At 41.2% G+C, this 144,179-nt stretch overlaps 1 protein-coding gene across 1 annotated transcript; it reads right to left on the bottom strand.

The window, feature by feature from the left end:
* Positions 1–53,873: 53,873 nt before the first annotated feature.
* On the bottom strand, positions 53,874–135,722 carry ELP3 (elongator acetyltransferase complex subunit 3). Its single transcript, XM_054576010.1, has 15 exons — positions 135,634–135,722; positions 132,475–132,574; positions 129,630–129,768; positions 123,324–123,394; positions 122,345–122,408; positions 120,870–120,938; positions 119,095–119,249; positions 107,186–107,347; positions 104,274–104,400; positions 98,001–98,194; positions 87,102–87,192; positions 84,315–84,380; positions 82,520–82,747; positions 81,596–81,677; positions 53,874–54,990 (listed from the first exon to the last, which is right to left on the bottom strand). The coding sequence occupies exons 1-15, from the start codon at positions 135,650–135,652 to the stop codon at positions 54,914–54,916; spliced, it is 1,644 nt and encodes a 547-aa protein (XP_054431985.1). The 5' UTR covers positions 135,653–135,722; the 3' UTR covers positions 53,874–54,913.
* Between the last annotated feature and the right edge of the window lie 8,457 nt (positions 135,723–144,179).

The raw sequence follows: 144,179 nt of genomic DNA, 5'->3' as shown, positions 1-144,179 counted from the left end.
AAGCAATGGTTTAGCATTTCCTATGGTCTGTGTGGTCCCTGGTCCAGCTCATGCTCACCACATTGGGACTATGACAGGAGGATTAAATTTACCTGGGCTGACGGAACCAGTCAGCCCCTCCAAACTGACCAAGGCGTGGGCCAAGGCATTGAAGAATGTCACGGAGGTGCCTGAGGCAGCCTTCAGTGTGCAGGGTGTGGAATTCAAGGGAGCAGGGAAAGCCCCTGCCTCCACCGGGCTTCCAATCTTTTCGCCGGTGATGACAAATACTGTTGGCTCAGGGCGCGAAGCTTCAGCTGCCAATCACAACTGGATGTTTCTGTAGTTAGGTTTCAACGTTAGAGTTATGTCTAAGGCAGCCCTAAGCTTTACTCTGATCAGATCGTGTAAGAATTCACACACACACACACACACACACACACACACACACACACACAATGTATCGTGTAGACGTGAGCATAGATGCAGCGTTACACGCATACACTGTCCAGAGTACAGATTTCCCCTCCCTTTGAAGTGGCCTTGCCCTCATGCCACATCCCATGGGCTTTGATGTGGTGCTTGCTGCTTCTTGCCAACAAGCCTCATGCTGCCAGGTGTCCAGCTGCCCCCTGTTTTGGAGCTCCTCGTCCTACCATTCTGCAGAGGGGTGGTAGAGTCTTGGTGTTCTACCTTCTAGCACCAGGCTGATGTGTGGGCTGTGTATTACTTGCTCCATCCATCAGTGTGCAAAGAGAGGCCACATGGTGTGGGTGAGGGCACTGGCTGTGAGGCCAGACCGCAAACATCGAATTCTGGCCTGCACTTCTGGGCCGTACGGCCTTGGGCAAACCCTATAACCCGTCTGTCTCCTCATTTCTTTGAAAGGGATCGTTGGACCTACCTTGTAGTGAGGATTATATATAAGCACTTAAAACAAGAGAACCAGGTTAGCTCAACTCTTACCTTGTTCCTCCTTATTTACCTTCCCTCCGCTGGCTCCAGGAATCTGACTGAACCAGGTTCAGTAAGGGTCAAGGTGGAGAGAAGGTCCGTGGAGTTCCTCCACTGTGTAGGTGGAAGGCTCCGCACGTGCTCGCGTATTCCAGGTCCTGCTTGTCTCATTCAGGGCCCCTTGGTCCTCGAGCGCCCTCTATGTGCCAGCACGGGGATTTACAGAGATATGTTAAGTTCCATTTTAGATCAGAATGAAACCTCCAGAGAAGTTCATCTTTCACTTAATGGCCCCAGGAAGTACAGTCTAGAGATAGGGTTCCAGATTTCACCATATCAAAAGGAGACTTTTCCATCAGAGCTATCCAAAGATAGGACGGCTACACCTGAGAGAGGCTGAGGTTCTCAATGGCTGGAAGCTCGGCGAGGATGCTGTTGGAAGGGCTCTGGCATTAAGTAAACAATAGAACAAGGTATCTTTAAGATTATATCCTATTCTAAGACTCTGTAATTCTGTGCAAAGTCACATGGCCCACTGGGCCATCGTTTGTTTGTTTTACGCTTTTAAATGCATTGCAGTTCTCCTTTTCCACCTCAGAGCACGTTTGCGTTTCCTGGCAGCAAAGCCTAGGGAGGACCCTGACCTTTGGTCCTTCCCTTCTATCTGGTCATCACCTCCATCCTTCTGAATCCATCCACTCTTCTGAATGGCCCATGGTTCATTCAGCAAATTCCAATCGTCCTCTGCAAACTAGGGCAGGGCAAGGCTAGGAGGAAGAAATAATCTGGATGAGATGGGATCCCTATCTTCAAAAAAGTTTCATTTGGGATAGGCAGATAGACATATAAGTGTTATTAAAAGTACATGATACTAGAAGTCACCTTATCCATCCACTCTGAGGTAACAGCCTTTGTGCATCAATTTTTTTATATATATGAAAAAAATTATTACAAATAAAAAATAATGGGATGATTTTATGAATACTGGAAACAGATAATTTCTATTGACTATGGTAAGTGTAATGACAGATGAATATACAGGGTACTATAGGAGCCCAGAATGGAATTGAGGGTGGGATCAAGAAAGGCTTTCTTAGAGGAGGTCCTGAGAGCACTCCAGGTCCTGTTACTGTCCCTCCCCTCTGTTGCCCCTGTTCTATTGTTTCTCACCTAAATCTGGTTCCCTCACTGCTATTTCTTATTGTCCTTCCTTAGGAGAATGAGCTTGTCTCCTCCCACTCAGATCAGAGAGCACCATTTATTGTTTCAAACATGGAGATATAAATAAAGAATAATATAATGAATCCCCATGTACCCCTTATCCAGATTTACCAAATCTTAATATTAATCCCTATCTGCTAGAGAATCCTTTAACAGAAAGTACACATTTCAGATACAATGGAGGTTTCCTGTCTCCTGTGCACCTTCTCAGATCCTCTCCTCCCCCTCCCTCTGTCTCTCCCCAGGGGATTCATACTCAGGAATTCAGCCTTTATCATTTCCATCACATTTTTATATTTTTGCCACATATGCTATGCATCCATAAAAATTATAAAGCATTGTTTTGCCTGTCTTAAAAATTTATATAAATAATATCTTGTTGTAAATATCCTACTGTGTCTTGGTTCTTTTGCTCAAAATTGTTCCAGAGATTTATTCGAAGTTGATAGATGTAGCGCTAGTGCTTTCATTTTTAAATGCCATATGGTGTTGCAATCTCTGAATACAACACAGTTTACTTATCCATTCTCCTCTGGATAAGTATTAGGTTATTTCCATTTTTTGGACTTGTTCTGTGTCTGCTACATACAATCAACATTCTTACACATGTCTCTTTGTGCACATGTATAAGAATTTCTTTAGGGTATTTATAGATTTTAAACATGCAGATCAAAGAGTGTGCACCTTTTCAGCTGTGCTGGATGTGGCCAATCAGCTCTGCAAAGTTGTAACAGTTTATACTCCTCCGTGCAGTGTGTGGGGGTTCCTGTCTCTCTTCATCTTGCCAAGAGTTCCACCATCAGATTTTATGCATTTGGCCATTCTGATGGGTGTGAGTGCATCTCATTGTTGTTTATATTTATATAAATAGAAATCCACACTTGCATTTTCCTCATTGCTAGAGACATTGTGTGCCTTGTCATGTATCTGTTGGCCATTGTTGGGTTTTGTCCACTGGGAACTGCCCTTCATCTCTCCGCCCATGCTTCCTGTGAGAAGGCATTAGTCTCTTTCTCTTGAGAAAGAGAAACGCAGTCCCTGATATCCGGAGCTGGCCTGGGTATGGAACATACAAATTTCCTACAATGTCAGCTTCAGACAAGACCATTCCGGGACCATGATGGATCGAGACAAAAACAAGACACTTCATTATCATGTCGGAACACAGAGAAAACGTAGACATTGTCCAAGCCACAAAATACAAAAGACGCCCCTGAGGTAGGCGGAACTCTAAGCTGCCCGCACCCCCACCAACGTTCTCAGTGTATCCACACCCCGCTCCTCCTCCCACTGTTATTCAATAAGCACGAATCTAGGTATTGTTGTAAAAAGATTTTACAGATGTGCCTAAAGTCCCAAATCTGTTGGACCTTAAGATAGGTAGGTTATCCAGTAGTCTTGGCCTAATCACATGAGTCTTGTAAAAGGAGAGCGTTTCTCTGGCCGGTTGTAGAAGCAGAAGCCAGAGCGGTGCTCTGGCTGGCCTGGAAGAAAGCAAACATCATGCTGGGCGGGAACTGCCTATGAGAACTGCAGGGAAACAGCTAGAAGGAAAATGGGGACCTTGGTCCTAGAGCTGCAAGGATTGAATTCCGCCAACATGCAGCAGGCTTGGAGGAGGACGCCGAGCCCTGGGAGTCCCCGGGCCGTGTCGCACCCTGATTCTGACCTGTGAGATCGTAAAAGTGTGCTATGTCACACCACTGAGTGTGTGATGATTTGTTACAAAGCAGTAGAAGACCCTGCCCTTATCCTGCAGCTGCTGTGGGTGCCTGCTGTTCCTTACCCAGGTAAAGAATCACCTCTGCTTCCTGACAGCATTCAGTCCAGAGCAAAGCCTTTCTCGCTTAAACCTTCCCCACATCACCTAGCACCAGCCCGAGTCCTATGTATTGCCCTCTCCCATCCTGTCTTACTGGGATGCCCCATGGCCCCCCATGGCGTGTGTTTCCTACAACCTCATCCAAATCCAATTACTTCCCAAAGGCCCCACCTCCCAACACCACCACTTGGGAATTAGGGCGTCAACAGAAGACTTTCGGGAGGACACGCACAGTCAGTCCATGGCAGCAGGTGAGGCCTTCCTGAGCGGGAGTCAGGAAGGTGTTCACAGACAAAGCCGGGGCACTGTTTTCACAGAGGTGAGGAGCTGGATCCTGCGAGGTCCTGTAAGCCGTGGTCAAGGTGTTCGGATTTCATTCCAGCAAATGATCTGAGGCAACTGAGTTACACGGACTAATTTTGTCATAGTCAGACTAAAGGCTAAGCTGGTATAACAAAGTTGCCAAAGAACTCTTAGTGCCTTTAAGAACATAGAAGTTTATTCCTCTCTCACATGTGGTCTGGGGAAAGCAGGTGGCCTCTGGCACCATGAGCTCACCCAGGAGCCCAGTCTAGCAGGTGCCATTCTCCATGTGAAAGTTGACCGCATCACTTTCAGCTAAAACCCACGGGCTAGAACAAGTCCCATGGGCACATGTGACTGTACGAGAATCTGGGAAACTAGGAAACAACTGACCTGGTGGAGTGTGCCACGTCTTTTCTTTAGTGATGCTACAGAAAAGCACACCTCTATTAAATTGTACATGTTTGCTTTGTTAATTTATTAAATTCTTTGCTTGCTGCAGGCATTGTCTGCGAAGGCAAGATGTATTCCATTCTTGGAGCGCAGCCTTGGGTTGAGACCCAGGGCTGTTGATGGGGAGGGGTTTTGTCAAGACACCAGAGCTCAGAGCTCTGGCTCTGCTACCAGGGCTGAAAGTTAATTGAGTGAAAACAATGATTTAGTCGATTGTCATTCAAGTTGGACCATTTGTCTGATACACTATATCATCAAAGCCAAGGCATTCTGGGAGAGAATGATTATCCCCATTCATTATGCACAGAGACTTTAGACACTTTGAAACTGCTAGATTACAAAGTTGCTCGGGCAGAACCTGCAAAAGATAAAGTTATAATTGAAAGCTACTTATGTGATATATTTTAAATGAGTTTAACTTTCTACTTCCAGGCATTTTGAGAAATCTCAAATAATTATTTTTTGCTTGAGCTAAATTTAGAACCCCTAGGATGGATGGTTCCGTCATGTAATGTTAATGGTTTCCTGTTGTTTAATAAGTGCTACCACTGAGTGCCTACTGTATGCATGCCTCTGGCAGGCCCTTGTAATCATGCCATTTAATCCTCATGGTACCTGTGGATAGGTTCCCAGACTAGGCAAATAAAACACAGGGTGCCCGAATTTTAGATAGGTAATAGATAACTATTTTTTAGTAAAAGTATGTCCTTTTACTATAAAATATTGCATAGAACATACTCTAAATACTAACTAGATTTAATATTAATATATAGTAATACTTATACTAAATGTTAATCATTAAATTAGTATAAAATATTGCATAGGACGTACTTATAGTAAAAAAATGTGATTTATCTGAAATTCCAATGTAACTGAGCACCCTGCATTTTATTTGGCTATGCTACCCTGTGTCATTCTTGTTGCTCAGGTGAGGAAACAGAGATTCAGGGAGGCCTGAGTAACTTCCTCGGGGTCATATAGCCAGCAGAGGCTGGTGCAGGATTTAAACAACAGTCTTTCAGACTTGAAAGCTCAAGGTCTTGTGAGCACATTGTGTTTATTCATGCCATACTCTTTAGACTGTCCCCGACACCCTCCTCACCTGGCCCTAACTAACCTCCAGTCTCACCTCTTCTCTACTCCCCGCAGCTCCAACAGGACCCTGTGCTGGGTGCAGGGGGCCTCCCTGCCCTCAGGAATCGCCCAGCCAGCAGAGACCAGACAGTCCAGCTAATCATAGTACAAAGTGATAAGTGTAGGGGGCCAGTCAAGGAAGTAATTTCTTTTGCCTGATGAAATATGGTTGACAGGCTTAAACAACAGAGATTTGTTTTCTCTCACTTCTGGAGACGAGGAAGTTCAAGTTCGAGGGGCTGGCAAGGTAGAGTTCCTAGACCGAGTTGACATCTTATTTTAATTGAAAGACAACTTTAGATTCTCTTACAGGAAGAGATCAAGACAAAGGTTCCCCCAAAAAGGACTGAGGTGTTTCTTGAAGTTTAACTTTTAAAAGATTAGAGATAGTGAAATTAGAGGCATTTAATAATTCATCTGGATGGCACGTGATGGGAGAATGTCACCCATACAACTGGGGCTGAGATTAAATTCCAAGGGTCAGTGATTCTGGCCAGCTGGGCATTTGGATGCTTGGCTCCTGTCTGTCAGCGAGCTGGAACAGACACTTCTCTCTCTTGGTGGAATATTCAGCTGACAGAGTCAAAAAACTGGTAGATGATTTTTCTAGGTTGAAGAAACCAGTACATCTACCTTAATATCATTTTTAAAAATAGTATCCAGTGGACTACACATAAATGATGTGATTTGTGTTCTCTATTTTACTCATTAAAAGTTAATTTTTATTATGAATAAGCACACATTTATTTAAGAAAATGAACAACAACAAAAAAACCCCTGAAAAGTAGAATAAAAATTATTCCTATTCTTTCTTTCCAGACAAAACCCATGTCTTTTCTGGTTTGAAAATACAAAATAATTTTTATATTTTAAGTATTTATTTAATGCTGCTTCCAGACTGGACTGGCTCGGTGTGCTTATTTCCCACCAGGGGAGTCCCCAGATTGTCTCAGCAAATGTGTCTGGGTTTTTTTGGTTTTTGAATGGGCTTGAATTGAAGACCTCATTGAAATTACATGCAATTTCACTAATGTCTATTGAACGCCTGCCATGCGCAAGGTGCTGAGCTGGGCCCCGTGCTGGTTGCCCAGATTAGTAAGACACAGCCCTTGACACAGGCAGGTCATCAACTAGTGAGGTTGCCAGACCTGCATAGGACAAGATAGAAGGATAATATAGAGTCAACAAAGAAAGATGCTAACCCCGGCTGGTCTGTTTATGTGTAAGGTATATGGAAAGAGGAATTTGAGATGTGGCATTTGAGCTGGAAATGAAAGGATGCCCTGGCCTTCCACTGTGGAATCTAAAGAAAAGAGAGCACATATGTGACAATACATGTACTGGTCTTGGCGGGGGGTGGGGGGGGCGCCGTCCTGGCTCGAGAAAGGAATGAAGTGGGTTCATCCGAAGTCCAAGGGGCTGCTGCCCACAGAAAAGGCTTCGGAGGAGAAGAGGTTGTGTTTCCCAGGGGCTTTGGAAGGTGGTGAGAGGGTCGGCGGCCAGAGGCGACAGCCAGTGATGGAGGAGCCGAGAGATGAGAAGGGAGGTAGGAAATTGTGGACGCGTGCACACGTGCACACACATGTATGTGTGGATGTATGTGTGCATTCATGCATACGCATGTATGCAGAGAGCAGAGAGAGAGTTGATTTTTGGCAGTTGCTGTTAGTTAAACACATTTGATAAAGAGATATTCTTTATCAAATCCTGAAGAGGATTCTAGGACGCTTTCTGTCTGATACACTGTGGGAAGCCCAGAAGCCCCTTCCTTACTCACCTTTAAGATTATCCTGCTGAGAATTTGGTGTCAGATTTTGCTTTTCGGGGGTGAGCTGACAAGCAGTCGGACGGCCCAGTCAGAGCCTGACTTCCTGTACGCTCTCTACCATTGGCCTTGTAAACTTCCAATTAGTTGAGGTGTATTTTCATTTCCCTGTTTTGTCACCCTGGGCCCGCAGTTTATTGTTAGGTAGCAACACACCCTGAAACTCTGTGGGTGACAACAACTGTTCTGTTGCTGACAAATCTGTGGCTCAGAGATTTGGGCAGCGCTCAGTGGGAATAGCTAGTCTTGGCTCTACGTGGTGTCGGCTGGGGAGCCTCATGTGGATGGGGCCTCTGTGCAGCTGCCATCTGGGGGAACTGGGGTCTCTTTCATATGACTCTTCTCTCCCCATGGGCTTTCATCTCTCGGTCCTTCATTTCATGTGGCCTCTCTGGACTTTTGTACATGATGGTTAAGTAAAAAGAAAAAGGAGAAGCCAAAGGCCTCTTAAGTTCTGGAACTCACTTGGACAACATTCACTAACTATCAAGGCCACCCCAGATTCAAGGGACAGGGAGATAGACACCACCTGTTGGTGGAAGATGCTGTAAAGTGCTGGGGCCACGATTTCTGGTCCAGTGAGCATCCCAGCGGCCTGCTCAGGGGCCGCTGCACCGGCCCGGCCCCGCCCTCCTGCGGACGCCTCCAGGCTCTAAGGCGCGCAGCTTGATTTCACCAACAGGAAGCAAACCCGACTGTGCTCTGGAGGGAGGCGCCCAGCATCTTCTGAGGCTGTTCACCAAACGGACATCCTCGAAAGGATAGTCTGGAAGAAAGAACCGGCAGCGCCTTTCTCACGGCACATACTGAAACACGAGACACCCGTGGACACCTGTCTCCCTGCAGGAATTTACCAGCAAACAAGACATGCAAGACCTCTGTGCTCAGTGAGCTGACATTTTGGTGGGGGAGAAAGGACACAAGCAAACAAACTACACAGATTATCTTTAGTGCTCCCAAGGCGGTGGTAGGGACCCACACAGGGAGAGGCTACTTAGATGGGATGGTCAGGTAACATGTCTCAGGAGAATACATCTAGGCTGAGTGGTAAAGGATTCCAGCTGCAGAAAGCACGTAGCAGACCCTTCACAAGGGCTCGAGGCAGGAAGGAGCTTGGTGGGGGGTAAGGCCTGAGTAAGGTCAAGGTGCCTGGAGGACAGTGAGCTGGGGAAAAAGAGGCCTGTGGCTTTGAAGCTATGGTGAGAGTTTGGATTTTATTGTAAGTGCACCCGGAAGGGTTGCAAACAAAGGAGAGAACAGATCTGATTTGCATTTTTACTAGGCTCACTTGGCGGCTGTCACAGAACAGATTAGAAAGGCTTCCTCAATCATTGACAATCTTTACTGTTTCTGATTGCATTTTTAATCTATTAGTTCAATCTGACATTGAATGGGCTTTGACGTCCATATTCTGGGAATTAAAACTGACTTTTAAATTTAATCACGGACATTTCCTGCTGCTTCTAACACAAGCACATCCTTTTCACTCCCCTCTCTCCTATTGTCCACCCAGGCACTTGCATGTGCCCATTCGGGCCTTTGTGTTGGTTCAACAAGGCTCAAGAGTCGCAGTGTGGGGCTGCAGTTCCTCTGGGCAGGAAAAAAAGGAAAGGCCAGGTGAGCTGAGCTGCACGCAGGCCTTTGGGCCCAAGGAATGCCCAATGACATTCAACTTGAGAGCTGCATCAAGCGAGTACCTGTGGGGAAAATGGCCAATGATTTATTTCTTTGAAATAAAGTATGTTGAAGTCAGCATGCTTAAATTCTATACATTTGCTTTGAGGGCTTGGTTTGGATTAAGTCTGGAGGATCTATGACCGCAATGGTGTGGAGCAGGTGAAGAGGTAGTCACAGCGGCCAGTTCCCAGTGGGGGATTTCTTTGAGGACTCACACGGAATTCAGAATATGGTCTGATTTTCACACTTTGTGTCACAGCATATCCTTGTTTTCTTTTCATATAAATGTGCTTTAACCTGGGTCTCTAGAGTAAGACTGGCCTTGTTAGCCTTTGGCTTTGAGTACCTGGCCAGCCACGTGGGTACTGTGAGGTGTTCATGCTTCAGTGTGAACTCCTTTCTGCCCCTTGGAGGTCCTATGCCCTTTCTTACCGAAGAGCTATCCTCTATGTCTTTTCTTCAGCCTGGATATAACCCCCCACCCCCCAACCTAAAAAACCTGTCTACATAACCCCTATTCATCTTTCATTTCTCAGCTTAGCCTTAATTCCTCCCAGAAGCCTTTGCTCCACCCCACCCCACTACTGCCTATTACGTGTTCCTGTAACATTCTGCCTTCCTCCTTTGTGGGACTTCATGCAGTTGTGCTTGTTTAATGCCTGTCTTTCTTGGTGGACAAGAGGTCCATGAAGGTGGGATGTTTTGTTCACTCTCTATTATTCTCCCAAAGTATCCTTTAATTAAAAATTGTTTATCAGTTTATTGTTGTCCGCGTATCGTAGGGCCTTGTCCGTCTCCTTTATCATTGTATCCCAGCACCCACTGCACTCCCAGCACAGAGCAGGATGTCACGATGTTGGGAATGAGGAGACATAGGTGTTGTGGAAAGGCAGCAGATGTGGGGTCGCATGTGCCTGTGTGTGCATCCCAGGTCTCCTCTTACAATCTCACCTTGGCCAAGTCTCAACTCTTAAAGCCTTAACTTCTTTATTTATCAAAAAAACAAAAACAAAGTAAAGATAGTCTAATTACACTTCAGAGGATCATGGTGAGAATCAAATGAGATAATAATTGTTAAGTGCCTTCTTGTTATTATCATGGAGCCTGCTAAGTGCCTCTCTCCTCCCTTGTAAGGATGGGGGGTCCCTAGTTTGGGGGAGTACCGTGGCAACACGCCCTGCTGAGATGCTTCACCTGCCAGAATCCAGTTTTCTCCTCCTCAAAACTTCACTGTCCATTGCTGTCTCTTGGCCAGTTTCTTCACTCAGGTGTCTTCTCTCAGGGATGTGAAAATGGGCTCCTTCTCACAATTCTGGGGACCCCCTCATAATTCTGGGTGCCCCTACATTGGGCCTCATGCAGGCACAACCGAGGGGATTATTTTCCCCGTGTGAAGTTTCCTAGGAGTTGCCTTGGTAATCGTGATGAGTTATGTGAGTGTCTGGTTTCAGGTTCTACTCAAATATTGTCTCTGTCACCCTGTAAACCTGGTAACTATCTTCATTCTACAAACGAGAGCACAGGGTTTCCCTTGCCCCTATTCCAAGGCCAGGAAGTGGTGGACCCAGGTTCTCTGGCTCTGGAGCCCTGGCTCCTGCCCTAAACCACAGGGCTGATAGTGAAGTGTTTATCTGATGGTCCCTGGTGCAGGGCCCTTGGAAGGCCTTTGGAAATCTCTCTGACAGGGTCTTGTAGTGACAATATATCAAGGTGACTCAGCCTCATTTGTGAGTTAATCTGATCAATTCCCCCAAAAATGTCTGTGGTTTCGTTCTGGATTTTGTAAGCCCCGTGTAGTTTTGCTGATTGTTTCCTGGGGCCATGATCCTGAACCGATGGGTCTTATTTCTCAAAACTGCAACGTCCGGGGCTGTCCAATAGCCTCAGAAGGCTCTTTCTGCATTTGGAAAAGTGACCTATGGATGGAGGGAACTGCAGTTTTGGCCATACTGTTTTTCATTTGTTGCAGCTTCTCTGCTGTCCAGGCTCTTGTTTGCACAACTTGTTTCCGTCTTGGGCCACTGGTGCTAGAAGGGGATATGAGTCCAATCCTTCAGAGAAACAGAACAAATAGAATATTGTATCCATCCATCCATCTTCCCATCCATTCATCCATCCACCCAGCCCCTATCTAGGTTTATTTTAAGGAAGTGGCTCATGTGATTGTGGGGGCTGACAAGTCTCAGATATGCAGGGCAGGCTGGCAGGCTGAAGATCTGAGTAAGAGCTGGCGTTGCAGCCTTGAATCCAAATTCTATCTACCCAGCAGCACGCTGGAAACCCAGGCGGGTTCCTGTGCTGCAGTCTTGGGAAGAATTCCTTCTTCTCTGGAAAACCTCACTCTTTACTCTTCAGGCCTTCACCTGATTGGATGAGGCCCACCCATGTTATCCCGGCAATCCGCTTTCATCAAAGTCCACTGTCCTTAACTTAATCACATCTAAGAAATAAATTTCACAGAAACATCTAGGCCAGTGTTTGTCCGAACAACTGGGTGCCGGGTCCTACCCAAATGGGCACATAACATTCACCACCATGAAGAGACTATGGGGCACTGTCACCTCCCTGTCTGTTGCTACCACCCGTATTGGTCCTCCTCGTCCTCACCTACCCCCAAAAGTTTTGCTAAAGTTTGGATGACTCCTGACTTTCTTTTCTCCGTCCAAAATAATTATGGGACAATCTCTGTGGCCTTCACACTTTGTTTGCCACCCCCTCCTGCCCAGCTTATCTCCAAAGCTCTGCAGATCATTTGAATACTTCTTTTTGCTGCCTCCATTCAAACTTTTTCAATTAACTTTTTAGAAAACCTGGAATAGCCAAAGCATCCTCTCAGAATTTGTTCAGATACCAAGAAGCAAGGCAAAATAGCATTCGTTCAATGTTTGCAAGTATTATGACTAGTGTATTAGCTGTAGATAAAAATTTATGATGTGGTAGAATTGTACATTCATGTGTTTATGAGCGTATAACAGGACTCTTATCAGCAGATATAATATATTTATGATATATTTTTACCAATTCTTAGATAAATTTTTCTCGTAAATAATCAGAGAACTATTTCATAGATGTCACATCTTTGCTTTTGTAGTATGTTAATAGTACTCAATCAATATCCAATTATAATATGGTTTCATAAGGAAAATAGAATCTGCTTTATGATAACATTATGATGTAGATTTCCAGAATTTATTTTAGCCAATGTGTGGGTGTCTAGTGACCTTTCATCTTTGACCTTTGACCTGCCTTCCTCTCTCTGAGGCTCAGCAGTACCCCGGCATCAGCAGAGACCTTTGCACAGTTACCTTTAGTGTTAATTTGAGAGGCTAGTTCAAATATCTTACACTAAGGATCTATCTATTCTAGAGGATCAGATATAATCCATACAAATGGAACGTTTGCCTTCTAAAAAGATATTTGTACATTTCTTTGTTTTCGAAAGGAGCCTCAAGCTAACATCTCTCTATGTTTTAAAATGAAAAGAAGTCTTCAAACAAATCCTCTAATTCTCTTTTCAGGAAAAAGCCCCCAGTCCTTGTTTACTAGTTTACTCTGAAAGAAGTTTCCATGCCCGCAAAAGCTGTGTTTGTCAACACGCAGTCCTGGGGGTGGTGTGGCCGTCAGTGGTGACTGCTGGGCAAAAACAACGGCCATTCAGTGAGACGGGGGCCCGGGGGAGCTGAGGTACACAGATCTGGGAAGGAGGGGAGCTGCAGTAGCCTGGAAAGCCTTCAGAGAAGAATACAGCGGGCTCTGAATAAGCCCACTTGGTTGCACGGAAAAGAGGGGAAGAGAAGCAGAGCAATGGCTTGAGGTGGGAGTGAGTGTGGCTGGATGGGGACGCTGGGAATGCGCCCCACAAACTGGAGGGGCTGGTGAAGAGGGTGGGACAAGAAGGGTGATGCCCCCATGGAGCTGCGTGGAGGGCATTATGGTAGAATTTCTTTAGAATCAGGGGAGAGGAGTCAGAGAAGGTTCTTAGAAGAGAGAGGATGAAGAGTGTGTTTGAGGAGATTGAATCTGATGCGTCTGAGGGGACAGACATGAGTCGGAGTCCAAGTTATTGGGACGATGAAGGTTTAGCCTTGCTGGCAATCTGTCCACGCTCGATCCAGGACTCAAACTCATCTCCCTGGGCTCCCGGTCCAGGTTCTTCTGGGTGAGAAGTTTGGTAGAGACCAGTTACCAGGTACTTGGCAGGTACCTCCTCTAGGCCAAGTGTATGTGAGGTAGAAAGTGTGCTCATTTATTTCCTGCTTTTTTCTGCACAAGACTTGTTATTATTATTACATTGTTTCAGGATATGGTTTCCTTCAAGTGGGGCTTTTAAAAAAATGGAGATGTTTCTGGGAAATAGACCATTTCCGGGTCCTTTGTCCCCTCCGTGCATCTAAAATATCTATTGAATGAAACACAGTTGAGGAGCTAAGCTCTGAACCCTGGATGAGGAACTATGGAGAAAAATGAAGCAGAAGGACCAAGGGTGGGGACAGGCTTCACTGATTGATTGTTCTTCTTTATGGTGCCAAGCCTTTTACACACTTATACTCACGCCACCCCATCATGTTGAAAGTGGTCTTCTCATTTTGCAGGCAAAGAAACTGAGGCTTAAGTAACTTGGTCCAGAGCCAATTCAGAAATCTTGGTACTTGGTCAAGCCAAGTCAAAATTCAGAGTCAGAATTCAGATTCTCAAAGGTCCCCTTACCTCTCTGCACAAGGGAAATAAACCATCTGGGAAAACTCTTACTCTTATAGAAAGGTACCCTATTTAAGTTTCTTTCTCTCAGATATTTTTGGAGAGAGGAGCGGGTTGTGTGGAAAACAGCAAGGAAGAGCCTCAGTGCAGCCTTGGGGGCTGCGGCGTCTGCTCAGGACCCCCCGGGGCAGTGCCTGCTGGGGCGTGCAGCCGGAGCCGGGGAGAGAGGGCGGGATCCAGAGGGAAAACATCAAAGTTTACAAATGGAAGGTACACCCCCTGCACCTTTGTCCACGTTCTGCTTATATGAAAATTGGAAAGTTTACTCCTCACAAGATGGTGAGGGACTCTGCACTTATAGCTATGGCACAGAAATAGTTAAAAAAGTGTCTGCCCCTCCCTCCCCACGTGTTGGGGCAACTTCTTCGCCTTTCCACCTTAAAAAAAAATTAAGCAACTTTACAGATCGAAGAAGCTGGTGAACGAAGCGTTTTCTTACTGTTGCCCCAGTTTCACCGCAGGCCTGGGTCTGTCAGGGCCACCGATCAGTGTTTGCACGGATGCAGTCTCTGTGAGTGCGGTCACGTGCCTTGCATTTGTCACTTGTTTTTTTTTTTCAAACACACTTCCAGGCGTTAAAATCGTTTATCTAGTCGCCGTTATTTGTAGCTTCAGAGTAACCTAGAGTATGGATTTGCTATCACGTCCATTACCATTTCCTTAATTTTGGGGGACCTGGTGGTACACACTGCGGGGGCATTTGAGCTATTTCCAAGCTTCTAATTGTCTATATGAAACCATTGTGATCCTCTTTGTAAAAATTATCATTTTTTTCCCTTTTGGGTTTTCTTGGAGGTTGTTCTCCAAAGTGGAGTTGCTGGGGAAAGAAGGCAAGCGGTGGGACCGTGGCTCCAGGGTCTGTGGGTGGGGGGACGCGGGTGCCAAGTGTCCGGGCTCAGGCACACGGGCCGCAGCCTCGACGACGGTGAGCGAGGCGCGGGTGCTCGGGCGCGCTGTGCGCCACGTGCGGGGCGCAGGGGTGCCCAGCTGGCGCCTGGAGGGCGGCTGCGCGTGGAGAGCCGGCAGCTGCGGGCCGGGCGCGGGAGCGCCCTCTGTGCTAGTGTCTGCCCCCGACCCCCGGAATTTCTTAGTTGGTTATTTCATTTTTCAGTTTTAAATTTTCATTAGATTCTCCTTGATCTCTCCTATTTCTTTAATGAGACTTCCAAATTTTTTGGTTGCCAATACGTGTTTGTAATGCTTATTGAAAGATTTTTATGGCGTTGTCCCAAAATCTTTGTCAGCTAATTCTCAAATCTCTGTTGTCGCAGTGTGATCATCTATTGATTTTCGTTTTTTATTCCGTTTGACATCTTCGGGTTCAGTGTGACGTGTGACTTTTCATGGAAACCTGGACGTTTCGGGTATTACATCATAAGACTCGGGGTCTTTTTAAACCTTCCTTTCGTGCTGGCTTCCCCCTGGGAGCAGGGGACAGGGTGCCTCAGCAATGCCTATGGAGGTGAAGCCCGGGCCCCCTCTCAGCCTCTGCGGACACCTCAGCGGGGCTCCCCCTCGCTGCTGGAGAGAGGGAAGAGTCGCGCGTTCCTACCGGGCTTCCACTGGCACCAGCTTGTCCGGGAGGGGTGCGAGCGCCTTACTCCCATGTGGTCTCCCCTGACACTTTGGGTGGGGAGTGGGGGCTGCTCTTCTACTGCTGTGGGGTAGTGACAGTCCCGACTCTCCTGCAGACCGTCTCCCGTGCCACCGCAGAGATGGGGTGGGGTTGGGGGGCTGGGGGTGGGTAGTGGCACCTCCTTCCTGCCAGGGAGGCGCGGAAGCCTAGGCTCCCAGTGTGGTCCCTACTGACACTGTAGCGGGGTGAACACCCTGGTCCATACTCAGCCCTCTTTGGCGCCAGTGTGATTGGAGGGGGCGTGCTGAAGTGCCTTGTTAGAGCCTGGAAAGGGTGGAGACCTAGGCTCCCCACCGGGTCTCTGGCACCGGTGTGGATGGGGCCACAATTCCTTCCCATATTGTTTGGCTGGGGTAGAGCTGGTGGTGTCTGAATGGTTTCTGTTTGGCTAAACTGATCCATTTCTGGTTGTTTTGCTTTTCTTTTTTTCTTTGCTAGAGAGAGGAAGCTTTCCTTTTTGTTGGGCATTTTTGTTGTTGTTGTTGTTGTTGTTGTTTTGTTTGTCTACACTCATTTGTGTTTCTGATTTGGCAGCTCCTTAGCCCAAGTCTGTGATCTGTGAGACCAAAAGAAAACCCAGGGCACTCACTGCCAGGTTCCTTGGGAGCCAAAGGCCCTCCATGGTCAGCCATCTTTTCTCCCCCTTTCAGTTTTCCTGTGTTTGTTTCACATCGGAATGTCCAGAGTTTTCATTGTCCTTAGCAGGAGGGGCAGGGAAAAGTATGTATACTCCATCTTCCCGGAAGCTGAGGTCTCCAGTACCTATTGTATCACACAGGAAATGATGTTTCAACATGGTCTTCATACCCTAAGTTTTTCTACACTCTGATTTTTTAGTTCACTATTAGGCTTATTTCACTGCAGTTGTTTCGATATACCCAACTAATGCGCTACATAAAATACGAATTAAAACTTAGGTACAGTATAGTCAAGGGTTCTAAAGAATCCTTTTCAACTTCAGCCCCTCGGTGGCCTGATGGGTTGAGGCACATCCTGGGTATATGGGACAGTCCTCGGATACCAGAAAAGCGGAAGTCTGCCCAATATTGATTTCCATGACTGCTTCTCTCCAAAGGAGTCTTTACATTTTGTACATTTTCAAAGCATTGTCATACCCCATCTTGCATCTCTAGCTTTGTGCATGCCTCCGCTAGCACAAAATCCCCGCCCCCACCCCCAACGTGACCAGGTTCCTCCCACCTGGTGGCCTGCCTCCTCCACTTAGTCCTTCTGCTTGCTCACTTTTAAGCCTTTGGACTAAATAATTTGCCATCATTGGGAGTTTTCTCTAAGACCTTTTAAAACCCATTCCTTATTCATTACTTCACTCCTACCTCCACCTGCCCCCGTACTCACCAGAGAAAAGATGCAGAACCTCAGGCGTAAGCAACCCCTGAGAGGTTCCTGGGCCTTGGCAGATAAGGCCACGTCTTTCTGTGTGTTCCTGGGGGAGGAGATAACAGTAGGCTCTCTGTACAATGTTGCTGTCAAAGCGGACGTATTGGGAAATGAATCTCCTTGGTGCTCTAAGTCAAAGAACAATATCTTTCCTTGGCTTTCTTTCTAAGTGTCCTGTTCCTTTTCCAGACATCCTTACCAGTGCATCATCATTTTTTCTACAGTAAAAAGTGGGATCAAAGTAGCGGTCTGTTTCCCAGCTTGGCATTAATCGGTTGCACATCGTGGAATAATAAATGATGTACTTTTGATTTAATGATTAGAACATCAGTAAGATCAATTCTTTGGATCTCAAACAGTGTCTGTGGGTTCTTAAGTTGTTTGACCTTGAGCATAGATCTGGCAAAAACAGACTCAAGATGCAAAAATCTATCCATCGCTGGCCATTGTGTCCCCTCTCAGGAAAGAAGCTGTAATTCATACCCACAGGCAGATCAATACCTCTGTGTCTTCAGCTGTGCACAATTTTTACACAGTGATTGTATCCATGGCATTTATACCTGAGGGATATCCTGCTATTCCAACGGGGTCGTGGGCCAGTTGAGGAATTTAAAGCTGTATGCTCCACAAATAGCCAAGGATATATTCTGACGCAGGAAGAGGGAGGATGCATCTTGTAACTGCTCTAACAAACTACTGAAAACTTAGTGGCTTAAAACAACAGAAATGTATCCTCTCACAGTTCTGGAGGCCAGAAGTCTGAAACCAGCCAGGGCAGTGCTGCCCGGGGGCCCCAGCGGAGAGCGCACCCCCTGCCCCTGCCCCCACCCCCGCCGCCACCCGCGCTCTGGGGCTGCATCCTCCGGCCTCTGCTTCCGTCTTCGCGTTGCTCCTCCTCCGTGTGCCTCTGTCTTCTCTCTCCCTCTCCTGTCACTTCCAAATCTCCCTGTCCCTCTCTTTTTTGTTTCTTTAATCCTCACCCAAGAGCATGTTTGCATTGATTTTTAGAGAGAGAGGAAAGGGGGCATGAGAGAGAGAGAGAGAGAGAGAGAGAGAGAGAGAGAGAGAGATGTGGGAAAGAAAAATGGATTTATTCCCCGCACCCCCATATGCTCCCTGACCAGGGATCGAGTGGAATACCCTTTCAGTGCACGGAATGACACTCCAACCGCCTGAGCCACGCAGCAGGGCTCTCTTTTAGGGACATGTATGACCCACCTGGATAATCCTCATCTCAAAATCCCTAATTTAATTACATCTGAAAAAAAACACCCCACCTTTTTCCAAATAAGGTGACATTCACAGGTTGCGTGTGAATATCTTTTGGGGGTCATTGGTTTAGCCTACAGCAGAGGACTAAGAATGATTCCAAATTGGGTGCCTTATAGATATTTTCTCTTTGGCTCCATGCCTTGCTGTTTGGGACACAGAAAGATTTTTGTAGATTGACATACTAGATAGTTCCTGGGAAAATACAGAAATGATTATGTTACTGTGTAAGCACTATAATTCTGATTGTTTCTTTAACTCCAATAGTGAAATCTCACTCATGTTAAATATGATTTCTAAGACTCAGATATGCAAAAAGGAAACCCTTAATTGTTTCTCTATAATTTCTATCTCAAGCTTCATTTACCTCATCAAAATTTAATCAAGCCACTTCTGGAAAACTCAGCCCCTTCGATGGTTTCTCGGCCCTTTTAGATTTAAAGTTGGTTACCGGCCCCCACCCCCCACCCCCCGCCCCAGGGCTGCTTGGCAGGGCTGCTGCCGCGTTCCCAGCGTGGGTGGGGCATGGAGCGCGGAGGTCACAGGCAAGCCTCTGAGCCCGCATTGTCCGTCTGCATTGAAAACCTGAATTTCTGCTTCCTAGCTGTGCAGCTTGGCGCTGCAGGCTGGGTTCCTGGGCAGCAACCGCGAGATGCAAGATGTTTGCTTAGGGGCGCCCTTGGTGAGGGGCAGAAGCAGGGGTGGACAGAGGAAGATGTCCAACTGTGATGTGGGCCCAACAACCGCTTTGGCCAGTCTCACAGAAAGCTCTGGAGCTGGTAGGATACATCCTCAGACTTGTCCGAAGTGGGCCATGTTCCCTCATTGACCAGTCATTGGATGTTGGGTGCCCTAGAAAGTGACGTGACCTCGGGACAGGTAGCTCGCTGCCGCTGAGGCCGTCCCTTAAGGGGCCGACATCTGCAGGCCATCTGCTCGTAGCCAGGACTGACGTAGCTGCAGATGTGGGCGCATTACAGTGTCCACCGCAGCCCATCACGTGGCATGGATTTGCTTCCCCACCGATTTTCTGGCAGTCGCTACTCCAGGGCACGTGAGCACCTTTCCTCCTGGGGGACATTTACAAGAGGAAGACCTGAGAGATGAACTAGAATACCCAACCCTGGGCCACACTAACACTCATCACCTCCCTGCTCTCCTCTGCATTCTGATCCCCCTCAGCCTCAGTTAGCGCCTTTGCTGGTCCTGGTGCCTATCTGATCGCTTAACTCAGACTCTTACCGCAGAGTGCGTCTGAGCCTTGTCACCGACAAGTCTGAATGAGCCTTCTCAGGCAGCATTCCCTGCACGCGTCCATTTTCTGTCCGTATTGGACATTGGGGTGCCAAGAGTCACTCAGGTAGATCCTCCCTAACCCCGATTTGTCGCAGCAGCCTCACCGCCTTTTAACAATCACTGTCAACTAGCCCTGCCAGGGCAGTGCCACTGTGGTCCCTGGGCTCAAGGAGCTGAAGTGCAAAGGTAGCAAGTACAGCTTAGACTTCCAACAGGAATCTTGCTGTGTCCACTAGAAGAGGTGTCCTCCCTTTGGGAGCCACGGCTTGCAGAGCCCAGAGCGGAGAGGACAGGAAGCCCAGGTTCCCCATGCAGGGCCCTGAGTGTGCTGTTAGGTGACACCACACTTTAGTGCCCAGGCGAGGTGTTCTTCTTTCTGGGGCACAGCCTCCTTTAAAAGTTATGATTAAAAATGGGTGCTGTATTGGGGAACACCCCGTCGTCTGACATGATGGCTGTTGCGTTTTAATAGAATGATTTCCCATCCTTCCCTGGCCCAGTGTAATCACTGGCACTGTCCCCTCCAGTGTGGCCAAGTGGGTCATTCCTGCCCTGAGGAGTTTTCTCACGTGTGTTACGGGCGTTCGGTTGAATGCTCGGGGGTGACCCTCTGCAGAGCGCGATTGCCCTCTCCCTGTGCAGCTCTGTCCTGCCAACTCCAGCCTCCTGGTCTTCTAGGTTCCCAGATGCATCTTCCCAATCTAGGGAGTGTTCTGGGTGCCACTGGGTCATCCTGCCTGCACTGTCTCAAGGCCCTACCCGGGGCAGCCCAAGGGTTCACCATGTTTACTTCCTGTCTCAGCAACCACAGTCCTTTCCTGACCAAAGTCCACTGTCTTGAAAACCATTTTTTATGTACTTTGCCCACCTGGAGGTGGTTTCAGCAGGGAAGGTGAATCTCAGCAGTGGAAGCAGAACTCAGCTGGGGTTTTCTAAACCTAAAGGCAAACCTTTTTTAACTTCCTCTAGTTTCTCCACAGCCCCATTCCCTTTTGGGCAATGGCAGTCTGGAACGTCCTGGCCTGCAAAGCCAATGTCACAGGTTAAAGTAACCAGGAAAGTCAAAAACAAGGACAAACAAGTACCACTTAACAACATCGCCTCTCATTCCACCAAAATTGCGACGCATGCAATTTCTTTCATTTAATCAAGTTTTATTGTCTTAACGGAGGAAGACACTCAGAAGATTCTCTTGGTATCTACACCCTACTTATCCTTGGCTTTATTTTGGGGGGGAAATTGTCTAACCATGCACACAGTTCCTCCGAGAAACCACATCTCCTGATTTCAGGAAATTCCGAAGCAGCCCACGGAGACCCCAGGGCGCCCAGCAGCCTCCGCCCCAGCGTGTCCGATCCACTCCTGCTTGCTTCACTGTGGAGAGAGTTCACACTTCGTTCCTGTGTCTGGGTCTCTAAAGCCCAGTGTCACTCTCTGCAGCATCACAGCCACTTTGGCAAAGGGCCTCCGTGGTACAGGGGAGAGAGAGAAAACGACCTGGATCCTCATGGGGCCCCACAAACCCCGCTCTCCGTGGGCACCCCGGGGAAAGAAAGCGGAGGCTGGGACTCGGGGCACCTGGGCCACTTTCAGAGTGTCTGGCTGTTTATAGCCCACTCTGTTGTGTTGAACTAACGTAGAAATTCAAACCCCAGGAGAATGAGCATTTTGATGGAGTGAACTCCATTGAGGTGAGCTGAATATTCATTGAGGTTGATTTCCAAGTGGCTAGGGGCAAAAATGCAACGTTCAGCTGAAACTGAGGCTGGAGCCAATTATCACTCTCGTAGAAAGAACTTATGGGCTATATGAGTGCCTCTGACATTTTATTACAAATTCATTTTTTTTGCTGTTGCTTAAAATGGAAAACATACATTTGTTATATATGGCCTCAAACACAGCCATATAAAAATTCTTGGCATTTTGGTTAAGCATGTCTATATTTCCTGCCTAGTTAAAAGTGTTCATAACATGATTTAGCTTTCTGACAATCCATTGTGGCGACACGTCATGAGTTCTGCTAAACATAAGCACTGGTTTTCAAATCTAATACTCAAGATGTACAGCCTGCCTGTACACCATGGTTTAAGAGGTGCTTTAGCTGGAGGTATCAACAGAACAGTGTCTGCAGGTCTGGATTTTCATGTGGTGTTTCTGTCTTTCACTTTGATGACACCCACAGAATCCTTAAGGTACCAGGAAGTAAAGGCCAGGGCACATTCGTTTAGCTGCTGAATCAATTTGTAGGTAGCAGTATAGTCCTGAACACACCTGAATGGCGATTTCCGCATCTTCCCTGACACAGGCTGTTCTTGCCTTGGGAACAGAAAAGAGGGACACTTGCTGAGTCTATATCTGCTTCTCCTTGGGACGTTCCTATGAGAATATATATCTAATTATTTTGCCTTTTCTCCTGAATAATGACAATTTCAGGAAATCCTGGGACAGTTTCCAATTCTACGGGGTGATTTTTCTTTTCATTGTGATGGAAGTTGACTTAGGCCATGCATAGTGGCTGCAGAATTAATCTATATGAAAACACCTCTGTGTGTTCTGGTCTAGGTCACATATACAAGCCCCAACGGGAATTTACAAACTTGTTTTGGCTATTATTTGGTTCCAAAGAGAGATTTTATTTGACTGTACCTTTAAATTATACCTAGAACAGGGATGATTATAGAAGCTTTATGCCTAATCGCCAGTGCTTGGAAGCAACCGAGGTGTCCTTCAGTAGGTGAATGGATAAACTGTGGTACACCTAGATAGTGGACTATTTATTATCCAGCGCTAAAAAGAAATGAACTATCAGGCCATGAAAAGACATGGAAGAACCTTAAATGCACATTACTCAGTGAAAGAGGCCAACTGGAAAAGACTGCTTACTCTGATTCCAATCACGTGACATTCTGGAAAAGCCCAAATTATGAAGACAGTGAAAAGGTCAGGGGTTGCCAGGGAGGAAGGGGGAGGGACGAATAAGCAGAACAGAGGATTTCGATGGTAGTGAAACTCTTGTGTGATACTTTAATAATGGATATGTCATTATACATTTTTTTCCAAGCCCATCAAATGTGCAGCAAGAGTGCACCCTCGTACAAACTCTGGACTCTGGGTGGTAATGACGTGTCGATGCAGGCTCATCAGTTGTAACGCGTGCACCGATCTGGCGGGGGGTGTTGATAGCAGGGGGGGCTGTGCCTGTGGTGGGTCAAGGAGTGTATGGGGACTCTCTGTGCCTTCCTCTCCATGTTGCTGTGAACCTAAAGCTGCTCTAAAAAATAAAGTCTATTTTAATTCAATAACAATCCCAGTGTTTCTTAGACATAAGCGTTGTGAAAAGTAATATAAACAAACCACTTCAAAATAGAGTTGGCGCTGCCATTGCAGAGGACCTGCCTTGCAGGTCTTAGTCCTCAAATCTTTGAGATGTTTAAACTGGGCAAAGTAACCTTTGGACTGGACCTACGCAGCGATGTACTCCGAACAACTGTTTGCAAAGCTAACAGGAAGGCAGATGTTCTGGCTACTGGGCTAAAAATTAAAGACATTCTTTAAAATTAACATAGCTATAAAATAACTTAGCTTATTTGCACCTGTAAAAAGTCCTTCCTTGGCTTATTAACACCACTAGAAATTCCTTCCTTCTCTTTAGGTAATTATTGCCCTTTCCTTGCTTATAAACACCCCTTGCCTGCACCCTCTAATCAGAACACTGTTTGGGTTTCTGCATTACAATTCTTTTTATATCTCAAGTAAAAGCTGTTGCCTCTCACCTTCGTTTTTATTTTTAGGGTAACATGGTCAATATCTGAGTGGGGAACAGCATTGACAATCATGGGAGGCGAGGCCCCAGGATGCAAACATGGTCACTTGACTGTATTGCAGTAGGAGCAGCAGCCAGGACTTTAAGCTTAAATGTCCACACTGGTCCCCGCAGCCCTGAGACCGAGCCTACAAATGAATATTATTACGTTTTTATTATTGTACGTCTAGAACTCAGGTTCTAAAAGTATGGCACTCCAGTGCAGGAAATACAATATTGCCGCCACACAACAACTAGATTCTTCCTGTGTTTACCACGTGGAACATTTGCAACACCAAACAGGTGCTTGTTATTAATGTCACACTAAAAGAATATAATTAATCCTTTCGTGGTGAATCCCCACAGACACTTTCCCTTTTGGAGCCAATATTGTGGCTGGACCAGCTCATGTGGTTCTGATTATCAACCAGCAGGAACTTTGGGAAATCAAGGTGTTCTGGAAGACACCTGGACCCCCAGCCTCTTATCGAGCCCACAGGACTCTGCAAAGGGCCCGCACCTGTGCCCGAGGACCGAGCCAGCATACGGATGCCGGCCAGGCGCAGGGCCAGGTCCCAGGAGCTGGGAAGATAGCAGCCACCCACCAAGAAGAGCACCACCACCCCATTAATTAATTTGAAAAAGCAAATTATTTAATGGAAAATTCCAAAATGCATAATAGCCATTTCCAATCAGCATGCTTTGATACAACAATTCCATGTGGTTGGAAAAAGGAACACTGGCTCTTTAAAAACGCAGCTCACAGGCCTTTCTTGTGAAGCCCTAAAGTATTTCAATGCACACAGCACGTCACCTGGCTGACCACCCAGCCATCCCCCACTAGGGCGCACGTCGTTCCTGCTGGGCTCCAGGGGGAGGCGGCGGTGAGAGGCCGGACAAGGGCCCACTGCTGGCCTCTGACAGTCCCTCCATCCTGCCCCGTGCCACGTGTTGACTGTCCACCTGTTGAGATGTTGCTCCCTCCAGCCCTGGTCAGCGGAACTTTGCAAGGATAGCTCTCAGGAAGCCCTGTTCCAGAATGAAGGTAGTTCTTAAAGAAAACAAGTTGTCCGTTCTCACAAGTGGCTGTATCGCCAGAAAATATAGTTTAGTACTTTGACCGACATGTTTTTCGGAAGTAACTGGGTACCAAAGGGTTATGACTTGGGCCAATCGAAAAGTCCTTCATTTTCACCTGCTGGTAGCATTCTCCGTCGAGCATATTTACCTTTTATTTAAAAACCTTCTCTACGTCCGAAACTATAAGGAATTGTCTTCTTCAAATATTCTTATTAAGTCTGTTGTTTTGAATTTCATTAGTAAGAACAAAATATGTTTTGGGTACCCCATTTTAAAAATATTATTCTTGATTTCTTCATATGTTTCATATGCTTTCAGTCTGACTCAGAGCTGATCAATCATGCTTGATGTTGTAGTGATCTGGGAGTTTTACCTTAAGAAATGTTTGAGAGCCCAGAAACAAAATCGTGTGGGTGGGAATTTCTTGCTGATGCAGGTTTGGTGGTCTAAAGTTTGTTTTACAGTCACAGCCTCTTGAGTTAGACCTGATTTTCTTTTCTGGTGGCAATACAATTCTAAGATTATTTCAATGTGTAACCAATATAAAAATTGTTGATGAGATATTTTACCTTTCCTTCTTACTGAGTGTGACACCTGGTGTTTCTTTTACCCTTTCTGTACATCTAAATTTCAACCAGCCATATCTCTGGTGCTCACCCCGGGCATTGGGCAGCATGTTCTAGACAGAATTCTCAAGCTCGCTTTATTTGTTTGTTTCTTCACCCTCAAGGCTTTCCCTTTTTCAACTTAATGGGAGCTCCCTGGAGGCTGTGGAAGCAATTGTGTTGAGCTGATGATGACACTCCTGGTCTGAGCTTTGCTGCGGAGCTGAGTCTGCCTGAGTATGAGTAGTTAGGAAACCTGGATGAATTAGTGCAGCTCTTAGTGGTTAGATTCGTGGTTCAGCTTTTTGTAACCCAAATTTTTGTGCTCTGTTCTTGTCACTGTTCTCAAACCAGGCATTGTTGTCTGTGCTCAACTCTTCCTTGTGAGATCTGCTGAACGCAGCAAATAAAGACCGACACAGATGAACCCTGTGGCTTGTCCAACTACTTCCCTCCTAACGGCAGGCTTGAGCGGGCACACGGTCTGCCTTCCAAGTTATCACAGGTGACAGTGTTACTGAAGTTGGTTTGGCCTATGAAATCTATTTTCTCACAACTTGCCCCTCACCTGCCAAGCTATGGTTACCTATTTTTGGTTTTATTATGGTAGCACCCCACTTCAAGCCACCAATCTCCGATTAAGGAAAATGCTAGCTGCTATAACAAGTAATCCCCCCACATTGTCCATGGTTTTACACAATTGAAGTTTATTTCTTGTTCATGTGATAATCCAGGTGGTGGGAATCAGGTGTTTTCTGTCTTATGGACGGAGCCGCAGTTCTCCAGGGCCTTGCTGCCCGCTGTGCTGGGCCAGCAGGGAGGGAGGGGGAGGGAGGGGGAGGGAGGGGGAGGGAGGGGGCGTGGGGGTGCTGCGGAAAGGCCTTGGCCTGGGTGTCTGCGCGTCACTCTGCTCACATTTGATGGGTTCAAATGTAGCGCCCTGGCCACACAAACTGCAAGGGAGGCTGGAAAAAGCAATCTTAGTGCCCAAAAAGAAAAGGAGAGAGTGGACTTTGTTGAATGGCCTTCATCCTATCATTGTGTTTATGTGAGTGAGGCTGGCTTTTAACTTTCCTTTTTCCTACATTCCTCGTCTGGTGTTTGATAGGTTAGATAGGTCTGGTGTGAAGGTTAGATAGACAAGGTTATGCTAGTTATAAAAGGATATACATTGGGAAGTATTTCTTATTCTCTTTCTTGGAAGTGTTTGGGGAAGACTGAAATTTATCCTTTCTAAAAGTGATTGGTAGGTTTTTCCTTTAAAGTTGTATGTGTGTCTTTGTGGAAAGATTGTAAACTATTGATTAACTGGCTATGGGATAATTCAGGTTTCCTATTATCAGTTTCAGTAGGCTCCACTTTTTAAAGAAATTAATCCATTTCAACTAAGTATTTGACTTAACTTTGTTAAAAATATATTTTTCATATCTTTTAAAGAAGTTACTGCTACATGGGGAGTTGCTTCCTTTTTCATTTCTATTATTATTTAATCTATTATATTTCTGAGAATGTCCCTTTAGGATGTGAAGCAGGAAAGGGAAAGGCGTGGGATTGGCGGGTGCCAACCCCAGACGTCAGGGCAGGGACGTTCAGGCGTGGCTGTGAGTTTGGCATGAAAGTCCCGGCCTGCAAGGGAGAAGAGAGCCAGGGGTCATCTTCAGAAAAAGAGGAGGCCCACAGAATGGAGAGTGTGAAAAAAGGTTGGGAAAAATTTGAGGATACAAAGGCAAATAGTGCAAGAAAGGACATTAGAGATTGTAAGGGATAAAACTGCACCAGACAAGTATAAGCCAATATCAAATGTGAAACAATTATAAGAAGTGAATTTGGTATAAAAATTGAAAATCTCATTTTAATTAACACTATAAATGTTTTCTAGGTGCCCTGGTGTTGTAATATGGAATCCATAGAGAAATCAATGTAATCCTAACACTGTGTGGCCTTGGCACAGGACAATATTCGCATAGTCATAGTAATGAAATGCTTTCTTTTATTGGTTTCAACCTTCTGAGTGTGCACATGATTGGGAAACACTTAGTGAAAGGAAAGAAGTGGTGTTTAATAAGCCTCAAAAATATAAAAAAGTGAAACTACAGCTATCATCATAACATACGTCTTTGTACATATGTCCCATTATGCCTTTAGGATAAATTTCCAGGGTCTGGGTGGCTGCGCATATGGGTGTGTACATACGTAATTGATATGCTGCTAAATCGCCCTCCAGAAAAGTGCACTAGTGCCTTCTCTCGCAGTATCTCTCCCTCTTCCCATCTGCTTCAGTTCAGCTGGAAACCCTCGGAGTGCCTGGGCTATTTATGGCATTCTCCCCTCTTCCCAGCCCTGCTGACAGATGCCCTCTTATATTATTATTTATCGGGTCATTTCAGAGGATTTTTGCATTAGAGGGGAGGTAGAGTCCTAAGAGTACCATCTTTTTAAAAAAGATTTTATTATTTTTAGAAAGAGGGGAAAAGAGGGAGAAAGAGAGGAAGAAAAACATCGATCAGTTGCCTCTCGTAGCACCCTGACTGGGAACTGAACCAGCAACCCAGGCATGTGCCGTGACCCGGAATCAAACCAGTGACCTTTTACTTTGCAGGACAACGTCCAACCAACTAAGCCATACTGGTCAGGGCAAAATTACAATCTTGAAAGCTGCTGTCCTCTGCCAGATATTTAAAATGGAGATTTCTTTTTTTTCCTTCTTGATTATAAGAGTAATGACGTTCATTGTTGGAACAGTATGAGGCAAAGAAAAAAACACCCTGTTAGTGGTTCTGAGCTTTGGCAAAGCCTGAGAGAGATGAGGATAGTGGCCAGAGCAGGGTGCTCGGTGACAGGCAGGCAGGAGCTTTTTGATGTTTCATCTGTCAGGACTGGGAAACGGAAAAGAAACCACCTCTTTCTCCCCTCCCTCACTGAGTACACGGAGACAAAAATTACCCACTTTTGCCTTGTAATTTTCCCAAATGAAAGCAGCAACGTTTTATTTTGTGGGTTTTTTTGTATTGTCGTTGATGCTCGTATAATTTCACTTTCTCTAATATCTTCCTTCGGCCTTCCTTGTATGGCTGAACAGTCCGTCAATACTCCAGAACCCCCCACTGACAGGGCCTGTTCCTTCAAGCAGTGAGCGCATTCAGCCAGTGAATTTAGAACTGCTAATGACTAAAAATCTATTGGAACGTGTGTTGCATCCGTCTGTGCCTCCTGATGGCCGCCAGCACGGGGAAGAAAGGAACTCCGCAAAGCCACTCACACTGGGCTTGATTTGTAACAGTCAGTGTCATGGGGGTCTCTGTGCCCCTTGAAAGTCTAGTGGAACCAACTCGACCCCAGTGTCTTCCCACTGCCAGGGATTTTAAGTTCCCTTACACTTTCTGTCCTTGCTTTTGTTTTCTTTTCCTTTTGTAGCAAATACACTTATTATAAGTAAGTGAATATGGAATAAATGTGCTTTAATTTCTGGACTATCGCAGTGCAATTGTAGTGCAGACACAGGGTTCGGCTGTGGCCAGATGGACCCCACAAGCAACATGCGCCTGCATGGCCCACTTCCTCATGGCTGGCTTCTGCGTTCTGGCTTCCATGCCTGCGTCCCTGATTCACAGACATCTCAGGAATTCATGAGATGGTTCACAGGGAGGGATCGTTTCCATGGCCTTCAGCCAGGACTCTTGTCTCCTCCCGCCCCGATGCTTCCCTGCTTGCGCCTGCTGACCACCCACACTCAGGCCTCGGGCAGGGCGGCCCCCTCCGGGCCCCTCAGGTTCTCTTGTGAGGAGCAGCCTGTCATCCCGCTACCCCCCAGACCCCCTGGCCCAGGCCCACAGAGATCCCAGTGAATTAAACTGCTGCCGTCTTTTATTTTACTGTGTTACTAGGAAAGCGTTCTCCTCTGTGATGGTTAGTTTTGTTAAGTCTGCTTGGCTGGGCTGTAGTACCCAGTTATTTCATCAAACCCTTACCTAGGTGTCGCTCTGAAGGTAATTTGTAGATGTGGTTCACACCTACCATCGGTTGACTTGAAGTGAAAAAGATTTCTCTCTAGGTGGGTGTGCCTCATCCAACCCGTTGGAGGCCTTAAGAGCAAAAACTGGGGGCTTTCAGAAAAGATATTCTGCCTCAGGGCTGTGACATACACATGTATACCTACCTACCTGCCTAATTTCTCTCTCTCTATTGGTTCTGTTTCTCAGAAGGACCCTGACTGATATAGCCTGTGTATTTTAATTACACAAATTAGGCATGTTTAGTATAGAAAATGAGAAATTAGAACTAAACCAAAAGAAAAATGTACCCCTAATTTCATCACCACTGCAAAATACTGTAATCACTATTAACTTCATAAAATCTATGTAGGTAGACAGATTTCAAAAAGGTATATTTTATTTGTATAAGTTTCTTTTTCATTTAATATGTTATGAATCACTGTCTCCATCAGTAGAGAGCCACATGATTTCAAATGACTGCCAAATATTGTATTTTGGGCTGTATCATAATTGATTTAATGCTTCCCCACCAGTAGGAAAATTATATTCTCAGTATTTTCACTGTTATAAACAACACTGTAAAGAGAAATGCTAAACTGGCATGTTAGTATGATGGAATATTATACAGCAATTAAATTTATATTTATGAAGACTACACAATTGCATAGACCATGCTTATAATGGGATGTTAAGGAAAATAATCTACATAGACTCTAATTATTATAGCTTTGTATTATAGAAAATACAAATACAAAAACACTAGACGTTAAGTTCCTCCCAAATATTAACAATGGCCTTCTTCAGACTGTGACTAGAGAGAGTTCATTTTCTTCCTACTGATCAAAGTGTCCAACTCACATATCTTTGGGCCCCTTGTCTGATTTCTTATCACAGAGAAAATTCTCCTGGCCTCCTTCTCGTGCCTTCTACATCCATATACATGAGAGGGTGTTTTCTCCAAAACCATCATCTCCTTGGGCTGCTGACATCTTTAAGTGGGATTCTGAGATGGTCAAAGCTGGAGAGTCCTCACAGATCTGGTCACACTTCATTATTTTCGTGTCAGTAGAGGCCAAGAGAGGGGAAGCAATGATCCCACATTATACAGGCAGCTGAGATCAGATCAGGGTCCTGAAGCTGTTTCATAAGTCCGTGCTTTCAGATGAACTGCGTCCACCCTGTGCAGCAGCTGGAATGTGTCTCAGGGAGGCACGGCACTCTGGAGGGGATAGCCTTCACTGCGGCAAAAGTCAGCATTCGGGAAATTGCCCTCAGCCCTCACCCCTGGGAAACCAGCCCAGCGAAGGATCAAAGAGAAAGACTTGAGTCCTCAATTTGCTTTTTGATTAGGTGAACTATCCTGAAGGCAAGATAGATAGTTGCTGCTAAATTGCGTTTAGAGAAATTGAACTGAGTCGTAGTAATTATTCATGGCAATGCAATGTACTTTTTATTAAGGTTTTTTAAAAGTATATTTTATTGGTTATGCTATTACAGTAGTCCCTTTTATTCTCCCCTTTATACCCCTCTGCCCTACGCCCCCTCCCTTCAGCATTCCCCCCCACCCCACAAAGTTTTTTCATTGTAAAAATAGCCTGTGGTCTTTAAAGCTGGACACTGTGAACAGTACGAAGAAATTAAGTTATCTACAGTCCTGTTGTCTGAGATAGCCCCTGTTCCTATTTGGGGGAACTTCCAATATTTTTGTATTTGTATTTTCTATAATACAAAACTGTAATAATTGGGGTCAATATAGACTGTTTCCCCTGATACCACATTAGAAACATTGTGTATATTATCGTACAATCTTCATAAATATGATCTTAATAACTGCACAATATTCTATCACGTTAATGTGCCCGTTTAAAATCTCTCCACTACTGAGCAGGTGGTGGTTTCTACTCTCTCACTGACTGAGATATAGACCGGAACAGAAAAAGGTCCTCTAAGGGATGACTATGTTGGAAATATTGGAAATAGTATTTCAAGGTTAATGTGTACTGGTAGCCTTAGGCTGCACTTCAGCTTAATAGACAGATAATAACTAGAAATAATTTAAACCTGATAACACTCTTTTAAAAGTCTCCAGCACCTGTTTGCAGGAGGGACTCTTAACATACTTATTTCATTTCAGGGTTTTAAGAATGATCACTCTTTCTGCACATTAAATTTTATCAGCCTGGTAAAGATCTTACAACCCGGTTTTGTCAACTGTCCTCTGCATAGGAATTCCTGGGCCCACCTGCAGAAAGTCTGGTTCAGGACTGCGGAGGGGGCAGGGGGTGACATACCTGGGAATATGCATTCTTAACAAGCACCCCAGATGCTTCTGATGCAGGTCACACCTTAACCCCCTGCAAGGACCACTGTGATGCTTGTTAATGGAGTAACTTACATGGGGCGGGGGGCGCAGGAGGGCGGGGTGCAGGCTCTACAGTTCAGTTCCATTCACCAAGGAACAATTCTCTGACATCTCACCAGTTCACTACGAATCAGTTAGTTTTTTCCCCTATATAAATATGACTAATCCTTCATAACAGCTCACATTTTTACATCAAGAATAAGTTGCAAATGTTACCAAAGATTACTGACTACCTTCTCTGTAGTAGGCATAGATTTCTAAATTTCTTTCTCTAAATTTTAGCTTATTGAAAGAGAAGTATTAGACCCTTTATTTCATAAAATTAGCCGTAATCTTCCTAACCTTGAGCTCTCTTCAAGCAACAATTATGCTTTGATTAGCTCTTACAGTGGGTGGTACGCTGATGAATATCACTCTTTACTCTGAGTCCCCAAATGACGTGAGAACAACAGAACTCGTAGTTAAGGGCAACAGAGCAATGAAACACAGCAGCATAGTCCAAAATAGACCTGTCCATCCTGCTGATGTCACAGCACGGGGGACGTGAAATGTGACCTGCACTTCAGGGCCTTCCTAGCTGATACGGCCAACTGGGCCAGAAACAATGACTATTTCTAAAATGGACTGCATAGCAAAAAGACAACCCTGATGGGCAATGGACTTAGACATTTTCTCAAAGAACATGTACAAAGGGACAATAAACCCACGAAAAGACGCTTAGCATCGTCATTCATTAGGGAAATGGCTGTAGTTATCGTCACCCTCCTCATCAACAAAATGAAAAGTATTAGTGAAAATGTGGACAAATTACAACCTATTGCTGGTGGGAATGTACAATGGTACAGGCACTGTGGAAAATGGTTTGGCTGTTCCTCAAAAAGCTCAGCTTAGAATTACAATTTAAGCCAGCAATTCCACTCCTCGATAAGGACCCAACAGCACTGAAAACAGACTCGGATTCTCATTCACCAATGTTCCTGGTGGCATAGTTTACAATGGTAAAATGTGTAAACTGCCAAGCGTCCATCAGCAAGTGAATAAATAAACAACATATGGTATATGCTTCTAACTGAATATTATTCAGTCATAAAAAGAAATGAAGCACATGCTACAATGTGGAAGAACCTCAAAGCCATGATGTTCAGGGAAAGAAGCCAGTAATGCAAGGCCCCGTACTATAGGGGTCTACTTACACGAAATGTCCAAAATCGGCCAATCCCCAGGGATGGTAAATAGATGAGCATTTGCTGAGGGCTGGTGGGGGATGGAACTATAGGAGGGTGGTAGCTGAAGGGTGTGGGGTTTCTGCTGGGGAGATGGAAATGTCTCCCCAGTGGTGATGAGGGTTACATAACGTACTGAGTATTCTGCAAACCATTGAATTATGTACTTTAATTGGGTGAATTTTATGGTTTGTAAATTGTTTCAATAAAGCTGTTTTACAAAAGAAAGACAAAAACTATAAACATCTTTATAGCTCGTGTTCTACATTCAGAGATTTTTAAAAATTCAGGATAATTATTAATATGGAACTCTGCTTATAATGGCAAAAGAAGTAACAATAGAACACTTTAAGGAAACAAAACAAAAAGTTGTATATTGGTACACAATTTGTTATCTGAGAAACATACCAGCTGGCATTACATTGTAATAAATGTGCTCATTAATATTAATATGATGATAATGATGATGAAAACTGGAAATATTTTCTTTTGCCTTTTGGCTAAAGGTACACAGAACGTTTTCTGATCTTTTCAGTGTTCATTTGTACCCATGAGTGCATCTCTACATGTATTTTGTGTATAATTTATTATAACCAACAGGCATACAAATACATGCAAACACTTTTGACTTGTACTTGTTCTCTTTATTTGCATTACATGAATGATGCCCTTGATTAAGTGAATAATCCTTCTCTGACCCTTTTAAGAACCCTGACCCCTGATCCTTGGGTGTCAATGGAGACATGAGCAACCAATGGCCTTGCAGGGAGACTTCTTATGCACAATATCTAATTCCTTCTGGCTTCTGGGCTTTTAATGTCTTTCACAGTGTGGCCAATCCACTTGTTCATTCAACCAAAGAACTGGCGATAAACATTTCCATCCTTGCACTTAAAATAGAGCCTGTTAGAGTAGGAAAAGAACAAGGGAAAAATACGAGAAAAAAATTTTTCAAAAAGAAATTACTGTGCCACACTTTGGTGGTATTGTTTAAAAGGCCAGGGCTGGATCACACACATCCCAACAGGCCCAACAAGGCGCCTGACACATGTGGAGAACGCTGCACCTCTGGGCCTGTGGCATTCATGTGGCCAGTCATCCGCGTGGTCCTTTATGGTAGGGATGTGCATTTTTTCCCACCTGACCTGGAGTATTAATTCTTAAAATCTTTCCCTTTATGATTAAAAAAATAGACTTTATTTTTTTTTAACAAACGTTTTAGATTCACAAGAAAATTGGACAGAAAGTACAAAGTTCCCCCTCCCCAGTCCGCCTCCCCCACTACCAATACCCCCCACCACCAACATGCGCCACCAGAGCGGTACATTTGTTACAGGTGGTGAACCCATATGGACACATCCTGGTCCTCTGGAGTTGGTAGTTTACATTAGGGTTTACTCTTGATGTTGTCTAGTCTATGGGTTTGGAGACAGGTATATATAATGACATGTAGCCACCATTACAGTGATACACAGAACAGTTTCAGTGCCCCACAGTCCTCTGTGCTCCATCCTTTCTCCCTCCCCTTCCCCCGACCTGTGGCAACCACCGATCTTCTTTTGCCCTTTCCAGAATGTCATAATAGAGTTGGAATCATACAGTAAGTAGCCTTTTCAGATTGCCTTCTTTCACTTAGTAATATGCATCTAAGGTTCCTTCATATCCTCCCATTTCTTTGTGGTCCTGAGTAATATTCCATTGTCTGGATGAACCACAGTTTATTTATCCATTTACCTACTTGAAGGACATCTTGTTTGCTTCCAAGTTTTGGCAGTAAAGCTGTTATAAACATTTGTGTGAAGGTTTTTGTGTGGAGGTAAGTTCTCAACTCTTTGGGTAAATACCAAGGAGCATGGTTGCTACATCCCATGGTAAGAGCATGTTTAGTTTTGTTGGAAACCACCAAACTGTTTTCCAAAGTAGCTGCACCATTTTGCATTCCACCCCAGCAATGAATGAGAGTTCCTGTTGCTCCACATCGTCACCAGCATTTGATGTTGTCAGAGTTTTGGATTTGGCTATTGTAATTGGTGTGTGATGGTATCTTGTTTTAATTTGCCATTCCCAAATGACATGTGATATTGAGTATCTTTTTATATACTTATTTGCCATCTGCATATCTTTGGTAACATGTCTGTTCAGATCTTTTGCCTAATTGTATTTTTTCCCCTTTATTGTTGAGTTTTAAAAATTCTTTGTAAAAATTCTTTAAAAAGTCTTTTTATTAGATGTGTATTTTTGCAACTATTTTCTCCCAGTCTGTGGTTTGTCTTCTTATTCTATTCGGTGTCTTTCCCAGAGCAGAAGTTTTTTAATTTTAACAGAGTCTAGCTTATCAATTCTTTTTTTTCATGGGTTGTGCGTTTGGTGTCATAACTAAAAAGTCGTCATATACCCCAAAACATCTAGGTTTTCTCTTATGTAGTCTTCTAGGAGTTTTGTAGTTTTGCATTTTACATTTAGGTCTTTGACACATTTAAGTTAATATTTGGGAAGGGTATATTTCTGTGTCTAGATGTCTTTCCTTTTTGTTTTTTTGAAGATGTGAATTTCTGCGCATATTTTAGAAGAAATTTATACATTTAAAAGACTGTTTTATTTCCTGTGTGAGCCTTTTCAAAGTTACATGATGCAAAATAACTCAAACAGTTTTCAAACACAGTTAGAGAAAGGTTTTTTCGGAGTCTCCATCAGGGGCATGAACTTCTTGCTTATCATTTAGAAACAGCGTGGGCCTCAGCCAAGCACAGGTCTTTTCTCTCTTGTTGATCTGATTTTCATTTCTTTTTCAACTTGGTTCTTAGCCAGGCAGGGCAGGGCAGGGCAGGGCAGGGCATTTATCAGTGACAGCCATTTTCAGGTAAACAATGAGTTGGAGAAAAGGTTACTGCTGATTTTGGTTAAGCTGGCAGTCCACAGTCACAGTCCTTGTATGGGGCCAAAAGCAGAGAAACATCCTAAATTGCTTCTGGAAGGGAAATCATGAAGCAGAAGCTATGGAGCTGGGCGGGAGGGGGCCCTGGTGATTCAGTACTTTATGACCCCTTCTCTGTGAGTCATCACAGAAGCAATTTTCTCCGAGGGACGCTGAGGGCTGTGTGGGGAATGCCGCCTGGGAAGCCAAGCAGAGCCCAGTTTTGCAAAGTGAGCGAACGAGAGTGAAGGCGGACCAAGCTGGGGCCCACTTCCCTTCCCTCGGGAGGCCAGGCTTGGCTGAGTGAGAGTCTGTGTGAGCAGCAGGTGGTGCTGGGGCCTCTCCATCTGTGAGCTGTCAGGCTCGTCAGCGCATGCGGGATGGTGTGGTGAGAGCCTGCAGGCCTCAGTTTCTCTCCTGGGTTTATTCCTTTATCTTCCCCTCTGCCTCTACACCTCCCACTCCCCGCCTCATTCAGCTCCCTCACTGGCTCTAAAATGGGTTTTCATGAGCACCCCCACCTCCTCAAACCGGATTCTTGAGTGTCTGCTCTGAGCCCAGACACTGGATCGGCTCTGGGCCTTGGGGAATTGGGGAGCAGAGGTACAGAAACATGTAAAGCACAGTTGCTTTTACAGAGAGCCAGGAGGGGAGATGTCTGACATGGTGTTACTGATCTCAGGGTTCTCCACTTGGGGTGCTCTATTCAAAAACCACACATGCTTGTTGTAGTTTTATTTACATGCAGCAGGTAAAGGAGACAGGAGGTTCATAACCAAAGCTCTGCCTCCCCCAGGGGGGCTTAGCCATTGTTTATATACACTATTTGGTCAATTACATGTTGATTCTTTCTTTGTAGTTGGCTACACTTATTAAGTTGAGTTCCTGTCAAGCCTATCCTGTCTATAGCTGGTGTGCAAAATACTGTGTTGGATTTTAACATTAGGAAGAATAGCATTTAGTAAGAAGGGCCCAGACCTTGAGACCCTTGTCCTATCTATCAATGCGACCATTTTGACATCAGAATCACTTTTTAAAGTTATGGCAAAAATACACAGCATTAAATTTACCATCAACCATCTTTAAGTGCATAGTTCAGTGGTAAGTACGTTCACAATGTTGTGCAATGTATCTCCAGAACTTTCTCATTGTGCAACACTGAAACTCGGTGCCCATTAAACACTAGCTGCCCCCAACATCAATTTTATGTCTTGATCATCACAACATCAGAAAACAAATGACTGAATTTTGATTTTAAATATCAAGCACACACACAAGGGGGGGGGGCAAAAATAGATTTACACTTGTGAGTACGCGAAACACAGTTTATTCTTGCATTATTATTTATTTATTTATTTTTGCATTATTTTGCATGCAAACAACCACAAACCTCCTTTGGGCCCACCCAGCAGCAATGTGCTCGCACATGTGCTGAACGACTCTAAGAAGATGGTGACTCCTTTTCAGAGAGGAAGGCGGGGAGGCTTGGGGCCAGAGGAGCAGAGGGAAGTTACTGTTCACGATGTATCTTTTGCACCTTTGGAATTTTGTAGCATGTGCTTGCATATCCTAATTGAAAAGTATTAAGGTATCTAAGGGGAAAAAAGGATCAAGTCACGTGTGCCACAGGACTCTCCCCGCGCCCCCAACACGCTCCCTCCCTGAGCACCATCCAGGTTCAGGGAGAAGCTGAGGGACAGAGAAAGGGTGAGGGTTTGGGATGTCCATTATGAGTATTTCTTGGTAATTAAAAAAGAGATACAATAAAATACAAAGCAAAAGCAGTAGTGCCTTTGTATTTAGGTAGGACTCTTTGGATCCTGAGACTTCAAAATATCTTCTGTGCCAAAATGTCGCCTCACATCAGCCATACCAGAAAGTCCTCTTTGGGCACCTAGGTCCCCAAAAGATAAGATGCCATTCGTGGCACTGCAGCACTAAGGAGCGACACTGGCAGTAGCAGCAACGTCCAGAGGCGACAGTGACCACAGCGACCTAAGATGGCCCCACAGGGTACGAAGGAGGGCCAGTGGCGTTGTGCCTGGGAGGATGGGACAGGAGGGCAGAGAGGGTGGGGGAGGATCTGGGAGGGCGAGAGGGGGAACTGCAGGCGTAGTCAGACAAGGGAAAGGCAGGAGTCTCGCGGACAAGCACACAGCGGGGAGAGGGGGGCGGAGGCCCCTGCGGAGGGCTGTAGTTCAGCAGCCGCCGCACAGGCCGCGGGCCGGCTTTATACCAGCCTGCTGCCAGGCACCCCTCGCTGTGTGTTCCTGTGTCAGCTACTTATCCTCTCAGTGTCTCAAGTTTTCTCATCTGTAAAATCAGAATGTATCTGATTTTGTGTGTATTGAGTGAATGGATGCGTGTTAAAGACCTAGAACAAAACCTGCCAGAAAGTAAATGCTTAATGAATGCTGTAATCTTAATTCCTTTCCCCGTTTCGCCTACCCCCCCCCCCCCCCACCAATCTGGCAGCCGTTCACTTGTTCTCTGTGAGTCTTTCTTTCTCCATCTGACGTATTTTACTTAGCATAATGCCCTCTAGGGTCCATCCATGCTGCCACAAATGGCTGGATTTTATTCTTTTTATTGCTGAGTAATGTTCCATTGTAGATATGGACCACCTCTTCTTTATCCGTTTGTCTACTGTTGGATACTTAGGTTGCTTCCATATTTGGTTATTGTAAATACTGCTGCAGTGAACATAGGGGTACACATTTCTCTTTTCCTTTTTATTAAATTTATTGGGGTGACACTGGATAACGTATTTTTTTCAAATTAATGGTTTGGATTTCTTTGGATAAATACCCAGAAGTGAAACTGCTGAGTCATATGGTAGTTCTGGTTTTGAATTTTGGGGGTAATCTTCATACTGTTTTCCACAGTGGCTGTACCAATTTATAATCCCACCAACAATTCATGAGGGATCCCTTTTCTTTACGCCCTCGCCAACACTTGTTGCTTTATTGATGATCACCATTCTGACACGTGTCAGATGATATATTATTTTGGCTTTAATTTGCATTTCCCTGATGATTAGTGATGTTGAGCATCTTTTCATATGTCTATTGGCTATCTATATGCCCTCTTGGGAGAGATGTCTATCCAGGTCCTCTGACCATCTTTTAGTCAGATTGTTTAATTTTTTTTTTTTTTTTTTGCAGGGAGAGTGTTATTTGTATGAGTTCCTTATGTATTTTGGATACAAACCCCTTATCACATGTATCATTGGTGAATATCTTCTCCCATTCAGTAGGCTGCCTTTTCATTTCATTGGTTTCCTTCATGGAGCAAAACCTTTTTAATTTGATGTAGTCCCATTTGTTATTTCTTTTGTTTCCCTTGCCAGAGGAGACATATCCAAAAAATTATTACTACAAGCGACGTTAAAGACGTTAGTGCCTATGTTTTCTTCTAAGAGTTATCAGGTCTTACATTTGTCTTTAATTCCTTTTGAGTTTATTCTTGTATAATGGTATAAGAAAGTGATCCAGTTTCACTCTTTTGCATGTATGTGTCCAGTTTTCCCAATACCATTTATTGAAGAGACTGTCTTTACCCCATTGTATAACCTTGTCTCCTTTGTCTAACTGACCATATAGGTAGGGTTTATTTTTGGTTTCAGTTCCATTGAAGTATGTGTTTGGTTTTTTTTGCACTGGTACCATGCTTGTTTTGATTGCTATAGCTTTGTAAGTATAGTTTGATATCAGGTAGTGGGTTACCTCCAACTTGGTTTTTCTTTCTCAAGATTGCTGTGACTATTCGGGGTCTTTTGTAGTTCCATATAAGTTTTTGGATTATTTGCTCTAGTTCTATGAAAAATATCATTGGTATTTTGATTAGCATTGCATTAAATCTGGAGATTGTTTGGGGTAGTAGGACATTTTAATGATATTAATTATTCCTATCCATGAGCACAGTATATCCTGCCATTTATTTGTATCTTCTTCAGTTTCTTTCTTTAATGTCTTATAATTTTCTAAGTACAGGGTTTTACCTCCTTGGTTAAATTTATTCCTGGATATTTTATCCTTTTGATGCAATTGTAAATGGGATTATTTTCTTAATTTCTTTCTGACAGTTTGTTATTAGTGTATACTAATGCAGCCAGTTTCTGAATATTGATTTTGTAGCCTGCTACTTTATAGAATTCACTTATTAGTTCTAATAGTTTTATGGTGGATTCTTTAGGGTTCTCTGTATACAGTATCATATCATCTGCAAATAATGACAGTTTTATTTCCTCCTTTCCAATTTGGATACCTTTATTTCTTGCCTGATTGCTGTAGCTAGGACTTCCAATACCATGTTGATTAAAATGATAAAAGTAGATATATACATATCTTTTCCTTGATCTTAAAAAACTTTCAGCTTTTCACCATTGAGTATGATGTTAGCTGTGGATTTGTCATATGTTGAGGTATGTTCCCTCTATCTCCACTTTGTGAAAAATTTCATCATAAATTAGATGTTGGCTTTTGTCAAATGCTTTTTCTGCATTTATTGATATGATCATATGACTTTTATCCTTCATTTTATTTATGTGATGGGTCATGGTAATTATTTGCAGATATTGACCAAACCTTGCGGCCTGGGTATAAATCCCACTTGATCATGGTGTATGATCTTTTTAATGTGTTTTTGAATTCAGTTTGCTAATGTTTTGTTGAAGATTTTTTCATCTATGTTCATCAGGGATATTGACCAGCTATTTAAAATTTTTTTGTAGTGTTTTTGTCTGGTTTTGGTGTCAGTCAGGGTAATGCTGGCCTTGTAAAACAGGATAGGATGACCTTTCTTCCTCTGGCTTTTTCTGGAATAATATGAGAAGGATAGATGTGAACTCTTCTTCGACTAGTAAAATTCAACTGTGAAGCCATCTGGTTGAGGGATTTAGTTGACAGTTTTTTGATTACTTATTCAACTTTATTAGTACTTAACCAGTCAGTTCAGATTTTCTGTTTCTTCCTGATTCAGCAGATTGTATGTTTCTAGGAATTTACCCATTTCCTTCAGGTTTTCAATTTGTTTGCATATACTTGTTCATAGAATTTCCTGATAATCTTTTGTATTTCTGTGCTATTGGTTGTCACTTCTCTTTCATTTCTGATTTTATTTATTTGAGCTCTCCGTCTGTCTCTTTTTGATGAGTCTGGCTAAATGTTTATGAATTTTATCTTTTTGGGTAATCAGCTCTTGGTTTCATTGATTTTTTTTCACTTGTTGTTTTATTTTTTTATGACTTATTTCATTTATTTCCACTCTGATCTTTACTATTTCCTTCCGTCTACTCACTTTGAGCTCTGCTTGTTTCTCCTCACACTGCAGGCTCCTCAAGGTGTGCAGGGGGTGCAGGGGACAAAGAGCAGAAGCAGTAAAACATTGTGTGGCAAGAGGTGCTGCTGTGGGGCCTCTTTACTCTGAAGCCAGGGGTACTTTTCTGGGTTCCGGGAAGGCCTTTGCAAGGACCTCTGTGCCACACTGCTTCTTGCTCTCTGGTGGACCCTGACCCCCACCCCCTTGAGCATCTGTAGTGTCTATTATGGTCTGAATGTTTGTGTCTCCCCATACTTCGTATGTTGAAATCCTGTCCCCCAAGGTGATGGTGTTCGGAGGAGAGGCATTTGGGAGGTGATTAGGTCATGAATAGGATTGGTGCCCTTCTAAAAGAGACCCCCGAGAGACCCTTCGCCCCTTCTGCCATGTGAGGACACAGTAAGAAGATGGCTGTCTGAACCAGGAAGTGGCTCTCAGCAGACATTAAATCCGTCAGTGTCTTGGTCTTGGACTCCCAGTCTCTGAAACAGTGAGAGAGACATTTCTGTGGTTTACAAGCCCCGAGTATATGGTATTAGGAGCGTGGACCAAGGAACCTTGTTCTGATGAGTCCCTTCATTGCTTGCAGACACCCTCTTGGGAGGAGTGACTTCAAGATGTTTCAAGGAGGTTGTGTTCCCTGGGCCCACGGGCTTCATGGGGACGTGTCTGACCTTGCGCTGGCATTGATTGCTGTCCCTTCTCCTCTCCCTGCTCTCCTGGCTATTTCAATTGGCCTCCTGCTTGAGAATTCTCCTTAAGGGACAGATGACAGGCTCCATATTCGCACGTGTCCTGTGACTCAGTTTCTCTACAAGCTGTCTCTCACCATGTAAGACCTGGTGGTCCCACCGAGATTGGCCCGTGAGTTTCTACAACCAGGAGGAGCCATCTGGCTCCCTGTTCCCAGGCACTCCCCACCTCGCTTAGTGGTTTCTTTGGAGACCCCTCAGTTGTCTTGGGGGAGGCCCTTCCCTCCTCTCTCTCTCCTCCCAGGAATTTCCTTCAAGGAATTCTCTCCCATTTCAGTCTTCTCTTTGTAGGCTAGAAGTGGCCAGCTAGACTGGTTCTGCTCTAGTTCACTGGGTATTGGTTTCACGTTGGGTGATCAAATTTCAGTTCTCTGTGGTAGAAGCGGAGGTCATTGTCACCAACACCCTGAGCTCGGAGACTTCAGCCCAAATTCTGAGACAACAGGCAGAGCACCATCACATCTTGCTTGACGCGTGCACTTACGCTGTAGTTTATTGTGTTTTGGTGGTGGTTGATCTTTTCCTTAAATGTCCTTCACTCCGTTATGCTAGCCTCTTGGCCCCTGCAGGCATTTGAGATTGTAACTCCTGCTCCTTATTCTTACTTATTTGAAAAAGTTGTTTGATTTGACTCTGACAGAGATAAATTGGTCTCCCATTGTTATTGTGTTTTTGTCAATTTTGCTGCATGTCTAGGGGTGTGTGTGTGTGTGTTTTACATCTGCAAAAGAAGTTATCTGGACCTTGGAAACAGGCAGAAGAGATTGCTCGGTGTTCTCTCAGGGTAATGCTGGGCTCGACTCTATTTATTAGGTATTTCACAAGGCCATGGGGCAGGGTTAACTTGTAAATGTTTGTCAGAAAGAGATGGAAATCATTTCTGTCCAGAGGAATAGATAACCCTAAAGGTTATGTTTTATGGCCCTGTTGGACATTAACCAGTTTTGAGTCTAACCCATAATTTGTTAATTATCTGCACCTGTCTAGCTTCTCAAGTGGTCTTTTGACCAGTTTTAACATCTTTCTGGTTCCCTCTTTATTAAAGGAAATCTTTGCCAAGTGGTCTTTTTATATTTGCCTGAGAGTCAGAATTTTTACCTTTTTTGAAAATTATACTTTAACCATTTATAAATTTTGATACTGTTACTTGGCACATATGATTGATGAAGTTATGATGAAGAGCTTACCAGCTCCCTCAGGATGAAGTTTTCCTTTATGGCTTTAATATTTTAAAAATATTTTTAAGGTATTATTTACAGTATTAAAGCCTCAAATTTATCTTTGATAGTAACATAATAATTCCAGCTTTTGCTTTTGGTTGATATTTAATAAATTATGGGTTAGAAATCTGCTCATTTCTACTTAAAGTTATCTTAAATATCTCATGTTCAATATATATTTAGTTTTATCATTTGACCTAATATGGGTTTGCTTCACCTATATTTGTTAAAATTACAAGTACATGTTTGGTCTTAATGCTGTTATTTTTTGTTTTGTCTTTAATACTTCCTTGTAATTTTCTTTATTTCCTTTATTACTTTCCTTTTTAAAACAAGTTTATTTTCCAAAGTAAAATAAAATAGTGCAGAAAAGTTTCTATACTTCATAAATGTCCTGCCCTCATTCTTTAGGCTCAATGATCTTTTCTGTTCCCTCCTCCCCATCTGTTCTGCTTGCAGACTGGACCGGTAAAGATTGTTTTTAGTTCTTCTGTTAATGATCAACTAGAACTTTAACCTCTGTTTCTTGATTTATCAAGTTCAAAATGAAGTTGAATCTATTGATTCTTGCTGTGAACCATGAGGAAATCAGTGTATTCATCTTAATATCTTTCTTCCCTGCATTTCTTGTACTTCCTAATCTTTATTTATAGTTGACTTTCTGTCCCAGACCATTGTTATTATAATTCCCTTGTATTTTTAACCCTTTAAATACCAAAGACATGTTGGAACTTTGAGTGTAGAAAATCTGTATGAGGTATGAAGAGAAGTAAAATAAACTCAGCTTCTCATCACAACTGCAGAAGAGCCCTGCACGCGCTGCCCCGGTCACACTCTCCTACCGCCCCGCTGCCTGGCTCCGTGCCAGTCACCCCTTACGTCGCAGTCCGTCTGGGTGTATGTGTTTCTATAGCTTTACCCAGTGGGGAAGCACAGGTGGATTAGCTACTGTGGGAGGAAGGCTCCCAGGAGAAGATGAGCTGCACAGAGACTGGCCATCGTCAGCCTTCAGCTACCCCGAGATGTCACAAGTGCATCTTCTGGGGAGGCCACTGGGGAGGCTTCTGAGCGAGTCTTTGTATGTACAGGATTCCCATAGCGAGGCGTCTTGCAAGACTTGCAAGACGGGCACTGGACGACAGGCAGGGACATGCCAGGGACAGGAGGCTGATTTGTGTTTTCTGCTTCTAACCTCATCACGATTGACTGTAGAGGATTTGGGTGGTGGGGCAAGGAAGGCGAACACAAACTTCATCCTCATGTGGCAATGACAGGCTGGGTACAGAGGAGAATCTGGAACAGGCTCATGTAGGCATTCTGGCCTCAGGTTATAAAGAGAATCTGAAACAGGCTCACGTAGGCATTCTGGCCTCAGGCTCACGTAGGCAGTGGGGACTTGGGGGGATGTTCCTCAGCATGTCTGTGTCTTGAATCACCCTGCTTTAATCTGGATTTGTTTCCCTCTGCGCTGGGGACAATGATCATTCTAAAATATCCCCTCGTCATCATCATCCGGAGGATTCTGTCTCCTCTATCGTCTGTTGGGTATCTTTTATCTTATCTCTAATGTTACTTCCCCTTTCTGGGGTTCACCCTTTGCTAATGTAGAGCATATCCTTAATAGCTTGTTGAGAAGGAGAATATGGGAAGTAAATTTTCTGAGACCTTAAGTATCTGAAAATGTCTTCATTATATCCATACACTTAATTGGTAATTGATAATTTGGCTGAGACTAAAATTTGGATGCTTAACTTACAATTGAAGTTAAAGACAGCTAAGCAATGTTAGAGCCATCCTATGGAAAAATGCCATTGCTTTGGCATTTCATTTAGTAATGAACTTTTTGGCCAACCCAATATTTAGGTTGCTCTGATATTGGGTATATAAACATTTGTAACTGTTATATCTTTTTAATGGATTGACCCTTTAATTCTTTATTATACAGTAACCTTGTCCCTTTCTACCATTTTTAGTTTAAAGTCTAATTTAACTAATATATAGTATTTTGGTTTTTGTTGCCATTTGCTTGAAATATCTTTTTCCATTCCTCCACTCTATTGTATCTTTAAAGTTAAAGTGAGCCCCTTATAGGCAGAATATCACTGGATCTTGTTTTTCTAATCCAGTCAGCCATTCTATGTCTTTTAATAGCAGAATTTAATCCATTTATATTTGAAGTAATTATTAGTAGGTAAGGACTTGGTATTGTTATCTGTCTGCTTTGTAGATTGATTGTTCCTTGTTTCTTATCCTATCTTTCTTCATGTTTTGATGTCTTCTGGTATCAGTATCCTTTGACTTTTTTTAATATTATTTTTTAATGTAATTACTATAGGTTTTCCATTGTGCTTACCATGAGGCTTACATAAAATACCTTAAAATTATAACACCCTATTTTAAACTAATTAAAAACTTAACTTCAATCATATTTGTAAACTTTACACATTTACTTTTCTTCCTCCTTACAATTTAGGTTATTGTTACAGTTTACATATTTTTATATTGTGAAATCAAAAAGTTATTATAGGTATTTTTTTACTACATTTTTTTTAACTTTTAAACTAGAGTTGTAAGTGAAATATGCACCATTATTACCATATTAGAAACTCTAACTTTGGCTCTATATTTACCATCCCAGTGAGTTCATACTACCTCCTTACGTGTTTATAACGTTCATGTGTCCCTTCCGCTCACAGGACTCCCTTTGGCATTTCTCGTAAGGCAGGTCTGGTGATGAACTCCCTTCGCGTTTGTTTCTTTGGGAAAGTCTGTATCTCCCCTTCATTTTTAAAGGACAGCCTTGCCAAGTACAGAATGCGAAATTGGCACCTTTTTTTCTTTTAGTATTTTGAATATGTCATCCCATTTTTCCTGGCCTGAAGAGTGTCTGGAAAACTCCACTTACAGTGTTTTGGGGATTCCCTCATACATAACTTCTTTCTTTTACTGCTTTCAAAAGTCTTTCTTTTACTTTTACAAATTTAATTATAATGTGTCTCAGTGTAGCCTTATTTGGGTTTAATCTATTTGAGGTTCTTTGGGCCTCATGGATCTGTATGTTCACTTTTCATTCCAGGTTTGGGAAGTCTTAAGCCATTAACTGCTTTAAGTATACTTTCTGTCCCTTTCTCTTTCTCTTATCCTTCTGGACTTCCCATGATGCAGATGTTGGGTTTTTTTGCTTGTGTCCCATAAGTCCTGTAGGCTTTCTTCACTCTTTTTCTTTCAATTTTGTTGTTGTTATTCCTCTAACTGGATAATTTCAAATGTCATCTAGGCCATTGATTCTTTTTTCTGCATGGTTGAGTATATTTGTGAAGCTACCTGTTGAACTCTGCAGTTGTACTTTTTAGCTCTAGTATTTCAGGGTTTTGTCTTGTTTTTTGTTTTGTTTTTGTTTTTTATGGTTTCTCTTTGCTGAATGTCTCATTTTGTTTATGCATTTTTTATGCATTCCCCCCTCCCCTAATTTTGTTTAGTGGCCTCTGTGTTCTTGTAGTTCATTAAACTTCCCTAAGAGGATTATTCTGAATTTTTTGTTTGATAGCTCTCCATTTCTTTAGGGTCAGTTGTTGGAGCTTTATTGGTTTCCTTTTGTGGTAACATGCTTACCTGCTATTTTGTAATCCTTGATTCCTTACGCTGACATCTGAGCATTTGAGTAAGTTGTCTGCTCTTTCAGAATTTACAGGTTCTGTTCGGCAGAGATGGTTCATCACCAGCCAGCTCAGTCTGGCTTCTGGACATGTCTGCTGGTAATATCCTTGGGCAGGTGGGGCTTACTCAAAGGGTCCATTTTGGGAAGAGGCCGCCCCCTGAACTCTGAGGCTGGGGTGGAGGGTTTCTGCTCACTGGCTAAGAACCATTGGCTAGGACTGCTGGCGCAGTTCCCTGCCCAGGCAGGGCTACAGGCTGAGCTCCGCACGTGCCTGGGTTCTCTGGTCAGGCATACTAGACTGTCAGCCTGGGCACTGCACTCAGCAGTAGGTGGGGCTATCCATCAGCTTCTCTGCCCTCGCAGGGCAGCAGGACAGATCTCATGCCCTGTACAGGTCATTGTGTGGGGACCCGAATCAGGCAAGGCTGCACTGAATTCCCTGGCCAGGTGGGGCCGCTAGGTTTGCTCTGTGGATGGGAAAAGCCATGGGCTGTGTTACTGTCCAAGCACCTCTGTAAGCAGAGCAGTGAGATGGCTGTGCAGCTTCCCACGCCACTGGTCAGGTTCCCTGGCAGGGCAGCTGAAGGTTGTGTTCAGCAGTGATTGGGGCTACAAACTAGTTTCCCTTCCAGGGCAGAGTGGGAGGACCAGCCCCAAGGGCAACAAGACTGTTTATGGTCTTGACTCAAGCTGACCTGTTCCCCAAGCTCCCAGGCTGAACGGTGCCGCTGGCTTTGTGCTGCTGAAGATCTGCTCTGCCCACGCTGCTCAGGCCCTGCTGGGCTCTGCACTTTCTAGGTGTTCCCAGGCGGGCTTGCTGGCTGAGAGGGGCTGGGAGCTACATTCAGCAGTGAACAAGGCTGTGACTCAGCTCCCCGGCCTGGGTGGGGACAGACCAGCCTCCAGAGCTGGCAAAGCTCTTTGCTGGAAGACCTGGACCAGGCAGACCTGCATCCTACCGAGTTCCTTGGTCACTATGTCACTGCCTTGGCTCTGCAGATGAGCAAAGCCGCTGTGACTGGTTGGGACGACTTCTTGGGCACTGCAGAAAGGAACTTGGTCTGCCAAGATCCGGTGCTGGTTGCAAGCCCCTCCCTCTTCCATCACAATCAAATTCCCCGTGCTCAAGCCCCACAGGTTCCCCTGCAGTCCCTATGGGAAAAGACCAGGGTGGGGGACCCCGTGAAGTGACCCATAGTGCTGCGGGGCCCAGATGTTCATCCTGACTCTCTCTCCGCACTGGAAGAACCGTGGGCTCGGGGGGAAACCCCCTGGTGGGTGCCGCTCTGGCATGGGGCAGGGCAGTGTAGTCAGCGCGAAACTGCTCCTCTCATCGGCTGAATGTGAGCTTTTGGTCTGTGTGGTGCAGGGGATCTTTAGCCTCACCCCTGTGTTCTGGAATTCTCTCAGTGGTGCCTTCTTCATGTTTGACAAGAAGAGCTGTTCGTTCTTGTGAGGAGGAGCAAAGTCAGGAGGGACTTAGGTCACCATCTTGGTGATGCCACTCTCCTCTGTTGTCTCTTCTTATAAGGACACTAATATTATTGGATCAAGGCTCCACCCTATGACCTCACTTAACTTTATCTTCAAGAAGGCCCTATCTCCAAATACAGTCACGTTTGTGGGTGGGTTCAGTATATGAACTTTGGTGGGGGACACATTCAGTCCCTAACAAAGGAGCTTTCTGATTTTGCTGTGTAGTGGCCATTGGGGTTGTTTTTTGAGAATCTTATGTATGACAGAATCCTGGGGTCTTTTCTCTAGTGCTGGTGGGAGTCCCCTGCAGGCCTTTCAGCCCCAGCTTGCAAGGCCAGGGCTAGCTGCCAGCATTCTGAAATGGACTTGGGGAGACGATGAAGTGCCAGCACTCGCTATTTGGTAGGCGTGGACACACGCAACCATCCTGTCCTCAGTTGTATTGCCCTCACCTTCAACTTTGTCTAGAATTCTCTCTTCCCGAGGTCCTGGGTGACCCTCTTCAGAGGATTACCCTCCAGCCCACTGCTCAGGTGGGAAGAGAGCATCTCTGTGCTTCATGGAGGAATGGGTATGGGGACCTAACTGCTGTCACACAACTTCCGTCAGTCTTCCTCGCTCAGGGTCTTCCCTCGCTCTCTAGTGTGTGATGGGGTCCGTTCCAGGGGCTTTGGAGTTTCTGTGGCATAAGTTGTATCGGCTGCAACTTCCTCTCCTTCCCAGTCACTGCCGTCCATCCACTGTGTAGCTTCCAAACTATTACCACTTTTGTCTCTTTGTCTCTTCTTTTGTTCTCCCTGTTCTTGTGGGTTGACGGTTTTCTTTTTTGAATCCCCATTAGTCTTGTGTGAGCTTTGGGTGGGAGCAGAACTAGGTGAGTCTTCAGTCCTGTTATTTTAACCAGCTTTCATTCTTTCTATGGCAGTGACTTACCGCATTTTGGCATGTATAATGCTCACTTTTTTGCCCAAATTTTTTAGGGCTAAATAAGGATGCACATTATACATGAGTTTAATGATTACATACCATGGATATAATCATCCCGCGTATAATGAGCACAAAACAGGTGTGCATTATATATGGCAAAATACAGTAGTTTTAGTTCTCTAAAAGAGATTGATTACTTACTGCTGTTTCTTTCTTCCCTTATTGTCCTTGTTCTCACGTTTAGTCGGATGTACCTCTTGGCCGTATTTTTTCAAGTCATTTTTCAAGGCAGAGCCACTGGCAGTTGTGCCGAGCATCGGCTTTAAGGATGGTAGGGTGGCAGGCAAGCAGCATCTGTTAGGCAACTGTAGCTTCAAGAAGAAAAGCTTTTTCCAGTCCAATTACTAGCCCAAAAAACCTTTTCGTCTAGAAATTCTAGAGCCACCATTGCCCATAGGTATTAGAGTCCTTGCAGCTTTGTGAGTTTGCAAATGTCAATTTGTCGCCTTTACACTCAGTTCTTCACTCCCTAGCTGAGGACTTAATTTACTTGTCTGTTTTGAACCCTGGTTTCTCATTTGTAAAATGGAGGTTGTGTGCAATGCCTGCCTCAGAGGGCTGTTGTGAGGGTGAACCTGAGCCTATCTGCTCAGCAGTTACTGTTTCCCCTTCTTTTTCTCTTTGCCCAGCGTTTCCTTTTCTTCAGGAAGATATGGACCATCCTTTGCCTGCTGCCCCATCACCCCATCACCCCATCACCCAGTAGGGTCCAGGACCCTGGTTCTTGCAGAGCGAGGCAGGGGCAGAAGCAAGCCTCAAACCCAGGCAGCCTGGGGCCCAGCTGAGACAGGTGCTACTGCCACCGTCCCAGCGCTCACATTCGCTCACCTCCCAGGCGAGACCAGCCCTGTGGCAGTAACCGCCTCTGTCTCAAAGTGGTAACTTCTATCAGAGGAGAAAATATAAGATACAGCCACCTCTAACCTCAATAAAAGCATGTTCACGCACCAGCACCTTTCAGCGAACTGGCAGCTTGACATTTTGTTTGATGGGACTTGTTCATGATCAAATGCGCTGCTGCCTTAATGAAACAGGCCAAGCTGCCAGGCGGGTTTGCCCCTCCCCCACCTCCTGGAGGTGGGTGATGAATGAAGGACTGAAAGACCTGGGGATCGGAGAGCTACAGGGAGGGACACCGAGGAAGCCTGCCATGGTGAGTGAATGCTTATGTAGACAAAAATTTAAAGCAAATCTTAGTATTGAGTCAACAGTGTGTGCAGCCCTTATGCTTAATACATGATTCTAGCTATTGTGACAATAAGAATATAAAAGAACATAAGATATGAAAGACCTGAAATAAACTGTTGCATTTGCAGACAATGGAATGTTAGGTAGTCATTAAAAAGGACAAAGTAGAGCCATGTGCACTGACATGAGATGTTATTACATTTTTGTCAAGTAAAGAGGTCATAAAGCAACACGCAGTGCAACTGATTTACGTAAAACTGACTGTGTACGTGTGTGTGTGTGTGTGTGTGTGTGTGTGTTGGGGTGAGATGGATGGGAAGGGAGTTCGTCACACAGCTGTCTCTGATGGTGGCATTTCAGGTTATATTGTGCGTTCCTGTTTTATTTCAATAATGAGCATACATTATATAGTTTTTATAAAAGCTATTTTCATTTAAATAAAAAGAGCAGACTCTCTTTGCTCGTCATTCTGAGTTCCCATTCACTCACGTCCCCTGCCTGCCATTGTGAAACCGCAACGCTCAGACTCTCCGCCCAGGTTGTCTGCTGTGAGGATGAAACGGCCATGGAACAGACTCCTGCTCGATCCCTGTCAGGGTCCTCTTCCAGCGCATGCTGGCCGGAAATGTTTTTCTCCCTAAAAAAGGAACTCTGAAGCCAAGTGGAGTGAGAAAGTCTGTGTCCCCGCCTAGGTTTGACTCTTCCATCTGTTTGGTAGCCGAGATCAGTGCTGCCGGGCTGGGCTGCTCCAGGGACACTTTTCCTGTCAAGTGTGTGCGAGCCAGACGTTTCAGCACCGGCCAACATGGGGGGCCTTGTCTGACTTCAGCCCCGTGTCCTTGTTTGTTAATCAGGGAGACTAGCGTCTCCCTTTAGAAGTGCAGTGAGGATGAGCTAGGTTGGAATGGGAGGGTTCCGACGCACAGCACACAGTGCGACTCAGCACAACTGAGGTGGCTTCCTCCCTGGAGGAGGAGGAGTTTCCCAGGTGGACAGGGAGGCTGTTCGAGGCAGGTGAAGAGACAGAGGTAGGATCTACCACTGCACATCTGGATGTAGAAAAGCAGCTGCTTTGCTACCTTTTACAGGCATGTATTTGATTACTTGCCTATTAAAAATGTTTCTTTAAAAAGCCTGTAAACTTAAGTTTTTGGAACCTCCTTCACAAACGTATTGCTGGCACACACAACTCGAATGCAGAGGAATGTGGCACCGCCAGTTCTACCCCTGAGCTAAGAGCCCCCTAAGTAGACACAGTGGCCAGCACACACAGAACGGCAGCCCATGCTGACATTGGACACCTTCCTGGGAAGCCCCCAGCATTACAGGGATATTTAAAAATGCTTTTTGCCATTGCAGAATATCAGCTAGTCTCTCACCCTTCAAAGCTTAGATTTGACCATCTGTGACCCTAGGCTTATGTGAATGAAATAGAAGGACCAACTAGACTAGAGTAGGAGGCCTCAGAGCACCAGATACTATTCTGGTGACATTGGCTTCTAGCAAAATTTAGACTCCAGCAAAAAGTCAGGTTCTAGTGCCAATAGATAAGAAACTTCCTTGTTAAAATGGGCCCAATGCTGCCCTTGTCAGATATTAGTAACAGCTAGACTCTCTAGTGTGTTTTACGTTCCACAGGTCCTGTTCTCAGAGCGTTACGTACAGGGCCCCATTCAGTCCTCACCACCACTGCGTGAGGGGGGTATTCTTGTTGTGTCCAATGTATGGAGAGGAGCCTTGCCAAGGGGCAGGGAGTTTGCTTGTCTGAGGGCACCCATCTCTCAGAAGCTCCTTCATTAGAGGAACCACTGTTTACATACAAAACATCATGATGCAATGTCTCTCAGATGTGACCATCTCTGATCCTTGCACTTTCCCTGAGAGAGGGGTGTGACAAGCGGGAGGCCGTAGCTCCAGGTGAGGGGACCTGCCCAGAGCTGGGGTTACTAATAGAGGAGCCCAGGTTTTCAGAACCCAGATTATGAGGTGTTTATAAACTCAGGGGTCTGTGAGTTCTATATGGACAAATGTTTTTCAGTTAAAAGATCATCTTTTAAAAACTTGGAAAATGAAAATTTGCAACTTGAAAGATGTTTTCAGAGAACAGGCTTTGGTTTTTAAGTAGTGCATTTCAGTATTGTCGGTGAAAATTTTTCCCTTTAAAAGGGGTTCATTCATTCAAGAAACTGAGCTTTATCCTTTCACTGGGTGACAGCATTGTTCTTTTAAGATCTCATTTTTTATTCAAATAGATTTCCATCTGTTTTTGCCATGGCTTTTTTTTTCATTCTCTCCAGGTGATTTCACAAGAGTTTGAACTAAGAGCTATTGGCTCCAAGGTGGCTGCTAGCACGTCATTCAGGACAGGTCAGCAACACGGCTGCAGCTTCGAAGCTTTCATGTGGAAGCCGGCAGGATCGCGCCCAACTGGTCTCTCTAAGGCGGCCTCTTGTACAAGGGGCACACATCTCTGGGAGGCCAGGCTGGCGAGGCCATGGAAGCGCCAAGTGCCACGAATGGCGGGGAAAAGTCCTTGGCAGGAGAGAAGCTGAAGCTTCTAGTGACAGAAAGGCCACGGGGGCTCTGCCCCCGGTGAAGCTGTAAAGGTTTGCGTCTTCGTGCTGGGAGACTCACTCCCAGAAAGTCTGGGGATGAGCTGAAAAGAGGTAGGTACTGTCCTGAGCTGAGATGAAAATCCAGATAAAATAGTGACTATTATCTACGAGAAATGGACACATTCCTAGACAACTTAAAATTTTGCTTGGAATTATCATTTTAAAGTAAGTCTTGCACGTGAATGCCTTTTTACAATTTTATAAAGGACTTGCCTATACCTGACCCATTTGGATACAGCTGGGTAAACAGGACAGACGAGAGACAAGAGAGTGGAGGCCCAGAGACCTGTGCAGGGACTCAAGGTCACACTCTGGGGAGAGGCTGGCCTGGGCCGGCGTGCTTTCCACTCTGGCTCCAGTTACGTGTAGCATCAGCCAATACGGTACATGCTTTATTAGTTTAATAGTTTTATTTTTAAAGGGAAAACAAACACAATTGAAAAGTAGCTAAATTCCCCGAATGACACTTGTGGAAAGCCTCTGTGGCTCCACAGAGAGCCCCCGACAAAGGCACTGCCCTGTGCCTCAGGCAGGTTCCCAGAGGGGCCGACAGCAGTGAGTGGCGCTGCAGACGGGAACCTCAAACCTGGAAACCTGTGGCAAATGCCGCCGCATCTACAGGGGGAGGGAGACCCTTACACGGTTCTTCTTTGTATGCTGAAGAGTTTGTTTTTTATACCTTTCAGGAGAAACAATGCCACTTAGTAAACCTTTGTAAGATGCCATTGAAGCCGAGGAGCACAGGGCTAAGCCACCCTCTTGACCTTCTCCCGGCCCAGTCTTCCTAGAAGACTGCCTGGGATGTACAAAGAGACAGGCCTATAAGCCAGTCCTTTGTCTACTTTTAGATTTGGGACTGTTCTGCATTTTGGTTTTTGTTTTGCTTTCATATTTGAATTGAACTTTTAGACTTTCTCCATTTAAAACAAACCAAAATTCATCATTTTAAAAAAGATTTATTTATTCTTAGAGAGGGAGACAGGAGGGAGAAAGAGAAGGAGAGAAACAGCAATCGGTTACCTCTTGTACGTGCCCTGACCTGGGACCGAACCTCCGAACCAGGCATGTGACCTTACTCAGAACTGAACCGGCGTCCTTTCGCTTTGTGAGACAACGCCCAACCAACTGAGCCACCCACACCAGTCAGGACCCGAAATTCATCCTAAAGAATTAAAATGCAGGGATCAGCTCCTGTGGGAGGAAATCTTGACTTAGGGCCACAACCCCTAAATCACAAGCATGTCAGACTCCCCCTGCTCAGGACAGACAGAGGAGAAGCCAAGTATTTCTCTGGGCATAAGTGTCCACATGGTTTTGCGGTGGTCAAGAGAGTAGGGAGTACAGACGAAAAACTGGAAATTAAGGGTGTTGGTAAGAGCCCGCTGCAGATGGCAGACTCGCATATGAAAAAGACTGGTTCCAGCTTCAAACACAAACACACCTCAAGTCCTCCTCGCATCGCATGGTTACTGCAAACAGCACAGAAACCAGAATGCTTTGCATTGAAACAAAAGCTCGTTTTCTTTTGCTGGAATGCTTTGAATATAGTTCAAGTCCAGAGTTCAAAATCTGTCAGTTTTCATAGTTTCAACCTAACTTTTTGTCCCTATACCATGTAAATAACTTACTCCTAACTTTGCTTGTCAACTAACAATACCTAGTTTTTTTTTGCTTTTGTCAGTGTGTTTGAGTAAGTCACTTGCCGGCCTCATGCAGAATTTAGAAACTGGATACATGACTGAAGCCTTGAAAACTGAAGTGACTTCTTGAGAACACGCAGCAGAGGGTGGCACCACGGCTCCGTGCTTGGTCACCAGATGCCGGCCCCGCCCGGAAGGCAGTTGCCAGTCTCCACAGCTACAGGATGAGGGTGAAGCTTCTTGCCAAGGGGACAGGGTAGGTCCGTTTGCTTTGCTCAGCCTCTCTGTTGAGTAGTCCAGACATCTGGAATCTCTTTCCTGCCAGAGACACTGTCAAGGTGGACTTGTATGGCCATTATTTTAGCGTCTTTACCATGTATGGACCTTGTAATCTGTAGCCAATCTTTCTGTAATAATTCCTGGTGCCAACCCCTGTGAAGCAGAAAAATAAAAAAGTAAGAATAGAGTCTCTACAAAGCATAACTACGGCAACCCTCAAAATCCAGCAAACGTTCCCCTCATAGCCACGTTCCTCCCCACTCTCATTCACAGACCAAACTACATTTCAGACTGAATCTCATTTTAATAAGTATAGATCATTTCTATTATTTTAAACTCAAAACTCATTAACATACAGAAATTATATTTCAGAGCCTGCGTATGTACAATCCTGTCGGCAGCACTACTTCCACTGGATGGAATGTGCAAGATGTCATTGCCCCAAATGAAGCCCTAAAACATTATGGTTTCCAGGAAGTCAGAAAGAGACGAGAGGTTCCGGGAAACGGAACCGCCAGGAGACGCCAGGAGCAAGGTATGCTGCGCCGCACATACTGCCGCACTCGCTGCCGGTGAGCAGCAATTTCAGCAAAGCACCATCGGTCCCATTAAATTATGCTACTTAATTTTAACAGTTTTATTTGTATTAATTGGTAGATTTATTTTGATACATCTTCAGTATACATACCCAGAGTTTATACCAGTTTTATGTTTGCAAACATTTAAGGAACACTAGCTGATTTAAGTCAATCAAAATATGACACAATCACACATAAGCAGCTGAGCTCACAGGAGGATAAAGCATCGCTAATATAGAAGCATCTACAGGAGTGGTTAAAAGAATGGGTTTTTGATCAATTAGATAATGCCTGGACCTGTTATTTTATAGGTCTGTAGCTTGGGCCAATTATTTAATTTCATTGAACCTCCATTATATCATCTGTAACAATGTGCCTATGTTTTAAGGATGTTCAATATTAAATGGGGTAGCCCATGAAATGTGATTAGTCCAGATTCTGGAGAGGCAGGTTCCTCAGAAACACTGGCTGTTATTGTTATTTTAAAGCTTTTCATGATCGGGTATCTGATTATATTTCCAGCTTCATCTTTTGCTACTATTCTTGCTTTAAACACTATGCTTCAGGCTTGGTAAATTTTTAATTTTTCTAAGTTCCTGTGTGTGCCTGGCTCTTTTTCTAGCTTCCGGGTCTTGGCTCATGCTGTTCCCTCTAGCAAATTAACTGAACCTGAGGCGGGTGCTGTGGGTACCTTCAATTTATAGCTCATTGGTTAGAAGCACCAGTAACAACCTAGACTTGTGATTGAAATCTGAAGTAGAAGCAGTCTTGTGGGGCTGAGCCCTTAACCTGAGGGATCGGACACTATCTCCTTGGAGATAGTGTCAGAATTGAGTTAGACTGCAGGACACCCAGCTGGCATCGTGGAATTGCCCTCTGGGTGGAAGACCCACACATTGTGTGTCAGTAGGTTACAACATTCAGAGCAGAATTTGTCTTCACAGTGCTTTGCCCCCATAGCAAACTGTGGGCGCTGTTCTGCCTCTGTACACAGAGTAAGCTCCATTTATCTTGTTCATCACCTTGTACTGCTACTGATCAGTATTGTGCATGAAATCTAATAATTGTTAGCTCTTTCATGCCTAGCCTAATTCTTTAGCCTAAACATTTGTTATTTAGGAACAGGATTTCCCATCATGTTTTTTTTTCCTACTTTCTTCAATGGAGGTAATAAACACACACTCTGTGATAACGGATCACTGGAGAATTTCCCTTTTAATATAAGGATTGCTGATACCCTTCTTACACAATATCACCTTGTCTTTGCATTCTAATCATTACTTCTCTTCAACACTGTGGCTTGGGATAAGAGCAAGGGGAAGACAAAAACATGAAGAACAACAGGTCAGGCAGCAGCTCAGACCCACTGAATACAGGAAGACATCTCAAAACCCTCCAAGGGGGCCACTCTATCATTTGTACTATATACTAAAGTTCTGTATCTGTAAGCATATCCTATAACCCAGCAATTATACTGCCAAGTGAAAAGAGAAGTGAATTCTGACATCCAACAAATGACATTATTCATAATACCCCAAACAGGAAATGACACAAATATCTATCAATAGTAGAATAAACTGGTATTTACATAGAATGGAATACTATACAACAAGAAAATCTACAGTTATCTGCAACAATATGGATGAATCTCACACCTTGTTTTGCATCAAAGGAACCAGATATGAAAGATTCCATCAACACAGGGTTCAGATACAGGCAGAACTAGTTTTACGGTGACAAGCTGGAGTACTAGTTATACTGGGAAGATGATATGGACTGACAAAGGGAACATACACATGCAAAAATTAATCAAGTGGCACTTTATTGCATGCACGCTATATCTCAATTAAAAACCTCACACTCATTTAATAGATGCTTCAATGTGCTTTGAGAGCTCAATGTGCCCAACGCATTCAGTAATAAAAGGTAAAAGGAGCAGAAAGACAGGCAGGTGGTTAAGAAACCATTGTCGGGATGATTACTATACCATACAGATGCCTCTGAAGTGATTCAATGTGGTGCTTTATGTTTGTAGAGTCCTACTTCTCCAATAGTTTCTAGAAACTTTCTCCACCTCCCTTTCTCCTACTTTAAAATCCACATTCCAACTGAACTATGTGGTGTGACAGCATTCAGTTGAGACACAGGCACTTCAATATTAAAACCTGACTTGTCCTCATCTTCAGTTACACGTAGAGACTATTAGTATGGGCAGGTGAGTCTAAGGATTTTGATGAAAGGAGAGACATGACTGACCGGGATTTGAAAGAGACCAGTCTGACTGGTGCTGTGGGAACAGGATGAAAGCCCCAAGAGGTCATGGACTTTTATCCGCTCTATTCACTGCAGAATTGCTAGTACCTGGGGACATGCCTGGCACATATTTAAGAACTCAATTATTTTTTCAATGAACTATATAAGTGATCAAGGGCAGAAACAGGGAGATCAGTTAAGAAGCTACTGGGATAATCTAGGAAGGTATGGTGACGTCTAACAACAAATTTGTGGTAGTGAAAAGTGGGTGGAGTCCAGGAACATTTTTAAGGCAGAGTCAAAAAAATTTGTTGATGTGCATATGGTGTGACACAGAGAGGGGTACAGATGACTCAGAGGTCTTTGGCCTGAGCAAAGGAAGGGTTTCCAGAAAAGGGACTTGCCATTTTACAGAGACTGGAAAGACAGAAAAAGGGACAGAGGGGACATCAGGAACTTGGTTCCGGCCATGCTGCTGATGAAATGGCTATTGGATATTCACATGGAGATGCTGAGTAGTATGTGGCTTTGGCAGCCTTTCTTGGTCTTAAAAAGAGACATTGGAAAGATGGTCTCTTTTCATGGATATTGTCTTGGAAAGTGATTTCTGCTGGGGCAGATATCTTGGAAGGGAAGCTGGCCAGGGATGAAGCATCTGCGTGGGGGGTGGCAGAGCAGGCGGATGCAGACGTCCTGGGTCCCTTTTGAATACTGCTGAAGCCAGGGACTCGCTCAACCCTGAAGCTCCTCTATTTACGAAGCATTGTTATGAAATACATTTTCCATTTAGTTTAAGGCATTTTGATTTGGAAATTTTTTGTGCTGTGGTAAAATAGATAAAATGTACAATTTTAACCGTTTTCATGTGGACAGCTCAGGGGCATTAAGTACAGCCACACTGTTGTGCAACCCTCGCTGCTACCCACATCAGAGCTCTTCATCCTGTAGACCTGAAACCCCATGTTCTTCCCCCACTCCTGGAGGCCACCATTCTACTTGCTGTCTCTATGAATTTGGTTACTCTAGGAAGGTCTTTTAAGTAAACCCAAACAGTATTTATCCTTTTGTAACTGGTTCATTTCACTTGGCATATCTTCAAGTGAAACTCCATGTTGAGTTTAAGCCATTTTGAATTGAGTTTTCTATTACTTACTGGAAATAGTGTAATTGATATGTAAGCTTGAGGACAGCAAGTATTAAACACATGAGGTCAAGTCACCATTTAAAATTACAGTTCAGGGTGGTAAACTAAGATACCCCCCTACTTAAAATTGCTAATGATGTGTCTCAAGATAAAGCTCACATTCCTTGGCCTGATAACAGTCTTTCATGCCCAGTCTGGTTTACTCCTGCTTTAGTTCCTGCCACAAATGGCCTTGCTACTTACAATCCAGGACTACCAAACCAGGCATAACTTCCCTAACCCACTGCGCTGGCTCTCCTGCTGCCTGTCAGCAGCTCCCCGTCCTGAGGGCGCCCTGCTCATCACCTAGGACACCGCTCCCCTCACCCTCTCGGGAGACCTCTGCACAGACTTCGCCCACCCACAGATAAAGTAGGATTCATAACCCCCTCTCTGTGCTGTTCTATTGTTTTGTGATCACGCTGTGCTTTATTTTACTTGTATGTCTACCTCCCCTCCTAGAATGTAAGTTCTTTGAAGTTAATGATGTCTACCATGAGGGCTTAGTACAGTGCCTGGCATGTAATCAACATGCAATAAATGCTTGCCGATTTACCGTACAGGCATACCACGTTTATTTGCTTTGCTACTTCACTCTACTGCACTTCAGAGACTGCATTTTCATCAATATTGAGGCAAGACCCTCCACCAGCAAAAAGATTATGACTTGCTGGAGGCTCAGATAAATGAACACCATTAAAAACGTCCAAAATACACAAGGCAATCTACAGAGTCAATTCAATCCCTATAAAAATGCTAATGGACTTTTTCACATAACTAGAACAAATCCTAAAATTTATATGGAACCACAAAAGACCCTTGAATAGCCAAGCAATCTTGAAAAAGAAGAACAAAGTTGGAGGTATCATGCTACCTGATACCAGACTATACTATAAGGCCATAGTAAGACTATACTACAAGGCTATGGTAATCAAAACAGCATGGTACTGGAATAAAAATGGACATAGAGATCAACAGAACAGAATAGAGAGTCCATAAATAAATTCAAGCCTATATGGTCACTCAATCTATGACAAACGAGGCAAGACTATACAATGCAGTAAAGACAGTCTCTTCAATAAATAGTGTTAGGAAAAGTGGAGAGACACATGCAAAAGAATGAAACTGGACCACTTTCTTATACCATATACAAGGATAAACTCAAATGGATTAAAGACTTAAATCTCAGACTCAAACCATAAAAATCCTAGGAAAAAACAAGCAGTAAACTCTTTGAAATCATTCTTAGTAATACTGTTTTTGGATATGTTTCCTTAGGCAAGGAAAACAAAAAAACAACAACAAAAAAAAAAACCAATAAATGGGACTACACAAAGTTAAAGAGCTTTTGCACAGCAAAGAAAACTATCAACAGAATGAAAAGACAACCTACTGAATGGAAGAAGATATTTGCCAATGATACAATTAAGAGGTTAATATCCAAAATATGGAAAGAATTCATACAACTTAAAAAAAAAACAAAACAACACAATAAAACCCCAAAACTGACTAAAACATGAGCAGACAACCTCAACACAGGTCTCCCAAGAGGACATACAGATGGCCAATAGACATGTGAGATGTTCAATATAACTAATCATTAGGGAAATGCAAATTAAAACCATAAGGTATCAACAGACACCTTTTAGAATGGCTGGCTATCATCAATAAATCAACAAACAAGTATTGGAGAGGATGTAGAGAAAAGCAAACCCTTTTGCATTTGTTGGTGGGATTATAAAATGGTGCAGCCACTGTGGGAAACAATATGGAGGTGCCCCCCAAAATTAAAAATAGAATTACCACATGATCCAGCAATTCCAATTCTGGGTATTTATCTGAAGGAATCCAAAACAGTATTTCAAAAAGATACACAACCCCATGTTCATTGCAGCATTATTTACAATAGCCAAGACAGGGATGCAACCTAAGTGTCCACTGATAAAGGATGGTTAAAGAAGATGTGGTACATATATACAATGGACTATTATTCAGCTATAAAAAAAAGAAAAAAATCTTGCCATCTGTGACAGCCTGGATGGACCTGGAGGGTATTATCATGCTAAATGAAATCAGAGAGACAAATACCATATGATTTCACTTTTATGTGAAATCTGAAAAAATAAATGAACAAACAAAACAGAAACAAGCTCATGGGTACAAAGAACAAATCGGTGGTTGCCATGAGAGGGGGTTTGGGTGAAAAAGGTGAAGGGATTAAGAAGTACAAATTGTCAGTTATACTGTAAAGCACAGCAGAGGGAATACAGTCAGTAATATAACTATGTATGCTGTTAGATGGTTATGTAAGTTATATAAATGTCCCGTTACTACTATACACCTAAAACTAATAATTATGTTCACTGTAATTTAAAATTTTTTTTAAAAAACAATTTTATTTAGAGAGACAGGAAGGGAGGGAGAAAGAGAGGGAGAGAAACATTGATATGTGGTTGCCTCTCTCTCATGCCCCCAACCGGGGACCTGGCCCGCAGCCCAAGCATGTGCCCTGACTGGGAATTGAACCAGTGACCCTTCAGTTTGCAGGTGAGCCACTCCGGCCAGGGTAAAAAGTTTTTAATTAAAAAAAGCCTTTACAGTTGACCCTGAACAGTCGACCCTTCTACTTGTAGAAATGGGCGTGCACAGCTGAGACCCGCATTGTTCACGGGTCACCTGTGGTTTGGAGCTGCAGCTGGGAATCTGCAAATGTGGAAGGCTGACTTGGTTATACAGATTTTTGAGTGCAGGTGGTCAGTGCCCCTAATACCCATGTTGTTCAAGGGTCACCAATACTTCCCAAAACATGCCACAGCCTACATCCGTCTACCATAAATAGCAGCAGTGGTGAGAGAGAAGCAGTTCCCACATCTAACACAGGACTAGACAGCTATTGGATAGCCACTAAGTTCAGTGACCAGGAGTGCCCTGATTTCGTAAGCCTGCAAGTTCAAAGTACATCTTTATTGGGGTAAAACTAAGCATTCATCAGTCATGTGTCCAGCCGAGCCCCGAGACGCCCTGGGCTCTCTGCTGCTGCCTCAGCACAGGCGGCAGGCCCGGACACCAGCACCAGCTTGCGGAGAGGCCCTCGGGCTTCCTGAGGGGAAGGCACGATGGCTGGGCTCTGTCCTCGGTCGTTTCAATGGCACACTTGTGGCACTGTGATGCAAAGTCTATTTCTGGACCCTCTGGGAAGCTTTAAGTCTTCTGAAGGAAGAAGTCGGACCTCTAGCCAGTCTGAACTCCAACCTCTTTTTACTGAAAAATTCCCCACTTGTACTTCTTTGTGCCTCTTGCTTCTAGAAAAAAAGATTTCCCCCCATTTGTGGCAAAAGTATTAGTCACGTTAGCCAGTTTACAAGGGAACACACCAGCGCCGGGGCTGGATGAAGCCTGCACTGTATCTCCCTCCGTGCTTAGGAGGGCTCCCAGACAGCCCTTGTCACAGTAACTTTCCTTTTGTTAGCCAGCCAAGAAAAAGCAATTACATCTCACAGCTGACGTCAGCCAACCTCCTGGACTGACGTGGGCAGGCTGTCTCACGAGCCTCCTCAGCGTAGCGCGGCAGCTGCCCTTGAGGAGAGACGCGTGGCTGTATGCGTGGCTGTACGAGTCACTCAGCCCTGCGCCTGCGGCCGGCCTGCCAACGCCTGGGCTGGGGAGCGAGCAGGACGGAGCCCGCAGGCGTGCGGGCAGCACTCATCGCGTGCTCTGTCAGCAGTCCCGGTGCTCGCTTTATTTTATCCCCCAAGTGACCAGACCCACAACTAGAGTTTACCTGTATCATGGGGGCCTTTTTCTATCCTTAGAGACAGAATAAGTATTTTTATCTTCACCACTTTACCAGCTGTGCCGATGATAAAATGAGATGGGATGAAAAAGAACACCTTGAAATGTGCTTAGAGTGAAATACTGAGATTTGGCTCTAGGGGCAGGCCTGTATTTACCTTCTTGGCCTCCACCTCAGGACAAACATATCTTTTTGGGAGAAGAAAGTCAACTTTTCTGTGTACGTACAAACTTTAGATATTAAAAATTAAGTTATTAAAATGACAGGTGATATTTCAGCTGCAGATGCCTTAGAACGCAGCCCTGGGCAGAGTGTTAAGTTAAAGGGCACCGTTCACCCTGGATGGGCTGGGAGGGGTAGAGAGCTGGTCAGGGCTGGGCGGAAAGCCTCCTGCCCGCCTCCCGAGGCCGCCAAAGCTGGCCTCCCTGGGACTTGGGGACAGCGGCTCATCGTTTCTCTTATCCTTTTTTTGTACCAAACGCCTTCAGGTCTCAAGCCCCTAGCTGTGGGGGGAAAAAAATCCTATGCTTTCTGATTCTGCTCCCCCTACCCTGCCCCTGTCTCTCTCTCTTTAAATCCTTACCCAAGGACATCTTTACTGACTTTAGAAAGAGGAAGGGGTTGGGGAGATAGAAGCATCTTCCAGTTGTTCCCATACGCACTCTGACCAGGGGTCAAACTCTCAACCCTTTGGCAGACAGGACAATGCCTCAACCAACGGTGCCACCCAGCCAGGGCCCGCTCCCTCTCCGCGAAAGATGTATACCATTTAGCGTAAGACGCATATGCAGCTTAAAACACAAATATTTGTTTATTCTAAATGTTGAGGAAGAAAGGCAATCACATAAAATGTACATGCCAATAGCCTCTTAAGAAGATTAATCAAAGATGAAAATGGAACAAGCCTAACTATTTACTTAAATTCTACTCTGATTAGGAAGCAAAGGGAGAAGCAGGAGAAAGGAGTAGGCTAGTTATGTGGTACCTGATTTGGCTGCGTAACAACTCTTAGCTTCTCCAAGTCACTATAAGCCCTTTCTTCCTAAGGGGCTAAATCCACAGGGTAGAGGCTTAAAGCACTGAAAATAAATACATTTTCCTTTTAAGAGAAAGTCAGAAGCAGGAAATGAGCTCAAAACCAAACCTACCTGTGATTCTAACTCCATTTAAAAACAAACAAATGGAGCAACAACTTTACAGTTGTTTATACTCAAGTATAAAGCTAGAGGAGGAAGACACTTTTTGAGTACTTAAAACACGTGCCAGGCATTGTATGCTAGAAGCTTGACATGTACCAACTAAATTTAAAACCTAATAGGGCTGGAATTATTATCCCATGAGAAACCTGCATTTCAGAAAGGGTCATAATTCAAGTTCACACAGGCAGGAGGTGCAGCTGAATTCAGCGACAGCTTGACACCGTGGCTCAGAGCATTTCTGAGCAGCTATGGTGCCTGCGTTAGGGTAATGCTCAGCTCTGCTTCTCCCATTCTGGCCTCAAACATCAAGTCTGCTCTGGTCATAGCACGTCCCTTTCTTTTACAGTACAGAAAGGACATCTGACTTACCTCGATCACTGTACCTCCCATACATGTGTCCAGTTTTTCAGTGTCCTTTGTTTGACAAATCACTAGATGAAACAAACATGATGACTCTACTTCCATTTCACTAACGGGGCTCAGTGAGAAATAGAAGAGTAAGGTACATAAGAGGGTCTGATAACACCGTGAAGCAATAAAAAACTTCGTAAACAGACATGGCTTTACAAATGTGAGAACTACTGGTGGGGTGGGGGGGTGCTTTTCAACAACAACTTGATAAACGGTGGCCATTCTTTTTAAAAAGAAGATAAATACAGTATGAAGTTTTGAGGGGAAAAGCAATAATGATGGGAACTAGATCCTAAAGGAAGAGCAGACAAATCAGGGAGAGTTAAGCTTACAGAAAAGGAGGTGCCGAAAGTAAAGACAAACTCAGAACTCTTTAGTCAGTGAAAAAGTCCTTCAAGAATGAAGTATAATAAGGACATTTCATATTATCAATACTGGAATTATCTGTTACCAGCAGATTAATACTAAAATAAATTTTTTAGGTACAGAGAAAAACAATACTTGCAAATGAACCAAATACGTATCAATAGTAAAACAGATATATTATTCAAGATCACTTAATATTCACATCATACAATTTTTATTTTTTCACACACACACACACACACACACACACACACACACATATATATATATATATATATAAACTAAGGCTGCAAAAACTGAAGAATAAAGAAGTGTACATATACCAGTAAATCTAAATGAATATTGACTGTGTATAACAATATTAATAATGTCTTGTGGATTTTTGAAAATGTATTACAGAAACTTCAGGAAAGAGAATAGCTAAATGGTCAATAAACATATGAAAAAGTAGTCAACTTCATAAGTAATCAGGGAATGTAAATTAAAACTGCAAAGAAATTCCACTACACACTCACTATATTGAACTGAAACCCTTACATATTCCTGGTGGGAATGAGAACTGACAGCTCTTTAGAAAACCACTGTGCGGCTGCTAGAGCGCTACAGCTGGACACGCACACTCCCTACGGCCCAGCAGTGTCAGCCCCACGTATGCAGTCCAGAGATGGGTGTTTATGGATCCCACGATACATACACAAGAATATTTTTAAGTCCAAACTGGAAACTACCCAAATATCCAGCAAGAGTAAAACAGATCAATTGGGAGATATCTGCACAATAGACTCCCACATACCAATGAAAATGGATGAGCATAGCCACACACAATGTGATTCTCACAATATTCCACAGAAGTAGCCAGAACAGCAACAAAAAAATACACTAAAAATAATCCCAACAAAACTATATAGTTAAGGGATTCATAATTAGGTAGCGAAATATAAAGAAAACATGGGGTTGGCATGGGGAGGAGGGCGAAGGCAAGAATGGGAGAGGGGACCACGACTGGCAAGGGTCACCAGGGGGCACTTCTTGGGTGCTGATTATGTTCTTGACCTTGTTTAACATCTGATGAACTTTCCTATTTGTTACAGTTTGTTGTCACCTTTTGAAAATGAAAAGAGAAAAGAGTTAAGTAATTTCAACTATGTGAATGCTTGACCAAATGGGGAGATACCCCTTCATGCATATGGAGATTCAAACAAAACGAGGTTTGGTGATTCCAACTCCACAAAGAAAAAGAATAAAATTACTAATGTGTTTTAACAGAGAAAGAAATAACGAAGAAAATTTATCTGATCAAGTATTTATTATGTATGGGGAGCCTAGATATTAAAGTTTGATCTGCTGGAATTCAAGGAAAGAAAAATTCTGGGCTTAGTATAATTTAGACATTTTCATGTCTGAAGCAGGAAAATGAATTGAAATCTGGAGGCACATTCCTATTTTTTTAATTTAAAAAAATTATTGAATTTATTGGGGTGACAATGGTTAATAAAATTATGTAGGTTTCAGGTGTATAATTCTATAGCACGTCATCTGTGTACTGTATTGTGTATTTACCACCCAAAGTCAAGTCTCCTCCCATCACTTATCCTCTTGCTCCGAGTCCCCCCAACACCGCATCCTCCTTCAGCTTTTCCACCCAAACCCCAAAACCCCCTTCCCTCTAACAGCTGTCAGTCCGTTCTCTGTATCTTTGAATCTGTTTCTATTTTGTTTACTTTGTTCAATTAGATTCCACATATAAGTGAAATCATATGGTATTTGTCTTTCTCTGACTGGCTTATTTCACTTAGCATAATGCTCTCCAGTTTCATTCAAGCCGTTGCAAAAGGTGAGCTTTCCTTCTTCTTTTCAGCCAAGTAGTATTCCATTGTGTGAAAGTAACACAGCTTTTTTTATCCACTCATCTCCTGAGGGGCACTTGGGCTGCTTAAAATTCTTGGCTATTGTAAATAACACTGCAATGAACACAGGGGTGCATACATATTCTTATTCTTTGATACTACCTTTGTTAGGATATGAGGTTGTCCTTCACAGCTAGTGATGCGTTGGACTGAATTAAAGTTGAGCCCACCTCATATTCCTAAAGCTAAACCTAAAAAGAAAAAAATATGCTAATTCTATCCTTTGAAACTTAGACCTCAGTTTTCTGATTAGATGCAAAATTAAGATGATTCATGATCATTACTAAAAAAATCAGTGAAATAAATGAAAAACTTTTTAATTACTTCAGGTTTCGATTAATTAACTATTTATTGAGTGCTTGATCAATATGCCTACCAGCATTAATTCAAGGCAAATGTATTCATTAGTTTCATTCATTTGCTACTGAAATGAGACTATACATCTCATTGATCTCTTAGTATGATGGCAATTTTTCACTCTTCGACATGCACACTGATAGGAGAGTTGGGCAAAGGTTTTTATTCTGAACATTTAAAAATGAACCAATTAACTCAATGACCCTATGTCTCTGAAAGAAATAATTTTTTCTTGAGCTATTAAAAAAAAAAGCAAAACCTTACAAGGTTACCTGTATATAATCACAGCTCTTCAAAGTAGTTGGTTATTGCAAATTATTACTATAGCACATTAGTACATTATTCTCCATCACTTTGGAAGACACAGAGACTGTCTCAGGAGAGGTGTAAGATCCAACCTGCTACCCAGCAGCCTTAAAGGTTCCTCTATTCATTCTGAAGCAGTATACTAAGATAATAAAAGTAAAAATGAACAAAGAATAAAAGTAGGTAACTTATAAAGGAAGAATCTTGACTTTTATAATACCTAAATATGCAGTTCACAAAAAGAAAAATGCAAAGCATACAGAAAACAGGAAAATAAGACTCATCCACAGGAAATAAAGAATTTGAGAGAAATCATGCTTGAGGAAGCTTAGGCGCTGGGATTACTAGGCAAAGTCATCTGTATGAAATATGTTCAGGAGCTAAAGGAAACTGAACAAAGAACTAAGGAAGCACCAACAGCAGAAGTAAAAGTCAACAAGTGCAACTACATCAAACTAAAAAGCTTCTGTACAGCAAAAGAAATAATCAACGTAAAGGCAACCTACAAAATGGGAGAAAGTATTTGCAAACCACATATTGGGTAAGGGGTTAATATCCAAAATATGCAATATACAAATTGTTCCATGGAAATGTACACGTGAAAACTATATGATCTTATTGACCAATGTCACCCCAATAAATTTAATAAATTTAAAAATATATAAAGAACTCATACAACTCAATAACAAAAAGCAATCTGATTAAAATATGGGCAGAGGAACTGAACACTTTTCCAAAGAAGACATTCATACAGCCAACAGGTATATGAAAAGGCACTTAACGTCAGTAATCATCAGGGAAATACAAATCAAAACCACAGGAAGGTATAGCCTCATGCCTGTTAGAATGGCCGTCATGAGGATGTGAGGAAAAGGGAACCTTGTGTACAATTGGTGGGAACATAACTTGGTGTAGTCACTATGGAAAATGGGACGGAGGTTCCTCGGAAAATTAGAAACAGAACTACCATTTGATCCAGCAATTAGTCTTCTGCATGTATGTCCAAAGGATATGAATACAGGGCACTGAAGTGATACTGCACCCCCGTGTTTATTGCAGCATTCTTCATAATAGCAAAGATAGAGAAAAAACCAAGTGTCTTGTCAAAAGGATGAATAAAGAAGTTGTGGTACATCTATACAATGGAATATTACTCAGCCATAAAAAAGAAAACCACGCCGTCTGCAACCGTATGTATGGATGCTGAGGACATTATGCTTAGTGATATGTCAGAGAAAGACTAATACTGTTTGATCTCATTTGCATGTGACCTAAAAATGCCAAACTTGTGAAAACAGACTAGAATTGTGGTTACCAGAGCTGGGATAGGGCTGGGAGGATAGGAGTGATAATGTTAATGGTAGAAACTTGCAACTTGTGTGTCAGTCCTGAAGATCTAATGCACAGTATAGTGATTACAGACAATGATATTGTGTTAAAAACATCAAAATTGTTGAGACTAGATCTTAATTATTCCCACCACACACACACACACACAGAAAATTATGTGATGTGTTAAGAGGTACTAGTAACATTACAATGGCAATTATTGGGTTGGCCAAAGTTTGCCTCCAACCCCCATAAGATGGCTCCAGTAGTGCTTAGTTGTCTTTAACTTAATTCGAAACAACTTTGCTGGATTGTGTTGTGACAGCTGTCACATCAGCATGTGTTTAAAAAAAAATCAAAATTGATTAATTTTTATGCAGCCATTTTAATATTGAAGATGGAGGAAAATAAGCAACATTTTTAGCATACTATGTTTTATTATTTCAAGAAAGATAAAAAACAACTGAAAAGCAATAAAAGATTTGTGCAATGTATGGAGAAGGTACTATGACTAATCGAACATGTCAAAAGTGGTTTGCAAAGTTTCGTGCTGGAGATTTCTCACTGGACAATGCTCCACGGTTGGGTAGACCAGTTGATGTTGATAATGATGAAATCGGGACAATAACTGAAAGCAATCAATGTTATACCACGTGGGAGAGAGCTGACATACTCAAAATATCCAAATCAATAAAGTTATTGGTGAACATAAAAAATATGTCTTTTATTTTATAGAAAAAACAAAATGAACTTTTTGGCCAACCCAACATATTGCAATATATAAATGTACAAATCAACATGTTATATACACCTTAAAGTTACACATTATGTCAAATATATTTTAATTAAAAAATAACTAAAGGAAGTATCAGAACACTTCCTGAACAACAAAGGAATGTCAGTAAAGAGATATATAGTATAAAAAGAAACCGAAATACTGGAGCGGAAAAGTACAACAGCTAAAACAAACAAACAAAAAAATTATTAAAGGGGTTCAGTGATAGGTTTGAGCGAGCAGAAAATAGAATTGGTGAACTTAAGGTAATGCAATTGAACTTATCCAGTCAAAGGAGCAGAAAGAAAAAAAAAAGTGATGAAAAATGAACAGAACCTAAGGGATCTGCAGGATACCATCAAGCATACCAACATACGCATCATAGGAGTCTCAGAGGGAGATGAGAGAAAGGTTAGAAAAAAATATTTAAAGAAATAACCAAAAAGTTCCCAAATTTAATGAAAGACATAACTCTACATTTTCAAGAAGCTCAAGTTCCAAGAAGTATAAACTCAAAAGAAATCTACACCAAGGCACATTATAGTCAAATTGTTGAAAGCCAAGGACAAGAGAATCTTGAAAGCAACAGAGAAGGGGCTAGCCACATACAAGGGATCCTCAATAAGATTAACAGCTGATACCAGAAATCAGGGAGGTCAGAAGGCAGTGGGATGACAATAAAACCTGTCAACTGAATTCTATATCCAGCCAAAGTATCTCTCAAGGATGAAGGAGAAATTACTACAGTTCCAAATAAATTAAACCTAAGGGACTTTGTTAGCATCAGACCTACCCTACAAAACTCCCTCAGGCTAAAATAAAAAGATATTAGTAACTCAAAGCCCAATGAATCAATAAAGAACTCTGGTAAAGGTAACTACATAGGTAAATATAAAAGCCAATGTTGCTAGACTTTTGGTTTATAAATTCTGTTTTTTCCCCCCCTATATAATGTAAAAGCAAATTCATAAAACAATGATTATGAATTTATGTTAATGGACATACAGGTATAAGATGTAATCTGTCACAATGATGTGAAAGGGAGACAGAGATGTGGTGAGAGCAGAGTGTTTACACACTATCAGAACTAAACTGATATTATTCAAACTGGGTTGTAAGTTTAAGATATTAACTGTAATCCCCAAGGTAATCACTAAAATCTAAAAAGATTGAAAACATACACAGTATGAAAAAATTAGAAATGAAAAAGGGGACATTAAAACTGACATTACAGAAATAGAATGACAAGAGAATACTAAGAACAGTAAGAAGAATGTGTATGTATACCAATACACTGGATAACCTAAATGAAGTAGACATATTCCTAGAAATACAAACAACAAAAATAAGAAACAGAAAGTCTCTATAGTCCTATAACAAGTAAGGAGATTCAATCAGTCACCAAAAACATACACCAAAAGAAAAACTGACCAGACGGCTTTACTGGTGATTTCTACCAAATGTTTAGAGAATTAACACCAAGCCTTTTCAAATACTTCCAAAAAAAACTAAAGAGGAGGGGGGACACTTTCTAACTCATCCTATGAGGCTTGCAATATCTTGATACCAAAGCCAAAGACATTACAAATAAAACTAGAGACCACTATCCTTTATGAATATATAGGAGAAAATATTTGTAATTCACAGTTCTTGTAAGAGTATGGTGTCCAGAAAATAACAACAAAAAGACAAACAACCCAATTTTAAAAAAATGAGCAAAGGACATTTTTCTAAAGAAGACACATAAATGAGATGCACACAAAAAATGTCCAACATCATTAGTCATTAAGAAAATGCAAGATAAAATCCCAGTAAAACATCACTTCACACCCAGTGGGATGGATGTAAAAAAAAGAAAAATGAAAATAACAAAGTAAAAGTGTTGGCAAGTATGTGGAGAAATTAAAACCCTTATGCAGTGTTGATGGGAGTGTAAAATATTGCAGCCTCTGTAGGAAACAGTTTGGCGATTCATCAAAAAAGTTAAACAGAAGTACCATTTGATTCAGCAACTCCATTTCTGGGTATACACACAAAGGAATTGAAAGCAGGAACATGAATAGATATTTGTACACCAAAGTCATAGCAATGTTATTCAGATTGCCAAAAGATGAAAACAGCCCAAATATACACACTGAATATTACCTTAAAAAGGAAGCAAAATCTGATACATGTTACTGCATGGATGAACCTTGAAGACATTATACTCAGTGAAATAAGCCAGACACAAAAGAACACAAATTATGACTCCATTTCATAGAGACAGAAAGTAGTACAGAGCTTACCAGGGACTGAAGAGATGAAGAGTTGGGAGTTATTGCTTAATGAACAGTGTTTTGGTTTGGGGTGATGAAGATGTTCTAGAAATAGTGGTGATGGTTGTACAACATTGTGAATTTAGTGCCACTGAACTACATACTTAAAAATGGTTATAAGGACAAATTTTGTATTATATACAACTTACTACCTCCCTAAATAGAAAAAAAAAAGACTTTAAAGTGCATTAACTATCTTCAGGTGTTTGTAGGGGAAGGAATGTGGTTTTAGGGTAGCGTATGTCCAGAAGAAAACCAGGTACCCTCAGCGCAAATGGTCTCCTATATGCTGAACTTAGAAGATACAAACCATAGACCTAAAGCATCAGTTAGTGGGCTCATAAGGGGAAACAGAGGAATGTCCTCATGGAAGGGAGGTGGCAGACAAATGCAGGTGCTACTTGTGGGGCCTGCCAAACCCCACATGGGAAAGCATGAGGTACAACTGTGCTGCCATGCCTGGCATATACAAATCTGACAGTGGGCCTGGGGCAAGAAGCTTTGAAGGTATAGCCAAAGATAGTCAATCCTAAGAAAAGGCTAAATGAAGTTTCCTGTAAGAAAGAGACTGGATGTCTACTAATTGCAAGTTAATGAAAATGTATTCTATCACTTAGTATCCAAAGATGGCCACCAGAGCCGCTCTCTTTACGAAGTGGAATTTATTTCCTCTCCCTTTAAATCTGGCCCAATGACTTCTTTAAACAACAGAATGGGGCAGAAGTCACACTGTGGTAGGCGGTCTTGAAGATGACCCCCGAAATTTACTGTCTATTGGTGTTAATGGTGTGTAATTCCTGCCCTTCGAGGGTGGGCTGACTCACTGACTTTCTCATAGATTTGGTTATAATGACCATGCCTTCCACCTCAAGGCTCTGTCTCTATGGCGCTCAGCTGGGGGAAGCAAGCTGACGTGTGCTGAGCAGCCCATATGGCATGGTGAGGAACTAAGACCGATGACCTGTGAGGAATGGATGCCTGCCAAAAACTGCAGAGAGAGCTTAGAAGTGGATTCTTCAACCCCAACTGAATACTGATATAATTACAGCCCTGGCTGACACCTTCACTGCAGCTTTATGAGGTGCTTTGAGCCAGAGGCACCCGGCTCATCTACTTCTAGACTTCTGACCCACAGAAGCTGTGAAAGAACTGCTCGCTGTTTTTCAGCCACTAAGTAAGCCAATAAATACGAAATACAAGATGATCTGGGGCTTCTAAGACCAGGCCTTCCTTTTCTTCCCCTTAGAATCCAGCCTTCATGCTACCAGAAGCAAAAGTCATGTGAAGCGGAATTAAGGTGCTCACGTTGACAGTTTCAACCAAGCACCATCTACCAGCTAGTAGACAGGCCGACGAGCCATCCCAGCCAGCTGCCAGACAATTAAACTACCCCAGCGGAGGCCCCAGACACCATGGAATGGAGGTGAGCCAGCCTCTCTATGCCTTGCTAAATTTTGACTCTCAGAATCACCCAGCAAATAGAATGGCTGTTTTGTTTTAAGCCACTACATTTTGGGGTGCTGTTACGCAACAAAAAATAGCCAAATCAATCCCTGATCAGGAGGATTTGCAGGAACAGGTAACAGACCCAAAAGGGCACAGACACAGAGCTTCTGGACTGCTACACTGAACATCAGTGATTTGTTCATAAATGAGGGATAGCTGGACAACTGGATGCTTAGGGAGGTGGAAGATGGGGTTGCACAAGAAAACATTTTCCTATGGTCTACCAGGTAATGTCTTGGAAATGTGAGCTACTGGTCTCAGACAACAGTTTAAGCTGGCTGACCAAAGAATAAAAAATTGCCGGTGTGTGTCCTGCTGGAATTTAAAATGCCCAAACTAAAAGGCTCTTAGAAACCAGTATCTTGGTTGCTACTAAGGAAGGCAGCATCAATATTTTCCCACATTATTTAGTTATCTGCTCACTCAGAGGGGAAGAATCTGTCAAATCCCTGCCTCTAGCAGATCTAAAAGAGAAAAAGCTTTATCAAACTGAATGGATTATAGCAATATCAAATATTCAGAGACAAGAATAATACTATTATATATGTTACACTGAAAAGGTGTTAACATTGCAAGTGGAATATAAAACAAAGTTTGCGACAGACAGCAGGTGGTGAGTAGGCTACTCACCAAGATAGGCTAGACCACTTAGAGAAGGCTTCCTGCTTCAGAAAAAAAAAAACAAACCCTGAAGTGTCTAACTTTACAATAAAGGCAGTCATCCATATCAAAGCTCCCAGACCTCTTGGGAATATTATTAGGAACCTCATGATATATAAACTATTCCTCTTACCAAGAAAAAGTGTACAACCATCACTTCCCATAACCATAAACTATGGAACAAAAACAGAAAAAGTCTACAAATGTAAGTGTGTCAACATTAGCAAGGCCGTCCTCTGTGCCTTTAACGTGAGTCCTTCTGAGACACAAGAACACTTGACAGCATGGACCTGGGAGGAGCAATATCATTTGCCAACAACTGTTCCTTAAACATCAACAAACTACTACCTGCTGGTAGCTCTCGCATCTGTCTAGAAAACTTCACCAAATAGTCAGTTGCCTACAAGGTCCAAATAGTGGGAACTCACTAGCAGCCTATTCAGAGATATTTGAAAAATATGCATTAATTAATACAGTTGTGTGATGCCAAGTGAGGAACAGGTCTAATGCACTTGATATGCAATGTACTATAAACTGGTACCTGATTCATCTACAAATGAGTAAAGAGCAAGCCAGGGAATAAAGAGTGCTGAGAAAAGCTATGCAACATGCCTTCAGAGTCCAGCTGCAATACAGACACCAATTAGCACACATTTAGCTAATTCGTGATCTAACAAAATAGTATTCCATGTCATCACTGCCTGATTAATGATGATGCTGAAATTAGTAAGTTCCTGTAGAAGCAATATTTTACACCGTGTTCATTATCTTTAATAAGAAAGATATTAACCACTGCAAAAACAAAATCCTATTGGAACATGCACCAAAAAATAACTGTATATGATCACTGTTGGAATACCAAATGGAATAAATTGAAGAGTATGCAGAACCCTAACAATGTACATTTAATTGGGGAATAATTTATTGAAATATAAATTACGTAAAGGGATGAAACAAACTACAAATGAGCAAACAATCTCTTTCTACCCTTTCTGAGAAGTCCTGCATGAACAGAGGCACACAGCACTCAGGCTGGCTTGCATTTGGCCGGCGTCCTGTGCCCATTAGCAAGCCAAAATGAGGGAAAGCTTTTCCAGGCATTTTGGTAAGGATTATGAGTCCATTACCACAGATATCTAGTTACAAATGCACCCTTCTTCTCAAGTAGATTATAATGCAAAGAATAAAACTGCCTTTACCTCAAACAGAGGGGAGATGTGCTGCAGCCTAGAACACAGGCGAAGTTTCTGGGGTCCAGTAAGTAAATCTCAGCTATTTGTAGTTTAATGAAACAAAACAACTGTTGTTTTCTGCCCATGTATCATTTTGTTAATCAGTGGTTCTGGGGTTAAAGACCATTAATTTCAGTCCTAAGGAGCCACACTAGACTATATACGGCACAGGTGCATTGATTGTTTTTTTCACTAGCAGGAATTGGAGATGTGGCTTTAGAGTCCTAACTCTGAGCATCATGATTTAGAATGATCTCATCTCCACAGTGACTCGTTTACTCACCCTATATTTAAGCTTCTCTACTCTCTTCTTTGCCTTTTTAATAGATTTAAACAAAATAGCAATCAGTCTCTGACTTCAGTGATTTCTGGCATCAACCATTCGGACACTTCCCTCATTTCTCATCATCACTGTGTGGTATCAACCTTGTACAATTCTTGGCCAATGGCCATATTAATTTTCTACTTGAGAGAACACAAATAGAATACTGCTTATGACGAACGTAGGAGGGGGAGCTTGGGGAATAGCTGTTCGTCTAGATGCATAGCAATCAGCTTCACACACAGAAGCGGTAACATGATTGGACCTGACACCTAACCAGAACTGCCAAAAGGAAAATAAACCCCATTCTGTTGGGGGTATTGAGTGGCTTTTTAAATAGTGGCTACTGACAGTTATATTTGCCTTTCTGGAAATGGTACGAGCAGTGTGACATCAGAGTTCTTCAGTTTCCATGGTGATTATTAGTGATGGCATTTCAAATGTGTTTAGGTTCCACTGTACAATTTTTTGCACTTTACACTATAGGAGAGGGAGGAGAAAGAACTGCTTCATCTTAACATTTTTAAAGGAAAGAATGCTGATCATCCAAGTAGACACATATCATGGCTTTTAGGTAGATACGATTTGTTAATCTTAAAAATGTCTGTTGACAAACTACATCAGTAAGCTGGTGAGATACTAAAGCATTTGGACTTAATAGGGGCTAAGTAATTGCTTATATATTTGCAGCAATTAACTGTTATTTTCTGCCTACAGATTATTTTATAAACTGGTTCTTATATGACTGATTTACCCACTTTTTACATGTAGGAAAAGGTCATTTTCTTACTCTGAAACAATGAATCCTGAGTTAAGAAATAGTTTAAGGGAAAAAAATTTATCTTCCTCTGCAGTTAAGGACAAACTCTAGGGTGAAGACTCAGAGCTGTCCAGCCCACTATGAACATCCCTCAAAGGCAGGCGAGCACCTTGCACTTCCTCAATCTCCCGTCTTGGCCCTTGGTCCCTTGCACGTAGGAGACACTTAATACACTTAGTGATTTTGATGTGGATAAAACTAACTATTTCATTTTTGCTTTAATCTTTACATGTAGATTTGATGGTTAAGTTTTAAACATTCAGTTTACTTACTAAGAATTATATATAGTTAAAAATAGAATAAATTAGCAAAAGTTTAAGAAAGTGCTTCATCTGATTCTGATAAGTTTTTAATTTTTTCATGTAGCTATAAAGTTCATTTTTAAAAAAGATAAATCAGCTATAAACCTTATATAAACCATGCATTCTTTTTCTATTAAAAAGCAAATTTTTTATCTCAAAATATTTTGTTTACAGAAGGTATATACTAATTATTCTGACTAGTGATTTAAATTGGATCTACTGTGTTGTTAGTAACATTGTCTAGAGGCAGAATCAAAGATAGCAAACCCAAGTAACAGAAAATCTGCTGCCAAGATGAAGGGAAGTCATAATGAATCAGAATGTAATCGAAAAACAAATTCTACGCCAATGCATTCTTACATGCATTGGCATGATAACTAGCATGATAAACGATCTCACTCTCTCACTCAAGCTACTAGTTATGCCAGGACAGAATATCTAGGCCACCACTGTGTAGGAGTTTTACAAAAGCCTATAGGCCAGAACAAGGGTGGATTTACAAATAGATGACGAGGTCAAAAAAAAAGAACAACATTTAGGTCATAAAGGACCAGCAGTTGTGACTGAAGTTAAAATAGGATTAAGCTTCTTATCTTCATTTTTATCATCAAATACTCAACCCACAATGAGGCTGAGGTCAGCTACTGGTGAAATTAAGGGGTATCCTAAAAGGGTTTCAGAAAAGAATGTACTTAAAATGAATTCAATAAAACAACTGGTCATGTGGAGAACTAATGAAAGGAAGATACTTAAGGGGCAGAATTCTAGACTGTTAGGACCATAACATAAGCCAGTTGTTTTCAGTAAGAAAATAAAGGTCCATGAAGAAATTATCCCAGGTGAAATTATCCCAGGTTACAAGAGCTAGTCAATGCAAAAATGGAATCTAACTGATTCCCTGCCTGTGTGCCTTCTTACACCCCACATCTCAGGAAGTACTGTGAATGAATGCAGCACACAAACACCTGTACTACCACAAAGAGATATGCATTCCAAGGGTCAATTCATGGAGAAAAACTTCAACTTTTTACAAAAACCAATTAAAACACACACACACACACATGCATGCACACTAATGTACTTAATACACTATGTAAAGTCTATGACTGTCTAAACACTAAGCTGTATACCTGAAACCAATACAAAATAGAAAGTAGACTGTAAAAAAAAAAAAAAACCCACCAAAACACCAAAGTAAAAATGAACAAACAAGGAAGAAAAAACCATATTACAAAAATAGGGAGTTCTAGCCAAGATGGAGGCATAGGTAGATATGCGTCCCCTCTTTGCACCAAAAGAAGAAAACAACTAATTTTAAAACAAAAAACAACCAGAACTGCCAGAAAATCAAACTGTATGGAAGTCTGACAACCAAGGACTTAAAGAAGAAACATTCATCCAGACCGGTAGGAGGGGAAGGGAAGGGCAACCAGGACTGAGAAGGTATGCAGCAAGGTGGTGGCTAGCACACTGGGCGGTTCCACATCTGTGTGTAGATAAACTGGGAGGAACAATTGGGGGGTGAGACAGACAGCATAATCCAGGGTTCCAGTGCGGGAAAAGAAAGCCTCAAAACCTTGGGCTGTAAAAACCTGTGGGGGTTGCAGCGGTGGGAGAAACTTCCAGTCTCATAGGAGAGTCCACTGGAGGTGCCCATGGGGTTCTAGAATGTACACAGACCCACCCACCCGGGAATCACCACCAACAGGGTGCAATTCACTTGTGGGTAGCAGGGGAAGTGACTGAAAAGTGGGGCAACAGCCAAACAAGTGCCACAGCACAACAAAGCGGGTTGCCCTGCCCTGGCTCTGTCCCTTACAACATAACAGCTGTGCTGAGACAAAGAAATATGGCCCAAATGAAAGAACAGACCAAAACTCCAGAAAAAATACTAAGTAACAAGAAGACAGCCAACCTATCAGAGGCAGAGTTCAAAACACTGGTATTCAGGGTGCTCACAGAAATGATCGAGTACAGACGCAAAATAAAGGGAGAAGTGAAGGCCGTACAAAGTGAAATAAAGAAAAACATACAGGGAATCAACAGTGAAGGGAAGGAAACCAGGACTAAAATCAACGATTTGGAACAGATAGAAGAAATAAACACTGAACTGGAACAGGATGATGAAACAAAAATTCAAAGAAACGAGGAGAGGCTTAGGAGCCTCTGGGACAACTTTAAATGTTCCAACGTCCGAATCATAGGGGTGCCAGAAGGAGAAAAGGAAGAGCAAGAAATTGAAAACTTATTTGAAAAAATAATGGAGAACTTTCCCAATGTGGCCAAGAAAATAGATATGTCAGTCCAGGAAGCTTGGAGAGTCCTAAAGAAAGTGGACCCAAAGAGAAACACACCAAGACATATAATTAAATTACCCAAGGTTAAAGATAAGGAGAGAATCTTAAAAGATGCAAGAGAAAAGGAGACAGTTACCTACAGAGGAGTTCCCATAAGACTATCAGCTCATTTCTCAAAAGAAATCTTGCAGGCAATAAGAGGCTGGAAAGAAGTATTCATAAAAAGCAAGGTCCTACATCCAAGATTACTCCATCCAGCAAAGCTATCATTAAGAATGGAAGGGCAGAGAAAGTGCTTCCCAGATAAGGTCAAGTTAAAGGAGTTCGTCTTCACCAAGCCCTTATTATATGAAATGTTAAAAGGACTTAGCTAAGAAAATTAAGATCAAAACTATGAACAGTAAAATGACAACATACTCACAACTATCATCACCTGAACCTAAAAACAAAAACAAATTAACAAACAACTAGAACAGGAACAGAATCACAGAAATGGAGATCACATGGAGGGTTATCAGCAGGGAGGGTGTTGGGGGAGAATGGAGGAAAAGGTACAGGGAATAAGAAACATAATTGGTAGGTACAAAATAGACAGGGGGAGGTCAAGAGTAGTATAGGAAATGGGGAAGCCAAAGAACTACGACTCATGGACATGAACTAAGGCAGCGGAACGCTGGAGGGAATAGGGGTACTGGGCAAAGGGGGATAAAGGGGAGGAAAAAAGAATGGAACAACTGCAATAGCATAATCAGTAAAATATACTTAAAAAAAGTTATAAAAATGAACACTTTAAATCTGCCTTCCTTGAAGTTCTGAGTAATGGACTCAGAGTCTGACTCAGAAATGTAAATAGAACAGTAATATATTACTAAATTTCAGAAACAAAATGCATCATACACAGAACAAAAGCTCTAGCTTTTTCATTTGAAGGGTGACCAGATCTTGAGTCAACACAAAGTCAAGGCCCTATGTGGTTTTCCCAAAAGAAAGCATGTGGGGCTTCCAGACCACAGTGACAGGAAGCAACGCTTCCTTCCTCTCATAGCTCTCACTCTCGTTCTTCCAGGGCTGCTCCTCTGGAAACCCACTCACCAAAGGAAATGCCCATAAAGAAATCTAGCAGTCTTGCTGTAGGAGCTGGTAAGGAGAAAGGCTCTTGTTATTTTAAAAATTCTACAGGCAGAGGACCTGAAATTAAGCTATTATTTAGATTATAACAAAAAGCTAGAGTACAGATGCGGATTTCCATTTCCTGCTCATAAAAAGCAGAAACTGAGGTTCTTATGGGCAACTAAATGTGCCCTCAGGCAAGTGAGGGGCCTCCCTGTACGCATTATTTCAAAAAAAAAAAAAAAAAGACACTGCAAAACCAAATGAAATAATGTGGAGAAGTGCTAGAATACCGATGCCCTCAGTCTTGAGACCGATTAGGTTTCCTACAGATACCCTTACCTTAATGAGTTGGAAGAGAATATTACATTTGTAAGAGAATACTAAAACCCTGCTATTCAAAGTGAGGTCTGAAGATAACTGGCATAGGTAACATTGGGAGCTCTTTAGAAATGTTGGCTCTCAGGCCCCACCCAAGACCCAATGAGTCAAAATCTGCATTTCAACAAAATTTTCACGTAATTCACAAGCACGCTGAAGCTGGAGTACTGTACTGAAAACACTGCAGTGCTGTGGCAAAAGGCTACTGAAATTTCAGGTGATCGCAACCCTCCACAGGTGCGTGTGAAGAATGAGTTCTGAGTCAGTCTGGCCTTTTCCTGGTACCACCAGGGAAAGGCTGACTTCTGGTCAACCACAGATTACACAATCAAGAGGTAAACATTTATCATCACATGTTATCAGTAACAATCAGGTGAACCTCATTTAGTTCCCTCTTCGTGGAATTAAAGATAACAGAGAAAAAAATTATAAAGCTAAGCCATGTTAAGAAATGCTTTATTAATCTGTTTGGATAATGCCAAAAGCCATGGCCAGGCTAAATGATTAAGTGAGCCTCGGTCATTACATTTTCACAATTATAATCATTAACAGCTAGGAAAGGGTACTGATTTACTGATGGACAACAACGTACTATGTTTTTTTTTTGTTGTTTTTTAAACTCTCATTTTAATTTTCATTTTCAGAGAATGGAATAGTCTAATGAGAGAAACAAACACTGGAGGAAAAATAACCTAAATTTTGATCATGGTTTTCACCATGTTAGCTAGTTATTGGAAGAGCAATATCGGTAAGGACACAATATTTAGGAGTGGGAGCGAAAGGGTGCATCCGTTTTCCCTTGGTTCCACTGACCTAGAATGTCCTTTTCGTGCCCGCTTCCCAATTATCTGATGCCCTAGATAAGGTATGGGGAAGCTTCCTAACAGAGAAAGCTGTTCCTCAAGAGCAAGTTACTGTAAATATTTATGGAGCAAGAAGCTCTGCCTTTAAACATCTTGTACTGGCAATTGAGATTCTATTTTAATTTTCTGAACAATATTGATAATCTCCGCACTGGTTTACATTTTTCTTGGCTCCATACCATCAAACTTTATTTTCCCAGACAAATTAACTGGGCACAAAGCACATGACAGATGACCGCAGTGGCCAGTGTGACAGAGAGCGAGGAAGACAGGACACAGACTGCTGGTCCTGCCACTCAGAGGTGGAGCGCTTCTGCAGGCTCTATTCCACCGAAGTGCTGATAGGAATTTTCTTTGTGTTTAAGCACAGGTCTTTCATTATTCAGTTCTAATTTTGAACACAAACAGGCATAAGAGAGGCCTGGGGTAGTTTTAATTGTGCTACCAAGTAAAAAATGTGAATGAATCATGACCTTTGCCCTCTCCTACTTACCTGATATAACAGCTATTTTCCCAGATCCATGTTCTTCTCTAGCTATTCTTTCTGCTTCCTCCATCAGCAGCATGCCAAATCCCTATAAGGAGCAGTAAAGAGGGTTGGAGAATTAAGGAGAAAACAAGTCACTAAAGGGGATCTGTAAAACAAGGGCGGCTAATATTTAGTACTTGCTAAAATCTGTTAAAATAAGAGTGACAAGAAAACCATTTATGGGAGTAAGGAAAGAGAAACCATTCAATTATACCAAAAGTACCCTATATCAGCCTAGTAAACAAAGGAAAACTCTGCAACAAGATACACAATGTATTTTGTGGATGATGTAATCTACTCAGGACAAGGAGGTAATTGCCTCTTAACTTCTGCCTCTTTTTAAACAAGTTCTAGGCACCCTCTAGGCAATATTCTTAATTCCTCTATTTTGGGGTCTACGCTATATTCACTAGTTTTTTCTTTAATTTAAAAAAAGTAAGTTATTTATTTAGGTTGTTTGGGGAAAGCTGAATACTGTTCCACTATATATGTCACAGAGTTTACATTTATGAAGTGCTTTAATACTTCCTAAGCAGTTTCACATTATCATCCCCTTTGAGTCCACAATAGTAAATTAGTTGAAATTGCCAGTACTAGACTATTTCTGACTTTCAAAAACAGCAATGTCATATGGTTCAATCTAATATTCTACTCAACTGAGTCTCAATTTGTCCCTTCCTCCTCCTCCATCATACCCAAAAGTGGGCAATTTGGGGAGAAGACATCTCTGAACCACTAAAAACATTGGTTCCTCTGTTTCTATGCTTCCCTTTGCCCTTCTTTTTCTGTCCCTCCCTTTGATCCCTCCCACCCCCTGTTCCTGTTCCTTTTCCCTTTCCCTCCTTTGGGCCGTCTCTTAGAGTCAAACAGAAGTGAAATACAGGATACCTGATGCTGAAATTTAGTAGGATCCCGACTGCTCACAGGGACTACACTTCCGTACACATGCAGCTCTCGGACTATGGAAACACCTCCGACCAACTCAAAACGGAAGGTTTCCTCTGAACACTTTCGTAATCGCAGGAGGCCAATCAAAATGTCTTGATCTGGGTCTTCGTATGATAAGAATGTTTCCCAGCCACCATTTGCAACATAATCTCTCCTTACCAATTCAACCTATGTAATAAAAATAACAAAATGCATTTTTTAAAAAGAACCAAGTTTATGTTTATAATCATATATATTTATTTAGGCTAATATTCACAATTAGGAATAAAGAATGCATAATCATGAATTATGTTTCTTTTTATTTGTCTACTCTCAAATGTTAATTACAGTTCATGCCTTGTTAATGGACTATTATAAAAGAAAAACAATTTTACAGACTCATAAGCATTTGAACTTCATTAACCTTGAGAATGTTACAATGATCTGGCTTAGTAAACGCTTCCATGCAGTTAAATCTCCATGAAGGGTCTATAAGGTAAAATTACACACTATGTAACACGCGTGGCTCTTGCGAGAACCCTGGGCCCCAGAGCTGTCAGGTGCTCAATGGTTTCATTTTCTAGTCCTTACTTCCTCCATTAAAAACCTAATTTTCGGGAGGGCAGGGAGAAAGTGTCATAGGTCACTTGCTTTTTCCTCAATGGCATCCCACAATGCTTTTAAAATATGTCTAGTTATGAGATTAAAACATTAAAGAAAACCTAATTATTGCAGAATGGCTTTTGGGGAAGGTTTTTCTGGTAGCAATCTATATAGGCTTTTGATTCTTCAATTCATTGTTTAAGTGGCCCTTATATTTCATATAAATATAAGCAACATGCAACAATACGCATACACAGAAAAGCCAAGCCTACATGTGAGCATGGTCACACCCATATACATTCTGAAAATGGCCAGACTGTATCCATTGCGAGGTGAACAATTCAGACTAATAGTATCTTCCTTCTCAATTTATTGTTTGCTAAATAACGGGACTGCACAAGAATTTGGCAAAATGATTGTGAAAAACGACAGTGAAATAATTCATTTTGAGAATAGGAGTATCAATGCAGATCTCAACGATCCTAGCCTTTCCAAATGGAGATCTACAAGAGCTAAATCCCACAGAAAACTTTATACATAGCTGGACATTATAGATACATAGGAGAGCTGTTAATTAATCACAAACAATAAATGCCTTTGGCATCAGGTTTAAGTTTTGTGGAACCTCTGTTGATAAGGGCAGATCTATTCATTTGATTACCATCAATGAGCAATAATTTAGCAGTTTCACATGAGATAACAGATTACATCTAGCTTCACCTGAATGTGGCCACTAGTCACATGTGTCTATTTACATTTGAGTTAAAATTAAATATTAAATACTCAGTTCCTCAGTTGTACTAGCAACCTTTCCACTACTTAAAAAGTCACATGTGACTGGTGGCTGATACCATATTGGAAGGCACAGATTATAGAACATTTCCAACACTGCTGAAAGTTCTACTGAACAGTGCCGAGCTAGAATGAAGTTCAGACTTGGTTTTCCTAACCTGGCTCTTCTAGAAATTGAGCCACCCTCATACTTGGTTTTCCTGGCTTGAAGCTGTATTTGATTCACAGTTACTCTGTGTTCTTAGTTTTACTCATTCACTTCCAGGGTTCAGTCCCATTGGTCAGAAGGTGTGGATCCAGGCTTGATGAAAAAGACTGATGAACAGGACCTAATCTCTCTATAGAAAATAAAGAAACTAACCTGGTATGGCCGTACTTTGTGATGAATTTCTTGAATGCCAACTTCTCTGGTTCTCACATCCCGACACTAGCAAAAAAAAGGTAGAGGAGGGGAGCAATTATAAAACTGGTAACTAATTCCATTTTTATTGAAACCTCTCCACCAAATCCTGAGCTCAAAATTAAGTTTGAACACAATTAACACTGTGAAAAAGAACTGCATTTAAAAATGAAGCCATCTTGAATAAAGCTGAGGGTTGGAAACATGGAGTAAAAAAATGTATGAAGTTAGTACAGTACTGTTTTTAAAATGTTTAGAATTAAAAGAAGATCTATATATAACATAATATTGGAAGTAAAGAACATACATCCTAAAATATGATAATAGTTTTAACCAGAGAACATAACTGTATTCCTAATTTTTAAACACTCTCACCACATTATTACAGTTATTATTTTTACCTGCCATATATTTTTAACTGCATGATCATATTTGTATCACTTTAGAAATGTCAACAAGACGGCTGCTAAAGATGTCTGCTTTTTTTGTTTGCTTGCCTGTTTTGCAAAGATGGGTGCTGTGGAAGAAAGAATGGGAGGGATGAAGGAAGGAAAGGAAGAAGAAAAAAGAATCTTAGACCCGTTTTTTATATAACCTGAACCAGAGTCACAAATGGCTCTTCGTGTCCCCGGGAGGCACGGAGCTGCCTGCGGGTGATACGGAGGCAGCGCCTGGTCTGTGTGGCCAAGCATGTGTGCTGCCGCTCTCACTTCTAGTCCGCAAGCTACACAGCCTGACATTTACGATTACAAAGTCCTGAAAGTATTCACCTATGTGTCCTATGGTATATTTTCCCTGCAGAGTAAATTATAAAAAATATTTTCAAGATTTTAACATACTCTACCAGTGAAAAAAGATCACCCTAGGAAATTTGATGATGTCATGGCATACAAGCTAAACTACCAATAGTGTATTTAAGGAGGACTGCTCCATATGTATATAATTCCACAAGAAATATTAAGAGCTCATTATTCAGTTCTATAAAAACAAAGCTATTTCTAGTGCACTTTGGCAGCAGTTTTCTCAAAGGAGATGCTCAGAGCAGACTTATAATCTTGCTTGGTACTGTTAATTACCATAAACACCATGAGCTGTTTTTCTAGAACTTAAAATTGTTTAATTTTGGGGGGGAGGCTGGGAAAATAAGCCATTATTATCACAAACTCTCTTGTGTACAATTTTATGAAAAATTTTCTCCATAAATTTGGCTAAGAGAATAAAATGTCTTCGGTAAGTCCTCAAACATGGTATACAATTCTCAAAACAATGTATTTCCAAGTGCAGTCAAAAAAAAACAACCCAAAATTTATTTATAAAAAATTGTGTTATTTATTCTTACATACATAAAACTTCAGTCCCCTTCAAAGTACTCTCCATTTGATGCAAAACATTTATCAAGACATTTTTTTCCACTGCTGGAAAAGTTTTTGAACTCGTCGATTTTGATGCCTTTCGTGCTTTTGACGTTGCTTTACCTCTTCCACATTAGCAAAATGTTTCCCTTTGAGGACTTTTTTCATCCAGGGACACAAAAATGGTTGCTTAGGGGATAGATCAGGTGAATTCAGGGAGGGTGGGTCATGGTGGTCACGCTATCTGCGGTCAAAAACTGTTGAACACTTAGCAGTGTGGGCAGGTGTGCTTGTAAATTACCTATCATGAAATGGGCAAACATGTTGAAAGACTTCAAAAAAAAAAGATGCACTATGGCCAAAGGCAGCCTCTCACAACAAAGCCAGCTGGTACACTGATACAGATGGGTTCCTAGAACACTCATCCAGCAGGGGAAGCCTGTATTACAATGAGCCTGCCTTCCAGAAGATAATTCTTTTTTTTTGCAGGGGGGGGTTCCCCCTTGTATTATGCATGTGAACACCCCACAGCTCCATTCCAGACCTCATGAATCAGAATCTCTGAAGGGAGAGCTTAGGAATCAATGCTCAGGCTGACACCACTCCTGGCCTTTTCTCTTTAGCAGCTGTAAGTAGTTCCGAGGGCACTGAGTTTCAAACCCTACAGAGATTTAAGGATCACCCACAGAGCCCTGGCTAGGTGGCTCAGCTGGTTAGGTTGAGGGTTCAATTCCTGGTTAGGGCACGTACATAGACTGTGGATTTGATCCCCTAAATGGGAGGCTATGGATGGATGTTTTCCTCTCTCTCTAAAAGCAATAAACAAATCCTCAGGTGAGGATTTAAAAAAAAAGAAAAAGAATCATCTACAGAGATTTAAATTGCAGATTCCTGGGCTATTTGTACTTCAAGGGCCAGCAGAAAGGAAGTACTTAGTAAATATCTGTGAACTAAATAACTGGCCGAATGAGGGGGGGCCCCCACTCCGCGCGCGCGGCTGGTGGGCATGGCACTTGCACTGTTTGGTAGTTATTTCACGCGTGTAATACTGCTTCTTCAAACATATTCTCATATTCTTCTAAAACCATTAGACAAGAATTGAACACTCAATACTTCAAAAGAAAAATGTTTTTAAAAAAGGGAGTTGAGCACATAGTTGGCAATCTGAGTAGGTAGGAAAAAACATTAAATCAACAAACTGTTTTAGAAGAAAACGGGTGTAAGGGATGAGATGCAGCCTTTGCAACTGCTAACTTCAACTTCAAAATGTTATACAGTAAGAATGCCTCCAATATGTGAGAGCTTTTGGACCAAACTCATATGTTTCTAAGTACGAGAATATCACACTTTTTGTTTCAGATTACTTTGATCTCAACAGTTATAGCCAGACTCTTACCTGTATTCCAAGGTCTTTCATTCTTGCAAATGCCAGCTCTCTCAAATTACCATGCTCCACTCCTGAGCTGACTAAGGGCATTGGGATGTCTCTGCAGGAGGAAAAAAGATGAGCTGTTGCAAAATACAAATCATTCTCTACAGCAGTAGGGTAGCAATATTTTAAAAAGGAAAAAACCCAAACAAAAACAAAAACCAAACCCCTCCCTACAATGCAGATCAGAAAAGCAGAGGCTGCCTGTTCTACTCCAGAGGCAAGGTTCAGGGTCTCTCTGTCCCTCCGTTTCCTCATCTATGACATTATGATTTTCACCTACCACTCATGGGTTTTTGTGAGAAACATCTGATGAAAATCACTTTATGAGATTAAAAAGTGAAAACAAATATACAATAACCATTAGTAATGATTTTTGGCTGAAGAAATATTTGTACTAAAAACAAAAAAATATAACTTTTTTCTTTTTTTAAGCAAAATCCATTTTGTTTACAGTTGCTGAATGATAAGTAATTAAAAGTCAGGCTTACCCAACAACTGGTCTCAAACAATAAATTGTTTTTCCTATTTCCCAAAAACCTAAATTAGCAATGACTCTGCATTCGAACGATTAACAGCACGCCTAAAGATGAGAGGGGATCAAATTTATTTCCTAGCATTAATACAGTGTCAAGGGCCAGGCACCAAGGAGCCTCCAATCACAAGTTGACGTATTGAGTTCCATTTAACACCCTCTTCAAGACAAAAATCAGTATCAAAAGATAAAGCAATTTTGAAAAATCTGAAGAATATGCCCAGCACATCTGCCTTCTGTTCAAAGACAAGTCTCCAATTTGTTTTGTCTAATATGTGGTTGATTAGAAGAAACATGTAGAATACGCAATTATCTTTTCTTCTCATTTTTGCTTTTGGATCAACTTGAGTCTTTTCCTTCTCTTTTTACTTACCCCTTCAAATGTTAAGTAAACACAATTAGCTACTTCACCCATTAATTCTAATAAGATATTTCTCACCCACACAAAAACATCAAAAGTCAATCAATTAGCATTAAAAACTATACCCAATAATTCTGTTGGGCTCTGGAAGTCAGTAGTTTCCATAAAGACTATAAAACAATGATAAGTCAAAATTTTTAAAGATAACTCACCAGGGAATTCAAAGTGAGAATAACACAGCCAGAGTTAAAGTCTTCTAAATGCCCTTTTCTACTGTAAAATATTTTATAAATAACTCACATATGTACTTTCACAACTTAAAGTAAAAAGTAAAACATTGTTATACATGATATGAAAAAACAATGGCAACCACTGTTAGCACCATACATGACACACACATTTAATTCTTGTTATTCGTTGTATAGTTACGTAGGCAGTTATGTTGCATAAAGGTGCCACAAACACTGAATGAGCAAGTACTGAAGCACTGATCCAAGGGAAATGCAGGGTTAGGTACCTGCAAGCCTTGAGTCACATTTTCTTTAACTGATCAATACATAACTTTATTCTATTTGTGTTTCTGTTTAAAGGCACTTTATTGAACATTGATTCATTAATACTGTACTTGTGGCCAATGGCACTATAATTCATGCCTCAATGAAACTTACCTAACTATGTATTTTCTCCATGAGGCACATCACAGCCTTCTTGTGCTTTGGAACACAAGATAGACAGCACCCCATTTTAAACAGCAAAAAATGTAAAAAAAAAAATGTGTTATTAAATAGACTGCAAAAAGGATACCATTTACAGTATGAGAACTAAAACAAGTACACAGTATCACATTATATCCTATTTCTCCCTCCTCCGCCCTCCAAATACGTACCAGCCCGGCACTTGCCAGTGACTCCTGTCTGTGTCACCTTCCCCATAATGGTTGCCAAACGGCGATTATCTGTTTTTATCATCACATCTGCCTTTATTAGTTAAGCCTGTATTGTGAGGAAGAACTTTCCCTTTTCCCTGCTCATTCATTTATTCATGAGCTCATGGATTCCTATTTTATTCAGTGAGTTGTAATCTGAAGTTAATACATTATTTTGTTGCTTAAATTAGATTTGGCCATTGGGCATGAATTCAGGCTGGTTTTTGGATCCTTGTGACATGTCCCCATCATTCTTTGAATAGTTTCTTACTTTCTAGAAACAGAAGATATTCCAAGTTTATCTTGTATGTTTAGCTGCACCAGCCCTGGAATTGGTCATTTTTCCAGGCAGCCCTGATTCCTTTCAGTGAAGTGTATGTAGTGTATTCAGTGTATTTAGACATCAAGATCTGGGCACTCACTGTGCTCACAACTACTGAGGTGACACTGTCTCTAGACCCTCTCAGTGTGCACCACTAAGAAATGTATGTATATACATTTATATATATATATTTATATACATGTACACAAACCGTGCATGTGGATGCCATGATAAAATCGATGGCAACCATTTTAGTATTAATGACAAGACAGATACAGATAAACAGATACCTATAACTATTTCCATATATAAATTTTTAACAAGCCCAGGAGTTCATGCTGATAATTACAATTTTAATCCAGTGGCTAAGTATTCTTTTCAGCTCCTCAGCTTTCAATGTTTATAAATCCCTTTAGACAGTGAGAAATCTGGCTCTCTTATTCTTTAGTATATTTACATATTTGCTAAATCAAATAACTTATTCATTCACTGTAACCACCCTCCCGGTTGCCGCCGCTACACTCCCCGCCCTTCCTCTCCACTTCTCCAGGTGCAGGGGGACCGCTGCAAACGCCTCTGCAGCGCTGCTGCACAGGGGAGGGCACGGGGGAGAGCAGGGGAGAGGGCTGTGGGCTCTACAAATATTGCTAACAGCGAGCCGGGACTTTTAAAAGACACTAAAATTTTCAATGAAAGTAAACCCTCTAAGGAATAGGTTTTATCATATAGCATTGTAAGTGTTAAGCAGACAGAAAGATAGAGTTATCAACAGGGCCCACTAATAATGTGGGGGGCGCAGTGCAAAATGAGAACAGAGGGCCTCATGTTAAAAAATTAATACTCTCAAATAATGAGAGCAGAGCATCAAACCAAGTACAAGTCCCTATGAAATTATGTGGGTCGCGTGTCCCTGAAGGTGGCTCTAGTATCACAAAGCACAAATCATCGAGGATCTGATAAAACAGGGCTATATAATGATGCTGAGAGTTCATAAATGTCTTTAAATTTATGTCTGTCACTACAAAAATGCAACATGGCTTTAAGGGCTTTGGCAGTGACATGCCTGGAGTAGACCAGATGGGAGTTTTTCCTCATTAAAGAATAGAAATGTGGCCATCTCCACTTTCAATGATAAAGTCTTTTTCACTGAAAATAAAGGAAGATAATTCTATATATTCTGGACACCTTCCACATGCAAAGTAATGTATATTAGGCAATCTGGAACATAGGAAGATAAAAAGACAATGTTACAGTCTTCTAGGACTTCGAAACTCATGTGGGATTGCTGACCATATGAACTTGCTACATCTGTCTAGGTAGGAATTAAAATTATTTTCAGGTTTCTCAATTTGCTTCAATCTAGCTTCACTTTCTTGAAGAGATTGCATTTGATAATATTCACTTTTCTATTTCAACAGGTAATACTTCTTTTTTAAAAAGTTTTATTTATTGATTTGAGAGAGAGAGAAATATTGATTTGTTGTTCCACTCATTTACGCATTTATTGGTTGCTTCTGGTATGTGCCCTGATCAAAGATCAAGCCCACAAATTTGGTGTCTCAAGATGACAATATAACCAACTAAGCTACCTGGCCAGGGCTCAACAGGTAATATTTCAATCGTAGTGGTGTTAGTATTTGCACCTTGCTCATCAAAAAAGCCTTTCAAAGTGATGCCTGGCACTTTTTTGGTCTTAAGTTTCTCACACTTCAGAAGCATGTTTTGGTTTCAAATTGGTATTCCCATACTAATGCTTTGCAGTGATTTAAATATCACATCAAGGCAGGCAGCTGTCGAATAGCCTGTGGGTAGCAGCAGTTTAAAGTGGCTCTATCACGTGTCTGGTCAGAATCTCACTGACTGCACCCTTCAGGCCGGCCATACAGAATCATCTGTTAGGATGATGCTTCATAAAAACACCTAGTAAGATGTTACTGACTCAACTGTCATAAAATTGTAAGTGTAAATTAGTTAAGGAAAAAAAAAAAAAAAAAGACTGTGGGAGGGGAATGGCCAATTAAAAATATAATCTATTAGTAAAATATGTATTTAGGGAAAAAAAGTGTAAAATATTGTACTTTCACTTGAAATATCTTCCCTTCTACTTTCCTTCCTTTGTTCCTCCTTTTTAACACCTGTCTAAAAAAGTTCCTAAAAATTTCTCCATGTACATGTTTTGATTCACTGATCAACATTTAAGTACACAGCCTGTATCCGGTAGCTGTCATAGGTAGAAATGAAACAGCCAGATGTTCTAAAGGCACAGAATACAAGACACATATGATTTCTCTTTACTATGATTTAAAACAAAAATAAATCAACTATAATTATTAAAATTGCCTGGATTAAACACTATAGAAGGAGACTTTCTCTGTTGCCAATGGCTTCTACATTCTCAGAACTTCTTTCATCCATAGAAAATGGATGAATGAGTGTGATTGTGTTTCAATAAAACTTTATTTGTAATACTGAAAAAAATTTCTTTAAAAGTCTAAAACTGAAGAGAGAAGAAACAATGCAGAGTCAAAACACTGTAATTCTCTTTTCCCAAATCAGGCTTCTTAGCCACTTAATAATGCCTAGACATCCATCGTTTTCTTGCACAAACTGGTACATGTGAAACTATTTTACCAGAATACAGCTACCAAATTGTTATTAGGTGGTAAGTGTACTATATGAATATGGACATGGTTTTTTGGATCTCTAGTCGTCTTATTTGTGCCGAAGGAGATAATTCAAAAGGCCCCTAAAAGGTAAAGGCAAAATTTATATATTTTTTGTAGCTATTTCAATAAAAAGTGCTATCTTCTTTTTGATCCAAATTCCATGACCAGCACATATATATAAACAGACAACTGATATAAGAAGAAACTCAAACACTTGGTTACATGGAAAGTATGTTAATCCTTATTATAAACTAGGGAATGCAAAATTAAAACATTCATTTGTTCTCCCCTTGTTCCAGAAATAATAATAATAATAATAATAATAAATGCGTAGATCTTTCATCATGATCTATTAGACCACACTGCTCTAACAAATAACTTCAACATAAGTAAAAGTTCTATGTACATGAATTTTAGCTGTAGTGGAGGCTGGGGTGATTATAATTTTAAAAAATAGAAAAAATGGAAACAACTAATGTCCAACATTAGAGAACCGTTTGCTGAATAAGACAAATTAAAATGCTAGATTACTATTGACATTAAAATTAGAACTCTGAAGATTATTGTAAGTCTTTAACAAGAAGTAGCCAATGTATAAAAGGTGCTGCAGTATAAAGATGTGCACCAATTTTACAAGGATATTTTTGGAAAAATAATGTAAGCCCATTATTAATATATATATTGAAAGTGATTTTGAAGTAGCTTTATAGAGAAAATATTACTTTGTTCATATAAATATAGTACTATATGGCTGAAAATTAAGAAAATATAAGTTCTGGATAATTAGTAATATTCTACAAACTTCTGGAAAAAAGTATAAAATCACATTACTAAAAAGAAATCCATGGGGATTTATGAATAGTGGTCACAGCAGAGACACGTTGCACCATACAACTCAGCACTGCAAAAGCCTACTTAGAATTTCAGTGATTACTGATAACAAAAAGCAAGTCAATATAAAATAAATCTGAATCATTTTTTTATGTAGTAATAGACAAAGGAAATAGGAAAGTAAAAGTGGATAATATGTAAAATTAGCAAGTTATAATTAATTTGAATAAATTCTTATGCAGGTATTCATAGTAATAGTTCAGTAATAGTCAATGCAAAACATAAAGTAACAATATATTTGAAGAAATTCTGCCCATGCTTATAGAAAAACAAAGGCTAAATTGAACATTAGTCCACAGTAAGCAGGCTACATTAAAAAAGGCAGAATTCTAAGGGAAACTTGTATACCAGTATAATAGCTGTATTAAAAACAAAAAATATAAAGTGGAAAATACCATAAAGATTCTAATCTTTATACTAAAAAACCTAGAAAATATTCACATTCAAAGTGAAGTAAATTATCAGTGCCAAAGTGTGAAAATCTGACATCACAGCTAGACTCCAGATGACTCGCTCCACCAAAGGCATTTACTGTGCCAGGGACTGAGTCACCACTATCTTCAAATGACAGTCCTCAAACTCACTAAAGGCACTGCTAATTCCACACTTTTAAGGAGGTTTTACCTCTTGTTTTACAGCATGTATTCCATTAAGTGCTAATTCACCTACACATGTGTAAAGCAATAGAGTGGCACTTCAGAATGTTACGCCTACATCACCTGCAGCACAGGAACCCTTTAAGTGGTGTGCTGCTGGAGAAGTACAAGGGCCAGTTTGGCCTTCCCGAATTAGAGCTGGGGGGCTCTGCTACTGGCTGATTCCCCGGGGGAGGGGGCGGGGGCGGGGTGTGTGAGAGGGCCATGAAAGGAGAACTGAGAACAGGGAGGCGTCTTCAATCACCCTGAGGTTGGTTTTCCATAATCATGCCTTTCTCATCATCCGACCTTACAGTTATATAACGTGCATGTTCCTAATTCTTCCTGTCATGACCTCTTCGCAATTTTTCTAGAGAGACTATATTTGCTGTTCTTGTTTTCTCGAAACCTTTCAGGATAACATCCCATTGTGATATTTCAGTCTACAAAATTAAGCCTTTAATGCTATAGCAACACCCCTGTTGCTTTTGATTCACTGATTATAGCAGTGAGAAAAGTAAAGCTGAAAGTGAAGGGGAGAACGCAAGTTCTTCATCTGCCTGCCTGTTGTGGTCTGCGTCTTGCTACTCTTGGTAAGAAAACTATGATGTCTGCGGCTGTGAAATTTCTATCCTGTGATATTTGTTGCCATGCTGGGAGGTATTATCTTTTAGTTACCCTGTAGTTTAAGGGCCTGACGTTAAGCATTTTGCTTGTTGTATGAATGCTTGACATTAAGTTTTTGATTGCCAAGGTATCCATTTCAGAGGGCATCCACCCTGAATAAACATGTTGGCAGCTGTATGGCACAGCTGCCAGCAAACGACCACACGAGGAATTAGGTTCCCCCACCCATGAAGTTCGCTCCTCTAGAAAGCCCTGGGTAACCTGGGTGACCGACCATGAGTGACCCCCATGTCTCCCTTCCTGTACCCTAACTCCCACATTTATACTTTAAATTAGCCAATAAAGAGTGAACCCACAGACACCTAGGCACCCCACCCTGGACTCCTAATAAAGGCAGGGCTCCAGGTCTATGCTCTCTCCCATCCCCCCAAACCTGCTGTGCCCCTGGGGCCTGCCGGGCACCTTCCAGGACCTGTAATAAATCTTGTTCCTCACAAGGTTCCCTGATGATTTTGGTAAAGTGCATCCTGCAATCATAATAGAAAACATAAAGGTTGCTCCGACCACTACACTGTCCTGCTCCCCCGCCCAGGGTCAATGTCTGTGGGGGCTCCCCACAAACAATCAGGCAAGTACGTGCCTCAGGCCTTCCCAGCTGAGGCCACCGCTGCCAGCAGGCTGGGACCCACACAGCAGTGACGCTGCCATGTTCTGCTGCTGGGAAGTGGGGTCTTCACTGTGCTCTGCTTGCCCAAGTCTGTTAAATGCAAATAATCTTTTCTTTTGTCTTGGCTAATAATACTTATTGCATCTTTGTTTTCCACTGTATTAATTTATATTTTTGAAACAATCTCAAAGTAGCAGAAAAAGTCCCATATACAGTACAAATAACTATTTTCCTTAACTGCTTGAAAGTAAACTGAAATGAGATGTCTCAACACCCCTAGAATACTTTAAATGTTTCCTACAACAGGGATATCCTCTCACATAACCATAATATGACCATCAAAATCAGGAAATTAACATTGACTCTTGACTCCTGTCTAACCCTAGACTCCAGTCTAGCTTCACCAGTGTCTCACTCATGTTCTTTAGAGCAAGAGGATCCAGTAAGAACCTTGCATCGTACTTGGTTATCATGTCTCCTTAGTTTCCTTTAAAATGGAACCCTTTCCTTGATTCCCCTAATTATGAAGATGATAGGCCATTTATTTTCTTAGCAAGTTCCTCAATTTGGCTGAGTAACACAGAAATGATAGCACAGCCCTGCTTTGTGCTACTACTACTAATATTCACATTGATCAGCTGCCAGGCTTCTCTTTGTGGTCAAGTTACTCTTTTCCACTTTGTAATTAGTAAGTACATTGTGAGAGGTACTTTGAAACAATGTACAATCAATTCTCATTATTTTGATAGTTATGTTCCACAAAGTTGCCATGAACGTTTAATGAGTGAGTATCCTGACACTGCTCCTAGAGAGAATACAGGGTTAGGTTCCTATGTGCCTCTGGTTTCAACATTTTCAAAAATTGATCAATACATAACTTGTTTTACAATACATGTGCTTCTGTGTAGGAAACCACATACATATTCACAAACCCCGGACTTGTGGCCAATGGTGCTATAAAGCATGGCTGAATGAAGCTTATCTAATACAGGCATTTTCTCATAAGGCACATCACAGCCTGCCTGCATTCAGGAACACTACACAACACTTCCATTAGTACACTTGGGGCCATTTTAAACAGTGAAATCACCAAGAAACAGCACAAAAATGTGAAGAAAAATGTGACATTAAATAGACTGTGAAAAGGGGACACACGCAGATGGTCTTTCTTCCCCTGCTCCCCCGCCACCATTCCAAAACACCATGGTGTACACTTTAATTTTCTCCTTTTTCACATTTGTAATTCCCTTTTCAGATAACAAAAAACCCAGCTTCCACTATTCTTAATATTATCTACACATTAAGCCATATTTAGTTGCTCAACCTTCTGCAAGTAACCTGTGTTTGGCTGCTGTCCTCTCCTCTGCACCCTCTCAGAGACACCCTCCTCACCCTGCTCAGGTCAGGCAGCCTGTCCCAGATCAGCCCTCTGCGAGAATGCCCATTTCACTGCATTCGGGGTGCAGCAGCTGCACCACACCACTGCCTCCTCCCCAGGAACACACTTCTCACCCTGCTCTGGCCCTGTGGCTCCCTACTTTTCCAAGTGAGATGCCTGCATTGTTCAGCATCTCCTAATGTCTTCTGGACTCAACTGTGCCGAAAAGGTTGAAAAAGGGGAAGGACAATGCACACAATTCTCACAGCTGAATTTTCTACTCAACTATCTCCTTAGTATCTTTAAATGTATTTTAAAGTACACAGATCATAGAGGCAATCTGGATCCTTAAATTGGACCAATAATTTAAGGAATTTAAGAAATCAATATGCTGTGGCAGAAGTATGGTGTAAATGTCCTTTGACCTGTAAGCAACTCCATTATTTTATAGCTTTGGTAATTTTCCTTTAGTTGATAATTCTGCTTATTCTCTGTTGTCACCATTTTGTATTATTTGTAATGCAATCTTTGTGCTCAGTGGATACTAGTTGCAGCAATGGATTGTACATGCATTTGCGTCACCTTCTGACCTTGTAGAGTAGATCCCTCATTATCTGAGGTTTTGCTGTCCTTGGTTTCAGTTACCTACGGTCAACCTCCATCCTCAAATATTAAATGAAAAATTCCAGAAATAAACAATTTATATAAGTTTCAGACTGTGTGCCACTCGCACCCTACGCTTTCACCCAGGATGTGAATCATCTCTTTTTCTGGCGTATCCTCAATGCACATGCTACTCACTCACTAGTCACTTACCAGTCATCCTGGTTACCAGACTGACTGTCGCAGTGCAGTGCTTGTGTTCAAGTGACCCTCATTTTATTTAAAAATGCCACATTCGTATAATTTTTATCACAGTATAGTGTTAAAATTGTTCTATTTATTATTAGTTATTGTTAATCACTTACTGTGCCTAATTTATAAATTAAACTTTATCACAGGTATGTATATATAGAAAAAAATAGCATATTTTTTTTTGCTATTTTCAGTATGAAGTACTGAATGAAACTTCAGTACTATCTGCAGTTTCAGGCATCCACTGCGGGGTTTGGGACTTATACCCTGCTAATAAAGGGGAACTAATGTTGGTAATACAAGAATCCAGGCAGCTTTTGACAGGGTGGTGGAAATGTGCCTAATAAAGAGCAAATATAGGAATGGTTTTGTTCGAATTGTAGGCAAATAGGTAATTTTATGGCTTCTAAGTTTTCCCCCCAATGTTCTATTTCCAGTAAAAAAAAAAAAAAAAAAAAAAAAAAAAAAAAAAGCTCAAAATTGCAAGTGAGACCTTAATTTCTCTCTATTAAAAAAATAGTTGCTTTCCTCCATGCCATCAGGAATATGTCACTTTCTCCATAGTTACATTAATATCTGCAAAGAATAACTGTTGCTACTGTTTATCTTCAGAGGCTCTAGAGCAAGTGTAACAGAGACATGGCCACACTGCCCCTCCCATGCTCATTCTCTGCCTAGACTGAAGTAGACCTGGGAAGGAAATGCCGCTGTAGATCATAAGCTCCTGGAACCAGGCATCATACCTATTACCTGCATAGCTCCACCTCTTGGATCATGAATGAAGAGAAAGAGGAATCCATGAATATACATGATACTGGCAAAGTGGCTTGGACATGGTGTCCTTTCATCTCCATCCCTCTCTATTTATAGAGAGCATTCCAGGTGTTCCTTTTTTACTTAAAAAAAAAAATTCAACCCCCTCAATATGAAATCAGACTATTTGTCATTAGGAATTGTCACCAGGTAGTCACTGATTATTTCTGGCACAACAGAAAACACACTACCTCTGCACTCGGTACACTCGAGTCCATGGAGGCACAAGGGCAAGAATCCGAGCCACCAGCTCGATCAGGTCACTAGGAGAGTAGCTCTTGTATCTTCCTGATTTCCACAGCTCATACAGTCCAGTTCCACGAATCACCAGGGTAGGGTAAAGTTTTAAACCATCAGGACGAAAAGCAGGGTTTTCAAAAAACTCCTGTGAACAGAAAGCAGAAAATGACTTCTCCGTTAGTTGTGTAGAGATTACACATGCAAGCTTCCAACCTGACCCACCTTCTCTCACGTACCTATGTGGTCCTTAGACCGCCTTTCCTTCCCATCAAGGGAGGGGAGGCAGAGAGGCAGAATTCATTGTTTTTGTAGCCTCACTGGAGCAAAGCACGTACATGACAGCCTCCAAAGCCCTCCTCAACCCCGCCTCTGTCTACTGCTGCACTCTCACCTCACGCCCCTCTCACCGCCTTGCCCTTCTGCCTCCACAAAGGAAATTTCCTCTGCCTGGAAAGTTCATCAATTTTTCTTCATCTAGCTGATCTTCAGGCCTCAGCTTAAATGTCAATTCTTCAGAGAGGCCTTCCTGACCTTCAAATATAAGCTGACTCACTTAAAAAAAAATCCTATTGAATTGTATATTACCGCTTTTTTAACATCATGATACTGACAATTTTTCCAGCACCTACCTTCACCTCTTAACTGTATCCTCTCTCAATAATGAAATATATTGTTTAAACTTTTAAAAAGTTGTGACAGAGATCATCTTCTGGCCTGCAAAACCTAAAATGTTTACCTTATGGCTCTATGCAGAAAGCATACAGATCCCTGATTATGACTGTTCTGTCCTCAGACCAACTGGCACCATTCCAAATCTGAGACACACACTGTCCATTTGTTATCTGGACACTGAGCAACACATCTAATCCATCTACTTCGACACAGTCATTTCCGGTACTGTATCATTCCAGCTGGCTGCCATATTTCTTTATTTGGGACAGAGCAAGAAGACATAAGGCATTCTCCTTTCCATGACTTTGCACTGCTCATTTGTTCTTATCTTGATTTTGCATGATATATGATGGAGGAACGAAGGTGGACTCATACAGTTCCCTTTCACTCCCACGCTAGCATTAGCATCTCTTCAGCCAGCAGCACTGTATCTTGTGAACTGTACTAAGGCTTTTTATCTTGTGCTATATTATTCTTGCAGAGCCATCCATTGTTTAACTTGCTTTAAAAAGAAAGATAACTGCAGACTACTCGATCTCTCTCACTGATTAGTCATATTCTTAAAATGCCGTATTCTTTGTGCACAATTTGGTTTTAAGGATATTCTTCTGTAACTGCATGTAATTTTCCCTGTTACATTTATATACTGAAGATTCATCTAGTCTTTAATAAATATTCCATAGCCACTCATAAGGAACATGTCTGTAATCATTCTCTTTCTAGTCTGAATCCATACTGGAACATGGGTTTTCAGAAAAGCACTTCTGATACTTGTATAATAAATTTAGGAGACATGTGCTGACATACTCCTTTAAAAAGAATGATAGAAGAAATTTGTTCTGGACTTCTGGTTAAACACTGAAAATTAAAATATGCGTTTCTTTTCCAAAACCATGGTAAAACAACAGGAAAGAATTATTTTTTTTAAGTAAACCTGGAAGAAGAGGGAACATCAGAGGAAACAGGTGATGATAAATTTTTGAAAGCCAGAAATTGGATGGAAGATTGGTAAATGACCTTCCAGGTGAAGAAAACTGCAAATAAAATGTCTGTGAAGGGGGACAGACATGAATGAAAGACCAGCTCATGCACACCGGAGTGCCAGAAAATTTCATAAATCACCAGTAAGAAGAACTGGGCAGGACAGAGGTGAGCACTGGGTCAAAATCGGTACCTGAAGGGGTGTATGCCCCCCTTACCCCTGCCTACAGCAGTCACCTGCCTGTGTGTTCACTGGAAACTGGAAAGCCGCCAGATTCTGAGAGTTCAGGTACAAGGCAAGGCCTGGGTGTGGATCAGGAGTGAAAACAGGGAGAGGAAGTGAAGGTCGGCACACAACGGGGGGACTCTCTGCCGGCAATTCTGTGTCGTGTGCATGCCACCCACCCCTAAGCAGGGGGTTAAGAGGGCTCACCTCTGGATTAATCAGATGGCACTAATTAAGAGTTCAAGATACTGACATTTGGGAATTCCCAAAAGAAAGGAGAGCACATTACATGAACCTCCTTCGTGAGGCGTACTAGCAGCTAGCCACATAGAGCATGCAGCCTTGTTTTTATGTCCCTCACTCTGAAAGTGGGACCATTTGGCTATGGATCACCAGAAACTTGAAGAAGGCCTAAAATATGAAAAGCAGATCAAAACAAAAATAAAAAAAGGACTTGGACAACAACTGAGGCATTGAATAAAGGAGAATAACCTAAAAAAAACTCCAAAAACTATAATTCCATCAGAAAGACAAGAAAAGTTCTATTAACCCATAAGTACCATAAGAAAACAGGATATTAGAGAAAATAAAACCACCAGAATATAAGAAAGAACTCTTAGAAATTAAAGCTATAACAAAATTAAAAACATTTAATAGGTAGGCTGAAACAAAGTTGAGCGAATAGTAAGAAAGCAGAAAAAAGGGCAAATAAAACTAGAAAAGAATATTATATGATCAATCTGGGATATCCAACATTTGCTTAATAGGTTTTAGGAAGAGAACATAAAAAATGAAAGGGGGAAAATTATACTGTACAGTTGGCCCTCATATCTGAGGATTCTGTATCTACAGGTTGAAAATATTCAGAAAAAAATGTTACGTTGTTACTGACATATACTCTATAGTTTGGCCTACAACGGTTGCATCTGTACTGATCATGTACAGACTTTTTCTTGTCAATATTCCCTAAACAATACCATATAACTACTATTTTATAGCATTTACACTGTATTAGGTATTATAAGTAACCTAGAGATGATTTAAAGTCTATGAGAGGATGGGTGTGTGTTAAGTACAAATACCACACCATTTTATATAAGAGACTTGAGCGCCTGTGGATTCTGTTATCCAGAGGGGTTCCTTGAACTAATCCCCAGAGCACCAAGTCACCACTATAGTACAAAAAATTTTCCACATGACAGAGCCCTTTAATATCTAACACAATTAATTTAAAATCTCTTGCCAAGAGACTGCACTGTAAAACTGCACTACAAATAAAGAAAATTTCCTAAAATATTTGAGTAAAAAAATGGCTTATATACATCATAGGGTCAAAGAATAAGAACTATAGGAATAAGAAGAAAACACAGGTTTGTTGCCTAGCTGAATATCCTATTTGTGAAGTACCTGTTCAAGTTGTTTTGCTCATTTTCCTACTGGGCTGTCTGCTTTTTTTGGTGTGTAGAAATTATTTTAAGGCAACCTGCAAGTTAATTTTACAGAGAATTTTTCTTTAGAGAGAAATCAAACTTCTCATTTTAGCTCTTCTGTCACTCATTTATTAGGATGTAGTTAGAAAAGGTACATGGTTGGCTCACATTCCTGTGGGTTTCTCTAAAAATGTTAGAGACAAGTAGATAAATCTATTTGCATGAAGGGCTGTCTTTGTAATATTATTACTGAACTATTCTTTACAGTTGTCCCTCCTTATCTGCAGTTTTGCTTTCCATAGTTTCAGTTATCCATGGTCTGAAATTTTAACGGTCTAAAAATATTAAATGGAGGACTCCATAAACAAACAATTCATGAGTTTTAAACTGCTTGCCGTTCTGAGGAGTGTGACGTCGCTCGCCGAGACGTGACTCGTCCCTTGTCCAGCATATCCTCTGTATACACTACATGCCCACTAGTCACTTAGCAGCTGTCTTAGTTACCAGATCGACTACCAGGTATCGCAGTGCTTGTGTTCAAGTAACGCTTGTTTTACTTAATAATAGCCCCAAAGTACAAGTGTAGTGGTGTTGACAAGGTGTACCAAGAAGAAGCTGTAAAGTGCTTCCTTCATATGAAAAGATGAAAGTTCCTGACTTTATAAGGAAAGAAAACTAATCGTATACTGACGTTGCTAAAATCTACAGTAAGAATGACTCTTCTGTCCATGAAATTGGGGAAAAGGAAAAAGAAGTTTGTGCTAGTTTTGCTGTTGCAGCTCATACTACAAACATTATGGCCACAGGTGTAGTAAGTGCTTGGCGAAGAAGGAAAAGGCACTAAATCTGAGGGTATAAGATATAAACAAAAAGACAGCAACGTGTTGTTCCAGAAAGCACTGAGCCTATATGAGGACTCCAGCAGAGGATCCCTTAAAATGAGTGACTACAGTCGTATGACTCTTATTACAGCACATTGCTGTCATTTTTCTATTTTATTATTAGTTATTGTTAATCTCTTAATGTATCTAATTTGTAAATTAAACTTTATCATAGGTATGTATGTATTAAAAAAACATAGTGTATATAGGGTTCCGAACTGTTCATGGTTACAGGCACCCATGAGATCTGGAATGCGTCCTCAGTGGATGAGGGGAACTACTGTATTTCAAAGACACAAAGGAAAATGAACACTGAGACTCAGCTATTTGCTATTACTTGAAACATGACATTTTTTTTTTCCAAAGGTACTTACATGAATGCTGGCTATTCCACTGAGCTGGTCCACCTAGGAGGTATGTTAAACAAAAGTGTGTTTCAGGTGTCTTTTTAAGCTTGGAGTCTGAGTTCCTGGCTATTAGCAACTGAACCTCAAACCACAGCCTCGAAATCTACCACCCAGCCAATATGGGGGAATCAGTAACAGGAGCATCTGTGAATTAATGCTGTCCCATAAACAGGCCTTCAGTTGTAACTCACGGGCTTCAAAATAATAAACTTTTTAAAAGGAAAGAATTAGTAACTTCACAAATAAGGCATGGTGAATTCCATGCTTTATAAACAAAGCAAAAATAAAAGTATTTTTGTGGATGAAAATAACTTGGTAAATATTTTCATCTTCTCCTCCAAAAGGATATCCCTAAAATACTTTCCCGATCTAAGAATATGAAAAGTTTTGACCAATTTCATTTCCCAAGACAAAGCTAACATGGATTAAGTTAACATGTAATAGAGTAAAAAGGAAAAAACCTCCAAACCCCAGAATTAGGTATTAAAATTCAAAGAACAGAAAGGGTGGAAGAAAACAGCATTTTCTTTCATTGATTAATGAAATTCTGGAAGAGAAGGGCAGTTCTAAGCTTAGAAGCACCTGAAGAAATCATCAAGCAAACCAGAAGGAGATTTGAAAACAGGAGCAGAAGTAAAAGGCCAAAGATACTTTGGAAAAAATATTTGTAACAATTATAAAAAACAATAAATCCAGAATGTCCTTACCTACATGTTTATATAAATTAATATTTAAAATATTTAAACTCTCAGAGTAATTGGTCAGAAGAAAAAAAAAACACCCACAATTCTAAAAAGATAAATCATAATTATTAAAGATAAAAGTATATTAACTATCATCTTAAACTGAAAGTTGAAATGGCACTTTTATCCATCAAATTAGCAAACATAAAAATATTTTATATGTGTTTAGACAGAAAATACATAAACAGAAGAGAATTATTTGGGGAAAAAGATAACCCTGCTGAAATGAGTATAAATAGTTACAACTCTCTGAATAGCAAGTAATTTGCTGAGACTCTTTCAGTACTTATACTTTAACCTGATAATTCTACCCCAGGAAATTTATCCTTAAGAAATAATCCTAAATACTACAAAAAGTTATAGGCATAAAACTGTTTATCTTCAGTGCTATTTACAATATAAAAAACTGTTAATATCTTCAATTTTAAAAAATTCTGGAAGTGATTAAGCAAAGTATGGCATATTTATTTGATGGAAATTAAGCAGATATTTGAAGACGTTAACATTTTAACAGAGACCAGGCTATAACATGAATCAATGCTTGTTTTAATGTTAAGTGAAAAAGCTATTAACTACCTATCATATAACTGTGTTTGTGTGTATCTATGTATAAACCACCTCATACCCCACCCCCCAAAAGGCCTAAGCCAAATAACATCCTAAAAGGAAGTAGATTAAAATCTTAAGAGTTTTATTTGGTGTTGGGGCTTTGAGTGACCCTTCCTTCTCTACTGTGTTTCCACTATTCTAAAATGAGAATGCATTGTTTTAATAATGGGAAAAATAACCAACTGTAAGTAATCAAAAAGAGCAGAGAGGGCAGAAGCAGCAAGCAGAGGCATTCTAAATCAACACTAAATCAACAGGTTTAAGGCAACACTTACTGTAAACTGTTCAATGTCTCTCTCCAGGCCCACATTGGGCAGATCAGGCATCATATGAGCCACGACTTTGAAACCAGAATCTTTGGCCAGGTGAAATGACTCACACACCGCCTTCACAGTGTGGCCCCTGAGGAAAGACGATCCACTATGCATTACACAAATAAATGGGCACCAGGGTTAACACAGGAAAAACAATCTCTAAAAATATTAACACGTGATGAAGAAAACACGGTTGGGGGCGAGGGGGAATCTCAGAAAGTCCCTTTTACATCTCAACCTCTGAGAAGATCTGGGGGGAAATCATTTTTACTTCTTTTTTAAAAAGATTTGTAAGAAATTGGTTTTAAAGAGAAAGGCAGGGGAAAGGGGGGAGGGAGGGGAAGAGAGAGAGAGAGAAACATTGATTTGTTCCACTATTTATGCATTCATCAGTTTCTTCTTCTATGCACCCTGACCAGGGATTGAACTCACAACCTTGGCAGATCAGAACGATGCTCTAACCAACTGAGCTATCCAGCCACGGCCTCATTTTTTACTTGACATATGTTAGAAACTCCCTTATGCACCTACTCAAAAGTTCTGACACAAATTATTTTAGTATTATCAGGCAAAATAAGCTTACTAATGTAAGTATCTAAATTAAAAACCAGAATAATGAGCTCAAAAACCATGCAGAAGCAGCATCCTCTTATTTTCTTTCCTTTTTAAGTCTTTTGAAATGAAAGAGAGCAAGAGAAGGAGAACAGAAGAGAGGAGACGCACACGCTCACACCACCCCCACCTCCATACAAAACAGATTTCACGCTGGTGGGTTGGAGGGTCCTTAAAAAAGTGAGAGGAGAGAATGATTTAGTGCTAAGACAGAATCATCTGGAGCCGGCTGGGTAAGTCATCTTATCCACATCCACGGAGGAAGCCAGCCCGGGAAACACAGGTTTGGGGCTCCCGAAGACAGAACCCCGCGTCAGTCCTTTCACCACCAAACCGTCCCTGTTCTCCACTGAACAAGCCCGGAGACCACGGGCTCCATCTCACTCTGGATGTTCTCATCCATTTCCATGGCTTCAACTTCTAATCTCTTTTTGCTAGTAACTTCCCAATTTATATGACTAGGCAAGGTCTCTCCTGATAACCACACCCAAATAAATATCCAATACTCTGAAGTTGCACTGTGAAATACTGTAGTTCATTAGGGACGTGATTGTTCAAGTTTACATTTAAATGAACTAAAATGAAAAAATCCAGTTCCTCAGATGCGCTAGTATATTGGAGAGCACAGGTATAAAACATTTCAATCATCACTGAACAGATCTGTTGGACAGCCGTGACCTAAAGCAAAGTTTTCACAAGTATCTAAAACTCAGTGTATCTAAAATGAAACTCATCTTCCCTCCAAGCCTCTCTTCCCTTTCGCTCTTACCCTTACTTCCATTCAGTCACCAAACCCTGCATTCACTTCTCAGGGCATCCTTTCCTGCTTAAATCCTTGCAACAGACTCTTAACCGGTCTTCCTTCTAGTTTGTTATTCTTCATCCATCCCCGCACTGCGCTCCTCATAAAGTGACCTTTTTAAAATGCAGATATGCTCGTATCACAATTTAGCTTACAACCTGTTCTGGATTAAAGTGCACACTCCCTGGCCTGACTTCTAAGGCCCCTCATAATTGGGCCCCTCTGCCTACCTTTTCAGCCTCTTCTCTTACTGCTTTCCTACCTCATGCCCTACACCTCTGACCAAACTAAACCGCTCCAAGTTCCCTAAATGTGCCCTGTGTTCCCATGCTCAGCAGTTTGCTCATATTTTTCTTTCTGCCTGAAACAATTTTCCTCTTCCCTACTTAACTCATACTCTTTCTGTAAGTTAGATGTCTCTTTGTTCAGAAAGCTTCCCTCACTTTCAAGAGACTCTTCTCATCTCCACAGGCCCCTCTCCCGCGCAGACCTTCCTTACGGCAGCGGTCCCACCAGCGTTCCCATTAGCCCACTCACCCACTGGAACGCATTCCATTTAGGTTCATCTTTCTCAAGCTGGTGCCCATCAGATCCTTCCCTGTGCTCAAAAATATTCAATAGCTCTCTGTTACCTAAAGGAAAAATTCGGCCCTTCTCAGCCTGGCATTCTGCCTGGCTGGACCTAAGGTGCTGCCCATGTATGTTCCTCTACTTCCCCTTCACTTCCCTCTCCTAGCACAGCCCCCAGTCGTGTCTACACAAATCCTATTAAAAAGTAGGCTTTAAGGTCAACTCAACCTACCTCCTGAAGCCACCTTCACCACCCTAGGTCACCGATCTCTGCTGCTTAATAAACTCCTGAAATCTTGTGTTTTACTCATTTACCAATTATTTACAAAGATCCTTACACAGCTAATCTTTCATGTGTATCCTTTCTCCTCAACTCAGTGATATCTTTCTAGAGGGAAGAGAACATCACATGGCTCTATCAATCTGTATATTTTTCCTTCCCTACAGCCCTACATTTCTCAAAGCCCATGCCCACCACGCCACCAACCTTTCTCTCACTACCCTGGCACCTGCTTCACAAAAACTGATCTCTTAAATCTCACCTTGACTTCCTTCCTGTTCAAACCCCTTTCTTTGTTCCTATTCTCCTTTGCCTTCTCTCCTAAAGCCTTGGCAGGAGATATTGAGACCTGCCTTCTGTTTTCCATTTTGGGAAAAGCTGTTTATGGCAGGACCAGGAAGAGATAGAAGAATGTGTAGAGGCAACTAGAAAAGAGCCAGTAAAGACCGAAAGAGAGAATGGAGTTCAGAGCACAGACAGAACGACTCTGAAGGGAGGAGTGCCTAGGCCTTTCTCAGAGTGGCAGGAAGACGGGAGAATGAGCAGGAGCGTAGTTTACTTGGTGGGAGTAGAGGAAGGCTTGTGCAAGGTCATTTGCCACCATCTTACCTGTTGGTATCTCTGGCCACATCTTCATAGACACTCTGCACCCCAATCTCCAGCCTTGTGCAGCCGTAGGTCAGCATGTCACTTAAATGCCGCTTCATGCAATAATCAGGTCTGGTCTCAATAGTAATTCCAATACACTTTGTGAGGCTCCTCTCCGAATACCTGTGGAGCAAACCTAAAAGTAAACAAGCTGCCAAGGCTTTAGGACATTTGTTCGGATTTAAAGGATTGTCTTGTCTTTGTCCTCCCAGGATAAGACAGTGGTTAAGGCCCCGGGCTTCGGAGTCAGACTGCCTGGATTCAAATCCTGGTTCTGCTACTTCCTAACTCTACAAACGGGAATGTGCTTCAGTTTCATTATCTTCAAAATGAGGCTAACAGTACCTACACCTCACAGAGCTGACGTGACTGAACTAGCATAATGCTACCATCGCCACTATCATTATTATTCTTCTGCAGTATGCTGCAAACATAATTTCCTTAAAAGCAGTCATTTCAACTGTGAAAATTCTATTTTTCAATTCCTAGCCAACACATTTTTGTATAATGCAGTGAAAACCATCTGCATTATTTCCAATTCTATATTTTTGTCATGTTGAATAAAAAAGGGGGAGGGGGGTATGTATAACGATTATAGGAATAATTTAGGTGAAATTTCTACATGCAAAAAACAAAGCCTTTCTGTCAAGCCTATTAATCTTAGCAATGATTTACAAAACTGGGAGTCTTTTTTTTCTCTTTTACTAAAACTGCATATCAGAGTAGTGAGTACCACATTAGATTCAAGCTGTTTGAGGTAATGGCTTTAATGCTGGCTGGTCAAAAACCCAGATAAGTAAAAATGACTTCTAAGGGGTGCTGATGTGAGGGAACAGGAACTAATATTCAGAGGCACCGTGGCCAAGCACTGTGCTGCATGCTCCATACGTGCGAAATGCTCCCATCAGCTCTGTGGAGTGGGCCTCCTTATCTCCATTTTACAGATGAAGAAACTGAAATTCAAAGGGAATAAATACTTTGTCCAAGGGTACACAGCTCCTTAAATCCAACTCGGGATTTGAAGTTGAGTCCATCTGACTTCACAATCCTCGCTCTCCACTTGATTTTATCGCACCACTTAGACAGCACCAGACATCAGGTCTTCCCTTTCACTTCTCCAACGTCCTGGAAACCAGCAATTGTTCACGACGTTCCCTTCCTCAACTGTCTCCATTCTTTGGGGAGGGGGAGGGAAGGCTTTTTTGGCTATGAAATTTAATTTCTTTATTTTCAAAGAAGTTTAGCTCTTTCTTAAAAAGTAAAAATCATAAAATTCCCATAATTTGTGGCTACTACTTTAGGTACATTCCTTTATTAACTTTAGATAAAAACTGATTTAATGTTGATGTTAATAATAACTATTAAGAAAGTTAAGAACCACAGAGCTGGAAGACTAATTCTGGAGTTTTTCATTGTAGACATTCAAACTCTTTTGTACTGTTTATTGCTGTATTCTATAAGGTTTTGTATAGGACCACAGAGGCAATAAGACTAAAGGTAAACAACTAGTCCAAAGTTACTATAAAAGGAATCGTAAGACAGAAAAAGGGCTCATTTTATCAAAAATTCTAGGAAATTATACTAAGTCATTTGAATTTTCTGAAACAACTGAATCAGAAAGTCCCATGCCTCTCAAACAGACAGGTACCAAGGCGCGCAGTAACAGAGGTTCATAATGCCATGTGATAAATGTATTTGGGGGGAAAAAATCTATTATTTTTAAAATCAAACACATATATTATGGAGAAAGCAAACTGCATGAAGGTTGATTAAAAACAAAAAGCAGAAAACTCTTGAGTATATTTCATTAAGTAGCTGAGAACATCTTAGAAGCCAACATTCTGCCCTGACTGGTGTGGATCAGATGGTTGGGCGTCATCCTGCAAAATAAAAGGTCCCCAACTGATTCCTGGTCAGGGCACACGCCCGGGGTGTGGTTCAGTACTAGATGGAGTGCACACAGGAGGCAACAGATTGATGATCCTCTCCCTCTCTCCCTCCCTTCCCTTCTCTCTAAAAATAAGTAACATCTTAAAAAAAAAAAAAAAAAAGGAATCAGGCATTCCAAAATCATATCATAACTCTTCCTATTAATTGATGTTTTTATAAAGCCTACAGTAGTTGGTAAAGGATGCCATTAAGGCAGCAAGCTCAGCAGCACAACAGTACCTTGCACCATGGGAAGAAACTGGAGGGCAGGCAATCATACACACGAGAATTTGTCTAGCAGAATGAGAAAATTCACTAGCTAATCTTTTTATTGCACAGCTTGTCAAAAGCCCAACCAAGACATGCAGAGGAAGCTGCTACAAGGACGATAAGGTCTTTTCATAGGTAGACAGAATACAGTATAGGACACAGAGGCAAATCTTATTCTCAAAACAATTTAACTCCATTTCAAAAATGTCTTTTGTCTGGGGAAATATCATTACCTTTTGCAGAAACAGAATGGAGAAATAAAAAATAACTCAAGTTTTAAAAAAACATTTTATTTGTAATAAAAAGGCTTTTACCACTATTTTCAGAATTATATTTTCATCTGAAAAGCAGTAAGCAGAAATTCTTATCAAATTTGAATGTCATAAACAATGGAGTATTTTCCTAACAAGGGAAGTATAAGGTCATCTTTCCTATAAAATTGCTGTATTTTTATTGGAATTTTTTGTTAATGTTATATTCAGTCCTACATATCACTGAATTGGTCTCTTCATTTAACAGAGACGTACCAATATCAATATGACCGTTAATATACAAGTATGTGCATACAGGTTTTTGACTTATCTAAGCAAAATATTTGAGCTGACATTTTATGACCTGCTATATTTCTCTGTACCATTTAGACAGTCATCCAACAGTATGGCTATCTTAGTTCAATTCCCATACCTTCCAGGGGCCGCAGACTTCTTAAGTTCTTGGTCATCTAGGAAATGTGCCAAACATTCCCCAACCCTGACCATAAGCTTCTAAGGGACAAAGTCAGGGCTTATGTCTAAGTCCTCTGATTCCCATTTTATTGCTCTTTTAGGGGGTAGTACAGGATTATAAAGGCCTCCACCCATCAGCAGGAGCTCTGTTTTCTGCAGGCCATAGGAGGGGCACCAACTATAAAAGACACTAATGTTCATATGTTGACAGCGTATCTTACAAGGGGGGTGGAGAGTAGACTGAACAATAACCTAGAAATTTAAAAGCAAACAAAAATCAAATGCTACCTACTCAACCTTCAAAACACAGCTCAAATACATTTTGCTCCCTGATACCTTCCCAGCACCTCTCAGTAACACTCTGTGCTCCCACTCCCAAAGCACTTTACCCACAATGTAAACATAGTTTGCCTTCTTATTCGTGGACATGTCTGTCTCTCCATTTTGACAGGAAGCTCCCAGAAGGAGTATAAGCTCAAATACATTTAAAAGTAACTGCTTAAGGTCTTCACTAAAAACATTCCAATATTAAAAAAAAAATACAAATATGAAGAATGAATACATGAATTAAGCATAACTGAAGATAAAGGGGGTCTGTCTTCACTCTCAGAGCAGCCTCTAGATAATTCTGCTGTTTACCTTTCATCTTGCAACCAACCAACCCTAGAAGATACCTAGCACTGGGTCAGGTATTCTACAGGAAGTAGGAACAACAATAGTTCTTGTCCCAGATGTGCTTAACAATGTAGCTGCAAGGATAAGACATGTAGGTAAAACCAAGAGCCACTTAAGAACAAAGGTAGAAGTGGTAGAACTAGAAATAGACATAGATCATTTCTTGGGCAGCATACTTCTAATTCAGAAAGGAAGAAAGTGGCTTCTGAAAGTGATTTTACTGTCTTCTTGCTCTAAGGGACACAGAAAGAATATAGCACATCAAATGTTAGTCTCTTTGTAATCTGGTAACTCGTTTTTGATTCACTCCAAGAAGGCTGTGGCATCAAAGAACACTTCTCATTACTGTCACTGTGCTCTACTCCTCTTGAAAAACCTGTCATTACAGAAGCTGGCTGTGCCTCAGTCTAGTCCTATATGAAACCTCACTAGCTCTAGGCCCCAATTCCTGAAAGGCTTATGGCAAGTTTCCTACACAGACATCTCTCTACCTGAAACTCAATCTGCTCAAACCACATTGCAAAGTAAATAACAAATGTTATTTACCATTATTAAATAATAAAAAATTAGAGTAAATAATAATAAAATTAAAGTAGATAATAGAGGAAATATTAATTTTCACTAGTCACAATGTACAAACTCTTTTCTGCATCTACAGTCCCAAAATGAGTAAGCAGATTCTATAAATGTCTTTGGGCAGCCAAAGATCTGAACCAGTAAATACCATCTGGGATTATTGGTATAATGCCTAGTAAGCAACATCACAGAACACAGGATTTTTGGGGATCCCCCCATAATCATATCTGGAAAAAAATCTCCATAAAATTCTATGTTCTAGACAATGCTGTGCTAATGATGTTCTAGACTTAAGAATGACTGAGCTAAATGTTTGGTGGGTTTGAGGATTAAAAAACAACTACCCCCCACCTCTTTTTTGAGATGGTGGTCAAGTTTGCTTCCTGGCATTGGTAGTTATGCCAAGAGCATCTGTAAAATAATAGGATCTGCCCAACACAAACTGTGTAGGAACAGTTTGGAAAAGAGAGGAACAGAATTTTGATTTTTGAGTGAGTACTACCTATGAAAAAATAAACCGGTGACACTGTGGCTTAGGGACTTTCAGGGACCCTTGCTCCTTCTTTCATGCTGACAAGGTTTAACATATGTATAAAACAACCCATAACATTTTGAGTTTGATTCTTTCAATTGCTGACAAGAATGCTACAATCCTAAACTCCTAATTAAACAACGAAAGAACCAACAGCAACACACTGTTAACAAAAAGGTAAAAAATCAGTTATTGCACATTTTTTAATATTATATTCACATTAAAATATAAAGGCTATATATATATATATACACACACACACACATATATATATGTGAACTGTGGAAATTTTTCATTGTCAGCAAGTGACTGCTAGATGAAAACTGAATTGTGAACACATATTTTAGATAAAAATTCTCATTCCGATACATATCTTCAACTCATAGAATGTCAGAAAGAGAAGTAATTTTAGAGATAATCTTCTTCCATTTCCCACTTTTATACATAAATAAGTGGCTTAAACCAGGCTATGATGTAAGTTAACAACAGAAGTGTGCAGCCTAAGTCTCCTGATTCTTAGTGCACAGCTCTTTCTACTGTATTCATGTCGCAGCACGTACTGAATATCGGCCGGCCTTAAGGCACTGCACTAGGTACAAGGGATCCTCTCTCTTAAGAAGACATTTCCTTAGAGGATATAAAAAAATTTCATTATACAAAATTAGAAAATAACAGTATTCACTAAAACTATTATTCTTGGCTATTGAAAACCAAAGGGAGGGTGATTAAACTGGTAGATGAAAATGCAAATGTTTACTATATTAAAACAATAACACACAATTAAAAGGCAAACACTGGAAAAATGGATTTTGAAAAAAGACTCATCTACTATCGACTGCTATCTGCAAGAAACCCACTCTCAATACAAAGACAGATATGGTAAGAAGTATAAGGATGGAAGAATATAATACAGAGGAAAAACAGTAAGCATATGCATGCTGTAATGGCTAACAACATCAAATAAAGGACACTTCAGGGAAAAAGGACATTTCATAATGATAAAAAGGTAATTTTAAAAGGTAATGATAAAAAGGTATACACAGAAAACATAAGCATATAATAAAGGGCTCAACATTATTAGATAGAAAAATGCAAATTTAAATCACGATGCAACACCATCGCATACCCATAAGAATAGCTAATTAAAGACTGACAGTGTAAGCTGGTGAGGATGTGGGACAACTGAATGCTCATGTGCTGCTGGTAGCAGTGCAAATGGTACAACCTCTTGGAAAAATGTCTTACAGTTTCTTATAAAATTTAACATATGATGTAGCAATTCCACTTCTAGTTATTACTTGAGAAATACATACATATATATACACATACACACACACATATACACACTCACAAAAAGACAAGTATGTTCACTGGAATTTTATTTTTAATAGCCACAAGCTGGAAATGGCCCAGGTGTCCATCAACAGCATGAATAAACAAACAGTACTCTATGCACAGAATGGAACACTACTCAGCACCCAAAAGGTAACAACTACTGTAATACCCAACAGTGTTGATGAATCTTAAAATATTCTGTTCAGTGAACAAAGCCTTACACAAAAGATACAGGCATACCTCCTTTCATTGTACTTCACAGAGGCTGCATTTTTGCAAATAAAAGGTTTGTGGTATCCCTACTTTAAGCAAGTCTATCGGCACCATTTTTCCAATAGGCTCAGATGATGGTTAGCATTTATAGTAATAAAGTATTTTTAAATTAAGGTTATGTACATTGTTTTTCAGACATAATGCTATTGCAAACTTACTAGTCTATAGTATACTGCAAATATAACTTTTATATGCACTGGGCAACCAAAAAATCCATGTGACTTGCTTTACTGAGATACTACTCATTTTATCATGGGGGTCTGGAACAAAACCCACAATCTCTCAGAGGTATGCCTGTATATGCTGTATGGTTCCACTTATATAAAGTTCTAGAATAGGCAAAACCAATCTAAAGAAGGGAAAAATATGACAACAATGGCTGCCTCTGGGAGGTACAGATGAGAATTTACTAGGAAGGGGCACAAGGAAACTTTCTGGGATGATGCTAATGGTCTCTACCTTAAAAGGGTTTTGCTGCATCAGTATTTGATTTGTTAGAGCTCATCAAATGATACCCTTAAGAACTCTGCATTTCATTATATGTACACTAACTACAAAAGACACTACAAACTGAGAGCCAGTTAGTGATGTGCACGATAATGTATTTGTGGAGAAGGGTACTGAAGTCTGCAACGTACTTTGAAATGTATCTCAAAAAAAGTAAGAAAATAGAGGAACTGATGGATGGATAGAGGAATGGATAGTTTAATAAGTATGTGATAAATGTGTGGTGTTCAATTTTTGCTTGAAATACAGTTTTGGAACAAAACAACTACTATCTCTTTTTAAGATGTCTATGATTGTATCCTAGGTTGGGCTAACAATAAGGATCCTGGTGACCATCTGCAAAATCTGGGTGACCAAGGGAGGAAGTAGAAGTGGTCAATACATAAAGGGCAGGGGGGAGTATTAGAGTCAAAACACGGAAGTGCAGGAGATTCTGAGGCCTGCCAGAAGCCAGGCCCTGGGCAACAAGGCAGGAGACAGTACCTTTCCGACATTTCTAGGCTGCTTCTGCTTTCTTCGTAACTCTGCAAGTCTATGGAACTGTCTTCTGGGCCTGTTACCCAGCATTTCCTAGCACTCTAGCTTTTCTAATAAATATAAGACATAGTTGAAGGATTCAAAGTCATTGATTGGGGTGGGAAGGGGAGACGAAGAAATGGAAATAAATTAAAAATTCCAATGGGAGAGGATATGACTCACCCTTGATGGGTAACTACCCTTTTAAATTGCGCCTTGTGAAAACAGCCAAGGAGCATTAAAGATTGAATGTAAAACGCTTCTGGGCAGGTCTGATTAAAAAGGAATAAAACTATTTAAAAAGGTTGTTCTGAGTTACTTGGCAACATTTGCATTCTGGTGAATGCATGACTCAGATCCCACTGCCGATCCCTTTCATCTCCAGAGCTGTGACTTTTAGAGGACGATAGTCACCAATAATTGTTGCTCTCTGGAGACAACTGAAGAGTCTCAGTCTAGTTGATAGAAATCAGTGATTATCACTTTGGTTGATTTAATGAGGCTTCGCAGAAACCTTACCTGCTTTGTCCTTGAACTTTCTGTTCACTCAGCTTTCAATCTTTCCATCTGCAAGGATTTAACATACTTTTTGCTACTAACTTGCCATAAATAACTAGGTTCACCTTCTTAAGACTTTTTCTACTCTAAATTTTAATTATAATTTTCACCTGAGGATATGTTTACTGATTTTAGAGGAAGGGAAAGAGTGAGAAACATCGATCAGCTGCCTCCTGTACGTGCCCTGACTGGGGATTGAACCTGCAACCTTTTGGTGCATGGCACAATGCTCTACCCAACTGAGTCATCTGGCAAGGGCAAAGTTTTAATTTTTTTACCTAAGTAACAAAACTTTTATCAGATTAGACACATGATAACAAAACAGGGACCGACGAGCTAACTCTAATTTGAACAGACTTTTAACCTTAGACATTGTTGACTTATCTGTCACAATATGTAATTTTTAACTGAATTTAAATTTAATCTTTTAAATAAAATCTCTGCTAAGCTAATGAAAGTATTACATCCCTGTAGTTAGCAAGCAAAAACAACTCATTCAACTAACAGTGAAAGAAACCTGAAGTTCACCGCTTTGCATCTGAGAGATCAGCCACACTGGGTAACCCAACCGGTTCTAATGAATAACCTCCGTGCAAGACAACACAGAGAACGACAAGGTAATCATATCCTCCAAAAATCTGGAAGGAAACACGTTATGTCCAAAACTCAGTATCTCTTGGCTGCTCTTTATTTCACAAAGATGCTAACATTTGAAAAGAGCTCTCTACGTCTCTAGTTCTATAGCACAAAGCAGGCTACTATTCCTTCAACTTATATGATGTTTCCCCTCCCCACCCCCTAAAAAAAGGCAACTCTATTATTGGAAGTTGGTAGTAAAAATTTACCTCAACAAAGTAAATGAGGTGCCACAAATAAGCATTCTAAAGATTATCTCATAAAAGCAGAGACTAGGAGAAAAGGGCAAAACACGTCAAGTGCAGCTCGGCGAGCTCAGTGTACCGTTTACGCGTGGTTTTATGGCCCCCAGATAGCACTTTTATTACTTCCCAAGAGCCATTCATGAGATCTGCTGCAATGAAGACTCAAATCATATATAAATTTTCATCTGAAAGTAAAATGTTTGTTGCCCTCTTGAGGTAAACTGAAGAACAGAAAGAAAATAAGGCTAGCTTCATCCAGTCCATTACAGGAAGAGGCTTTCTATTCCAAAGGGCTTTTTCTACAAACTCTGTGATCTGAAGCCAGCTGGTTGTCATACGGAACTCTTATTTTCACCCCAACAATATACAACTTACAAATACCACTAAGCATTAGAATATTTCTGCAAAAATAAAGCAAAACTTCACACCAAGAATAAAGCAAATTTTTCTCAAGTTTCAATTGATGGAAATGTCAAACCAGATGCACCCTAAAAATCCATTATGAAGATCTTCCATTGGCCTAGCTCATGTGATTCAGGGGCCCAAACTGCAGACTGTGAAGGGCTTTGTGGCAAAATTTTATAGGGGCTGCAGGGGACTGGGCGACAAGGCACGTCAGGGATATTTTTATAGGTCAATTCCCCTTAATAGGCAAGGCCTACCACTCAAGAATAGCTGCATTGAAAAAAAGAGTACATAAAATATAAGCATGGGTAGAAAAATTCAATGGTCTTGATATGTTATCCTCTAGGGAATCAATTTCAGTCAGTAATCCTCTGAGGTATTGTTCCTATTCCAATGTCATGGAGTCTTGAACTAATTAAGGTTGTTTTTCTTCAAATTATACTTTATTCTAAGCTATCATTTGATTTCAGTATTCTTAAGAAGAATCAGTTGGATTACATCATCACTCCTCTAAAGTTTGAAAGACTTCAGTACTTTACTAATAAGCATGACTCATATTCCTGAAGGATCAAGGTTTTGAATGAGCAATAAAAATGTGGTCACCATCTCATCCTGCTACTAAAGCCCCAGGGCAGGAAGAGATCACTCTGGCCAGCTGTTGCTAAAAGTCTAGATTCATGGATACGGAATTAACTTGTCACATTATCTGAGGCAATCAAAGGAGGTCGCTCCCACACACTCTCCCCGTGCTGAACTCCTTACACGGGCCCCTCAAGCTGCCATTGATACCCATTTCAACTTATGAAAAAGCCTATTTTTTTTTTTCATTTTTACAAACCCAAAGGAGTACAAAACAAATTAAGAGGGTAGAGGAAGTAGGACAGGCACAAAAAGATGTTCCTAGCACCAATTCCTTAAGTATCATCTATGAGCAAATCATCTCCAAAATTGTGCCACCAGCCCAGACATCGTTTGTATAGCCTACACGACATCTACTTGGATGTATCTTCTGCATTTCAAACTTACCTAAAAAACAAACAAACAAAACCTCTTAATTTTATCCCACAGATCTGTTCTTCCCTCTGTTTTTTCCATCTCAGGAGATGGCACCACCCATCAATCATTTCCTACAACCACCTGAGTGTCAACCTTCGTTCCTTCCTCTGTCTCATTCCCAGCTCAATCCAAAGTGCCTTCAGTTGCAACAACAAATACAGCTCCAATCCACCTCTTCTCCATCATCACCGCCACCACTCTCATCTGAGCTAGAATGGATGCAACAGTCTTCTCTCTGGTTTCCCACTTTGACTCTTGTACCCCTCTAATCCATCAGTCAGACAATAGCCCCAATGATCTTTACCCTGAATATGTATCTCTCCTGCTTAAGATCATTCATTACTGCATTTCAAATTAAATTTTAACTCCTCAAAACAATATACAATCAGACCCATACCTAACTTTCAAGCTCACCTCATGACACCTCCTCCCCTGTTCACCGGACTCCATCTGCCTCGGCCTCCTCTCTGTTCCTAGAACACCCCAAGTTCTTCCACATTTCAGGGCTTTTCCCTTATTTGTTCTGCTCTTGGCCTAACTGAGTCTTCCTTACACTTCAGGCTTCAGCTTAAACATCACCACTTCTTCTAGAGAATAACCCTATTTATTCTCTAGCACAGTAGCCCACTTCCACCATAGCATTTACTGTTTTATTATTTGTTAAACTAGTAAAATGTAAGCACCATCATGAGGGCAAGGACAGCATCCGTCTTGTTTACCATGTTGTTCCCGGTGCTTGTAAGATGGATGGTACCTCGTGTGTCCTCAATAAACATTCAATAAATGAAGAACTAGTATACATTAACTAGCCAGGTGTTCCTGACACTTCTTCAAATAAAAACTATTTTTAAGACTTCCACTTCTTAAATCATTGAATTATATATGAAAATTGAGATATGAGGTATCAAAAAAATGCTTAATTCTCTTCCGTTTTGTCAATTAGAATGCGGAATAAATGATCCTATTCATAAACAAATTGTTTAACAATTATTAAAAAGTAGCTAATAATAAAATAATACTTATTAAATAATATTCACTGGTTTTGTTGATTTCATAGCAGCTAAATGTTTCAGATAAAGAAACATTTCAGTGCTCTTTCTGGGTGGGCTAAAAACTCAACTAGTTCAGTTACCTACTCGCGCAGTTTAGGCCAGCCTAAGGCTGAAAAGCTCTTCACAGTGACTTTGTGAACCGCTCTTTCTCTGTGAATACTAGTGTCAACAAAGTATATTCACCCCCCCCCCCAAAAAAAGGGATTATTTCAATGGAAATAATCTGTTCCCACAAAAGAGAAGTAACTCCAAGCACTAGAGACGTATGAGATGATAAAATTTAGTGGTAATCACATGATATATGTAGGTCAAATCATAATGTTGTATACCCTAACCATATACAGTGCTGTGTGTCAGTATAGCTCAATAAAACCGGAGAAAATGTATTTAACCTTATAATCCATCAAAAGTATACAAATAAAAATAATGAAATCCCCTGCTATCCACCCCTCTCACCCCTTTATCCCCTAAAAAAGAATTAGGAATATAGATGTAGAGCTGAAGAAGTTCTTATAAGCTGCTGCTAGGAGGATAAACTGACAAGCACTTTGGAGAATATGATAAAATAAAGATTTCTTACTTGACTGCCTCATAAATATTGTTGGAGGTATGTCCTGATAAGGCATCATGTAAGTTTCGAATAAAGTAATCTCTGTATTCTTCTGGAAGGGCCATAAATGTTCCACCCATCACAATGAATTCCACTTTATCCACACTGTGACCGAGCTGTTTCAACTGAAAGACATATAAATTCATCAGCAATAAAACAATATAGTCACTATCCTAAGGGGGTACTACAAATTTCTAATTTTATTTTGCAATGTTTTCATCAGTATAGTTTAAAAATGAGAAGCAATTAAACATATTTAGTAAATTCTGTGGATTAAAAATAATAGTCTCCAGAGTGAAAGAAAAAAAATTTATAGCTCAAATAAGGAGGGAGAATTAAAAATAACAAAAAGCTTGATATTAATACAGAGTTGAATGGAAATTTAAAAACACATAAAGTATAAACTAGAAAGCAGTGAAGTCAAATAAGAGGAACGGTTTATCAATCACGTATTTATGTCACACTGTGGTAAGCCTTAGGGACAAAGAAGATAATTACATGCGATATAATCAGGACTCAACGCATATGAAAGAAAAAGAGCATTAGAGTAGAAACAAAAATTAAGAAAGTGGTTTTAAAATAAAACTTTAAAGTTTTAAACCATTTGTGAAGGTTCTGGACACAGGTGACACCTCAATTCTGCTTTTCGGGGGGAGGGAAGAAAATAAAAAGTCTGACGGATAAAATATGAAATACAACATCTCTATTATGAGGGATGTGATGTTACAGACCATTAATTCTGTCAACTACAATAAGCCAAAAACGCTAATTTCAAAAACAGGTTTTTAAATTCCTTGCCGTATTTTAGGCTTGAGAAAAACTGGATTATGTAGCTACCAAATTATGAACTCAAATTAATGAGCATGTAAAGGATGTCTACGGTTAATTTGTAAAAAAGGTACCTTTTTAAACACTTGTTCCTGAAATTAGCAAATTTATACATAAACACATCTTTATGTATGCATACATTTTACATATACATATGCATAAATACATGCATTTACATATATATTTAAAATATATACTGGTATACTACTTTCCGTTTGAGATTTTGTAGTAGCCCTACTAGATGCTACCATGAAAACTACTGGCAGTGTTCACATTTTTTTTAATTGGACAAGTTTAAAATTGCAAAACTTGTAAAAATAAAACTGTTCTAATGTTCAGATTTCTTGAATAGAGCAAGGCCATTTATACAGTACTTGTTTTTAATCAGTTATACTGAGGTATAGTTTACATATAATAAACCAATTAATTTTACGTGTAAGTGGATGAGTTTGGATAAATGTTTAGATTGTATATAACCACCACCATGAAGATGGTATGGGACAAGTGTTCCTCCTGTCCTTCTGCAGCCAACTCCCTGCTCCTGCTCCAGCAAATCAGCCCCAATACTCCTCATCTGGCTTAGGGAGACTAAAATTCAATCCATCCACCTACTATCTAAGAGTTTCCACACATCTACATTCTGTAGATTTCATACCATAAATGATGTTCTGCAAATTAAAAGAAATTTATAGACTATAAAACCCTTAAAGAAAGTAACAGTCTCCAAAGAAAGGTCAAAAAGATATTTTTCATCTTGCTAGGTATTGCAAAATAGTCTCCCTCCTTCAGATGGATATTAAAAACTTACAATGGGGAAAAAACATTCTTTTAGTTCTTATTTCAGGCACAACTCAAATCAAGCAATAATACCTTCTAAGTATAAAAATCTAATTTAAAACTGCTTTTTAAAAACTTACCTGCTCTATTCGGTGTCTTGTCTGTAGATAAGGGTCATATCTAGCACGAATAGCTCGCATGGAAGTTGGCTAAGAAAAAAAAAAAGATCCTGTTATGCCCACACTTAATTAAAAATAAGAAATTCAAGTAGTAGTTGCAAAGGATGTATTAAAAATAAAATTCTCTTGTGTCTCTTTCTCAGTCTTCAAAATACTGTCCTGAGTAGCACCAGGCTAGTCCCCACCCCCATTGCCATGAGTACCTGACCAGCAGGGCATCTTCTTAGATCATGTTCATCTTTGTATAAATGTTTATGGAAACCAACACAAATTGTAATACTACTCAGAGACACAGATGCACATACATATTCAAAAGTTATTTGGTAGAATAACCTTTAAACAAGGTCATTAAATATAACATAGTTTTTCATGGCTTAACAGGAAAACCTTCATGTTTTTATACAATGGAATATTCTACAGCTTTAAACAAAAATCAAAAATCAAAAAACAAAAAAAAGAAGAAGAAAAAGGCACCGAGTTTGCTGGCTGCTGATCTCTTCCGAAGAGGCGGACTGCTTCAAAAGCTTGCTCACTGGTTTCCTGCTTTCACCCTTGCCCCCACTGTAATCCTTTCCTGCCATCAAATGCTCTTTTAAAAAAAACAACTATATTGGACTGTATCATTCCCGTAAGTCTTAAGGCTTCTCATGACACCCATAATAAAATCCAAACTCCTGGCCGCGGCTTCCGAACGACTACGGCATCTCATCTCTCCCCTACCTCATTCTTCCCCTTCCTCTCCGGGCTCCAGAGCACCCCACTGTCATTGCCAGCACGGCTCCTTGTTCTGCTATGCTCCCTGCTAGAAGTGCTTTTTGCTCATATTCCTGAAAGTCTCCTTGTCTTTCAGGACTCAGGTTAAATATCACCTCCTCAGAGAATCCCTTCCTAACCACCATAGCTTAAACCACCCAGCTACACCTTACTATTTTACTTTGCTGCTTAGCATTTACTAGTACCTGATATTTTTCTTGCTTGTTTCTTTATTGCCTGTCTCCATTAGAATGTAAATTCCCCAAGACAAGGACCTTGTGCTTTTTCAGTGCTGCACAAACCGGCTGTACAATAGAAAGATGAGTACAGAATTCAAAACATGGCTTATCACGTATTAGCAGTGAGTTTTCGAGCCAGTTGTTTAAGGCTTCTAGGCCTCAGTTTCCTTATCCATAAAACCAGAATAATAGTGTCTACTTTCAAAATGCTACTGGTAGGGTTTAAACTTGTAAAGCACTCATGTCTGACATATATTAATAACAAATGCTTACAGAAGTATTTCTCCAGTGACTAGACAAATGTTGACACTCAGCAAGTATTTAGTGTATTTTGTAATCAGGAAAAAAAATAAAAATTTTAAGATAGCTAGTACTTGTAAAAGCACAATACAGGTAAGAGTATATGATGCAACATTTCCTCAAGACAACCTCGCATTACTTTACCTCATATCCAGTGTAGGACTGTGTCGAATATTCAAAATCTGAATCAGGCCCCCCAGGGCAGTATCTGCCAAAACAACAGAAAAAATGAAGACATGTCAGACACAAAAATCAGACATCTAGTCCAACAGCCTAGTTCAAATGTCTGCTGTCCCCATAAAATCCAGACATCGAACAAGCTTCCTTTTCAAATCCTAAAAGGAGAGTCTACTTTTGCAGTATCTGCAAATAATACATTTTCTACTAACAAGTAAACAAGATGAACATATAAGGGAACATTATTACAGCCATTTTCAGAATATTGCAGTCACTGTTATTTCAGAGATTTAAGCTTTTAACGACAAATAACAGAACCTAAATTTTCCTAAGTTTGGACTGATATTCGCAGTGCTCTCTTGGTAACTATACTTAAGAATATCATTTACCTATTTAATCTTTCTACCTGGAATTATGCTTATTCTTCTGCTAATTTTTCCAATTACCTAAACTTTAAAAGTTTAAAGGTTACTTATAAAAATAACTTATATTGATATTTCTCTGAGGCAATGCCATTTAAAATTTCTGACATTTGGAATTTCCATGTTTCAGTTATCAAATTAATAGAACTGTCTACTGAAGTTAACAGAATGTCTGTTTTGAGTTCTATAACCTACGTATTTTTTATTGGATATTGCAACAAATTAAAATCGTTGTGTCATTTTTAAAGCCTCAAAATAGCCTATCAATGGTTGCTTGTTTCAAAGAACTAGCCTATCAATGGTTGCTTGTTTCAAAGAACTAACTTATAAATCTATTATAGCAAAGTTTTAAATATTGCCAGCATGCACTGATCAGGCTCTAGGGGCCTTATTACTGGAATTAACACACACACAGACACACACACAGACACACACACAGACACACACACACACACACACACACACACACACACAGACACACACACACCCCCAACCCCCCCCCTTATTAAAATCATCCTACTTACACACATATATTCCCTGTGAAACTGATGTGCGGACATCTGTGGGGTTTGCACATCACTGCCACAACAGCAATCTATAAAAGAGAGAGTAGTGAAAAAGCTATAGTGAAGTGGCTGACAGAAACTCCCGGAGAGAGGCCGCCTCTCGGAGGAAGGGAGAGGGCTGCAATCTGAGTGGCGCACCTGGGGCTTCCCAGGCACCGGCAAGGCTGTATCTCTGTGGCTTGGCAGTGGGTACGAGGTTGATCTCTTTTCAATGGGACTTGAAAATAACATTGATCTCTTTAAAATGTACATATGCATTGTCCATACTAGTTTGTATTAAATTTTACAATAAATGAAGTAAAAAATAGATAATTTTTAAAGTCACAGTGACTTTTCTGATTTGTTTTACTAAAGTGGCAAAGGAGAAGAAAACTACTTTATGCAATTCTATACGATTATATCTAAACCTAACTTTTGTAACTTAAACTCCTCATGGACACGCTAGATCTCGATATTCAGACAATTAAACTAGGAGCCAGACTTCACAGAGTGTGTGCAAAATACTCTCAGAGGGCTTTTCTGAGCCCGGGTCAGGTAAGGAGAGTATCTGCTTGAGAAAGGAGGGGATGTTTAGAGATAGAAGATCGGTTACAGACAGGAGCAGCTAGTCAAATACAGTCACACACTAAGGTGGATGCAAGCCAGGTTTCTCACTGTCAGAGCAGCAAGTTAAAAATATGAAAAGGGAGGGGCTAGAATGAACTCTGTGGACTGGATGGAACTGAAAGTACTATTGTGAACTCACTGATTTCAACACTGATATGCAAATATCGATGCAACTGTGTTATGCATGTATGCATATGTATGTCTATATGTATGTATGTATAGGTACATATACATTTCCCAGCTTGGTCCACAGAGAGGGTCTGGAAACAGCAACATCCTAGTAGCAGCGAGCCTGACCAGCACTCAGATCGTGGTCTCTAAATACCCATCTCTATAAAAAGAAACCAGGACTCCTGAGAGAAATGGCTCATTCCAGGGCTGGGGCAAAGAAAAGTAACGGATGAGCCTGGAACACTTTATTAAGACCGAAAGCTAGAAACTGCTCAAAGAATGATGGAGACATTTAAAGAAAAATAAAAGACACAGAAGTCAGGTTGAAAAGGCTCCCACTGGTCAAAGCTGGGATAATCTGTGCATCAAAATCAATAATGATTATAACCCACCATATAGGAAACCATTTATCTATTCATACAAATAAATGGGTAAGTAAACTGGAAGTCTGATAAGGAACAGGAGGATGTTTACATAGTTTCAAAATATTTTACCACATAAAACTTCTTAGTAATAAAGTGGAAAAGACTAGCTTTATGGAGGAGAAGGCTGTTAGACATCACCTTGATCACAATGAACAGCAGTGACCAGACAAAAGGAAACTATGCACCACCCGATGAGTCAGTGAGATGCAGCATTACTTTTGTGATATCCCTGCCAAAGACACATGACCTGAGTCGAATTATGAAGAAACATCTGATTAAGACAAACTGAGGAACACGCTACAGTCTGACTTGCCCGAAATCTTCAAATGTTAAGGTATGAAATCAAGGAAATACAGAAGCGTCCATACTGAAGAGACATGATAACTACATGATGCAACACGTGACTCTAAATTGGGTCATATAGAGGCCATTATTGAAACAGCTGGTGAAGTTTGAATGAGGATTAGATAAGTTATGTATCATTGTTAAATTCCAGATTTTGACTGCTGTATTGTGGTGATATAAGAAAATGTCCTTGTGTGTAAGAAATAAGCGCTAAAATAAAGTTTTCAAAGGCATCAGTTTCACACCTAACTCTTTAAATGGCTGAGAGTTGGAAAATGTTCTTTGTACTGGACTTTCAACTTTTCTGTAAGTTTGTGATTATCTTTCATAATAAAAATTATTAAAATGTAACTTAAATCATTAAGTAATGACCTAGAGAAACCCCAAAATACATAAATTTTCACATTTGATTTAAAAAACTAATAGTTTCAAACAAATGTTTTTATTTAAAATGAGACACAACCACATATACCACTGATGAGGTCAATCTAATTCAACAATGTTTTATTGAGGGCCAACTAGATAGGCCAGGTTCTGAGCTACACAGAGCAGGTGGGGCCTGAGACTACAAAAATATTCATGTATTGCCTCTGCCCTCTAAAATTGTACTACCTAGCAAAACTTCAAGTCATACAGAAATAGATTGAAAGAAGGCAAAAGGGTTAGTCAAAGAACGTATACGAAGGACCCATGGACACGGACAACGCTGCGGGGACTGACTATGGAAGTAGGGGGGTGGGCTGGGCAGAGGGGGGTGAAGGCGGAAAAAGAGGGACAACTATAATAGCATAAATGATAAAATATTTTTTAAAAAGAAATAGGCTATTTCAATACCACGTGCATGTAGAAAATCCTAAGACTGCTCAAAGAAAGGAATGAATTAGCCCAGACCAGGGCAGTTAGGAAAGCCCTCCCAAGGGGCTAACCACCATGTGGAGTTAAGGGCTAACTGAGCTAACATGGCAGGGGGCCAGGAAGCAATATGCAGGAGCTTCCAAACGTTTTTGAGCACTAGAACTCTCCTCTCAAGTACATTCCACTTAGAGTACTAATTTATAAAAAAGTTGAAAAGTAACAGCCCTGGGTGAAATAGAGGTGAGACCCGCTCCCATGGCCTCCCTGTACTAACCTCCACAGGAGCTCTGAGACGCCTAAGGAACCCTGGAGTTTTGTTTAGTATAGTTTAAAAACTGCTGATAAAGTAAAAAACAAACAAAAAAACAAACAGCAACTTTGGAGTCAGCCAGGGAAGTGTAGGTTTGAATCTTTTCTCTTCCCCTTGCGGTGCCAATTTTGGAAAATGAAGACAATACTTACTATTCCTCAAAACTGTTCTGAGGATTAAATCAGAAAACATACCAGCACAGTGGCTGGTATGTAAAAGGTGGGCAACATATAACTACTGTTGTAATTAGTAGTGACACTAATAATAAAGAAGAATAATTATGGTGTTTTAAGCAGAACAAAACAAACAAAATAAAAACCCACCTCAAATACAAACTCAAAATAGATCACTGACCTAAATGTAAAATGCAAAAACTATACAACTTCTGGAAGATAACACAGGAGAAAAATGTAGGTGACCTTTGGTTTTGCCATGAGTTTTTACATACAACATCAAAAGCACAATCCATGAAAGAAAAAAATTGGTAAGTTAGGCTACATTAAAACGTGAGAGTTCTGGAAGAAGATATTTGTAAAATACCTCTCTGATAAAAGACATGTATCTTAAATACACAAAAAACCTCTTACAACTTCACACATGCACACAAAAAAACCCCCAAATAACCCAATTAGGAATAAGGCAAAATATCTGAACAGACACCCCAACGAAGAAGACAGATAGCAAATAAGTATATGAAAATATATCCAACATCATATGGCATTCAGAAACTGCAAATGAAAATGAGACAGCACTACACACACATATTAGAATGGCCAAGACCCACAATACCGACAATACCAAATGCTGGCAAGCATGTGGATGAACAGGAAGTCTCATTCACTGTTGATGGGAATGCAAAATGGTACAGACACTGTGACAGTTTCTTACAAGCTCAACATAGTCTTAGCATATGATCCAGCAATCACACTCCTACGTATTTACCCAAATGAACTGAAAACCTGTAAGTACACAAAAACCTTCACGCAAATATTTATAGCAGCTTTGTTCACAATTGCCAAAAACTGGAAGCAACCAAGATGTCCTCCAATAGGTGAACAGATGGACAGGCTGAGCTACAGACCATGGAATATTATTCAGGACTAAAAACAAATGAACTATGAAGCTACTAAAAAGGCATAACCTTACATGCATATTGCTAAATGAAAGATGCCAATCTAAAAGGCTACATACTATTTGATGCCAGCTACATGGAAAAGGCCAAAGTATGGAGGCTGCACATAGAGCGACGGTTGCCAGAGGGGTGGTGCAGAGGAAAGGATGCCTGGGAGAGTTTTAAGGCAGAACTAGTCCATATGATACATGGCACTATGCATTTGGTAAAACCACTGAATGCACAACATAATGAGTGACCCCGATGTAAAAACTATTAGCTTCAGTTAATAATAATGTAATAATACTGGTTCATCAATTAGAACAAATGCACCAAACCAATGTGAGGTATTAATAATAGGGTAATCTGGGAAAAGGAAGTATATGGAAACTCTATGTACTTTCTGTTCTATTTTTCTGTAAACCTAAGACAGCTCCATAAAAAAATAAAATAAAATAAAATAAAATAAAATAAAATAAAATAAAATAAAAGTAAAGTAAAATAACAAAGCCCGCCAGGGCAGCAGCAGAAATAAAAGCGTGGAGGTCAGGACGCACAGTAGACGGAGAAGGCCAGCCAGCCGCGTGCTTCTGGCACTTTCAGTGGCTCACTCTGGTGACACTGCAGAAGACAGGTTTGGTGCAGGCAAGACAGAGTGGACCAGTTAAAAAATGAGGGAAATAATGTAAACAAGAAATAACAAGCCAAAACAGTCCTACCAGTGGTGGTGGAAATAGATGACACATTTCACATATTTTGGAAACTGAGTGAACGGGGGCACTGGGAACTAATACGGACCAGAAGGATGAACGAGCACATGTGAGGTTGGCTTGGGTTATGTTACACCTGCGGGTCTACATGCAGTCAGTCGGGAAGGTATGGCTGACGGGCTATCTGATGTGAGCCTGGCTGGGGAGAGGTTGGCGCTGGGAGTTAACGAATACCACAGAAAGCATTATCTTTTAGAGGCAAACGTAAGAGGAGCCCTCAAAGAAATGATCTGAGGTAGGAGGAGGGGCAGAGAGAATGATGTTACAAAAGCCAAGTATATCAGGTTGAAAGGTTGCTCAATCGTTGCTGTCTGTGGTGGCAAGCTCATTCATAATGCCAAAACCCAAACACTCAAGACAATCTATAAAGCATATGATTTAGGGATGTGGAAGTAAATGCCAAGAAATCAGCTAAGAGTTAAAAGCAGTTGCCCTTTGAGGGAAAAAAGGAGAGACCTGAGAGATTTGGAAATATTGGTTTTAAAGAGCCTTTACACTAGGTACAAACAAAACAAAAACACTTAAGTACAAAGGAGAAAAGGCCATGATTAGTGGTACTTAATTAGCCACAAATGTAATATAATCCAAGAGATGGGGCCACCAAACAAGTCAACACAAGCTGCAATTACTGGAAACATAACATCCTCATTGAAGGAACAGAATGACCATCTTAGATCACATTGGGAACACAGAATTCAATTCTGGATACCATATTTCAAGAGGGTCCAGATCCTATCTCTCACACTCATCCTTTTCATCTTTGAGCCCCTACCCTAATTCAGGCCTTTAAAACTTCACACCTAGACTTCTCTTGGTCAAACCAAGAGAATCCGAACTAGTTTTTTTTTTTTGTCTCCAACCTACCCTACATCTGGTATCCGGAGTAATTTTCTGAAAATCTATTTTGTTCCTATCACTCCCTTCCTCAAAAGTCTTTAGTAATTTTCTACTGTCCAGCTTCTTTGCTGGACATTTAAGGTCATTTACAAGCTGATCTCAAATTAACTTTTCAATCCAACGCCCTGAGCCTTTCCCAAACGAACCCTCACTGCCAGGCAGTCTCATGTCCTCACGGTGTCACACTGCACTTCTGCCATCTCTGCCTCTGCGCCTCAGTTCCCTGTGCCCGTGCTCCCGCTACTGTTCATGCCTGCCCGCTCCTCTGCGTTTACGAGCATCGCTTATGTTGGGCCAGCCCCACACTCTCTTGGGCTTTCCCTAGTCCCTTTGACTGACAGGGTGTCTCTGTCCTCTGGACTCCCGCTGCGCTCCCTGTCACGTCAAATCTTCCACATTTACCTTCTACAGAAGGACTCTGCACCATTAATTACCTTTTAACTGTACCTTTTATAAGTAGCAATTATTTTGAAAGCCACAAGCTTAACATGGCCAACAATGTCATCCTGTCAAAATTGCCAAACCTCAATCTATACTTTTAAAGACATCAAAGCATCATTTCCTCTTTTAAGCACACTGAATCCCCCCCCCCCCCCGCGACCCCGTGCCCTCCCAGCATTCTGCGCATGTCTCCACTCCAGCATGTATCATAATCTATAGATTACATCAGTCTGAATCCCCTCGCCTCGACCTCACTAGCTGGGTGTTGCATGGAGGCAGGGATTTTGGGCAGACCAGATACACAGTCAACATTACACGGATTGAAGCACTCACCCCACTGGCAGTTCTGATGGGTTTTGCCTTTAACTTGGGGACCAAGACCTTTCGATACTGAGGCGGGACTGCAGCAATGATGTCCACCAGGCGAGGCTGTGCTGAAAGGCCGTATTTGGCAGCTGTCTTCGTTTTCACCCTGAAAGTAAAGCATCTAGCATTATCAAGATCACACTATCTCAAGGACAGCCTATCAAAAGGCTGGCCTATAAATAACATCATCAACTCCTGTCACTCTCCATCCTTTCACCAGATGACAATAGTGGCTTTAACATCTGTGAACATCAGGGGCCCAGGCAGTGACACCATGTAAGTCTTGTTCAAAATAGTGGCATAGCTTCAAAATATCCTATACTTTTCTCAACCTCAGAACTACCGCATTTGGAAACAGAGGAATTCTGTGGTGGGGGACTGTTCGGTACAACCGTGGGATGCTGAGCAGCATCACTGGCCTCTACGCACTGGTACTCCTCTTCCTGCTACAACCACCAAAGCCGTCTCCAGACACTGCCACATGTCCACGGGGATGGGCGGGTCACACATGGTTGCAAACCACTGTCTTAGAACCCCCCCCAAACAAACAAACAAAAGGATGATAGCTATACGAAAGTATTTAAAAACTTTTTCTAATACAAAAATATTGTATACATAAAAAAGGCCATAAAACATCTAAATATACTTTAACAATTACAAAGCAACCACTTGTGCAACCACACTTCAAAAAATATGATCAGAACTTCAGAATACCCATTTGTCCCTTCCTGATTATAACCCTAACCTCACCCTAAGAAGTAACTTTATCCAAACTAATAATTCCTTACCCTAAAGGTCACCTTCACTTCTCATTTTTAACCCATCTGAAAATATGATGAGGTGTTTCCATCATTTTCTACAAATATGAACTATCTGCTTTGTACAAGAGAACACCTAAGTACTTGGTATGTCAGGAAGCATAAGGCATAGTCATCTCACGTTTTTTGTTTGTAGATAGGCATGAACAAAGATAAATGTGCATGAAAAACACACACACACAACAGTGAGTGCTTCCAGTGTTCAAGGGAGTCACTCAAAGTGTACCAGGGATAGTCATGGAAAATGGGCACAGAAAAAGAGGCTTCAGACATTCAGTGCACACATGAAGACGACAGAGAGCAAATCAGATGGCTTATGTGAAGATGCAAAAACAAAAATACACATCTTTTAAGAAATATGGGTAGACTAGCCTGATAGAAAGCAAAAGATTTTCAATGTAAAGGCAGAGAAGTTTAAAAAGTTGGAAAAGTGAATTGAAGCCAGACTGTGAGGCCTTATACAACGTGCTGAGGAACCTGCATTTAATTTCATAAGCACTGGGGACATGCTGAAGTTCCTATACAGGGAAATGACAGCAAAGACAAGACAAAGGAAAATTAATCCAGCAAGAGATGAAAAGGGACCAAAAGCATAAACTATTGCAGTAGTCTAGACCTAAGTTTAAAAAGAGTTGGGATAGGGAGTTGGGAGTAGAAATAAAAGTGTGAGTCATAATGAAGACAGAGCAGGTAAACTTCAGGCCCTAACTGGACCTAAGGAGAAAGATTCAAAGATGCCACTAATTAATTCAAGAGGACATCTGAGTAGGAATTGGTTTTAAGGAAGATGGTAGTAGCTTTAACTTTAGATGTCTAAATTAAAGAGAGTGTCAAAAATGTACAAGGAATAGAAATGTCCAATAGAAATAAAAGAATTGTATAATTATGAGTAGAGCCAACAAAGAAAGAAAACTGCTAAAGACATGGTAGGAAAAAAGATTAAAATATGTCTTCATAGTCAAAAAAGGTTACTCATTTATTCTTTTAGCAAATGTTCATTAAATAAGCACAATGTTCCAAGGAAGAGGTAAAATATTACAGTATCTCAAATAACAGATAAGAGGGTCAAAAAATGTGACGTATGTGGTGACTGGATCACTGCCAGCCTTGGGGTGGGGAGAAAACCCCTTCATGAGAGCAGATTTATACAATGAATATACAGTGAAAATACAGATGCGGAGATGAAAGTCCCCTCGTATTTAAGGGTGTAGCAAAGTCAAAGTCGAACATGATGGTGAGGAGGAAGTGGATGAAGATGCCAAGGAGGTTATAAAGTAGGTAAGAGTTGGATTAGATCAAGGGTTCCAAAGGGAGGTTTTCCTGGAGAGAGCTACGGCTTCCTCTGAGACAGTGGGGAAGAGAAGAAGGACGTGAAGTCACAGAGCACAGAACAGGGGCTCTGGAAACAGACGTAATTCCAAATCCCCGCTCTGCCAATCCCTAGTTATTTGCTCTTGGACAAATTATTTAACCATTCTGTCTCATATTACCCATCTGTCAAATGACAATGATATGAATACCTACATCATAACGGTTTTTGTAAGAATCAACTGAGCTAATATATACAATGCACTACACACACTGATTGGGATACAGTAAGGGCCCAATAAATGTTAGAAACTATTAGTGTTATTAAAACTATGAGATAATTTTGCCATAAATGAAGGCAGGGCAGGGCAGAAAGCTAAATTCTCAAGTAAAAAATAAAACATGAGATAGGAAGGAAACAAGGAGAATTTGATAATTTCATAAGAGACCTACTACCTAAGAATAAGACTGCCTTCTATTTTATAGATCCACTTATTTTTTAAAAAATTTATTTATTTTTTAGAGAAGGAAAGAGAAGGAGAGAAAGATCAATGTGCGAGAGATACATCGATTAGTTGTCACTCACATGCCCCCATCCCAGGCACGTGCCAGGATCAAACCGGTGACCTTTTGCATTGCAGGAGACACCCAACCCACTGAGCCATACCAATCAGGGCTCTACTTACTTATTTAGATCGATGTCTTTCCCCTGTTCATGGGCTTCAATTAGTTGTTTGATAACATCTCCTATTGTCAGCATCATTAGCTCAGCAGGGCTGAGCTCTCCTGGAAAGATAGTGTTTAACAATGTAAAAAAAAAAATCACATTATTCAGTAAAGATTTTTTTTTATTTATTAGAAGTTTTCTTTCCAAAATCATTCCAGCGACGCAATATAGCTCAAATTCACAAGACACTAAGCCTCTACTGTTTAAAATATGATATCTTTGTCTCTTGAACTTAATCACAGCTTCACCTATATATGGGAGGAGCTCACTTTAGAATCACATACACCACAAGAATGATAGAGACAAACATCATGAGGAGAAAGAACCTGATTGCACAAGAAAGGCCCAAATAATCAAAATAGCTTCCCTTTATCTCCAGATTTGTAGTTATATTTATATGCCTAATTTCATCTGATTCTCAGAACAGAGTGAGATAGAACAGGGATATTTGCCCGTCCCATGAAAATGCTATCAGGGGTAAAGCTGAAACTCAAACCCTAGGTATCTGCAGTAGTATTTAGTTTGCAATAGAAAAGACGTGGGTTTATACTCTGCTAAGGATCTTAATGCATCTCTAAGACATAGTCTGTCCATCATCACAACGCCTCTCATGGCAACTGAGGCTCCCCTTCACGTCTAGAAGGCAAGAGCAGAAGCTGACATGTTCTTACACAATCCCACCCCTGCAATTACAGTTGATTTGTTCAAGGACTGGCACCTATTCAAGTCAGGCCAATGTGAGCTCTTCTCAAGGCAAAAAACACCTCTCTCTCTTCAGTGATAAAAGCTGGGAGATTTCAGCTTGGGAGCCATTAGCAAGCATGCTTCCTGTCCGCAGAGAGAGCTGGTGTTCAATGATAATAAAGCCATTAGGAAGAAGCAGTGATGAGAAAGCCTGGCAGTTATGGAGCCCTTTCATTTCCTCTATCTCATTGGAAACCTCTCAACACCGTAAGGTGTATCATTGTCCCACTTTACAGATGTGAAAAACTAAGGCAAGTTAAGATGTCTCTGTAAATGGCATAGTTAAAACTCAAATCCAGGTCTTTGCTATGCCTGGATTTGAGTTTGCTTTGCACAACTACCATGGTTTTTTCACTGCACCAAGCTGCCTCTAATTTAATGAGGCAAAGCTAACATAAAACAATTGGAGAGGAAAAACAGTCCATCTATACTCAAAGGCTCAATGCTTTTCCACACCATGTAATTCAGCACTTCAGAGTTCCAAAGACACCTCACGGGACATGTAAGAGGTAGGGCTAGTGGTGGAGGTAGAGGAAGGGGGAGAGGCTAGAAAGGGAGGGCTTCTCTCCATTTCGACCAAACTAGCTCAGCTTTCACCTGTTTAATACTGAGTTTCTGCATAAGAATTTATTTGGAGAGGAAAAGAGGACTCAGGTGATAAAAACAGATAAAGATCTGAAACTTGTATAGCCCTTTGGTATATCAAGAATTAGCTAGAGAAGTAAATTAGTAAGAGGCTTCATGAAGGAAAAGGCACAGGGGTCTTTAATGAAAGGGCAGATCCTGGACAAGCAAAACAGATAGCAATCCAGCTGTCTGGGGGAAAAGTGCAAAACACAGCAAAATACAGCACCTATCTTTGTACAAAGGAGCATTGCCTAACCAGAATATGGGCTTTCTGATGGAGTTCAGTAACGAACAGATTACAGGGTACATTGGCTACTGGGCAAAGACATTTAAATGGAGTGCAAAAGACAGTGCAGAATTATATATTCTCAAGTTTGGGATTAAAAAATGAAAATAGTGTTTCAAGAAAATATATATAGAAACATGTATTTCTATACAAAAAATGATTCAGAAGGTGCAAATAATACATAAAATCTGGGTACTAAGTAAAAGGCAACATTGTAAAAAAAAAAACCCCAAGATTTATACAGTAAAGATCTTAAGACAGCAGACTCTAAACTTCTAAACTTCATTTCTTCATCTGCAAAATTGGGATAATACATACACATCTCACAAGACCATTTTAAGAATCAACTGAAATAATGTGTACAGAAGCCAAAGTACTACTCAAATATTAGTTACTAAGGTGGGTTAGGAGGATGGTGGTCAGAATATGAGGAATAAACTATTTCAAGAGGCAATTTCTAAGACCTAATAGGGTTTGGTGATTAGATGAAGTTAAAAGCGTAGAGCTGTCTGGCCCACCTGAGGTGCAAGACAGAGGAAGATGACAAATTAATTTGGAATATATAGGGTTGGAAGGCATAGAGAACTGAAGGTAACCTGCACACTTGTTGCTTCAAAATACTGCAGTTGATATCAAGAGACTTAGTAATTAAGAACAAAATTTTTTGTTTGTTTGTTTGTTTGTTTTTGTTCATAGATACAGTCTGACCAACCAGGTCTACTTCCTAAGAATAATTCTGGGCTGGGAAAGTCATTTAACTCTTTGAACCTCAGCTTCATTGGTAAAATGGAGAGGGTGTCGACTTCAAAGTTATTACCAAAGCCTCAATAAAAGGTAGTTGTTATTATTAGACTGCTTAAATTAGTGTGCAAAGTCTAACACCTGTGAGAAATAGTTGAAATTTGACTCCATCCTGTTGGGAAACTAAAGAGGTGAAATTGCTCCACGCTAACTCCGCAGGTAATAGAAATGGGCAGAGCTGTCCCACAAAATTCAAGAATTCAGGGTTGTTTTTAACTTACGGCTCGGAAAAACAAACAAACAAACACACACACACACACACACGAACCGCCCCCCGCAACGTGCACAGTGTCCTTTAAAAAAAAAAACAAACACAAAACCCCAAACAAATGAAAGAGTCCGAGAACGAGTTAAATCGACCAACCACGTTGACTATTTGGAGGCCATACCTTGCAATAAAGTTTTTTCTGCCATTTATGCAAAAGACCCTAACTGACTGCCAAAGAGGAAGAGAGTAGAAAAGGTCGGTTTAAAAAGCACAATAGATAAAATGAAAAAGCAGGAGCCTGGAACTGACGAAAAGGCTGACCCCAGGTGGCGGGGCTCTGGATCAGGCATCGGGTTCCCGCGGGAAAAAATGGGGTCAGCCCTGGACCGCCCAGATGTGCACCCGTTCCCTGGTACCCCCAACCCCCTCTTTGTCTCCCTCCCTTTCCGCACCTTTCCGTTTCTGCCTCATTTCTCCGCCGTCGTAGCTCCTGCCACCACTGAGAGTGTGGCCCCCAACTCGGACCACGGCGAAAGTTGACAGCCACAAAGCACTCCGCTTGTCGTAAAATGAAAGTCAATATATCGTAAAGCTGTTCCCAAACGACGCAGGGCGTGCAGGCCCACCCCGCCCTTCGGTGGCGTTCTCGCGGCGCCGGAGGAGGCGAGGCAAAGGTTGGGACCTGGTGCTCGAGCATCAGAAGGTCTTGTGTAGTACCGCGACTGGACAAAGCTTATGTAAAGAGGCTGCGCCAGGAACCCTAAATGAGAGTGTGGATGTAGGACTCTGAAGAGGGGAAAGGAGACTGGGCAGGAACGTGCGTGGGAGGTCGCGTGAAAACGAGCGTGCTAGTGTGATGAAAACTAAATTCAGAGCCTGGAAGAGATCAGATAGGAGTCAAGGAAAAATTTGATGCAGGCTTTGACGCCAGTTGGTCATCTTGGTCTCACATGAAAGGCACATGTCACTAATAACCATCATAAAAGCTATGGAGATCTCTCTAGAAAAACGCAAGCGTTCAGTTTTGGTAAGAGTTTGGAGGCAGGACTTGAGATACCGTTTTCCTGAAACCTATTCATGATCTCCTTTATTCATGAACCAGAATTTAAGAAACCCTCTCATTTACATAAAGATAGGAAACTGGTGTTTTCAGTTCCTTCCCACCAGAATTGACATAACTCAAAGTCTTTGACCCACCACGACCTTGAAACTGTCCCGATCACATCTGGTTACTCCCCATCAGGCCAAATTCAGTAGCATGTATCTGTCCTTATCGTCATCCTAGCACTAATTGACATAGTTGGCTTTCAGGAAAAGTGTTTCATGATAGGACCCTCCACAACCTCTTAGTTTTTCTTCTACTTTTTCCTCAGTCTCTTTGGTGGACTCCTCTGTGTCACCTCAAAATATTGCTGTACCACAGGGGTCACTTCTCAGCCTTGTCTCTCCCAAGGTGATCCCCAGGGTACCATAGCTTTAAATACCATCTACTCCCATTTTTATAGTCTAGTCCCAACTTCTTCCCTACTTGACACCTTGTTAGATCTTGATGTCTAATAAGCATCTCAAACTTAACATGTCCAAAACAGAACTCTATTTCTACTCCAAATTTGTATTCTCTACTCTTCCTTATGAGGATTTATAAGAACTTTACTATCATAACTTGTGGCCCAACATTCGTATTTCTGCAGTTTGTACTTTGAGGCTGCTTGCAGATCATGACTGCTCATAGGACTTAAAAACTGCTTGCCTATGTTGTTTGATTTCTGTTGGTAAATAACCCAAAAAACTTTTGTTCTACAAGCCTGAACTGGAGCTAGGATGTTAATAAATGCCTGATCATGTGTTACCCACTGTTCTTATATCACAGCCCCACCTGTTGACCACTGAGCTAGCTGACTGTTGAAAAGTCCAGTTACCCCCATCAATCAGAAAATGAATACATTTATTGCCTTATTTTCCCTAGCAACTCATCTCTTTGATCATCAGCTCCTTTCAACTTTTGCCTTTAAAATCCTAGACTTATCCCCTCCATTATGGTACATAGCAAGGGCTGCGTCCCTGATTTGCAAATCATATATGAATAAAACTCTCTTTTAAATTTATTTTGGAATTATCCGAAGTGTTAAAGAGAAAACCATGAGCCACTATTGTATCACTTTTGCTAAAGCCCACGTCACTAAACCTCGATGTAATGCCTGATCTAAGTGCTGTTTCAACTTTTCCTATAAATATAATCTTAAATCAACCAGCTGGAATTTTCTTGTCAAGCACTGGTAAGGTAATCTGTTTCATGGGCCCTGTTCCATCCCCCAAAGAAAGACGAGGCAATCTGCATAATAACCTTTCCAGCTTTTACATTCTAGAGTGAAAATTAAAGAAAACAGCCTTGTCATTCTCTTCACCCCAAAAGCGGAGGTCTTGGTCTAAAATTAATACTTTTTGTTGTTGTTAGTAGCTCCCTTGCCCTACTCTTCTTATAAAAACCTTCCATTTTGTATCTCTCCTTGGAGAGCCCTTCTAATTGCTAGTTGGTAAACTTTTTCATTTGCGAATTGCTTAATAAAGTCAATTAGATCAAGTTTACTTGGTTGAATTTTGTTTTTTAACATCATCTACATCATTAGTCTTTTACCTCACACAAAAGAAAGACGCAGGTGTGTAGTATGATTATACATTTTCAACAGGGGTTAAGGTAGGCCTGTTGATATGCAGATACCTGGGGGAAGAGTATTTCAGTTGGAAGGAACATTTGGCACACAAGTCCTGCAGTAAGAGGGTTTCTGGTGGGTTCAGAGAAGGTACGGAGGCCAGTGTCAACAGAGCCATGAATGAGGGAATATGTCATGGAGGTGAGCAAGAGTACAGGGAGGGAATATATAAAGTGCAGTCACTTTAACCAAGCTGCTAAAATTATTAACATTATGAAGGTTGAGGTATGAGGAAAGACTCCACTCTTCTAACTAGCCTGGGAACTTAAACCTTTTAAACTTTTTAGTCTTGCATCAATGCCTAGATATACATCCAGACCTCCAGGTAACCCCTGGAAGGACTCATGTGCAGATCTACCTGACATTCATTATCCGAACCACTGGATGTGACCGGTCCCTTCGGCGCCCATCTTCCAGACCACCTGACATCCACCGTCCTGACACCTGACACCTGACACCTGACTGATAACTGTCCTGGATCAATCCTGGATTAGGATTGCAGGACTAATAATTCCCAAGAAGATGCTTTCTGCTATAAGAACTTTTAACTTTTCTTTCTTCTTTGGAACGCTGCTGGCTTTTTTCCTAGCTGTGATTCTAGTTTGCAAACTCTAAGACCCTGGAATAAATCTCTATCACTTATTTTTAGCAAAGCCTCCAGACTTTCTGAGTTCATTCAACAGAGGTCAGAGAAGAGATGAAGTGGACTGGGGCGGAGTGCAGCTCACATAAGACCTTGCAGGCCGTTGTAAAGCCTTTGGCTTTTGCTCTAAGTGACATGGGGATCGATTAGAGAGTTTTTAAGCAGGGATATGATATGCTTTCAAATTTAAAGTATTTCTATTTGCTGTGTCGAGAATAGATTGTGGGGAGGGGGGAAGGGTAGGGCCTGGGAGACTCGTTAGATGGCTATTATCATACCAGGTAAATGCCAAACCCTGAGGCACCTTAGGATCACCTGGAGAGTAGTGAAAAATCCCAGTGCTCAGGTCACATTCCATACCAATTAAGTCAAAATACCAAGCATGGGCGCCATCAGTGTCATTTAAAGATCCTTGGGTGACTCCAGGGTGTGGCAACATTGGGAATGAGGTTAGAAATGATTATGATTTGAATCGGTGTAGTAAGCAGTGAAGGTGGCGAGACGTATTCAGATTCTAAATATATTTTGAAAATTTCAACAAGACTTCCTGACAGATCAGATGTGGGATATGAAAGAAAGACAAACACCAACATCAAGGGTGACACCGAAGCTTTTGGACCGAAGAACTGGAACCATGTCATTGCTCTTAGCTGGAACGAAGAAGACCGTAGGGGGAGTGGGGTTTTAGAGCGACGATGAGAGGCCAATTCAGACTTGTGTTTGGGATGCCTAGTGAACAGTAAGACATGAAAAAGGTTGGGGCTGTAGATACCAGTTGAGAGTCAGAGGCACAGAGGTGAAATTTAAAGCTACAAAACAGGGTGAATGTGGAAAAGAAAGAAAAGAGACCAAAGACTAAGCTTGTGAGTGATCTATTATCGGATTGAGGAGAGAAGAGGAGTAACCCGCAGAGGAGGCTGAGGGAGGTGGGAAGAAAACTGGAAGAGTGTGGTTACTCGGAAGCCACATGAAGAACCTACCTTAAGGAAGAGGGGGGTCAAGCACAGTTCATGGATCAAGTAAAGTGAGGATTGAAAATTGAGTAGGATTGTAACAGGTGCAGCAAGGCCCCCGCAAAGGGGATTCATAATGGGGTCCAGAAATTGGGGTGTCCAAGAAAAATATACGATATTCTCATCCCCCCAGCTCCGCAAGGTGGGCTGCCGTGGGGAATGGGAGATAGGGAGCAGGGCCCTTGAGAGTCACTTTGCATGTCAATAACAGGCTGAGGGCCCTTGAGAGTTACTCTAAATATTGATAACAGGCCAGTTTATACCGAGCAGGGCCATTGACTTACTTTGCATGTCAATAACAGGAGGATAGCTTCATAGCTCCTAGGCAAAGATGGTTATTTTGCATATCAACAAGGCTTACCAGGAAGGTTTGTATAACCTTAATCCAGGATGTAATTTGACAGGCAGCTCGCCCTGTTGAAGCGCCTGAGGAAGGAGCCTGAGATGGGGTTGAGAGGGAGGATTCACACCGGGGTTCAAACCCAGGCGTGGCAGCCACGCAAGAGGCTTTGGACCACCTGGTTTTGGGAGCGGAGTGGGGGCTCCCTTAACCATACGGCTTAGGAAGCAAGAAAGCTTCCTAAGAGAGAAGAGGGGAAAGCACTCTGCCTAGCCCTGCAATTGGAGAGGGGATGAAATCTGGTACACAAGAGAAGGAATTAGCTTCTTTAAAATTGGGGCACACAGATAGTTAATCTATTAACAATGTGGAAGGCAGAGCACATAAGAGCAGATGCTGATCAGTGGTTGGGTGGGATGGTGGAGCTCTGTGGATGTTATCTTTCAATTACTTCGCTCTTTCCGGGGAGTGCAATGAATATTCTGCCTGGTAAGCTTCCCCAACCTTGTAACAGACCTAGCGTTCAGGTGACTAAAAGCAGGTATCAAGAAACATCATAAAGAATCCAAGAAACTTATAAATGAGCAAAATAAATTTTCATTATTAAGTACCTCTGATAACTGCTAAAACAAGAAACAGCCAGTAGAGGGCGAGCTAAGCACGTGTGACATGACTATAAGGTGTGATTTTTTTTTTTTTTTTTGCCCAGAGGTAAGAAGATCCAACACTAATGATGGTATTCACAGTGGTTTTTCTTTGTTTTAAATTTCATATTGATATTTCTACGGTTTTACTGTGGATAAGGCACACAATCTTGACATAAGTTCAAAGCAATTTTTAAGACCACAGTCTAAATACCTTTCATTCTTTTTGACTGTTGTCTTTTGAATTCTCCCTTCGGACTGAAAACATACCTATGGTTACTGCGGGTTAGCCTTGTAATGACCGAGTCTGCCTTGGAAGGTCAAACACTGCCTAAAGTTGAGGTGTAAAAAAACCAAAAAACAGCCTTTTCCCTGTGTTTCACGTGGTTGTTTTCGGGTGGCCAGACACAGCAAAGTGGAACAGGTTCTACTTTCTTCTCTTCTGGACAGCATTTCACAAATACTTGTTTGGTTTTAAATATAAATAAAATTTAAATTTCAGGAGGAGTTATTTAAAACTCCATGACTCATTTTTACAATAAAATAATCCAATGTTGTTGCTTTTGGAGAATTTCCAGACTTTGTATCAAGAGCCAGTTCGTCGCCAGCCCCGATCGCCCATCTCTCCCAGCTGTCTTGTATTCGGGGGTATATGAACCAGTGCCCTCTCTCTTTCAGGACTGGGGCCTTCTTCCTATATGCTCAAGTGAGTCTCATCCATCTAGACAGCGCTCATCCTCAAAGAAAGGAATGCTGCAGGTGGACGCTGCAATCTACTTAAAAATCAAAAATAACGCCAGCCTGCTTGCAGGAATAGGGGAAGGAAGACTGTCAGATCCCTAATTCACATACTATTTAATTTAAATGAAAAGGGAAATGGCACGATTCAAATTCAATTTCTGCAGAAGGAGGTTGTTTGTAAATAGCGCTCTGATGGCAAATCAGTTTCACTTCCGCTTGTGTGAATGTGAACTTTGCGACTGTGGCCACAGAGGCTTGCATGCCCCAGCTGGCTCCACATGTCTGTACTAAGGCAAGCAAACTGCCACCATCTCCGCTGAGAACTCCCGGAGCCCAAGCAGAGAAAGTGACATCTGGTAAGTTGTTCCTTTTATGTGATTTAGGCTGTGATTTATGGTTGATCTTTTTTAAAAAGTTGACTTTAGATTTGCTGGAAAATTGAGACAACAGTACAGAGAATCCCCATATAATCTATACCCACTTCCCTCTCTTATCTTACATTAGTATTTGTTATGTATCTCTTACAATTAATGAACCGATATTTATAACATTATCATTAAAGGCTGTACTTTATTCAGAGTTTCATAGCTTTTATTCCATGTCCGTTTGATGTTCTAGAATCCTATCCAGGATATCCCGTCGCATTTAGTTGCCACGTCTCAATCTCCTCTTGGCTGCGACAGTCCCTCAGACTTCCTGTGTGTTTGATGGCCTTGCCGGTTTTGCAGAATGGTGGCTGGGTTTTGGGGAGGACAGATCAGATACTCTGTAGGATTTGCCTCTATTGAGATCTGTCTGTCTGGTGTTTGGGGTTTTTTTTCCCTTCCATGATTAAACGAGAGTTATGGGTCTGGGGAGGAAGAATTAAAGTGTTGTTCTTGTCACATCACATCAAAAGGACATACTGTGAACAGGACTAGGGACTGTAGATGCTGACCTTGCTTACCTGGCTGAGGCAGGTGTTTGTCTGGTTTCTCCACGGTAAGGCTACGCTTTCCCCTATCTTCAATGCTGCCTTCTTTGGAAGGCAGTCTCTCAGAAAAGCCTGCAGAATTTTTTTATATGGAAGATGTGTTTCTTCTCCCCCTCTTGATTTTCATAAAATAAATGATTTCTTGAGGGAAAGTGAATTCTACTTTCTTGTTTGCTTAAGTAAATGTAAGGTTGTGTAAAGGTCAGTGAACTAGAAATCTGGAGGATCAGGGTTTAGTTTGAATTTTACTTATTAAGATGATCTTAGGCAAAGTTGGTAATCATTCCTCTCCAAGGAAAACACAGGCTGCAGGCATCCTGGGAGTAGTGTTAATGTCGTCCTACGCCTCAGTGACTTTGGCAGGCTTGGCGGAGCAATATGAGAGGATTCAAATTCTGATAAAGTACGTTATGGAAATATCTGCTTAGTTTACTTACCTATTCATCTGGGGGAGAAGGACGTAGAAAATTGTGTCACTCCAATGCCTCTAACGTATCTGCCTCTGGTGGCTGTGCTTCTGATGTCGCACAGTTCAGCTGATGTGTCAACGTTGAAAATGCAACTCTTTTCCTTGGGGGAGGGGTGCGGTTGAAGGCCCTTGTTTCACTCTTGCTTCTAAGCTTATGTGTTTAAATTGCTCCTCTGGGACTTACCTAGTTTGAAAAGCAATAAGGTCGTTAGGAAGTGTTGCCAACACCAAAGCTACTTAAACCTTCAAAAAAGGAAATAAATCCTAAAACAAATCCTAAATGTCATCAACATTTCGTCATTTTATTAAGAGTCTGCTCCTCTTTATTTCATTAAGTCATCTTTCTGCAGAAGGAGATAAACTGACTCTCATTCTTGTTCCCAGTGACCGATGACCTTGAGGGGTCTATCCCATCTCCCTTAAGAGGCAAAACACTCAAAGTGGATGTTGTACTGAGTATTGGAGCAGGATCCTCAAATCACGGCATTCTGACTCCAAATTACGAATAATTTTCATTACCGCATTCACTGTCTGGAATGTAAGCCCCGTGTGTCCACACAGCTGGTCCAATTTGTTTCCTTGTGTATTTCCAGCATCTAGGACAGTGTCTGGAACATAGGGACCCTCAACAAATGCTCATTGAATGAATGAATGAATGAATGAATGAATGAATGTAATTTCTGTAGCTGTTAATCTTATCATCTAAGACATCTAAAAGATACACATCATTCATTCAACAAATATTTATTCAGTGTTTACTATGTACCTAGCACTTCTCACATTTATTAAAAATAGGGAATAAACCAAAGATAATCAAAATGCCCCTTGAAGAATTTAGCTAATTTAAGCATTTTGATTTTTTACCTCTTTGTGCTGCCTTGGGGTGGAAGTGAGGGGTAGAAATGAAAGGAAAGCAAGAATAATGTTGGGAGGAGTTAATGGTGTGAGTAAGAGTAAGAGATTCTGACTGAAGGATGTTGGTGATTCCTAATAAACACATTCAGCTCTGTATCAGACACAGAACAAAGGCAGTGGTAGTATAATGCTCAGTGTCTCCCCTCACTACCTCTCCTCCTTTCCATTCTTATTCCTCCTGCTCTTCTTCTTCTCCTCTGTCTCCTTCTCCTCCCCTTTTTCTCTCTCAATCTCTCCCTCCCCAACCCCTGAGCTCACGCTAGGGGCTAGCGTTCTCGCTCTCTCTCTCTCTCTCTTTCCCTCCTTCCTCCCTCTCCCTCTCTCATATACACACTCACACATCACATTTTCTCTCTGTTTTACTTCTGAGGTCTCTGAAGAATTTTCAGGCAGTAGCTTCAGTTTAAGTACAATATTATCAAGTTGCTACACTCCCTCCTGTTCACCATCCTTCGTTCCCTACAAGCTTTTGTTACACATTTGAAGGAGCCCCTCATCTGCGGGCACTCTTCCCTCCATTGTCCTACCTAAGCTCTAGAGGCCTTGTTT

Source organism: Pteronotus mesoamericanus, unplaced genomic scaffold (genome assembly GCF_021234165.1).
Source record: "Pteronotus mesoamericanus isolate MK-2021 breed Mesoamerican mustached bat unplaced genomic scaffold, CSHL_Meso_final contig_32, whole genome shotgun sequence".
Taxonomy (NCBI): Eukaryota; Metazoa; Chordata; class Mammalia; order Chiroptera; family Mormoopidae; genus Pteronotus; species Pteronotus mesoamericanus.
The sequence above is the reverse complement of the archived record's forward strand: the minus strand, read 5'-3'. Positions and strand labels throughout refer to the sequence as shown.

Bases quoted from the DNA above. Each gene is read 5' to 3' on its own strand.
- ELP3 (XM_054576010.1), bottom strand. The intron at 123,395-129,629 runs GTGAGTGCTTCA...TCTCTTTTATAG, and splicing joins CCATCAGAACTGCCAGTGGG to ATTGCTGTTGTGGCAGTGAT. The intron at 122,409-123,323 runs GTAAGTAGGATG...TTGTTTTGGCAG, and splicing joins TTCACAGGGAATATATGTGT to ATACTGCCCTGGGGGGCCTG.